Raw genomic sequence first — 144,179 nt, 5'->3', positions numbered from 1 at the left:
ATAGCATTACTTGGTCCACTGTATAGTTCAATCCAGCCTATTAAGAGGAATTAGTACTAACCCCTGCATAGAATTGAGAATGCGTGACGTATATTTAAGAAAATACGGTAATTATGATGCCAACAAGCTAGGTTAAGTAACCTTCTATTTTACGAAGGCTGGTAACTAGTACAATCCAGGATTTGAGACTAAACTTTGACAGCAGCAGCTTAGGGTGAAGGAGATTTAAGGAGGATTTACCTGTGACATGAAGCGAGTGACCAGCCTTTGCACGAACAAAGGGAGAAAGAACAGATAAAGCCAAGCCCTTCACACAAATGAACTCCAGGAGCGACAGACTGTACAGGGCTCTTGCTTTTGTGAGCCACAGAGGTGGATCTCATGAAGCCACTGTGGTCACATAGAATTGATAAAGTGTATCATTTGCACTTCTAAAGTGACTGATACTAACCAATTCTGGCATTCTGAGTTACCCTATCTAAAGTACAGTAAGATACTTGGCTCAGTGCCAGCAATCTCAGCTGAGTCAGGGGCTCAGGGATTCCTCATTCTTCAAGGATGTGACAGCTACCAACTGAGTGCAGCTTGAGCACAAAGCTCAGCTTACCAGCTCAGTGACAAAATGCCACTTTGTCAAAAGTACAATTTTTCAGATGAGTTCTTAATCTTTTGCCTCTCAGTTCCATCTGCGGCACAGTTCAAAGAAGGAAATGGATTTCTCTTGGAGTCACTCCAGCACTTTAAACCCTCAAACAACTTTATGAAAACTAATTAAGTAATTGTTTATCTCACCTTAGCTTGTGGAATCTTGTGAGAATTTGCTGTGATTTTGGATTTCTCACATTCCAGAAAATCTCTCACCGTCCAAAGGTGCAGAACCAGGAGACCATCAACATCAATTCTTTTTTGTCCTTTGACCTTCACCCCAGTACTCTCAAGACTCCACTGTCAATACCCACACACCACAATAATACTCCTGTGTATTATTACCTCTCTCTGCTGTCTTACTGTAAGGGCCAATATTGATATCAGTGAGCTTTGAGATTTTCAGGTCAGCATCTTTGCCACCAAATGAATAACTACAAACCCTGTTACCCCTTAGGGGCATTTATAAATGTCCATGAAACAAAATAGTTTCTTGGGTGTCACTCCATTGTCCTTCTTTTGCTACTCACCTGCTCCGATCAGTTGTCCCCTCCTTACAGTACAAGAGTTGTCCCCTCCTTACAAAGTTCTTATAGTGCAGAGAGTAGCATCATTGCCTCTGAGTCATGTTCTGGTTTGAGTCCCACACCATAAATTGATTGAGGGAGGTGCATTCATAGTGCAGCCACCTTATTCAGGAAATAGGTCCACTTAATATGTCAGTGAGGGATCTAACACTTGTTTGGGATCCCTTTAGGAAACCAGATACAAAGTCATGTGGCACTATCAGTAGCATCCCTACCTCACAATAAGAAACGGTAGTTTTCAATCCCACCCCAATGTTCATAGTGTGGCCAATCAGTTTGAGTTCAAACTTGTGCAAATCCTTCTAAAACACGCTGATGACAAATGCTCAGAGCAGGAGGGGTTCTACTGGTCAGCCAAGAGATGGACAGAGGTTTGAAGCCTCTACCATCACTGCTCATTGCTCTGGACCATAACCTGCATGTAAAAGTGGATGTTGCCCCAGCAACTCCAAATCCAAGTGACAGATCACCTCCAGGAAGCCAGAGATTGTTAAATGAAGCAAGGCCACATTGTTTTGCTTCAGATTCTTCAGTTTCTTTGTGTGACCTAAGCATCTCTGCAGCAGCCACCAAAACATAGCTATGTTGTCTAAAGCAAATGTTCCCGAAGAGTCAGGAAAGCAGGACTGCGCCTCAACTGCATAGTCTCCCATTCATCACTCCCACCACTGGCCACACCCCACTCACTCTATTGCTGTTCCAACCTCCTATCACTCACCAATATAAAATATATGATATTCATCGCTTTGTTTGTTCCCATCATTCATATTTAAAACAAGAATACAGTTTAATGTCACCTTTGCCAACATTGATACCCACTGGGTACAGCTACATGGGCACCATTAGCCACTCAGCTATGGGGTTCTTTTTCAGACTGGAAGACAGTGACACTCAGAGAGCGCCCATAGAACATTGTTTTCGAGAGTCTATTGCACACAGCACATCTCCCTGTCTTGGAGGCAATTCAACCAACTGTAGCACAAAATATCCTACTCCTGGTATCCACACTGGGCCATTCAACCCCGCAAGCCCATTCTATCATTCAGTTGGATCCTGGTTGATTTGATTCACAGTTTTAGATCAGTGAAAACTTCAAAGCGAATTGTGGTAACTTGGAAGAGCCAACTGCACTGGAATTGAGCTCAAGCTCCAGAAGTAAAAGTATAATGTATTTGCAATGCCTGGATAGATATTTTTGCTAATGGGGAAGGCAGTGTGTGAAATGGTAATGCCACTGGACTGGTTTCACATAGCCTTATTTTTTGGGGACATGGCAGATTTTGACATTTGAATTCAAGTTTAAAAATAACTAGAATAATAAGTAACTGCTGGTTTATTGTAGCCATGTTGCCCGTTGACAGCAGAAAAAAACATTGTGTTCACCAATGCCCTTTAGGGCAGTATATCTGCCATCTGTACCTGATCTGGCTACAGGTGACTCCAGGCCCACAGAAATGTGGTTGACTCTGAAATGGTCTGAAATGGTCTGGAAAGCAAATCAGTTCAAGGGCGACCTATGCACCATGTTAGTGATGCCACATAATCCCATGTAATAATAAGGAAAAACAGGATTGTGCTCTATTTGAATCATTATCGTTGGATGTACTGAGGAATCTCGATTATCCGAACGACACAGGCGGGGAGTATTTTATTCAGGTAATCAAATGCCAGACAACACAGTTTAGCCAAACATAGGGACCTTGCGATCTTGTTCAGATAATCCAAAATTCGGATAATTGAATGCCAGATAATCGAGGTTCCTCTGTGATTGCAAGAGAATCCATGTCAGTGCAGAGACTGAAGAAACAAATCAAGACTTGAATTCTGTGTTTAAAATATTATTATTTTATCATTCCAGAATTGAACGAGACAATGCATTCACACAGAAAAAAGCAGAAAGGGCAACAGTTCGATTGCATATGAGGGATAAGTATCGGCTACCACATGTAAGTGACAAGGAGATGAACCCAATCTCACAGGAAATGTACTAACTGTCATGAATACAGTACAGGAGGCGTGTAGACCGAGACAAGTATAGTGTAGAAAATGCATTAATAGTTACAAGTACAATACATGTATCAGCAGTCTCAGGTGGAGTACAGGAAATGTGTTGAGTGTCACATGTACAGAAATGTAATACAATGATGATGGAGCTCAACAAAATTTCAGACTCTCACAGGTATAGTACAGGAAGTATCCCAGCTAACAGGCATGGGACAGAAAACATACCAGTTGAAAAAGGAAAAGTACAGGCAAGTATCACCCGTGATAGGTGGGATACAGAAAAGAAGATACTGAGTGAAACAGGTACAGACTGTTGGCAAAATTGGAAATTGATGGAAAATTGTACTTCCTGATAGTTCAGTAGATAAGTGTAGCATTCAATGCAAACTGGGCCAGTATGTTCAAGCTCTGATATCTAAACTAATACAAGGCTGCATTAGTGATCCTTGGCTTGGATAAAATAAAATCCATCAGGATCACTGTCCTGTTAACCCTGCCGTGGATGCTTTTTATTATCAATTTACAAGTGTGAGCATTACTAACAAGGTCAAAATTGATTATTTCCCAGCTCTAAATGTCCTTGAAAAGGTGATGGGTGAACCACCTTCTTGAACTTTTGCAGTTGTGCAGTAATTATATACACAATGCTGTTGAGACAGAAGCTTGAGGATTTTGACAATGGAGGAACAGATAGAGGTACAAGTCAGGATGGTATGTGGGTTGGAGAGGCACTCACAGGTGATGGTGGGGTCAGGATAGGCTCAGTTCTCATGTCCTCCATGTTGATACACACTATTGAGATTAATGTAAAGCCTGAAACATACATTTTCAGGAGCAGGAGTAGGCCATTCGCCTCCCCCTCCCCACCCTCCCCAGGCCTGTCTCCCATTCAAAATGATCATGGCTGTTCATCCAACTCAGTATCCTGTTCTCACTTTCTCCCCATATCCTTTGCTCCCTTTATCTCTAAGAATATTATCTAACCTCTTCTGCAAATATTTAATATTTCAGCTTCAAGCACTTTCTGTGACAAAGAATTTCACAGGTTTACCACTCTCTAGGTAAAGAAATTTCTACTTACCTTAGTCCTAAATGGCCCACACCATACCCTTAGACTGTGAACGCTGGTCCTGGACTCCCCAGTCATCAGAACACTCTTTCAGCATTTACTCTGTCCAGTCCTGTTAGGATTTTAAAGGTTTCTGAGGATTCCCCTCTTTCTTCTGAACTCCAGTGAATACAATCCTAACTGATCAAGTCTCGCTTCGTACATCAGTCCTGCTATCCCAGGAATCAGTCTGGTAAATCTTCATTGCACTCCTTCCATCGCTAGAACATTCTTCCTCAGAAAGCAAACCAAAGCTCCACGCAGTACTCCAGGTGTGGTCTCACTAAGGCCCTGTACATTTGGAACAATGCATCCCTGCTCCTGTACGCAAATCCTCTTGCTATGAAGGCCAACATACCATTTGCCTTCTTGACAGCCGGCTGCATCTGCATGCTTACTTCCAGCAACTGGTGTACAAGGACAACCAGGCTTTGGTTCATCTTCCCCTTTCCCAATCTACCACCATTCAGAAAATACTCTGCCTTCCTGTTTTTACTACCATTGTAGATAACTTCACATTTATCCATATTATATTGCATCTGCCATGCATTTGCCCATTCATTCAATTTGTCTAAGTCACACTTGAAGCATCCTTCCTCCTAGCAGCTCACCCTCCCACCCAAGTTTGTGTTACCTGCAAATACGAAAATATTATGTTTAGTTTCCTTTTCTAATTCATTGACATATACGGTGACTAGCTGTAATCCAAGCACTGATCCCTGTGGGTCTACTAGTCACTGGCTACTACTCAGAAAGAGATTCTTTGTTTCCTGTTTTTTGGCCAGTCCTGGTAAAAGGTTCCAACCTGAAACATTGACTCCCCCTCTCCTCTGATGCTGCTTGACCTGCTATGCTTTTTTCCAGCTCCATCTTTATCCACTCCAGTTCTCTATCCATATCAGTGCACCCTTATCCCATAAGGTTTAATTTAAATCTAATGCTAATCTGTTATGTGGGATCTTATTGAAATTCCTAAAATGTGAACTTTTGGGTGAGGGAGTGAGAGTGTCCGGTTGCTCTGGAGAATGTGGTGGTCATGAAAAAACGGAATGAATGGAAACGTGTCACATCTTGTAACAGGAGCACTTCTCCCTCATGCTCCTGGCATAGATCCCACGACTCTCCCTCAATCCCTCCATGTCAGCAGTTTTTTTTATCAGGAATACAGGTTCACATTTTATTCACTGGTCCATAGTTTTCCATCCTACCTTCCAATCTTCAGTGTTTCAGGAAGAAATGCAATGCAGGAAGCGGTTTAATGAGTTAACAAGTCTCTTTTCTTCATGATTCAGAGTGACAAGGATGAAAGTCAAATACAGATGGCTGGGGGAGATGTGGAACTGCCTGAGGAACTGGCAAAGATGGTGCAAGAAGATGAGGATGAGGAAGAAGCTAATGATTCCTTTTTTGGGACCATTCAAAACATGGACTTTGACACCATCAAGACCAAGGCCCAAGAAACGTTCACCGAAATAAAGCAGACAGCTGAGGAAAAATGTTCAGTGATGTAACTCTCATTATATCGGTGACTTAGTGAGGCTCAGTCAGATGAGATTTCCCCATTACCATGATTGGTATCACCACACTCATCCTCATGATACTGGAAGCAATAGGGATACAGGTTAACCATGAATTAGAATAGGAGATGGTATAGTGCAGGAAATATGCCAACTAATACAGGCATGGGATTCTAATGTATCTAAACGGAAGAGGTACAGTACAGGCAAGCATCATCTGTGCCTGGTGATTTACAGGCATTTTATCAACTGTCACAGGCACAGAAAATACAGATATTGCACAGGGAAATATACTGACTGAAGAGGAGGTTGGGAATTTGTGAAAGATCTTGCTCTCCAACTGCTCACTGGGCAAATGTAGTGTCTGTTGTGGCAAAAACAGAATATATTTTCCATTTCCAGTTCCCTTTGAAACAGTGGGGCATTGACCATATTACCTCCTTTTGGTATCCCTAAGTATTGATTCACAGGTTTGTCTCATTGTCTTCTAATTCATTCCTTGCGAGGACCTCAGAACAATGGAACTGCTCATTCCTTTAGTTTTTCCTTAGTCCTCACTTCATCCTTTCCTTCCTTCACAGCTTTTTAAACCCTGGCTTGACTTCACTAAACCACAAATTTCGAATTTACTTCACATTCTCAACTGTGGCTGCAAACCTTTGCTCTTCACTGGGTTTCAAAGAATCCCTACAGTGTAGAAACAGGCCAGTCAGCCTATCAAGTACACAGCAACCCTGTGAAGAGCACCCCACCCAGACCAACACCCCCTTCCCTATAATCCTGCATTTCTCACGGCTAATTGATCCAGCTCACACATTTTGGACTGTGGGAGGAAACCAGAACATCCGAAAGAAACCCATGCAGACACGGGAGGAGAATGTACAAATTCCACACAGACTGTCACCCAAGGGTGGAATCAAACCCGGGTCCCTTGGTATAGCTACTATGCTGCCCTTTCTTATTAAAGCTCCCACTTGCCAGTGCTTTGGTTTCACTTTATTAATCTCACTAAAATAAAACACAAGAGAAGTCGACAATAAGAAGATATAACAATAAGATGGCGGTAGGATTGTTTTGGAAGTGGAACGTTATCTTCTGTTACTCATGTCTTTTTACGCATATCCAATTTACTGCTTTGTTAGCCACAAGTTAAATATTAAATCCACAGGGTAAAAACAATGACTGCAGATGCTGGAAACCAGATTCTGGATTAGTGGTGCTGGAAGAGCACAGCAGTTCAGGCAGCATCCGAGGAGCAGTAAAATCGACGTTTCGGGCAAAAGCCCTTCATCAGGAATTAAATCCTACAGAAGAACCATAGATATCTGCCTTTGCTCTGTAAGGAGACAATCTTTGCATGTCTCATGGATCGACCCACCAGTCTACCTCTGGGCCCTGAGTCCTGTTACAGCCGTATTCAGAGAGAGTCTCTGGCCTCTTTGGGTTCTACCTGAATTAGTTTGACCACCCTCAATCTGGAATAGAGCCAGAACACAAAACTGTGTTACTTAGTGGCCTCAGGACAGTGGGAGCAGGACAACAGGAAGAAAGGGGATTGATGTAATAGATTTGGAGCAGTGGAAGCAGGATCAGATAGCAAGGTCTGGGCAATGGGGCCACAGTAGTCGTCAGGTTTGTACACTCAACGTGGTGGGAGTGAGGAACTGGAGTTAAGGCAGGGTACAGAAAGCCCTCGATGGCCCTATACTGGCAAGCTCACTGTAAAAAAGCGTTGAATGTGAGAAACTCTCCAGTACCATCAACCCTTCTCTGAATTAATGCAAAAGACATAAAAAGGGGATAAAAAGTGAAGCTATTGGGTAAGCGTCTAACCATGTAATTACAACCAGAATCTTCATTGTTAAATCTCCCACTGAACTCAGATGATTCTGGAGAACAATTACATTGAAAGCCATTGTGCATCTATTGCTTTTGGTACAACAGACACAGTACCAGATTACTTTCATTCAGCAACATTGCACATTCAAATTTTGGTTTTGTTTTGATTTTTTTCTCTACTCACTATTGTGATACAGAATAAATAAATAATGTCTATTCAGCTTTGAATTGCTTTTTAGAAGTATTTTTGTTTCTATTCAATAACCTTATCCAGTCATTGTCACAAGCAAACAATATGAGTTAGATATGAAGTAAAGTTCCTCTCCACTAGCCCATGAAACATTCCCAGGTCAGGTATACCTTGGATTTGATGCATAGTAAAACTCACATGAAACAAGGGAAGGTATGGTACATTCAGCCTGTCAATTCTGCTTCACCATTCAATACAACTGTGACTGATCAGATCCTTCAATACCATCCCCTTCACCCTTTATGCCTTTGGTAATAAGAGATCTATCAATCTTTATTTTTAAAATAATCAAAGATTTCACTTTCAGCTCTCTGTGGTAGAGAATTCCAAAGATTCACAATGCTCCAAATAAAATGATTTATCTTCTTCACAATTCTAAGTGGCATTACTCCTTGTGTTTAAATCATGCCCATTTGTTCTAGACTATACAACCAGGGAAAACATCTTCCCTGCGTCTACTCTGCCTTTCCCTTTAAATAGGTTTCAATTAGGTTATCTTTCATTCTTCAAAACTCTAGAGAATGCAGGCTGAGTTTGCCAATCTCACTTCATGTGACAGTGCCACCATCCCAGAACTAGTCTGGTGAACCTTCATTACACTCTGTCTGAGGCAATCAAACCTTTCCTGAGAAAAGGAGATCAAAACTACAAATATTACACCAGGTGTGATCTAACTAAACTTCTGAACAACTTAAGCAAGACTTCACTACTTCTGTCCTCAAATCCTCTTGGAATAAGACCAATATGCTATTAACCTTGCTAATTGCTTGTTGCACCTGCATGTTAGCCTTCCATAAGACCATAAGACATAGGAGTGGAAGTAAGGCCATTCGGCCCATCGAGTCCACTCCGCCATTCAATCATGGCTGATGGGCATTTCAACTCCACTTACCCGCATTCTCCCCGTAGCCCTTAATTCCTTGTGACATCAAGAATTTATCAATCTCTGCCTTGAAGACATTTAGCATCCCGGCCTCCACTGCACTCTGCGGCAATGAATTCCACAGGCCCACCACTCTCTGGCTGAAGAAATGTCTCCGCATTTCTGTTCTGAATTTACCCCCTCTAATTCTAAGGCTGTGCCCACAGGTCCTAGTCTCCTCGCCTAACGGAAACAATTTCCTAGCGTCCACCATTTCCAAGCCATGTATTATCTTGTAAGTTTCTAATAGATCTCCCCTTAATCTTCTAAACTCCAATGAATACAATCCCAGGATCCTCAGCCGTTCCTCGTATGTTAGACCTACCATTCCAGGGATCATCCGTGTGAATCTCCGCTGGACACACTCCAGTGCCAGTATGTCCCTCCTGAGGTGTGGGGACCAAAACTGGACACAGTACTCCAAATGGGGCCTAACCAGAGCTTTATAAAGTCTCAGTAGCACAACGGTGCTTTTATATTCCAACCCTCTTGAGATAAATGACAACATTGCATTCGCTTTCTTAATCACGGACTCAACCTGCATGTTTACCTTGAGAGAATCCTTGACTAGCACTCCCAGATCCCTTTGTACTTTGGCTTTATAAATTTTCTCACCGTTTAGAAAGTAGTCCATGCTTGTATTCTTTTTTCCAAAGTGCAAGACCTCGCATTTGCTCACATCAAAATTACACATATTACACCAGGTGTGATCTAACTAAACTTCTGAACAACCTAAGCAAGACTTCACTACTTCTGTCCTCAAATCCTCTTGCAATAAGACCAATATGCGATTAACCTTGCTAATTGCTTGTTGCACCTGCATGTTAGCCTTCAATGACTTATTGACAAGAACACCAATGTCCCTTGGTGTACTTTTCAACCTCCTACCATTTAAAAAATACTCTACACACCTATTTTTCCAACCAAAGTTAGAGAACCTCACTTTTTTCCACATTATATTCCACCTGTTATGTTCCTGCCCAAACATTAAGCCTATCCAAATCCTCGAGAAGCTGCTTTACATCTTCCTCGGATTCCCCAGCTTTGTATCATCTGCAAACATGGAAATATAATATTTGGTCTCCTTGAAATCATTGACATATATTGTAAACAGCTGGCGTCTAAGTAGTGATCCTTATGGAACTCCACTAGTCATGATCTAGCAATGCGAAAGTGACCCATTTATTGCTACTCCTGCCTGCTGGCCAATTGTCAAGCTATACCAGTGCATTACCTCCTATCACAGTCATGATATGGAGGTGCTGGTGTTGGACTGGAGTGGACAAAGTCAGAGTGCTGCTCCTTCATCATGTCCTAATGAAGGAGCAGCGATCCAAAAGCTTGTGGTTTCAAATAAATCCATTGGACTATAACCTGATCCTGTCCCAGTGTTTTAATTTTGCTAACCAACCTTTGGAGAATTTTCATCAAAAGCCTCTGAAAATCCAAATTGGCTTCCTTTCATTAGTTTTGTTAGTAAAGTCATCAAAAACTCCAACATGTTCACCAAACATGATTTCCCATTCACAAATCCAAGCTATATCCAATCAGATCATTATTGTCCAAGTTTCCATTTATTTCATCCTTTAGATTGTCATATTTTCCCTGTAACTGGTGTAAAGGTCTATAGTGCCCTGTTTTCTCTCTTGCTCAAATACTTCTAGGATATGGTCGGATGTTACATATTTGCTGAGAAGTTCACTCATTATCATCACATCAACCCCTAATGACCCAAACTGCAGGTAGTTTCCCATCCTGTTACATTATCTTCCTATCAGAATGGCTGATTGCTTGTGAGGACATCAAACATTCATAACTAACCCCAGACATAAAATTTATCAACTCAAAGTGTCCCATGTTGATGATGATGTTTTCAATCCTTTACTCTCAATCTGTGACTGCCTACAGGACCTCCCTAGATATTATAGTCTAATCTTTATGCAAAGGCAAACAGGCCTGTCCACAGGGAGGTGAAGCTAAGGACGTTTACAGAGTTGTGGAAGCCTGTAGTGAAGTGAGAGTCCATTAAATGAAAGCTTTTACGGTACTTTGGTTAACCGAGCTGGGAATTTGTGTTGCAGATGTTTCGTCCCCTGTCTTGGTGACATCCTCAGTGCTTGGGAGCATCCCGTGAAGCGCTTCTGTGATGTTTCCTCTGGCATTTATAGTGGTTTGTCTCTGCCACTTCCGGTTGTCAGTTCCATCTGTCCGCTGCAGTGGCCGGTATATTGGGTCCAGGTCGATGTGCTTGTTGATAGAGTCTGTGGATGAGTGCCATGCTCTCTAGGAATTCCCTGGCTGTTCTCTGTTTGGCTTGTCCTATAATAGTAGTGTTGTCCCAGTCAAACTCATGTTGCTTGTCATCTGCATGTGTGGCTACTAAGGATAGCTGGTCGTGTCGTTTCGTGGCTAGTTGGTGACACCAACTAGCCACGAAACGACATGACCACACCAACTAGCCATGAAACAACATGACTAGCTATCCTTAGTAGCCACACACGCAGATGACAAGCAACATGAGTTTGACTGGGACAACACTACTATTATAGGACAAGCCAAACAGAGAACAGCCAGAGAATTCCTAGAGGCATGGCACTCATCCACAGATTTAATCAATAAGCACATCGGCCTGGACCCAATATACCGGCCACTGTAGCGGACAGCTGGAACTGACAACCAGAAGTGGCAGATACAAACCACTATAAATGCCGGAGGAAACATCACAGAAGCGCTTCACAGGAGGCTCCCAAGCACTGAGGATGTCACCTAGACAGGGGATGAAACATCTGCAACACAAGTTCCCAGCTCGGTGAACAGAAGAACCACAACAACGAGCACCCGAGCTACAAATCTTCTCACAAACTTTGAACTTTGGTTAACGTTACTTATTTGCAAAAAAAAAGTGATATTTATAAGTTTGGCAACATCATGTTCTGCATTCCTGATTTTTAGTTGCCTGCATTTCAAAAAATGAAAAGTCATTTCCATTTATCTAACCCTGTGGTGATGGTGTGGGATGAAGAGGAGTTGGTGGAGACTCGGGTTTAAATCCACAACTTGAGCAAATAACCTATTTCTGTGCTGCAAATTAGTGCACTTAGATTTCAAATATTTTGGAACAAGAAAAGCTAAAGATCTGTGAAGAAAATGTTAGAAAAAAGATTAAGTTAAACACGGAAGATGGAATAACAAGCATGACAGGATGGGGATAGCTACTTTGTTTGCACTTTAATTTTTATATCAAATTTTCAAAGATGGTGGCACTGGCAAAATATGCAAAACAGAGGTACCTGGGCTCATCCGCTCCAGACCAACTACTTCCTCCCTTCTTTCCTTTCCCTTTTTGTCTCTTTTCTTTTTCTTACCTTCTTCCTGTCAGCAGTGGCGGAGAAAGTGACAATGCGGAGCGAGGCAGCCAGAGCAGGACTCCTAACCTGGCAGCGGATCTTGGATAAGGTGGGCCTGGAGAGGGTACTCCAGGTGTTTTTGAGGTGGTGGTAACAGCAATGCTGGGGGCTTCTGGTTATGGTAGGCCCTGAGCTGGGGTCTCCTGATTATCAGTGCGGCAGTGGTGACAGCGTCTGGTTGTGGTAGGCCCGGAGCATGGACTCCTGGTTGTGAGCGAGGCGGTAGTGGAGCTGAGGGGTCCTGGCTGCGGGATGGGTGTTGGTTCAGCACAGGACCTGGCATTGGCACAGTGGGCCCAGTAATAAGAAGATGGCAGCTGAAGAGTGGCGACTCCGACATTGATGGCTCCAGAACAGTGGCGGAGGGGTGGTGGTGCTGATGTCTTTGGTCAGCCGGCTCAGGGCTCAGGAGTCATGGTGGAAGCAGCAGAACAAAGATGGTGTGTCTTTCACCTATATCTTTTTATTCTTTTTATGCTTAAACTATTGAAAATGGTGCTGGATTGTGGTGACCATTGGAGATTTTTACTGTACTTTACAATGTTGCTCATTGTATAGTGCAAGTGACGATAAATCATTTTTCCATCTGATTTATATTTATCAATAAAACATTGTTTATGGAAATTTGTTATTTTATTATTAAGTGCCCCAAATCATGATCTGAAATTCAGTGAGCTGGTCTCATCTATGGTCTAAATAATCTGGTTGCTCTATTGGAAATGCAATTATATTTACCAACTATTTTAACAAATAATAAATACTGAATTTTCTGTCACTTCGCAACAGAGGCTTTTAAAAATCAGCATTAGAAGCATTATAAAAATCCCTTGTAATCTGGTAACAAATTTTGGATCAAAAATATTCCTACACCTGCAGAGGCTGGTAAATCAAATAAAATATAACAAGATAACATGAAAATTATTAGGGATTTTGGATAGGATTACAGGGCTGAAATTTCATTTAGTCTGGGAGACTTGTAATGTCAAAAATAAACAAAGGTTTAAACCATGCATTTATAAATTTACATGCCACATGTTGATATCTGTATGCATGTCTGTGTGTGTGTGTGTTAGGTGTCTGTACCTTTACAAATGTGTCTGTGTTGTATGCAGCTATATGCATCTGTGCTTTATATAACTGTCTATATGTTTTTCACTGCCTGGATGTCACATACTAATCACTGCATTTATTTAAATATCAATTATAATTACAAAAAAAAGGGATCATTTCTCAAATTATTTTCTGATCTTAGGTTATGGTCAAAGACTTGGAAGAAAATGATAATGTATAGAAAAACATCCAACTTTCTTTCTGATTAATGCTTGAATGCAGAATCTCCTCAGGACTTATTTACAGCAATTAGACTGTGTTTTGAAAAGAAAATAGCTCCACCTTACCAGCAGAATAATATGTTGTGTAGTGGCTGGAGCATACGCTCATATTCGTCATTTATTGTGTCACCGTATGACTGTGAACACTGGTGCCATCTGAGAAAGTGCCTACATGACTGGTACACCATTCACCAAATTAAACGTTTGCTCCCTTCACTGACACACCACAGTCATAGGATGCACTGCAGCATCTTCTCAAGACACCTTTGAAATCAATGAGCTCCAGCAACTAGACGGACAGGGACATGCTAACACCCAAACCCTGTAAGTTCCTCTCCAAGCCACACACCATCCTAACATGGAACTATCGTTGTCACTGCATCCAAATCCTGGAAATCCCTTTCTAACAGCTATGTGGATAGACCCGATGGATTGCAATAATTCAAGAAGTCAGATTGCCATTACATTCTGCAGGGCAGTTAGAAATGGACAGCAAATACCAGCCTCGCTAGCGATGCCCACATCTTATTAAATAATTATAAAAGGTGGTATCTGTGTGACTTCAAAATTGCTGTTCTTTCATGACATTACCTGACAGGAATAAAAAATAGGTCATTATGTAACAGTTCATACCATCAGACTTTGGGCTGTGTGGTGTGAATCACAAATGTTTAGGTCATTTGAGGTTGCTTTCCTTTTCCTTTTCAGATGCTAGGAAGAGACTCCTCATTCAGATGTTGCCTTTCATGTGTGAGCATAAACCATGAGTTTCAATGTGATATTTAATTGGTGATAGCCCTGTATCCGGACCTATTCTAGCTGCACATTCGATGTCCATAAGTCCACTGCCAGGTTATGGTCATTAGACAGTGACTGAATAAAGTGAAGCTGAGTCTTAGCCTCCCCAAGCTATGGGCAACTCCAACTTCATAAGCACAGATAAACACTCACACCATCAGATTCACATGCACACACTTACAAGCTGTTCTGTCATGTACGTATATTTATATACATTGTTTGTCACTCATACTGATGCACATCCTCCTTCACACACACAAAAACATACACACTCACTCACATCAATTCACACAAATGTAACCTGGTACTCACACTAGTATGAGTTTTCTACCAGAAGAAGCTTAGGTTATCCTGTGCTATGTTAACAATGGATAGCTTACGTATTTTTCTCTGACCTTTATTCTTCTTTGTGCTTGGTTTCACAGCCTCAGTTAGGGATTAATGTTTCTCAAAAACAAAATTGGGTCTTTAGAGGGTTGAGCTTTCTCCCTATTGACATCTCGGCCGTGAGAGATCAGACTTTGAACCACAACCTCAGAACAAAGAATACTGTAACCTGAGTCAAGACTGACCCTACGTCGGTGCCAAATGTTTAATGACAGGAATATTTTTTATACTTCACGCTAGTCAGTCCTGCACTACAATTCCCTAACCAGCAGGAAGATTGTCCACCAGTCCCTGTGAACCAGCTTTAACTCTTGCCATCTCTATGTAAACTGTGGATTTAGGTAAATGGAATGGGTGGAATCTTATAGAATGTGAAAGGCAGGGGCTATGGCGGGAATGTGGCAGAAACACACCAGAAATCTAGTAACGTCTATTCAACATTGGGAATAACATCCTGGATCTTCTCAGTTTCAGGCAGTAGCAAGCTGCCTATGCAGTAGGATTTTTGCTTGATAAAAGCTCTATTATATGTGCATGTCTCTGAGTGTGCATGTTATGTAAGTTTGTATGTAAGAGGAAGTTTATTAAAGTATTAGAATTTTAATTAGAAGTGATACATACCAACAGTTTATAACTGTTTATTAGTGGCTAGAATCTAATTACTTGTAATCAATAGGAAATCTTGTTAAGTACAAAGACCTGGTTCATGCTTTATATCAACCGGGGTCTGATAGTATCCCATCACCAAGTCACTCTTTATTATACTTGAATACTCGTTGACTATAGTGTTGTCTCATATGAAGTCAGGCAACAGAGTGTCAGTATCTCAAAGAACAAAGAATGAAGAACAAGGTAAGTTACAGCACAGGAACAGGCCCCTTGGCCCTCCAAGCCTGCTCCAATCCAGATCCTCTATCTAAATCTGTCACCGATTTTCCAAGGATCTGTATCCCTCTGTACCCTGTCCATTCATGTATCTGTCTAGATACATCATAAATGACGCTATCATGCCCGCCTCTACCACCTCTGTTGGCAACGTGTTCCAGGCACCCACCAGCCTCTGCATAAAGAACTTTCCATGAACTTTCCCTTAAACTTTTCCCCTCTCACCTTGAACTCGTGTTCCCTAGTAACCGATTCCCCTATTCTGGAAAAAAGTTTCTTGCGATCTACCCTGTCTATACCTCTCATGATTTTGTCGACCTCAATCAGGTCCCCCCTCAACCTCCCTCTTTCTAATGAAAATAATCCTAATCTATTCAACCTCTCTTCATAGCTAGAGCCTTCATATCAGGCAACATCCTGGTGAACCTCCTCTACACCCTCTCCGAAGCATCCACATCCTTTTGGTAATGTGGCAATCAGAACTGCGCGTAGTATTCCAAATGTGGCCGAACCAAATTCCTATACAACTATAACATGACCTGCCAACTCTGTTTTCAATACTTCATCCAATGAAGGAAAGCATGCCGTATGCCTTCTTGACCACTCTATCGACCTGTGTTGCCACCTTCAAGGCACAACAGACCTGAAAACCTAGATCTCTCTATACATCAATTTTCCCCAGGGCTTTTCCATTTACCGATAGTTCACTCTTGAATTGGATCTACCAAAATGCATCACCTTGCATTAGCCCAGATTGAACTCCACCTGCTACTTCTCTGCCCATATCTCCAATCTGTCTATATTTTACTATATTCTCGAAAAGTCTCCATCACTATCTGCTACTCCACCAATCTTAGTGTCATCTGGAAACTTACTAATCAGACCACCTATACCTTCTTCCAGATCATTTATATATATATCACAAACTAAAGTGATCTCAACATGGATCCATGTGGAGCACCACTGGTCACAGTTCTCCATTTTGAGAAACTCCATTTCACTACTACTCTCTGTCTCCTGCTACTTAGCCAGTTCTCTATCCATCGAGCTAGTACACCCCAGACTGCATGCGACTTTCTCCATCAGCCTACAGTGGGGAACCTTATCAAACACCTTACTGAAGTCCATGATATCTACAGCCTTTACCTCATAAATCAACTTTGTCACTTCCTCAAAGAATTCTATTAAGTTGGTAAGACATGATCTTCCCTACACAGAACCATATTGCCTATCACTGATAAGTCCATTTTCTTGCAAATGTGTATAGATCCTATCCTTTGGTATCTTCTCCAGCAGCTTCCCTATCACTGACGTCAGGCTCAGTAATCTATAAATACTTGGATGATCCCTGCTACCCTTCTTAAATAAAGGGACAACATTAGCAATTATCCAGTACTCCGGGATCAGACACATGTTCAAGGATGTTGCAAAGGTATCTGTTAAGGACCCAGCTATTTCCTCTCTCGATTTCCTTTAACCTGGGATAGATCCCATCTGGACTTGGGGACTTGTCCACCTTAATACCATTTAGAACACACAACATTTCCTCCTTCCTTATACTGACTTGACCTAGAGTAATCAAGCATTCATCCCTAACCTCAACATCCATCATATTCCTCTCCTCTGAGACCCAACTTTGTTATATCAGCCAGGACTCCCTGATTGGACCAGATTAACAGGCCCAATCAGGGAACTCATATTCTATGAGGTCCAACTGGCTGACCTCGTTACAATCACAATACCCAGCAGCACCTCCGGGTCCCTGCCCTCAATGTGAGGTACCAGTTTCCTCTTCTTCGTCAGGTCCAGGGTTAAATGTCAGGGACTGTGCAGTGCTCACCTGCTGCACAAAGGACTTTTGAAGGTGATGCAGGTGCCAAGGATAGTGTCCAATTCCAGGATATCACGGCACTGGCGTATTGTTCCAATTATCACAAAAGAGGCTAGAATTGGGCAAGAAGGGTGCCATGGGGTGGGGTAGGAATTAAGAAGATGAATTTGATAAAATATGGTGAGAAATCTCACTGGGCTGTGTGGTGAAAACGCCTGCATGAAATCCACCAAAACTGAGAGCCAAAAAAATTGTAAGATTCAGTCTAATATGACCATACAGAAGGCAAAGGATGAAAATTGTACGTAACTGTGAATGAATGCAAAGGTTATATCTGTCTTTGTGTACAACTGCATATATGGGCTGGGACTCGTGTGGGAGTTCCTGGAGGCCTGGAGCTGGAGCTCCATTGGTGGACATGTCAGTTTGGGCCCCATTTGCCAGCTTCTCGGAGAAGGGAGCCAGGGGATTGGTGTTGCCCACCGCAGCAGACCAGGACAGATGGATGGTGGGTAGGACGTGGCACCGGCACTTCATCGGGGGCTCGCAGGTGGTATTGCCTGATGCGGTGGCGGGGCACCTGAGAGCAAATCTGCCAGCTCAGCGAGCAAAATTACAACCTGATCCACAACCCTGAGATACAAATCTTCTCCAAAATCGCAAACAAACACACTTTCTGATGAGATTGCTGAGGGTCAGAATATGGATGAGAAACAGGAATGGGCCAATGGGAAAGTTCTTTGGGGGATGCCAGAGGTAACAGTTGAGAGTGGGACAGGAATCATTATAAGTGATGCTTTGCTTGTGATTACATTGAATGGAACCAGTGCAGTCTAATGCAACTCGCTGAATAAGCTGGGGCTATTTTCCCTGGAGTGTCAGAGGCTGAGGGGTGACCTGATAGAGGTTTATAAAATCATGAGGGGCATGGAAAGGATAAATAGACAACGTGTTTTCCCTGGGGTGGGGGAGTCCAGAACTAGAGGACATAGGTTTAGGGTGAGACGGGAAAGATATAAAAGGGATCTAAGGGGCAACTTTTTCATGCAGAGGGTAGTACGTGTATAGAATGAGCTGCCAGAGGAAGTGATGGAGGCTGGTACAATTACAACATTTAAGAGGCATCTGGATGGGTATATGAATAGGAAGGGTTTAGACGGATATGGGCCAAGTGTTGGCAAATGGGACTAGATTAGGTTGGGATATCTGGTCGGCATGGACGAGTTGAATTGAAGGGTCTGTTTCTGTGCTGTACATCTCTATGACTTTATGTATCTTTATGTTTGTTTGCATATGTGTATTATGTCTGTGTGGGTACTTTAGAGAGTAGGGTGAGTACAAAACATGCAAATCTAGCAATGTGGTGTCCAATACCCAACCTGTGCAGACCCTTGTACCATTGCTGAATGAGCTGGAAATAGCTTGAAGGCACCTCAAACATGGTCATGACAATGTTGAATGTTAAAGGACACTCTCCTGAAATTGGGTTGTTTAGTCATCAGCTGATTTCACCCATGTTTTCTAGACTCAAATGAAGTTTAAACATTGTGCTTTGGAAAAAAAAACACTTGTGGAGCTGGAAGGAACAGAAGTTTTCCTCTGGTTCTACAGAACATCTAACAGCCAATGAGTATGTGATGGGCCCATCTACTTCCATCCTCCCCAACTCCCAGGGATTTACTGATGAGCCGCTGGCCGTATATCTAAACCTGCAGAAGAGCTGAGCTGAGTCCAGGACTCAGGTTCATACTGACCTACATTTCTCAGCTCTGGACTGCACAGAGGCCAGGCTAATTATATATCAGAATTTTACAGTAATCTGTCTCCGCAGTCCTTCAGGGCTCTGGTTTTCAGAAGATACATCAGCTAACAATCAATGAGCACTGTCTACTATTAAAATGATTCATATACAATGAATAAAATGTGCAAGAAAAATACCGAACAATCAGACCAAGACATTATTCCCTTTTTAAAATTATCTCTTGGCTTCTTTCATTCCTGATCCCTGTAATCCCCTTCCTGGGATTTCTTTCCTCATTCTATAATCCAGAAACAAGAAAAAATATAATCAGACTGCAAGTCGACAATTGTGCAGTTTGCTGACATGATGCATTGAATGGGAGGATTATTAGGGCATTGTTTGTAGCCTGAGATATTACAATTTGTGATAGTTAAGCAGTTTAAGGAAACCTGATCCACTTACAAAAAAAAGTTGATTGATTTTGTTTTTTGGGACTCAGTCCTTAGGGAAGAAGCCAAATGTCACATATTGGTGAGAAAAAGCTCTCTACAATATACGGGATATCAGTGATATTTCTGACTGACTCTCTGCAGAGTGTAAGGTATCAGTGACAAAAATGTTAAAGGGGGGAAGAAGTTAAAGGGGTGTAGGGAGAGAATTCCAGTGTGCCAATGACTGGTGGAGAGTAAGTGAGTGCGTGTAAGTTTTCATGTAAGTTTAAGCTTTGGAAGAAGGAGTGGGATGGTGCAGAACATTTGGAGGAACTTTCAGAGGTGGGTGTATGATGCCAGAAGTGAACTGTAACATAAGGGTTTGAATTTTATATTTGAATACTTGGGTGATTTGCGCGGGAGTCCTCCATTTCTGTTTTTCAGCAGCAGCAGTTCGAAGAACCAGGAGTTTGCCAGGAGCAGTGAGTCACTGAGTTGAGTCATTACATCTGACATCAGAGAGCAGAGGATTCTGGGAAAGGAGGGACGGTTTTATTTCTCTCCAGCTATATAAGTGAGGGTTTTCTAAGAGTGTTTACTTCAACGCCAGACATATCCAAAATAAGGTAGCTGAGCTTGCAGCATGGATAAGTACCTGGGACTTCGATATTGTGGCCATTTCAGAGACATGGATAGAGCAGGATCAGGAATGGATTATACAGGTTTCAGGCTTTAGATCTTTCATTACAAACAGGGAAGGCGGTAAAAGAGGGGGAGGTGTGGCCTTGTTAGTCACAGTGGCTGAAAGAACTTTTGATGAGGACCTGTCTACTGAGGTGGTATGGGCTGAGGTTAGAAACAGGAGAGGAAAGGTCACACTGCTGGGAGTTTTCTATAGGCCTCCGTAGAGTTCCTGGGATGTGGAGGAGAGGATTGGCAAATCAACTCTGGGCAGGAGTGAAAGGAACAGAGTGATCACTATGGGGGACTTTAACTTCCCCAACATTGACTGGAAATACTATAACTCTAGTACGTCAATGGATCAGTTTTTGTGCAATGTGTGCAGGTGGATTTCCTGACACAGTATGTCGAAGGGCCAACAAGAGGGGAGGCCACACTGGATCTGGTGCTTGGTAATGAACTAGACCAGATGTTTGATTTAGTAGTAGGTGAGCACTTTGGAGAAAGTTACCAGAATGCGGTTACATTTAGTTTAGCAATGGAAAGGAATAGGTACATGCCACAGGGCAAAGTTATCAATGGGGCAAGGGCAATTATAATGTGATTAAGCAAGGCTTAGGATGCACAGAATGGGGTAGCAAAATGCAAGGGATTGGAACAATTGAAATATGGAGCTGGTTTAAGGAACATATATTGCGGTCCTTGATAGATATGTCCCTGTGAGGCAGGGAGAAAGTGATATGGTAAGGGAACGGTGGTTTATGACAGAAATTGCATCTCTTGTTAAACGGAAGAAGGAGGTTAATGTGACGAGGAGATGAGATGGTTCAGATGAGGCGATGGAGAGTTACAGATTAGCTTGGAAGGATTTAAAGAGAGAGTTAAGAAGATCAAGGAGGGGACATGAGCAGTCTTTAGTGGGTAGAATAAAGGAGAACTCTAAAGCTTTCTATAGCTATGTGAGGAATAAAAGGATGATGAGGGTAGGAATAGGGCCAGACAACAACAGAAGTCGGAAGTTGAGTGTGAACCTTGTGGAGATCGGAGAAGTGCTAAACGAATATTTCTCATCGGTTTTCACTCAGGAAAAGGAGAATATTGTAGAGGAGAAGAATGAGATACGAGATATTAGACTAGAAAGGATCTAAGTTAGTAAGGAAGAGGTGTTATCAATTCTAGAATGAGCGAAAGTAGACAAGTTCCCTGGGCCAGATGGGATTTATCCGAGGATTCTCTGGGAAGCTAGGGAGGAGATAGCGGAGAGCCTTTGGCCTTGATCTTTGAGTCATCATTGTCTACAGGTTTAGTACCAGAGGGCTGGAGGATTGCAAATATTGTTCCCTTGTTAAAGAAGGGCAGTAGAGATGACCCAGATAATTATAGACCAGTGAGCCTTACATCTGTTGTAGGAAAAGTTTTGTAAAGGATTATAAGAGATAGGATTTATAATCATCTAGCAAACAATTGATTGCAGATAGTCAACATGGTTTCATCAAGGGCAGGTCATATCTCACAAACCTCATTGAGTTTTTGAGAAGGTGACCAACCATGTGGATGAGGGTAGGGCAGTTAACGTGGTGTACATAGACTTCAGTAAAGCCTTTGATAAGGTTCCACATGGTAGGCTATAGGAGAAAATGCAAAGGCATGGGATTGAGGGTGATTTAGCAGTTTGGATTAGAAATTGGCTTTCTGTAAGAAGGCAACGAGTGGTGGTTGATGGAAAATATTCAGCCTGGAGTCCAGTTACTAGTGGTGTGCCACAAGGATCTGTTTTGTGACCATTGCTTTTGTCATTTTACTAACCCATCCACCTATGACAGGCATAGGTGGATGGGTTAGTACGTTTGCAGTTAATACTAAAGTTGGTGGGGTAGTGGACAGTGTGGAAGAATAGAACATAAAACATAGAACAATACAGCGCAGAACAGGCCCTTCAGCCCTCGATGTTGCACCAACCTGTGAACTATTCTCAGCTTATCCCCCTACACTACCCCAAAATCATCCATGTGCTTATCTAAGGATTGTTTAAATCTCCCTAATGTGGCTGAGTGGACTACATTAGCGGGTAGGGCATTCCACGCCCTTACCACTCGCTGTGTAAAGAACCTGCCTCTGACATCTGTCTTAAATTTATCACCCCTCAATTTGTAGTTATGCCCCCTTGTACGAACTGACGTCATCATCCTAGGAAAAAGACTTTCACTGTCTACCCTATCTAATCCTCTGATCATCTTGTATGTCTCTATCAAATCCCCTCTTAGCTTTCTTCTTTCCAATGAGAACAGACCCAAGTCTCTCAGCCTTTCCTCATATGACCAGGTAACATCCTGGTAAATCTTCTCTGCACCTTTTCCAATGCTTCCACATCCTTCCCGAAATATGGGGACCAGAACTGCACACAATATTCCAAGTGTGGCCGCACTAGCATTTTGTATAGTTGCAGCATGATATTGCGGCTCCGGAACTCAATCCCTCTACGAATGAAACCTAACACACCATATGCCTTCTTAACAGCACTATCCACCTGGGTGGCAACTTTCAGGGATCGATGTACATGGACTCCAAGATCCCTCTGCACATGCACACCACCAAGAATCTTTCCATTGACCCGGTACTCTGCCTTCCTGTTATTCTTCCCAAAGTGCATCACCTGACATTTAGCTGCATTGAACTCTATTTGCCACCTCTCAGCCCAATTCTGCAGTTTATCCAAGTCCCCCTGCAATCTGTAACATTCTTCCAAACTGTCCACTACTCCACCGACTTTAGTGTCGTCTGCAAATTTACTAACCCACCACCTATGCCTCCATCTAAGTCATTTATAAAAATGACAAACAACAGTGGCCCCAAAACAGATCCTTGTGACACACCACTAGTAACTGGACTCTAGACTGAATATTTTCCATCAACCACAACTCATTGCCTTCTTTCAGAAAGCCAGTTTCTAATCCAAACTGCTAAATCACCCTCAATTCAAGCCTCTGCATCTTCTCCAATAGCCTACCATGTGGAACCTTATCAAAGGCTTTACTGAAGTCCATTTATACCATGTCAACTGCCCTACCCTCATCTACGTTCTTGGTCACCTTCTCAAAAACTCAAAGAGGCTTGTAAGACATGACCTGCCCTTGACGAAACCATGTTGACTATCTCAAATCAAATTGTTGCTTGCTAGGTGATTGTAAATCCTATCTCTTATAATCCTTTCAAAACCTTTCCTCCAACAGAAGTAAGGCTCGCTGGTCTATAATTACCTGGGTCATCTCTACTGCCCTTCTTGAACAAGGGGGCAACATTTCCAATCCTCCAGTCCTCTAGTACTAAACCTGTAGACAATGATGACTCAAAGGTCAAAGCCAAAGGCTCAGCTATCTCCTCCCTAGCTTCCCAGAGAATCCTTGGATAAATCCCATCTGGCCCAGGGGACCTGTCTACTTTCACTCTTTCTAGAATTGATAACACCTGTTCGTAAATAACCTCGATCCTTTCTAGTCTAATATCTTGTACCTCATTCTTCTCCTCGACAATATTCTCCTTTTCCTGAGTAAAAGCCAATGAGAAATGTTTGTTTAGCACCTCTCCGATCTCTACATGGTCCACACTCAACTTCCCACTTCTGTCTTTGACTGGCCCTATTCCTACCCTAATTATTCTTTTATTCCTCATATATCTATAGAAAGCTTTAGGGTTCTCCTTTATTCTATTTGCTAAAGACTGCTCATGTCCTCTCTTTGCTCTTTTAACTCTCTCCTTAAATCCTTCCTAGCTAATCTGTAACTCTCCATCGCCTCATCTGTACCAGCTTGCCACATCAACACATAAGCCTCCTTCTTCCGCTTAACAAGAAATGCAATTTCTGTCGTAAACCACGGTTCCCTTACCTTATCACTTCCTCCCTGCCTAACAGGGACAAACCTATCAAGGACACGTAATATCTGTTCCTTAAACCAGCTCCACACTTCCATTGTCTGCATCCCCTGCATTTTGCTACCCCTTTCTATGCATCCTAATTCTTGCCTATCGCATTATAATTGCCCTTGCCTCATCGATAACTCTTGACCTGTGGCAGGTACCTATCCCTTTCCATTCCTAAACTGAACATAACTGAATTATGGTTACTCTCTCCAAAGTGCTCACCTACAACTAAATCAAACACCTGGCCTGATTCATTACCAAGCACCAGATCCAGTGTGGTCTCCCCTCTTGTTGGCCCTTAGACATACTTTGTCAGGAAACCCTCCTGCACACATTGGACAAAAACTGATCCATCCGACGTTCCAGAGTTATAGCATTTCCAGTCAATGTTGGGGAAGTTAAAGTCCCCCATAATGATCATCCTGTTCTTTTCACTCCTACCCAGAATAATTTTGCTAATCCTCTCTTCCACCTCCCTGGAATTCTGTGAAGTCCTATAAAAAACTCCAAGCAGTGTGACCTCTCCTCTCCTGTTTCTAACCTCAGCCTATACTACCTCAGTAGATGAGTCCTCATCAAACATTCTCTCAGCCACCGTTATACTATCCTTGACTAACAAGGCCACGCCTCCCCCTCTTTTACTACCTTGCCTGTTAGTAATGAAAGATCTAAACCCTGGAACCTGCAACATCCATTCCTCACCCTCTCTATCCGTGTCTCCGAAATGGCCACACCATCGAAGTCCCAGGTACCTATCCATGCTGCAAGCTCACCTACCTTATTTCGGATACTTCTAGCGTTGAAGTAGACACACTTCAAACCAGTTTGCTATCTGTCAGCACATTTCTGTGACCCTGAAATCCTGTCCCTGTCCTTCCTGCTCTCATCCTCCTGTGCACTGCAACTATACCTCAGGTTCCCATCCCCCTGCTGATCTAGTTTAAACCCACCCGAATAGCACCATCAAATTTCCCACCCAGGATATTAGTATCCCTCTGGTTCAAGTGAAGACTATCCTGTTTGTACAAGTCCCACCTTCCCCAGAATCAACCCCAATTATCCAAAAATGTGAAACACTCCCTCCTGCGCCATCCTTGCAGCCACGTGTTCAGCTGATATCTCTCCCTATACCTTGCCTCGCTATCACGTGGCACGGGTAACAAACCAGAGATAACAACTCTGTTTGTTCTAGCTCTCAGCTTCCACCCTAGCTCCCTGAAATCCTGCCTTACATCCCTATCCATCTTTCTACCTATGTTGTTGGTACCTACATGGACAATGACTTGAGGCTGGTCACCCTCTCCCTTCAGAACCCCAAAGATACGATCCGAGACATCACGGACCCTGGCACCTGGGAGGCAACACACCAACCATGAGTCTCTTTCGCTCCCAACAAACCTATCTGAGCCTCTAACTATTGAGTCCCCAATGACAAACACTCTCCTCCTTTCCCTCCTTCCCTTCTGTGCAACCGGGACAGGTTGCAGGTTGCAGGGGAACTTGGATAAACTGCAGAATTGGGCTGAGAGGTGGCAAAGGCGTACAATGCACATAAATGTGAGGTGATTCACTTTGCAAAGAATAACAGGAAGGCAGAATACTGGGTCAATGGAAAGATTCTTAGCAGTGTGGATGTGCAGGGGGATCTTGGGGTCCATGTACGTAGATCCCTGAAAGTTGCCACCTCGGTTGATAGTGCTTTAAAGCAGACATACAGTGTGTTAGGTTTTATTGGTAGAGGGATTGAGTTCCTGAGACATAATACCATGCTGCAAATGTACAAAATGCTAGTGTGGCTCCACTTGAAATATTGTGTACAGTTCTGGTCTCCCCATTACAGGAAGGTTGTGGAAGTATTAGAAAAGGTACATCCTGGTACAGATTTACCAGGATGTTGCCTGGTCTGGAGGGAAGGCTGAGGGACCTGGGTCTGTTCTCATTGGAAAGAAGAAGGCTCAGAGGGGATTTGACAGAGACATACAAGATGATCAGAGGATTAGATAGGGTAGACAGTGAAAGTCTTTTTCCTAGGATGATGACGTCAGCTTGTACAAATGGGCATAGGTACAAATCGAGGGGTGATAGATTTAAGACAGATGTTAGAGGCAGGTTCTTTATTCAGAGAATGGTAAGGATGTGGAATGCCCTGCCTGCCAATGTAGTTAACTCAGCCACATTAGGGAGATTTAAACAATCCTTGGATAAGCACATGGATGATGATGGGATAGTGTAGGGGGGTGGACTTAGATTAGTTCACAGGTTGGTGCAACATTGAGGGCAGAAGAGCCTGTTCTGCGCTGTATAGTTCTATGTTCTATGTCCTATTAGGCTGTTGACCTAACATGGTCAGTGAGATGAAGGACCTTAGCATAGTTTTGAAAACAAACAGCAAAGGTGAAGAAAGCAGTGATTGAGAAGCCACGAGCATATTTAAAGAATGATGATTCAAAGTAACTCATAACAAATTAGAGCAAAAGAAAATACTGCTACTGCTGGAAGTCTGAAATAAAAGCAAAAAGGCAGAAAATGCCAAGCAGGTCAGGCAGAATGTGTGGAGAGAGAAACAAAACTAACTTCTCAGGTTGATGAATTTTCCTGAGTATTTCCAGTATTTGCTACTTTTTAAATTACGGTATAAAAGAATTTCTGTACATAATAGAGGTGCTGCGAGTCTGGTAAGATGATATTAGGATAACGTTCAGATTAGTTAAAGACTGGCTTCTGATGTCCCACACATTGCAGAGAGTCTCTTAGAAACATCACCAACATCCAACATTCTGAGGAGAGTTAGAAAGATCACTGATATCAGACATTCTGAGGAGAGTTAGTCAGAAACATCATTGATATCAGACACTCTGAGCAGAGTTAGAAAGATCACTGATATCAGACACTCTGAGGAGTGCTGGTCAGAAACATCACCGATGTCCGATATTCTGAGGAGAGTTAGTCAGAAAGATCACTGACATCTGACACTCTGAGGAGAGTCGATTAGAAACATCTAATATCCCAAACTCTAAGGAAAGTCAGAGAGTGGAGTCTGGATCAGAGAGAGGGGACAAGGTCAGGGGGAGAGAGAGAGAGAGAGACAAGGAGTTCAAGGAAAGGACAAATCATACAGGGAGTGTTTAAGAGAGAGGAAATGTGTTCAAAGACAGGGAGAATCTTCAAAAAGAAGGAACCATGAATTCCTTTATGAGATGTAGCTATGGCTGGTTGGGCTAGCATTTATTAGCTATCCCCAGTTGACTTGGAGATAGTGGTGATGAGCTACTTTCTTGAATACTGCAATCTGTATGCTGGAGGTAGACACACAATACTATACAGAGTTAAAAATCACACAACACCAGGTTATAGTCCAACAGGTTTAATTGGAAACACACTAGCTTTTGGAGCGACCCTCCTTCATCAGGTGATTGAAGGAGCAGCGCTCCAAAAGCTAATGTGCTTCCAATTAAACCTGTTGGACTATAACCTGGTGTTGTGTGATTTTTAACTTTGTACACCCCAGTCCAACACCGGCATCTCCAAATCATGAATACTATACAGGAGGGACTTCCAGGATTTTGACCAAGAGATGGTGAAGGAATGGTGATATCAGTCCAGCTCAGGATGGTATGTGAATGGAACCAATCTGAAAGTTGCAATATTGATGAGGGTTGTGGGTCTGATAACTGGAATTCTGGGCTAGGGGAGTGGACTAGTGTGCCATTCCCGTTTATGTTGGCAGATGTGTCCAGGCAGGTACACCGGAGATTGAAGAGGGGGAGAGGGGAGTTGAGGGATCTATTTAAGACTGCGAGGCCTCCCCCTGTCCAATAGCACATGAAGAATGGCCATTTGGGGAAGATAAGGAAAATTGCCAGCCTGGCGCAAGGTGACGCCCTCAGGAGAAGGGGCAGGAAACTGGGATCCAAGGAATTCCTTTCCTGCCTCCCTCACTCGGACTGCCAATGAACCAAAAACATTTCGTCCTGAGGGGATTCACGTGGCTCCGGCGCTGACGCAGCTCCTTGAAGTGTTAGCAGACTTTCCAGTTAATAGGATCACTGAAGCTTATATTGTCATCTGATAAAAGTAAGCGGATTGACATGTGCGTTGCTCCTTCTTAACCAATTTGCCTTCAATTAGCGTAATTAAGAAACTAACAAAGCGGTATTGCATTAATATAGTAAAGTGATGAAAGTATTAAATCCCCTCGACAGGGACAAATCAATTTACCATTCGCCCCACTGAAAACTAAAATACAATTATATTAATTTATTAAGTGGATGCTTGAGTTAAGGAGGTTAGCTATCATTCATGGGCAGCGCAGTGGCGTTCCACTTCTGCAGCGTTTTCAACTGACGCCACCTCGAATTTACTCGAGATTGATTAGCAGCATAAAGATAGTACCCTCGCTATACCCCATACTCAGGCGGAATGGCCACAACCTCCCTCCTCCTCCGTGCTGACACGCAGATCCGCTATTCAACAACAGGGAGCTTCACAGCTCTCGTCAATGGCCACAGACGCAGGATGGAAATAAAATACATTCACTTCAGCTCTCTACTAGGTGTTGTCGAACACTGAGAGAGAGTGGGAAAGTGTCCCAGTTCTCGATTAAACATCCGAGCAGAGAAATCGATGTGGGAGGTAGTTTTTTTCAAGTGCGATTAATCTAACGTCTTCCTTTTCAAACAAAGCTAAAAAATATGATGTCAACACGTCCCAGATTTCTACACCGAATCACTTCCAGGGCAATCTTCTGGCTGAATAGCTCAATATTAGAAAGAACAACAGAAATTGCTGGGGAAATTCGGCAGGTCTGGAAGCAACTGTGGAGAGAAAGCAAAGTTTACGTTTCGAGTTCAGTGATCCTTCCTCAGAACTGATGGCAGTAGGAAAAAATTGGTATAGAGAGAGGAGCAGAACTTCCTCTGATGAAGAGTCATCTAGACCCGAAAAGTTAGCTTGCTCTGTCCCCATGGGTGCTGCCTGACCCACTGTAATTTACAGCAGCTTTTGCTTTCAACGCTGGTTCCAGCATCTGCAGTAATTTGCTCCTTCTTTTAAGTGGACATGGATGTAGGTTTGCTCACTGAGCTGGAAGGTTCATTTTCAGATGTTTTGTCACCATATCAGGTAACATCTTCAGTGAGCCTCCAGACAAAAGGTTCGTCCGCGGCCTCACTGAAGATGTGACCTGGTATCTGAACATCTGAAAATGAACCGTCCAGCTCAGCGAGCAAACCTACATCCAGAACCTCAACCTGAGCTACAAATCATCTCAAAACCCACTGAAAATGGACATATATGGAAGAGATGTGGCAGTGAGTTAAACACCAAACAAAAACAAAGCCAAAGAATTATGAATGCTGGAAATGTTCCTTTTCCTAGCTGTTCTTCCTTTTGATTTTCTTAGCTACAATCACACACCTTAATTTACATCCTTTTTTACATGTTGTTTCTCCACTATTAACGAGCCTTTGACTTTTGCATTGGGCTTAATACCATCTGCTCCCCATCTCTATCAAAAGTATAAAAATGAACTTATTTTCCAACACTTTTCAGTTCTAAATAAATCATACCACACTTGAAACGCTAACTCAGATTTCTCTTCACAAATGCTGCCAGACCTGTGAGTTTCTCCAGCAATTTCTGTTTGTTTGAACACGTTATAACAGCCTGGTGAAAGGTCCCTTGTGTAAACCTGGCCCCTGGGGCCAAAGGCCAAAGCCAACTCAGAGGCCAAAGACAACAATGAGGCTCTACAACTTAAATGCACTAGCCCCCTCCCACCCCCCCCCCCCCCCCCCCCACCCCCCCCTACCCCCACAATGACAGCTTGATCTCCAGCCTGTCCAGAGTTAGTGCTCTGGTAGCGGAAAGAACTCAAAAATCCTGGGGTTAGGAATTGGGACAGCTCAGCCAGAATCTCTCAATGTGAACATAAGAACACTATGTTGCAGGGGGTTACCCGCATTGAGTAAGGGTGCAGTGACCATTTCGGGTGAAGGGTCAGAATGGGACTGACAGCCTAGCAGCAGCCGGAATTAAGAAAGAGCCAGGAAAGTGAAGCAAGATTCAGCAGATACTCAACAAACTTCCCTTCTCTGTCCCAGTTCTGAAGAAGGGGCTCTGGACTTGAAAGTTATCTCTGCTTTCTCTCCACTGATAGGACCAGGAGTAGAGCATTCAACCTCTCGAGACTGTTCCACCATTCAGTGAGATCATGGCTCATCAGTCATCTAACTTCAAATAACTGCCATAGAGATATACAGCACGGAAACAGACCTGTGGATTCAACTCATCCATGCCGATCAGATATCGTAGAATCATAGGATCACACAGCATAGAAACAGATCCTTTGGTCCAACTCGTCCATGCCGCCCAGATATCCAAAATTAATCTACCCATTTGCCAACATTTGGCCCATATCTCTCTAATTCCTTCCTATTCATGTACCCATCCAGGTGCCTTTTAAATGTTGTAATTGTACCAGCCTCCACCACTTTGGCAGCTCATTCCATACACGCATCACCCTTTGCATGAAAAAGCTTCCCCTGAGGTCCCTTTTAAATCTTTCTCCTTTCACCTTAAACCTATGCCTTTAGTTTTGGACTCCCCCCACCCTGGAAAAAAAACTTTGGTTATTCACTCTCTCAATGCCCCTCATGATTATAAACCTCTATGAGGTCACCCCTCAGCCTCCGACGCTCCAGGGAAAACAGCCCCCGCCTGTTCATCCTCTCCCTATAGCTCAAATCCTCCAACCCTGGCAACATCCTTGGAAATCTTTTCTGAACCCTTTCAAGTTTCACAATATCTTTCCTACAGCAGGGAGACCAGAACTGAATGCAATATTCCAAAAGGGTCCTCACCAAAGTCCTCTACATCCAGACAATGATATTTAACTGAACAAAACCTTTTCTATCTCTGATTTAAAATTAACAATTGATCGTGCATCTGCCGTTCAGATGCTACCAGACCTGCTGAGTTTCTTCAGCGATTTCAGTGTTTATGTGTTTGAGATCTCCAGCATCAGCAGTTTTTTGCTTTATTCCTTTCCTATCGGATGAATTTGTGAAATCTGCTTTGAATTTCTTTGTAGAACCATCATTTCAGAGCTGTGCTGTCTCAGTAAGCACAATCCTTTAAGCATTCCTGACATGTTGTTACATGTCATGTTTAAGATTTAGAAACTTGTTTGAGTTGAACGTCATTAAGAGAGTGTTGTCTGCTGGTTGAACGCTCTCACCTCTGACCTTGATCTCTGCCCCTGTCACAGTACTCCCAGGGTCAGTGTTCCTTACAACTTCCCTCCCTTATTGTGGCTAAGCTTCAAGAAAGTCTGCCCTTGTGCTCTCTTCCCCCTTGTCACACGTGTTGGAGTCAAGACTTCTCCCATCAAGATACAAATCACATAACACCAAGTTATAGTCCAACAGGTTTAATTGGAAGCACTAGCTTTCGGAGTGCAGCTCCTTCATTGGGTGGTTGTGGAGTCAAACCATTCAAACCAGGGTTAACCAAGCACCAAGTGGTTCAGTTTATCTTCCCGTTAAATTGCTCAACTGAGGTTACAATAGCAAAACACGTCACCCAGCTGCCCAAACCAGACTGAGCCTGTGTTTTCCAGCATCTAGAAAGTTCCTAGATAATCTACCTACTCCTGGGTATCTCTACCTCTAAGCAAAGAGGCTTGGGTTCAAGTCCCACCTGCTCCAGAGGTGTGTAATAACATTTCTGAACAGGTTGATTAGAAACTATCTGCAAAATTCCCCCACAGGGTTTCACCTGGGGAGATGCAGGAAGGGATGTACTCATAGGGGATTCCAGAATCAGGGACTGCAGTCTCAGAATAAAAGGTGAGTACATCTGAGACTGAGATGAGGAGAAATTTCTTCACACGGGAGAGTGGCAAATCTTTGAAATTGTCAACTCAGAGACCTGTGCATTATGTTCAAGACTTGGATGGATAAATTCTAGATATTAAATATTAAATATACCAAGTGATATAGGGATGATGCAGAAAAGCCATATGAAGGTAGAAGAACAGCCATGATCCAGTTGAGTGGTAGAGCAGGCTGGATGGGCTGAACAGCCGATTCCTGCTCCTAAATCCATCCTATACAATAGCACAAAGTCTTATCCTGGACTGCAGCTCATTCTTTTTTCCCTGGTCCCATGGGGCAGGCCAGTCCCTGAAACTGAAACTGCACTATTGCCCCTTCAGGGGACATCTGGGTTCAGCCAGGAGCCTGGAGCTCATTTACTCCATCCACTTATTACTTTTTTTTTCTTTCTCTGCTTTTTGTTAATGTTAGAGTCATAGAGTCATGGAGATGTACGGCATGGAAGCATACGCTTCCGTCCAACCCATCCATGCCGACCAGATATCCCAACCCAATCTAGTCCCACCTGCCAGCACCCGGCCCATATCCCTCCAAACCCTTCCTATTCATATACCCATCCAAATGCCTCTTAAATGTTGCAATTGTACCAGCCTCCACCGCATCCTCTGGCAGCTCATTCCATACATATACCACCCTCTGTGTGAAAAAGTTGCCCCTTAGGTCTTTTTTATATCTTTCCCCTCTCACCCTAAACCTATGCCCTCTAGTTCTGCACTCCCCGACCCCAGGGAAAATAATTTGTCTATTTATCCTATCCATGCCTCTCATGATTTTGTAAACCTCTATAAGGTCTCACCTCAGCCTCCGACGCTCCAGGGAAATCAGCCCCAGCCTATTCAACCTCTCCCTTTCGCTCAAATCCTCCAATCCTAACAACCTCCTTGTAAACCTTTTCTGAACCCTTTCAAGTTTCACATCTTTCTGATAGGAAGGGGAGCAGAATTGCATGCAATATTCCAACAATGGCCTAACCAATGTTCTGTATAGCCGCAACATGACCTCCCAACTCCTGTACTCAAAACTCTGACCACTAAAGGAAAGCATACCAAATGCCGTCTTCACTATCCTATCTACCTGTGACTCCACGTTCAAGGAGCTATGAACCTGCACTCCAAGGTCTCTTTGTTCAGCAACACTCCCTATGGCCTTACATTTAAGTGTATAAGTCCTGCTAAGATTTGCTTTCCCAAAATGCAGCACCTCGCATTTATCTGAATTAAACTCCATCTGCCACTTCTCAGCCCATTGGCCCATCTGGTCCAGATCCTGTTGTAATCTGAGGTAACCCTCTTCGTTGTCCACTACACCTCCAATTTTGGTGTCATCTGCAAACTTACTAACTGTACCTCTTATGCTCACATCCAAATCATTTATGTAAATGACAAAAAGTAGAGGGCCCAGCACCGATCCTTGTGACACTCCACTGGTCACAGGCCTCCAGTCTGAAAAACAACCCTCCACCACCACCCTCTGTCTTCTACCTTTGAGCCAGTTCTGTATCCAAACAACTAGATCTCCCTGTATTCCATGAGCTCTAACCTTGCTGATCAGTCTCCCATGGGGAACCTTGTTGAACACCTTACTGAAGTCCATATAGATCACATCTACTACTCTGCCCTCATCAATTTTCTTTGTTACTTCTTCAAAAACCTCAATCAAGTTTGTGAGACATGACTTCCCAAGCACAAAGCCATGTTGACTATCCCGAATCAGTCCTTGCCTTTCCAAATACATGTACATCCTGTCCCTCAGGATTATTTCCAACAACTTGCCCACCACCAAGGTCAGGCTCACCGGTCTATAGTTCCCTGGCTTGTCTTTACCACCTTTCTTAAACAGTGGCACCACATTTGCCAACCTCCAGTCTTCCGGCACCTCACCTGTGACTATCAATGACACAAATATCTCAGCAAGAGGCCCAACAATCATTTCTCTAGCTTCCCACAGAGTTCTTGGGTACACCTGATCAGGTCCTGGGGATTTATCCACCTTTAACCGTTTCAAGACATCCAGCACTGCCTCCTCTGTAATCTGGACATTTTGCAAGATGTCATCATCTATTTCCCTACAGTCTATATCTTCCATATCCTTTTCCACAGTAAATACTGATGCAAAATATTAATTTAGTATCTCTATACCTTTTACCATATCTTTTTTTTATTTTCTTGGGTAGAAAGCATCTTCTCCTGACCTGGACCCAGCAAAAAGGAAACTTCTAGCCTGGCATGATGGTCTTAGCCTGGTGGGGAGACCTTATCCTAGAGGGGGGTTTTCAGCTTGGAATGATGGTCTCTGCTTGGTGTCGTGGTCTTGGCTTGGCGTGGTGGTCTTAGCTTGGTGTGGTAATCTCCATATTCGGTGTGGTAGTCATGGCTTGGTGTAGTGGTCTCCCCATTTGGTGTGTGGTCTCCATGTTTGGTGTGTGGTCTCCACGTTTGGTGTGGTGGTCTCCACGTTTGGTGTGGTGGTCTCCACATTTGGTGTAGTGGTCTCCATGTTTGGTGTTGTAGTCATGGCTTGGTGTGAAGGTCTCTGTGTTTGGTGTAGTGGTCTCCACATTTGGTTTGGTGGTCTTGGCTTGATGTGGTGATCTTCAGGTTTGGTGTGGTGGTCTCGGCTTGGTATGGTGGTCTCCACATTTGGTGTGGTGGTCTTAGCTTGGTGTGGTAGTCTCCAGGTTTGGTCTTGGCTTGGCATGGTGGTCTCAAGTTTTGTCGGTCTTGTTCTGATGTGAGAGTGTTCAGCAGCACCGATTAGGCATTCCAGTGTTTATCATCTTAATCGACTTTCCCCGAACAGGAATTGATCTGAGATGAACTCTGACTTAATTTTTACTTTATGTCTTTCTTATCTAAGACTTCTATCATTAATGCAGCTGTCTTGGTATGGCAACTTTTAAAACATTTCACTTTTTTTGCTAAAATACACGGGACAGTAAATTGCTAATCTATTCTATCTCTGCATGATTCATCTTTCAGGTCAGTGTACAAACATTCCAGCGCTATTTTAAAGAAAGCAGGAGAGAGCTTTGGAGAGCTCTGGCCAGTATTTATCCCTAAACTAACATCACTACAATATTAACCAATCCGTTCCGTCATCGCTGATTGTGGGCGCTTTTTGTGCGCAAATTGGCTGCTCTTTTTTCGTCTTACAAGAGTTAGTGCAATACCAAAAATACTGAATTCGCTGCGCATGCTCCGAATTCCTGAACAGCGCTTTATAAATGCAGGTCTTCCTTTTGTCGTGAGGCTAATTTTACGCTTTCCGTCTTTTTTTTCCACGCTTTTCAGCCCCAGCTTGCAGACTATTTCTGACCCCCGCTCAGCTCATGGCATTTGAACAGTGGCGAGACAACGGATTCGTTTGTTTGCTAAATGCAGAGATCTGTTGAAATCTGGGCCAGGAGGAAGGCTGAGGTCAGAAAGATCTCCTTTGCTTTCTGTAGAGTATCTCTTGTGAGATTTCAGTGTCAAACTGGTCAATCGGCAAGAGCAGGCTGTGTGAACAGGGTCATCAGTTTCTCTCGGTTTCACAGCTGTCCTGCCAAAACAACTTAGGCGCAACATTGTTCTTAAAGGATCTGCCCGCAAATTCCCAACTGAGCCAAAAAGGCAACATTCAATTAAAATAATAAACACCACAAAATACAACTTGACACATCCTTATGTACTAAATCAGAGATTGCAAATGCATAACTAAAGTGCTGTTCTTGCTTTCCTTGTAAAAATAACTAACGGAAAAGAGTGCAATTTTTTAAATTGTCAAACAGGGGTGTACAGGGGCAAGACATTTACTAGATATGCGTTTTCTTTCAAGAGCGAATCGAATTCCTCAGAAGAAACACGGCCAGTTTCCCCCTCTACTTCACATTCAATAATCTAACGTAAGGTATTCAGATGCCATCATTTGTACCAATTTATACAAGCTGAAATTATTGTCATGTGAATTTGCAGAGCGAGAGAGATTGAAATTGGGCAACCTGTAGCTGGCTCTCAGAATAGAAAATAACGAGAGACAGATTCACAGCATGCCCGACCTTTATCCCTGCGCGGTAATGAGGGGGATTAGAACGAGACTGGATTTAGACTCCGGTAGCCCGCATTGTCTCGGGGACAATTGTTTTAAAGAGACCGCGTCCGTTCATCTGACCTGGTTTATATAAAAAGAGAAAACGCCAATGCGTACACACTGGGTTCATCATATTCCAATAATCTTCAAAAACATCACAATCACTTAACTTCCTTTACCCAACCCTTACTTTCCCACACATTACCAGCCCCGGAATCAGGGCCAATCACATCAGAAAGCGGCGTGCCGAACTGAAATACTGTATTATTCATTCCTGCTTCAAATTAATTGCAAGCGCGACTTTGTGCTCACAATAAAATCACTATGATTTCGGGAAGGCCCCTAACGACAGCAGCCTTACTTAATAACAGATAAGCATATTCATTCAGAGCCAGCAATTCAGGAACAGTGTGATCTATCATTTTTATTCTTAAATTTTAAAAATATTCCATATAAAAATATACCTCCAAAGGCCAGTTGGACTCATGCGGGCCAGGATAGGGAATTGTCCTACTTTGGGAAAGGTGAATTTATCAATCGAGATCAGAAGGGCACACGTGCATTTTTAAAGAAAGGACGTTTGTTGACTTTCCCTATTTAATTGTTTGTGGGGCCTGTGTGCCCTTCTCAGATTGTCCTGGAGGAGGCGATAGTGAGCCCAGTTGAACTGCTGCAGCCTGAAAGCTACAGGTACACATACACAGACACACAGTACTGTTCGAGAGGGAGTCACAGGGAGAGTGAAGGTAGGTTAGAATGGTCTGGGGTTCGGGCAGCAACTTGCAGGTAGCGATGTTACCCTTTTTACACACTAGACTTCCCCTGGCTGGGAGTAGAGGGGCTGGCGAATGAGGGGTGGCTCTGAAGGTGCTCGTTCAGAAACTAATTTCGAAAATATTTCCAAACGCCTTCCTACGTTTAAACTGTCAAGGCGGAGACTTGCCCGGTGTTCCGTTTAAACCTAAAGCCAGGTCGGACCGGGGGTGGACACCGTCATAAGGCTGTGCGCGGGGGGCATCGCGGAAGGATGGAATATTATCCGTTGATTTTAATCTTAACCGAATTTTCAACGGGAAAGCCTCTCCTGACTTAACCAGCGTTCAATCCGCAGGAAAAAGTTGGGGAACAAACTTTGTAAACTTAGGATAAAAACCACCCGTTTCAGACCGGGTCAAGTGAGAGGGGGCATTTTGCACTGTGTGTGGGTGTCTAAGGGGAGGGGGCATTTACCCGGTGTGTTGGGAATATCAAAGGGGAGGGGGTATTTACACTGTGTGTGGGGATTGTCTAAGGGGAGGGGGTATTTACCGGTGTGTCGGTGTCTGAGGGGCGGGGGTTATTTATCCGGTGTGTAGCTGTCTAAGGAGAGGGGGTATTTACACTATGTATGTGGGGATTGTTTAAGGGGAGGGGGTATTTACACTGTGTATGTGGGGATTGTTTAAGGGGAGGGGGTATTTACACTGTGTGTAAGGAGAGGGAGGTTTTTTTTTATGAAATCCGTTGATATATGCCCCAGACCCCTAAGGCGCTCGTTTGATTTTTTTCACTGTAAGAACTTTCGATTAACCCCATAATTAGTTCATCTGGTTTCTCTTGTTGAATTACATAGAAATAACGAAAAATAAAGCTTCATTGTTTTTATGATTGTCTGGAACGGAAAAGAATGAAGAAAAAGTGATTTCAATGGACATTTCTTGGGAGCTGAATCTTGGCCGTGTCTTGTTGCTAAAATAAAAACTGGAAGAACTGCAGATGCTGGAAATCTGAAACAACAGAAATTGCTGGAAAATCTCAGCAGGTCTGCCAACATCTTTGGAGAGAAATCATGAGTTAAAGTTTCGGGTCCAGCGACCCTTCTTCAGGGCAGTAGAGAAAGGCCAAAGATCTGCACTTGCTAAACTTAATATTTACTCAAGTAGTGAAAAAATGTGAAACCAAAAGGGATAGGACCCCTGTTGGTTTTGGAGTTGCTTTTGTACATTGTAAAAATATTTCAATGACACTCTCCTAGCCCTTGTAACTGTGGACTGTCAGAATTCAACAGAGAGAGAGAGAGCTGGAGAAACTCGACATCTGAGTAGGGAAGGTTTAACTGGTCTGGAAACGTTAACTGTCTCTTTTTCCACAGATGCTGTTAGACCTGCTGAGTTTCTCCGGCACTTTCTGTGTTTGTTTCAGGTCCCCAGCATCCTCAGTCTTTCTTTGAGATAAGCGTCAGAATTATTGGGGAAACACGATAGGCAGATCCCCGTTGTGTGAAACCAGTTTCAGGAGAATTTCTGAAAGTCGAAAGCAAGGGCTATGAAATCACCTTTCCTTTCTATTTTCGGACCACCACTTTCTGTTTCGATGTCAGATTGAAAGAGTCTTAGTTCTGGATTCCCCCTTTAGTGTTTTTTTGGATGGAAAATAAAAGCCTTTTCTACAAACACGAAATGTGCAGGTTAGGGTGGGTTGGCAATGCTAAATTGCCCATAATGTCCAGGGATGTGCAGGCTAAGTAGGTTAGCCGTGGGAAATACAGGGTTACAGGGTCGGAAGAGTGTGTGGGGGAGGGGGAGGGAAAGTGGGCGGTGGTGGATCTGAATGGGATGCTGCTCAGAGAGTCGGTGTGGGCCGAATGGCCTGCTTCCACATTGTAAGGATTCTATGAAGATGTAAATAAATTCAAGGAGGCGAAAGATTAGCAGGCCGTGCCGCTCTTTCCAATAGTAATTTGAAATATTTCTTCCAGCTGTTTCACAGTAATTTAGTGGGAGAGGGCTGACAGTGAGATGTTGCGGGGAGTCCCGCAAATCCGAACGAGAAAGTGCGAGCTGCTTGATTCACAGCCAAAGCACCAGTTTACAAAGTGAATCTTTCCTCCGGAGGTGACAGCTCACTGAGAGAACCACTTCTCTCTCTCTCTCGGAATTTACAGCAATTACTGCATTGGGGGGGGGGGGGGGGGGGGGAAATAAACCCCCTTTCGTTGTCAATCAGTGTCAAGAGGATGTCTCTGCTAATGATCAACTCCGCTAATCCTCGGCGATTTATTCCTTTCCCCCTCGACATCTGGGAAGCTTAAAAGATTGACGGGACGCTATGGGGAGTGGTCTGGGAGCCAGGGAGAGACTCAGATCAGGCGAGTCCCTCAGGGCGTTTTCTTGAGGTTCGGCAGAATTTTTAACAAAATATATTGAGCGTTCTTTTTAAAATGGACGATAACTATTTCCCAATTTTGAGAAGTTGGGCTTCTTTCCCAGTCTGTTAATATTATTTTTAAATCAAACAAGAATGCCAGGTACTTTGCAGGAAGCTTGAAATTCACAGTTTGTGCAGCTCATTCCTCCTTATTTCGTTGGTCATTTTTACAACAGGTTTAGATGTATATTTGATATCTAATTACAGCCATTGTTGCATTAATTGCTGCTTAACCAACGGTGTGTTTTTAAACTTTTCCAAGGTCGGAGGTCTGTACTCGCCATTGGAGTTTGTTTTAACAAAAAAAAATCGATTGGAATCGCCTTTGAAAGTTGTGAGCAGGGGAACTTGCCTTTGCAGAAGTTGCTTTGAGCTGCGAGTTGTTGTCCCGGAGCCCAATGTGTCGATCGAGGCTGAAATGAACGGCGTGGACGAAACCTGTTTGTCCCCCAGCAGCTTCCAGGAAATGGTTAAGAGCCCAGGCGCCTGTTCGCGAGTTCACAGCATCGACGTGATCCTGGGATTTGCGAAGGATCAATCCGTGCTCAGCCCCGCGGCCCTTCCTCCCAAATGCTCCCAGGAGCAGGGCCAGTGCCAACAGACATCCTGCTACAGTCACATGCCTGGCCTCGGGCTCACCGACTCGCCTCACACCTTTGACGGTAAGAGCCCTATCCCCAAAAGGTGCAACTTTCCAAACTTTAAACTCCGAGCTCGTTGGGATTTTACTTGAGTGTAAAACAAATCAGTTATCGCCGTTCAAATTGTTTGCAATCGTACAAATGCCCTTTGCAACTCTAGGGGGATGTACATTGGCAAAAAGGTTACAATTCGAGGGGCCGTCAGTGCAATAAACAGGCGGTACCAGCCCTCCTACACATTCTTTAAATAGACATCCCTTTCCAAAAAAAAGTGACTGGACTTGATCCGGTCATTATACGGTTCTCCTTCCTCTTTGTGTATGTTAAGATTCTAGATTAGAGTGGTGCTGGAAAAGCACTGCAGTTCAGGCAGCATCCGAGGAGCAGGAAAATTGACGTTTCGGGCAAAAGCCCTGTCATTTAGTTAAAAGTTCTCCCTATGGACTGCGAGACATTTCTCAATATGAGAAAAATAAGTACAGTAATATCAACTAATTATAGCATTGAGTAACCCATTAGATTCTTGACTTTAATGAAATAATAATTAATATTAATGCAATTATTTTAGGAATACATCGAAAATCTGACATTTTGTTGCAGAGGTTTGAATTATTTTGGGACAAGTGATCTTCAATTTACCTGAAATGAACGGGGTTAAAGATTCATTCGAGAGCGAGGGTGGAATTGTTGCTGGTTTTACAGATTAGCTGCCGAGTTTTGCCAGATTCCTGCCAATTGTCCTCAAGAGCAGCCGCAATATGGAGAAGGAATGATCTCCCGTATTAATCCACGGCGCCTCCCGTTAATTCCGATGGAATCAGAGTCATTAAAATCCCGCTCCCCCGGATTTGCAGGGACTGTCGTTTTCCCATGGGATGGGGGCCCCTCAGCATCGCTCCTGAGGAAATTCCACTTGGGAATGTGCAGACTTTGGATGGCTGTGTTCGTGTGTTCTCTCTGCCGTTAGTATCTCAATGGGGCATTATTCGTTCCAAGTCAAAGTGAAGCTCGAACTAACGCAGAGATTTGGATGCGGACTCGTTGCCCTTTTCTGTTTCCAAGTCCTGATGGTTCGTGAATTAAATGGTTTCTAATGTTTCCTGATCGAGCAAGGATCTTTCCTTTGGGGCTCAATTTCTTTTTAATTTTGCTGATTACATTTGCAGGGAGATATATTGTTTTTAAAAGATCTTAAACTGAACCAAGTTAAAAATCACACAACACCAGGTTGTAGTCCAACAGGTTTAATTGGAAGCACTAGCTTTCGGAGCGACGCTCCTTCGTCAGGTGGTAGTGGCTGAAGGAGCGTCGCTCCGAAAGCAAGTGCTTCAAATTAAACCTGTTGGACTACAACCTGGTGTTGTGTGATTTTTTAACTTTGTACACCCCAGTCCAACACCGGCATCTCCAAATGTTAAACTGAACCATCTACCCGGAGCCGGTGTGTTGTAAATCAATTCATGAAAAACAAAAAAACTGCGGATGCTGGAGAAACTCAGTAGGTCTGGCAGCATCTGTGGAGAGAGAAACAGTTAACATTTCGAGTCCTTAATCAGAACACAACTTTTTATGGAAGCCGCCAGACCTGCTGAATCGATTAATGCATTCTTATTCCTGATGAAGGGTCGATTCTCCTGCCCCTCGGATGCTGCCTGACCTGCTGTGCTTTTCCAGCACTATACTTTCAACTCTGATCTCCAGCATCTGCAGTCCTCAATGAATCCTTAACCCCCCCCATTAACAAATGTCTTTCCCAGCTCCAAGCTTATCTCTGAAACTTTGCTTCGGTTTTCGCTGTAAATAATTCCTCCGCTTCTTCTGTCCCGACACTTTGGAATATATTGTTCATTTCTTTCGTTTCGCTGTCTTTTCCCTGCTCGAATGTTTTTCCTTTGTTTCGTTGTATCAGCTTTGTTAGCATTTTGAGTCGATGGGAGCTTTGAAGGTACCGGCTGAGACCCCAGCTCGCCTCCGTGTACAGAACCAACTCACACACAACGAAGGCCAGGCTGAGAGCGGAGAACCGCCCCGGTCCTTGCTGAGGGAGGTTGGGCTGGTGGGAGGCGGGGGGGGGCGCTAGCAACAGGCCGCTGGACAGACGGAGATTCCGGGGAATAGCAGCGGCCCATCATTTCAATAAGGCTGTGGTTGCTCTGACTTTGGTGTCCAATTGACCCTTGACCCCCTCCTTAACCCAAAATCTGCCTCACTCAGCCCTGAGTGAGCAGGCTTCCACTCTTTTTTTTGTGCTATAGAATTCCTGATACTAATGCTCACCAACCCCTGATACAAACACGCCCCAGAGAACAGAATGGCCCTCTCAATTAGAGACTTTTTGAAATGTGTTCCTTAATTCAGATTCACCTGTAAAAGTATCCTCCTCGGGCTCGCTCAGAATCCTTTATGTATTGTAATAAAATCACCTTGCATTCTTCGAAACTCCAACGAATATTTCCTCAAAAGACATCTCTTTCACCCCAGGACTTAGCCCAATGGACTAACCCTATGCTTTCTGAAAGAGCCCAATACTGGTGTGCGGCAATCCAGGTGCAGTCTCACCATGGGCCAGTGCAGGAGAACTCAAGGCTTCATGGAGTTTCCTCTGCGTTTTTGTTTTACTCGAAACCAACTCCCTAAAACAAGTGCAGCTCAAGTCCTCCCCCCCCCCCCCCCAACCACTAAACATTCAAAACAAATCTCCTTTGATAGCGACCGTACATCCAGAGTGAAATTGATGCTTAAACAGTTCCAATCAGGCAGAGCAAGCCAGGATGCTGGATGGCAGCTGTACTCCAAGCGTAGTTTACGAAAGCAACGTATAGTGCGGAAATCTGAGTTATAACAGAAGGTGCTGGAGGAATTCGGCAGGTCTGGTAATATCTGTGCTGAGGGAAAGAAAACGAGCTCATATTTCGAGTCCAGAACGGCTGCTTCAGACAGACGGAATGAAACCATCACATCTCGTCAAGAAAATTCTCGTAGAGTTTAGTCAGGTCTCCTGCATATGATATAATTCTAATGACACATTGGATGTTTATGGAGTGGCGTGGTGTTAAAATATTAAAATATCTACTCTTTGTAACTTGGCAACAGAATTGGGAGAGAATTTGATGGCAGTTAGTGAAATCAGAACTTCTGGTAGGGAAAGGTTTTATCCCTTAACTTTGGGTGATAGTTTCTGTGTTCCGTTTCTGCTCCCTCAGATTCCGGGTTGTTCTTGAACAAGTGTGGGGAAGATCTCGGTGAACTGACGGACAGCGAGGAGAAAGCCGAGCAGAAAATGGACGAGGAGCCGCCTAAAAAGAAACACAGGCGGAACCGCACCACCTTCACTACATACCAGCTCCATGAACTGGAGAGAGCCTTCGAAAAATCCCACTATCCCGATGTGTACAGCAGAGAGGAGCTAGCCATGAAAGTCAACCTGCCAGAGGTCCGGGTGCAGGTCAGTGAGAGACACAGACACAAAGCATGCAGTTGAGAGACAAGGAGATAGGGTGGCGGGCGATGAAGGGTCAGATAGGTAGCTTCAGAAGATTAAGAGCTTGGATATGCCGGGAAAGGGAGAGAAAGGGGCAGAATAATCGGAGATTGGAAATATTAAAGAGAAGACACCGAAAGAAAAAGTATAAAGCTGTAACAATCCAGTGAGAAATGATGTGGAGGCCGACAAAATAGAGAAAGGAGGAAGCTAATTGAGAAAGATTATGGTGAAAGAGACAGAGATGACTGGGGATACAGAGGAAAATAAAAGAGTTGAGTGTAGATGCAGGGGAGAAAACTGAACTGTATGGGTGGAAAATAAACCGTGATAAAAAGAAACAGAGAGAACAAAACTAAGGGAAGGCAAGGGGAATACAAGATGAGAACAACAGAAAGCAGACAAATAAGAAGAAAGCTCAAGAGTATGAAAACTACCCTCACTGATAACAGAACCAGAAAAATAAAACAGAGGGCCTGAAATGGCAAATTCAGAGAAAACAAAACAAAAACAAGGAGAAAACGGGAAACAAAACGACTCCAGTGAGTGAAAATAGAGAGACACAGGGCGTGCAGGTGGTGAATGGACAGGCTATACATACCCAAATGATTTGTGCTGTTTGTGGGATCTTGCTGTGTGCACTTTGTGTTGTGTTCTTCTCCAGTATCACATCGACTAAACTCCAAGAATGCTTCATTGGTTTCGGGGAAGGGCCAAAATAATTGGAAATTTAATTTTCAACATTGGACACTTCTTGTAAAAAGCAGATCAGTGGATCCAACCAGTGGAAATTGGCGACTTTTATTTCAAGCTCTCAGCTTGTGTGCCCCTTTAAATGTCTTTTTTGCCTCAAATTCCAAATGTCGGCAGAAATTCTGGTTGGAGTCCACTATAGAGGGTTAAAAAACATGATGCCAATCTGCCTCAGGGACTGGGGCCAGTGATAAGCTATCTGGCCTGCTGGCCATACATTCACAATAGACTCATCGGTCCCAAAGGGAAAGTCAGTGTCACTCCTTAGGAGTTTGTATCAATTGGACTTGTGCTAATGGGGTTTGTGCTAATGGAGTTTGTGTTAATAGGGTTGTGTTAATGGGGTTGACAATCCTTTGTCAAAGATTAGAGTGGTACTGAAAAAGCACAGCAGGCCAGGCAGCATCCCAAGAGCAGGAAAATCCAGATGCTGGAGATCCTGTTCCTCCGATGCTGCCTGACCTGCTGTGCTTTCCAGCACCACTCTAATCTAGACTCTGACCTCCAGCAGGTGCAGTCCTCACTTATGCCTAACCCATTGTCAAAGGCCACCTTCTGGAGGGTGCACCCAAGCCATTGAAGAAGTGGGCCCCAGCAGATTTCCACACCTACAGGAGAAAGGGCGAAGGGGGTTAGTACCTGGGAGCAGTCAATTAATGATTATCGGAAGCATTCAGAAGCTTTCTTTGATTTGAACTTCGTTCTCACTCCTCCTGAATATTCTAGTTACACTTTAAAAATAATTTATTGTGTTTAACTTCAACGAATATACATTCTGATTTAAGATCTCTGAATACTTTGCCCCTGCTTTTTTTGTCCCTATATGAAGTCAAATCTAATTGCTTTCTCTCTCCTAATAATATTGACCAAAGCCAGGACTGAATGAAAGGATTTGATTTGATTTATTGTTCCCATACAGTGAAAAGTTTTGTTTTGCATGCAGTACAGGCAGATCATACTATACAAGAACAAACAGATCTTTGGGTGACTGGATAGAGCAAAGTGATATTCCATTATCTTTGGTAAGAACATAGAACATAGAACAGTACATCACTGTTAGTCCACAATGTTGTGACAAATATGATGCCAAATTAAACTAATCCCTTCTGCCTGCCCTTGGTCCATATCAGTCTATTCCTTGCATATTTGTGTGCTTATTTAAAAGTCCCTTAAATGCCTCTAACGTATCTGCCTCCACCACCACTCCTGATATCGTGCTCCACATTCTTACCACTCTGTGTAAAAAACATGCCCCTCACATCTCGTTTGAACTTTCCCCCTCTCACCTTAAGTGTATGCCCCCGAGTTTTAGAAATTTCAACTCTGAGAAAAAGATTCTGACCATCAAACCTATCTATGCATCTTGTAATTTTATAGACTTCTATCAAACCTTCCCTCAACCTCCACCGCTCCAGAGAAAACAACCCAAGTTTTTCTAGTCTGTCCTTACAGTTCATATCATTTTGATCATTTCAGTTCATCAGAGTTAGGGAGAACCAACCTTCCTGATTTAGATAGCTGTTGTCAATGTCAGGTGCCCAGACAGTGGTCCCAAAAATGTGCTGAGCCGCTGTTGCTCAATGCTTACCCCATTTTCAAATTGCACTGTAAATTTTCATTATACGATTTGAAATTGAAATCAAATCCATTAACACAAATCTGTGTTGTGTCACTGTGAGACTATCCTACATGAGACCATATGCTAGGCAGAGCTACAAGTATAAAATATTCACTCTATTGAAGTGCATGCTTTCAGTAATTTAGATCCAGATTGGACAGTTTGTTTTGCGCTATTGTCCTAATGTACTATTCCCCCATGGCACAGTGGGTGAGGCCACCTGTGGAATCCTGATCATTAAACTCAGCAGAGGCTGCCGGTTTTGGGCTCTGCCATGTTAATCACAGCTGGGATATTAGGTGAGAGCTAGAATTGGCTCGGTACTTCTGGGATCAGCATAAAACCATAGGTGTTTAAAACAATAGCAAAGATCATTCTATCTAATGAGTGTGATCTGATCTTTTGCTGTAGTGTCCAAAATGAATGTCACTGCCAAAATCCTCCACATTGACCATTTGATATGGGACCAAACTAGGCCATTCAGGCCATCCTATTGAGTGAGTTCCACCATTCAATGAGATCATGGCTGATATGATAATCCTCAACTTCACTTTCCTGCTTTTCCCCCATAACCCTTTATTCCCTTCTGGATTAAAAATCTGTCTATCTTAGCTTTGAATATATTTGATGCCACAGCCTGCTACTAAAGCGAATTACACAGATTCACAACTCTCACAGAGGTGAAATTCTTTCCCTCCCTTACATCGAGATTACACCCTAAAAAAAATCGTACCCTTTGCTTCTAGTTTCACATGAAGGGAAACAACCTCTCTATGTCTACCCTGTCAAGCTGTGTAAGAATCTTATATGTTTTGATCAGGTCTTATCTCATTGTCCTAAACTCCTATGAGTACAAGCCCAACCTATCAACCTCTCCTCATAATAAAATCTCTCCAGACCCAGGATTAACCTAGTGAACCTTCCCTGGACTGCCTGCAATGCTAGAATATCTTACCTTCAATAAGGGAACTAGAGCTGTCCACAGTATTGTAACTGTGGTATGACGAGTGCCTTGTATAACTTAAGCAAGGCCTCCCTATTTTTATACTCCAATCCTTTTGAAATAAAGGCCAATATTCCATTTACTTTCTCTATTACTAAACTTTGATGCTAGGTTTTTTTGTGATTCATACCCAAGGACCTTCAAATCCTTCTGTGCTATGGCTTTCTGCAATCTTTCTCCAGTTAAATAATATTCATCTCTTCTATTCTTCCTGCCAAAGTGCATAACTTCATAATTTCACACGTTATATTCCATCTGCCAAGTTTTGCTCATTCACTTAACCTGTCTGTATTCCTCTATATCATTCTTATTATTTGCCTTTCCACCAATTTTTATGTCATCCGCAAACTTGGTGATACTGCATTTGTTTCCATCATCCAAATCATTCCTGCACATTGTAAATAATTGTAGTTCCAGTACTGATTCCGTGGTATGCCATTAGTTACAGATCACCATCCATCTTTATTCCATCTCTGTCTTCTATTCATTAGCCAATCCATGCTAACATACTACCTCCAACAACACGGGCACTTATTGAGTAGCGTTAAGTACGGTATCTTATTTAATGCCTTTTTTGAAATCCCAATAATTTACATCAACAGGCTCCCCTTATCTACCCCACTTATTGCCTCCTTAAAAAAACTGTAAAATGTTTGTCAGGAGTAATTTCCCCTTCATGAAGCTATGCTAATTATGTTGACTAAATACATTACGGATTTCTAAAAGGTCTATTATTACCTCCTTTATAATAGACTCTAACATTTTCCCTGGAGTAGATTTTAAGCAAACTGGCCAAGGATTTCGGGAGGATTACTACCAGTGCATCTTATATCCTACTCTATTTTCCCAATATTCCTATTAAAGATCCAATGATTTCTGCCTCAAGCTTTTCCATAAGACCACAAGAAATAGGAGCAGCAGTATGCCATTCAGCCCCTCGTGCCTGCTCTACTATTCAATAAATCATAGCCAATCTGACATTCATCATGTCCACTTTTCTGTTCTTTCCTTGTATCTTTGATTCCCTGACTGATCAAGAATCTATCTCAGCTTTAACAATACACAAGGACTCTGCCCCCCACACCTCTCTGCGGCAATGAGTTCCAATGACTCTTGACCTTTTGAGACATTGCAAAGTATTTTATGTTCCAGCCCTTAACTTTATCTAAGAACATTCTTAATTTTCTGAGCAGCAATTTGAAATTGCTGACCTCTCGTTGCTAAGTTTCCAACAAGGTATATGAAAATTCTTCAAAGTATCGCAAGTCTCTTCTCAACACCCATGCCTGATATTATCCTGATGAATCTATGCTTCATGTTTTTAATGCTCTTTTTATAATGGGCCTCTGAAATCTACATATTATTCTTAATATGATCTAACTAGTATTATGTACAAATTCATCATTACTGCTTTACACTGGTACTGTGTGTCCCGATATAAAAAAACCTAAAATTCTGATGGCTTCCTTTGTGGTGTTGCTTAGCAGCACTTGCCTTTTCATTCAGTTGTGTATTTCAACCCCTTGACCTCTTTGTTCATGCGTGTACCTTAGTAGCTTTCCATTAATTGCATCCAGAAAACCAGTCTCTACCTTTAATAAATAACTCTCTGAAGGAAATGCATGCTGGACACTGAAGATAGCTGTTTTGATGCCATTATGTAAATTGGCTCTTGGTGCAGTCCTGTGAGGGCAGCTCGTGGCCATGTATCATGAATCAGAACAGTTAGGGGAGGAGTACCAAAAATTAATGGGGCTGTGGGAAACGTAATGCATGGAAGGGCATTTAAGTTGCATAAACGTGATATAGTCTGCACAAGCCATTTCTTCAAAATGTCTTTCTTTTAAAAATCACCAGGTATGGTTTCAAAATAGAAGAGCAAAGTGGAGGAGACAAGAGAAGATAGAGGCTAGCACAATGAAATTGCACGATTCTCCAATGTTATCCTTTAATAGGCCACCGATGCCGTCCACTGTTGGACCCTTGAGCAATTCCCTTCCACTGGATCCTTGGCTGACATCTCCCATTTCTAGTGCAACCTCCATCCACAGCATACCCAGCTTCATGGCGGCACCACAAGGCTTACAGACCAACTACTCGGGCCACTCATTCTTAAATTCTCCACCACCGATGGTCCCGACAATGCAGTCAATGGGATCTCCACCCTACCAATGCTCAACAACATTTGTGGACAAATATCCTTTGGAAGATGTAGACCAGAGAAGTTCCAGCATTGCCTCCTTAAGGATGAAAGCCAAGGAACACATCCAGTCCATTGACAAAAGCTGGCAAGCCATCTGACCAGCTTTATAGACAAACTGTTAACAAACAGTACGTTGGTTGAAGTGACAATGTGATGGCAGCCTCCAGCTCCAAAATAACTTCACCTATCATGAGTCAACAGTCATGATAAAAATGCCTGGATCTTAAAAGCTACCAATGTGACCTGGATATAAGGAAACTACAGATTGGGACTGGCCTTAGTTATAAGCCAAAGGATAAATTTTATCTTTTGACTTTTGAGGTGACACTCTAGTGTTATGGGGACAATATAAAGGCATCACTGCTTTCTATGCTTTTCCATTATCACTTCACTGTAGCAAAATGTTGTCTTCCATTACTGTCCCATTGTAGATCTATTGAATCTTGTAGGTAATGTGCAATTCTTTTATATATCATTGGGAAACCTAGATGAAGGGGCAAGGCCCACTGTGCAGGACACCACCAAGATTGTAAAGAGTAGAAGGAAAGAGAAGAAATAGTGGTTAGGTAATCCCAAGCTTGGGTTATTAAACTTTGTAGAATATATGGTGCAAGGAAAATGAGGATTTCCACAGTTTTCAGATCCTGGAAGAAAATAAATAGATGATGTGGTGAATCTGGTTTTCAACAGAGTGAGAATATAGACATGATCAATGTGGTCTTTCACTTCTTGTTGTTTTACAGATCATGTTTTTTAAAAGATAATGACATTGTTGTTAAATAGTTACTTGAAAATGTGCAGTGCTGTCTCATTTGGATCTATATTTAACTTGTGTGAATAAATTTTATTTGAATCTCTTGCAAAGATAATTCTAGAATATCGGTCAATGATATTACAGAAAATTACATAACAATACTGCCAAGTCACCAATCAGCCAGAGTCCAGTTTAATTGAACATTGCTGCATTAAGAATGTGTCAATTGAATTTGTTCCGTCTATTTCTGATATACTGCTAAAACTTTGTTTAAAAGTTTGAGTACTTGTCTTCAACAAAATGACTAGTGTTGGTTCTGGGAAATGGAAAACTTGCCCATGTGAGCATTCAGTGTCAGTGACAATCATTGCTAGCTCAGATAAAGCACAGTTATCTACAAGTATGTTCTTGCTGTCTTCTGGAATCAATCATTCGAGTTAGCCTAGATCCATTGAGTAAAGCACTGTCTTCATTAGGAATATAGATGCAGGAGTAAGTCATTCAATTTCTTACCACTGTGCCACCAATCAAATAATCATGTCTAATCTATGTGTTAACTCCATCATATTCTTTGATACATTCACTGAATGGAAGGTGCTCTGGAACATCCTGAACATGTGAAAGTATGCTATGAAAATATAAACTTTACATTTGCTCATCAGATGAACTTGTTGTAAGCTCTTCCTTGTGTTTTGGATGTTTTGTGTCAGTATCTGATGTAATACTCCTGCAAAAAAATCATTTTATTAAACACGATGTTTAGAATAAATTTTCCTAAAGTTCTTTATGGAATAAAGAGAAAAAGTATGTCCTGGGCCCAGAATATTCAGGTAATCGATGTTCAATCTATGTTTAAATGAAATGTGTCAGAAACATTCCCTGGAAAGTATGGATTGCTACAGGCAGGACCTGGGAAAGTGAGGAAGTATTTGGATGATCAGATTAAAGATACAAATCCTCCAGAATTAGCCTGGAGTCACAAGAAATAAATTTTAAAAAAATGATTGTGGTCTTTCCAAAAAATCTCAGGGTGAAAAAATTGCAGATTTTGAAATTTAAAAATGGCTTGTTGGAATGTCCCTTGACCACTTACCTTCATTAATCAAAACAATACTGGAGATGGGGAGAAAGTGAGTGGGACTAGCTGGCCAGGATATGTGATGAAACCTCCAGGAATGCATCCAACCAGAGTTGGCAACCCAAATTCAGGTCCTCTGTATCAGGAGTGTGCAAAGTATTATAAGGAATGGATATCCTCTCCTGATTCCCTAGTATAACAGACCCAACAGGCAAATGGGATTTCACTTTTACTGATTGTCATGACCATCAGTAGTTACCATTTGAACTGAAGGTATAAGATGGGAATACTTAGTTTGTATTTGTTGGATGTTAGGTATGTGACTTCCCACAGAAGTGTTGGCTGGTGATATCCACCAGGGACAGCTGAGTGCAGAGGTTAGGTCTTTGGTCTGACCCTCTAGGAATTCTTACATACAATCACAAGACAGAGAATCAGAAATTAGCTCTGTTACGTGATGAAAGAAAGTGATACTTATATTGATGTAGCATTTTTCATGACCAGCGTATGTCAAAGTGACTTAGAGTCAGTAAAGTACATTTGAAGGGTATTCACTGAAACAGGAAAGACTTCATAGCACACAAGCCAATAGGAGCATCAGGCAATGAGTCCTGTGATATCATAATCCTCATACCACACAACTGTCAGCATGACCATCTGAAATAAGAGAGGATGTCCCTTGACATTCAGTGGCATTTCCACCACTGAATCCCTCACTATCAACACCCTGGAGATTGCCATTGACCAGAGACTGAACTGGATTCACCATATAACTATTGTGGATACAAGAGCAGGTCAATGGCTTGGAGCCTTGCAGCGAGTAACTCACCATCTACCTTGCCAAAGTCTATGCACCATCTACAAGGCACAAATCCAGGAGTTTTAAAGAATACTACCCACTTTCCTGGATGAGTGCATCTTCAAACACATGCGAAAAGCTTGACACCATCCAGGACAAAGTTTGATTGGCACACCATGCACAAAAACTCACTCCATTCACTATTGATGCTCAGTAACAGCAGTGTTGACAGGACACACAGCAGACATTCATCAAAGTTCCTTAGACAGCATCTTTCAAACCCATAACCTTTACCATCTTTAAGGACAAGGATTGTAAATGCATAGGAATACCATCACTCCTTCCTAATGGCTTTATGGGTCTGTAGTGGTTCAAGAAGTCAGCTCACCTTTGTCAGGCAAAAACATTCTGGCCCAGTCAATGATGCCCATGCCCCATGAATTCACAAAAGAAAAAGTGCAAATAATAGCATTAGGCTTGCATCGTTCAGAAACACTTGCACTTCAGCAGTGGGGAGCGAATGTTTGTAGATGTGATGTAAATCAAGCGGGCTGCTTTGTCCTGGATGGTATCAACCTTCTTGAATGTTATTGAAGCTACACACATCCAGACAAGTGGGGAGTGTTTCATCACACTCCTGACTTGTGCCTTGTAGATGGTGGACAGACTTTAGGAAGTCAGGAGGTGAGTTATTTGCTGCAGGATTCCTAGTCCTTTATCCAGTCTTGTTGCCACAATACTTATATGGCTTATATCTCACCTCCTTCCCCTTCCTGGACCTCTCCATTTCCATCTCCAATGACCAACTAACCATGGACACCTACTATAAGCCCACCAACTCCCACAGCTACCAAGACTATACCTCCTCCCACCCTACCTCCTGTAAAAAGGCTATCCCTTATTTCCAATTCCTCTGCCTCCACCGCATCTGTTCCCAGGATGACTAATTTCACCTTAGAAAATCCCAGATGGCCTCCTTCTTCCAAGATTGCAATTTCCCTTCCTACATGGTTGACGATGCACTTCCTGCACCACTGCCCTTGAACCCCACCCCTCCCAACACAACAATAACAGAACCCCCCGGCCCTTCCCTTCCACCTCACTGACCGTATGCATTGCATCATCCTCCGCCACTTCCACCACCAACTTAGCACTGCTGCCTCACAGCGCCAGAGACCCGGGTTCAATTCCTGCCTCAGGCAACTGACTGTGTGGAGTTTGCACGTTCTCCCTGTGTCTGCGTGGGTTTCCTCCGGGTGCTCCGGTTTCCTCCCACAAGTCACAAAAAAGATGTGCAGGCCAGGTGAATTGGCCATGCTAAATTGCCCGAAGTATTATGTTAGGGGTATGGGTGGGTTGCGCTTCGGTGGGTCGGTATGGACTTGTTGGGCCAAAGGGCCTGTTTCCACACTGTAATGTAATGTAATCTAATCTAATCTAATCTAAAAAATCTAATCTAATCTAAAAACCTACAAACAGACCCCACCACCAAAGGTATTTTTCCCTCCCAACCCATATCAGCGCTCCGGAGAGACCATCCCCTGTGCGACTCCCTCGTCAGGCTCATGCCACCTCCAGCCCACACCCCACTCCCAACATCTTCCCCTGCGACTGTAGGAAGTGCAAAAGCTGCGCCCACACCTCCCCCCTCACCTCCGTCCAAGGCCCCAAAGGATCCTTCCACATCTGACAGAAATTTACCTGTACCTCCACCAATGTCATCTACTGTATCCGTTGCACCTGATGTGGTCTCCTCTACATCAGGGAGACAGGATGCCTCCTTGCGGATCATGTTAGAAAACATCTCTGGGCCACCCGCACCAACCAACCCCGCACCAACCAACCAACCCCAAGTGGCTGAACACTTCAATTCCCCCTCCCACTCCTCCAAGGACATGCAGGTCCTGGGCCTCTTCCATCGCCAAACCCTTACCACCCGACGCCTGGAGAAGGAACGCCTCATGTTCTGCCTTGGGACCCTTCAACTACACAGGATCAATGTGTACTTCAAACGTTTCCTCATTTCTCCTCCCCCACATTATCCCAGTCCCAAGCCTCTAACTCGGCTTCTGACCTTGCCCTTCTGACCTGTCCATCACTTTTCCCATCTATCCGCTCCACCCTCCTCTCCGACCTATCGCCCTCACCCCCACCTTCATCTACGTATTCTCAGCTATCTTCCCTCTAGCCCCACGCCCCTCCCATTTAGCTCTCAGCTCCCAACCCCTAAGCCTCATTCCTGATGAAGGGCTTATGCCCGAAATGTAGATTCTCCTGCTCCTCAGTTGCTGCCTGATCTGCTGTGCTTTTCCGGCATTACATTCTCGACTCTGATCTTCAGCATCTGCAGTCCTCTCTTTCTACTTTCAAGGCTTATATGTCCAGTTGTGTTTCTGGTAAATGGTAACCACCAGGATGTTAGCATTGACTTTATTGTGATAGGAAATTAAAGAAAACTTGAAGTCTCTTGAGAGTAACAATATTCTTTGGTTAAGTCAATCCACAGTCAACTCCCCAAAATCAGCTGGCACCTAACAGCAGAATTAGGGAAATCACAAATGAGGGAAAACCTGTGGGGTGTGAACGGGATGGTTGGGGGTGGGGAATGGTGATGGTGAGAGGTTCTGAACTGGAAAGGGGGGGATGGTTTCAGAATTGGAGTGGTGTTGGGGAAGCTGGGATGAAGAGGAAGCTGCCAATATTTGTGGGGAGGGACAGTGTTGTTTGAATTGGGGCTGTGGAGGAGGCACAGGAGAGGCGATGGCTATAAATCCAGGGAGCCTGCTGGTGTTCTGGGGATCTGAGTTTGAAACCCGTCATGGCAGATGGTGGAATTTGAATTCAATAAAAATCTGGAATCAAGTGTTTAATAATGACCATTAATCCATTGTCAATTGTTGGAAAATCCCATCTGGTTCAATAATGTCCTCGAGGGAAGGAAACTGCCTATTTTACGTGGTTTGGAGGCACATGACTCCAGATCTGAGCAATGTGGTTGACTTTTAACTGCCCTCTGGGCAATTAGGGATGGGCAATTAATGCTGACCTAGCCAGTGATGCCCTCATCCCATGAATGAATTTTAAAACATCATCCAAATTATAGGCCAACTACCTGACCCAGATAGAGAGTTATCAGAATTGAAAGGGGCACTGCAGACGGAGTAAGACACCTACACTGGTAAAGTTGGCAGCATTGTTTTTTCTGCCTCCCATCAGATTTAACTCAGAAACTTCTGTAAAAGTTGACTCCCAGCAGAATTAGTGTGAATTCTGGCAGATATTGCCCGTCTTGGAAACAGTGTGTTTGTGATAAACTCTTCTGCATTTATAGCTACTAAAAATGTAAGCATACACTTTCCCTGACATATACTCTTTAACAATGTATACCCTCAACTATGTAAGCACAGATATGTCTTCAAATGCACTTCTCCTTCATTATACCTCTGAATGCCACACACCTACTATTGTTCTTCAATACAAAATAGGTCAATGTTACTGGAATGGAAATTTGCCGATTTAATCTAAAGAGATGAGACTGGCAGTTACCACATGGAATTTGTTTACACTCAGGACTGCTTTAGTATCATTGTATTCCCCCCTCTTCTCAAATTTAAGTCTCTGCTATTTCCTGTTAAATTCACATTAAAATAGCAGGTTTGGGAATTCATTTTCTATTTCACGAATTAACAAAAGTGAACAGATAAAGGACAATAATAGTCTATTTCAGTAGGACATTCTTGTAAGACCATCTTGAACAACAACAATTGCAGTTCAGTGCAGAGATAGACCCACATAGTAATGGTGAATCAAACACTGAAAACTGAGATGACTGAAAGCCCAACCTAGGTAGAAACTGGAAAGCCGCTTGAGATGGGGAAGCAATGCAACTGCATTTAATAAAAAAAATCCACCTTTTTCTCTTTAAATCACTAAACTGCTCAATGTGCATTTCTGGTACTTTCTGTTGTTATCTTAGACTGCCACTGTTCTCATTCATTCATCCACTATTGCCAATAACATTAAGAAACACTAACTCCTATCTCCTCTGGAAACTGCTAGTCACTATGAGGCCTAGCTTGATATAATCATTGTATGCCCACTCCATTCCTGTAATTCCTTTTGCTTAAAGCGTTGGAATAACCGCATGTCATGTTGCACACAATGCTCTGTGTTTTGTTTCCTTTTAACATTGTCCCTTCGCCACAGGAGCAGAATCGAGTCGAATTGAAAACTTTTACACTGACAACATGGGTTTTCATGCAGCTGTCAGAAGCAGACAGACCCCAATTACTCAGCATGGCAGGGGTCTGGCAGTTCACTGGCCAGAGCTGCTTTAATTGTGGACAGGTTCCCAGCTTTGGCACATGTTAAACTGAAGAAATTAAATAGATTTATTAGCAACATTCTCAGGGTTTGACTGAACAGTTTGTGTGCATATTGGAATAGAGAGGTATATCTAAGGACCAGGAGTCAATGGCCTGTAGTTTTTATTTCATTTTCTTCTCTGTTCTTCTCTTCCACAGGCATTTAGTTTTAGCTGAGCCTCAGCACTCTGTTTAGTTAAACTTGCCTAATGGTAACATGGCACCAAACTTCATACTGAGAAAATGGACAGTGGCAGGTTACTCAGAATCTTATACTATGCCTTTCATGATCTCAGGGCAAGCCTAAAGAATTTACTATCCATGACATATGTTTTTAAATGTAGTCACTATAACAATGTAGGACATGAGGGAGTCCATTTGTTCATAGCAAGGTCCAAAGAACCATCAATGTTAAAGAGATCAGATGGTATGTTTTTACATATTGGTTGGGTAGTTAGCCAGTACACCAGAAAGAACACCTCAGGTCTTAATTAAAAAGTCTCCTTGGTGAAAAGTGAAAAGCTGTTATATCCACCTGAGATGGCAGACAGGACCTTATTTTATCATCTCTTCTGAATCCATGCATCTCAGAATGTGCAGCATTCCACTAGTCATGCACAATTGGAGTTTTCACCTTTATGCTGTTCTCAAGTTTTCAAACTGGGGTTTGAACTCACAAACTTTTCACCAAGAGGTGGGAGAGACACCACTGAACGACAGCCAAAAAATTCGACCAGAAGTTTTGAAGACAGTCCCAATCCTCCCATTAATATTTTCACAGCAGGAGTCACAATCGGAAATGAGGTCGTAACTGTGATCAAGAACCTTTGCTCCTCTCCCTAATGCTCTGATGCACTGAAGTTGACTGGTCTTTGATAATTCAAAACCTTCCAAGATGTCTATTTTTAAGCAGTGTGCTTAAAATTTCATAATTATCAATGTAAAAGAAAGAAAAATCGATGAGGTATATAAACCGACATTTTGATTTTTATTGAGCAGTATATTGGTCAGGGGCACATCCCAACTGTATTTTGGATTGCTGTCATAAGTCATTTCTATGCACCTGATTGAACTGACTTACTCATAGCTCATCTGTGAAACAGCACTCGAGGTCTCCCTAAGATTTTAGCTGAGATGACATGCCTAGGTTGTGGAATAGGGATTTTGATTCAGTGATAAGAACATGACCAATTGAGAAAAGCTGTTCACTCTCATTTGTCATTTATCTCCTCCTAGTCACTGAGTAGTCAAAATCCGTTGTGTGTTCTTTAGCTGTTGTCTTAGGCATCTCTTGGTTACATCAACTAGATGCTCACTTGCTTCCCAAAGCTGTTTGCAGAATACTATAAATGGCCATAGAATCGCAGAGTCATAGACATCGACAACAACAAAAAGAGCTCTTTGGCCCATTGCATCTGCAATAGTTAAAAATAACTACCTAATTATTCTAATCCCATACTCCAGCATTTGGCCTTTAGCCTTGTATGTTTTAGTATTGCAAATGCACATCTAAATGCCTCCTAAATGTTATGAGCATTTTTGCCTCTACTACCCTTATAGGAAGTTAGTTCCAGATTCCCACCACCCACTGGATGAAAAAGGTTTTCCTCACAGCCCTTCGAAACATCCTGCCCCTTACCTTAAATCCATACTCCTAGTCATTGATCCCTTCATCAAGGGGAAATGTCTCTTCCTGTCTACCCTATCTATTCTCCTTATAATTTTATATATCTCAATCCTGTTCTCTGTCAAGCTCTTCTGCTTTAAGGAAAACAACCCCAGTCTGTCCAATCTCTCTTTATAACTGAAATTCTCCAGCCTAGGCAACATCTTAGTAAATCTCCTCTGCACCCTCTCTGGTCCTATTACATTCCTATCATGATGTGTTTTCCAGAACTGCGCACAATACTCTAACAATGACCTAACCGATATTTGATATAGTTCCAGCATTACTTTCCTGCTCTTAAACTCTATGCTTCAACTAATAATGACATGTATACCATATTCCTTCTTAACCACTTTATCCACCTGTCCCACTGTCTGTTTGCTTGGACTTTGCTGTGAACAAATTGACTCCCTCATTTACCTGCTATTTAGCTTCTGGATAGGATAGAAGAAAGGAGATCGTTTCCTCTAGCAGGTGAAAAAAGGACTAGGGGCCATAGCCTCATAAGAGGAAGCAGATTTAGGATTGAGTTGAGAATGAATTTCTTTACCCAAAGAATCTATGGAATTCCCCGTCCAATGAAGCAGTTAAGGCTACCTCATTGAATGATTTTAAGGCAAAGATAGATTTTTGAACAGTAAATGAATTATGAGTTATGGTGAGTGGGCGTGTAAATGGAGCTGAGTCCGTGAAAAGATCAGCCATGATCTTATTGAATGACAGAGCAGGCTCGATGGGTCAAATAGCCTATTCCTCTTATATTCTTAATTTCTTATGTTGCACTAATGTGCACTTTCAGCATGTCTCACATTGAGCTGAGATGTTGAAAATCCCATTGACTCCTCAGCTCAATTGAAAGGGACAGTATTTAAATTTATAGAGATCAATAATGTTCTTACTTCAAGTTCTTGGTCATAAAGGTAACTGGAGCTCTATCATGTACATTGGGATTCTAAGCTGATTATAACTTTTTTGTATTTCTGTGTACTGTGAGTTGTAATTATTCTAATTTTTTTTACCTTTTTTTAAACTTATAACCTTAAGGGACCAGTGGGCATGCACATCAACATCTCTCTGATCCGCACTGCTTCCCAGGGTCCTACCGTTCATCACGCATTCCCTTGCCTTACTGTTCTGCCCATACGTATCACACTTAGCTGGATTGAATTCCATTTGCAACAGATCAGCCCACGTGACCAGCCTGACTATATCCTCTTGTAATCTAAGGCTATCCTCCTCACTATGTGGACATGTGCTAGATCTGAATCAGAATCAATGTCATACACTTGTCCCATTACCATTTGAGTCCTATCAGTCTATTTCACTGTACATTCAGTGACACAACAACAGAAAAAAGGTGAAGTGCAGCCAAATATACCAAGGTTGTGTTTGTATTTAACTGTATCAGTAGATGGCAGATGTGCTCCAATATAGATGCATGCAAAATAATTAGGAAGCAAAGTAAAAATACATGAGAAAGCGTGTATTAATAGGAAGATGGGCCCAGAAGTTTTATATAGTGTGTTAAAATTAATGATGTGATAATGGGATCGAGAGGAAGGCTTAAGAGATTTAATAGTTAGTGTCATTGAAGTACAAGCGCTGAGATTAGCAGTAATAAAAATAGAAACAGATTTACTGGGTTGTTTGTGTAAAGGAGAGCAAACAGCCAAAAAAGGGGCTGAATTGTTGAAATACATAAAGCTTTTTCCTTTTATGGGCTGTGGGCATTGCTGGCAACACTGGCATTTGTTATGCATCCTAACTGCCCTTGAACTGAGTGGCTGTCTCTCTGGAGGCATGTAAGATCAGACTAGGATATCAGCAAATGAGGTGCGCTTTCAGTCAATAGTAGTTTTGTGGTACCTTTGCTGAGACTAGTTTTGCATTCCAGATTTATTAGTTGAACTCAAGTTTCACTCAATGGGATTTTAACCAATGCTGCCAGAGCATTAGTCTGGGCCTCTGGATTATAGGGCGGGGTCTGAGCAGCGAGAGTTGTGGTGAGATTTATGGCAGAATTGGATGAGAAGTCCATCAAGGCTGATCTTGTCAGGAGTATCCCAATCCATCTTTCTTGCTGAGCTGGGTAAGTGCTTGTTAAATGCCTTGCTAACTGTCCAATTCACCTCATTATTATTCAGGTCCACTAGAATAAAGGTGCCAAGTCAGCTAGACTTTGAGTAAATTTGAGATGGAAATCAGAGCTGGCACCTGGCAAATTTGACTCATCACTTGCTCCAAAGGACTTCCATGTTGGACACCGGGCATCAACTTCTCAGGGCACCAGCCTCCACCGACATTGGCTTCCAATGTGTGCCAGCCTGTAGGAACCCTTCGATTCACTGTCAGAATGCCTCTGGCACTTCAGTGTTGCACCCCTAACTTTCACTGTAACACTGCAGCAAGGCACTGTGCACTCAGGGACACACACTTAGCTCCTGGACTGGAGGGGGCTATATCGCCACGCTGTTTTCTCACTAACTCAGTGCACTCTTACTTTGAGCCTACACAGGTCCTTACAACATCCCAGTCTTGCCTTTGCCTTCTTGTGCTTTACCCCCTTCACCCCTCAGCCAGAGATACCAGACTCATGTAACTTCTTGCCTTGCCATTTTGTGCAGAAACAAAGGAAAGAAGCTGGACCTAGTTGTCAGCAGGCCTTGGTCAAGTCAGGGGGATAGCTTTCAGTCAGGGGGACCCAGCACAGCCATAGAATAATTGAATCCCTACAGCATGGAAGTAGGCCATTTGGCCCATTAAGTCCATACCAATCCTCTGTAGAGCATCCCAACCAGACCCACGTCCCTACCCAATCCTTATAACCTCACATTTCCCATGGCTAACCTATCCAGCCTGTACATCTTTCACTGTGGGAGGAAACTGGTACAAACCCATGCAGACACAGGGCGAATGTGCAAACTCCACACAGCCAGTTTCTTGAGGATGGAATCAAACCCTGGTCCCTGGCTCTGTGAGGCAGCAGTGCTAACCGCTGAGCCACCATGCTGCTCCTACTCTCCTAGTCGATGTGTTGCTGGAAAAATTCATTGGTACACAAACAAGGAGGCCCACGTCTGGTCCCAAAATTGGGCCTTGGGCCTCATCTAAGAAATCTGGTTGAGCAGTAAGTATTATATCACAGGCTCTTCCGAAAACAGTTGTTAATATTTTCATTAAAGTCATGTGTTTTTGCATCATACAGAGAAAACATATTTTATTAATCCTGCAGCATTAGCAATTGTGGTAAAGACATTATGGGGCAAAAGGTGTAATTTTAAAGTAACACATTTTAACATCTTTCTTTACTTTTAAGGCTTACAATTATGTTTGGCTGTTTATAGACTCAGGATGATTGTATTGCTGTTAGTTAACTTGCATTGATATAGAATCTTTCACAACCTAGATATCACACAGCACTTTACAGTCAATAACACTTGTGAAACTGTGGTAATGAGGGAAACATAGCAGCCATCTCCCACAGACAGTAATGTGACAATGATCAAATAATCTGTTTCTGTGATGTTGGCTGGTAAGGGTTAATTATCTATTTTAGAGGAGAACAGAGCTCTGTCAAAACTCACCACGAAATATGTTCTCTGCTCTCTAAAGTGTTCACAAAGCATAGTGTCTTTAATTATCACTAGGGAGTCATCTGGATTATATAAGACCATAAGACCATAAGACATAGGAGTGGAAGTAAGGCCATTCGGGTAATATCAGGACAGTAGTTAGCAGTAAGAGCAATCTTGAAACAAACTCTCATCTCTGTTGCAACTTGTTATAATCTGTTGTACTGTCCCCCCTACAAATTCTTATTTCCCCTATATCTCTGTCAGTGAACACTCACTTCTTTGCTCAATTGCTTTTTCGCTTTTTATTTAGCTTTATAAAATAAAATCTCTGGTTATACTTTCTGTACTTATTATTTCAATGTGCCTTTTCTCTCAATTTCTACATCTTCATACATACATGTACTTAATGTAAAATTCATCATTTAAATTTAATCAATGGAATTATTCATCTTTGGACGCATCCTCTTTGCCACTCAGACATCTTTCAAAAGGTTTGTTTTAATCTGTCTTGATTCCCTTCCTAAATTTGTTGTATGGACAAAGCATATTCTGTTCTGAGCTCCTGAAAAGCTCAGACCCCTCTTTCTAATTAGAGAGAGTGCAAAGAGAAGTTGCTTTTTTTTCCGCTTGTTGCTCCCCTATAGGTGGTTCAGAACCTGCTGATTCATTAGGGACAATTAAGTCTCTAACTAGTAATTAATCGCATAATCGATTCCCTGAGTCTCGCTAATGGGAATGGCTTCAAATTAACTGCCCAATTCACAAGGAACTACATCTGAGCAAAGATAATAGAGCAACGAGCGGAATTAATTGAGATTGAGTTTGATTAAAATACACTTTGAATAGGCACTGAGTTTTCACATGACATGATTCCTATAGTGGAGCTTTTCTGGCACCAAGATTGCACAGGTTGCCATCTGAGTAGTTACATCAAGACCTAATCCCATTCAGAGAACAAAGAGATCTGTATGGGATGGAAAGAGGGCTAGTAAAAAAAAACTGCCTCTGTGTTCCAAACAAAAAGAAAATGTGAACACAACACACACAGCAGCCAGTTTCACTTAAGTGAATACCTCACATTCACTAAGACCTGCTTCTTAAATAAATCTTGGTGTCACGTAGAAGTGACAGAGGTGCTGCCCTTGTTTCTGTTCGGCTGATACTGAGGACACAATTTTGGTCTCAGTGTTGAGGGGAAGAAAGAGGGTTAACCAGCAACCTCTTGCCAGAAGTGTATGTGTGTGAACATAACCTGTGGATAGCATTAACTTTAATCTGTGAGGGCCGAATCCTCAAATAAAAGCAAACCACTGCAGATGTTGGAAATCTGAAGTAAAAACAGAAAATGATGCAGAAACTCAGAAGGACTGGCAGCATCTGTGGAGAGGGAAAGAGTCAACATTTCAAGTCTGCTATCACTCTTCAGAATGTAGCTGAATACTCTCCTGATACCTTAAGAATTCATTGCACACACTCGAGTATAAAGAATAAATTAATGAATTAATTCCATTGCTGGCATTTACTGAGTTTTCCTTTTTTTTTAATTACTTGAAAACAAACTGCAGTCGGTGTTCTTGGGAGAGGGAAGAATTAATATTTGCATTCATGGAAATTATTTGTTTGGTCACTTCCACCAAACCAGCAAGGCCAGGCGTGATGCATTGATAGCCCCTCATACACAAGTACAGCTTTACCTGACACTTTCGCACTTCTTGAAAGAAATCCAAAATGTGTTTTGCTGAAATGGAACTCAAAGCAAATGAAAAACTCCCTAATGTAAGCTACAACTGTCTAAATAAAGGGGAAAAATATTATTGATGGTGAAACAGCTAATGCTGATGAAATACTTCCTCTAAAAGACAAATTTTAAGTTGTCTATGGTGAATGTACATCCCTCTTGAAGAAAATAGCAATCATAAGTATTAAACTTGTGATCAGTCAAACTAGGTTTCACTCTGAGATCTGACTTGTCCAGTATTCCATCATCTGGAACCATAACAATGCAAGAAAGCATATCCCAAGATACTTGTTTTAAATACCCTTTAACTTTTTACACCTTTGTTTTTATACATGTAAATATAAAGCTGTGATATCTTTATCTTCATTGTCATTCTTTTAGAATAATCCCCTTTATGGTATGCTGTGGGAATACTTCAGATTGACATAGATAAAGGCCTTTGAATGTTATAATCCAGCCTGATTCCTGATGAAGGGCTTTTGCTGGAAACGTCAATTCTCCTGCTCCTCGGATGCTGCCTGACCTGCTGTGCTTTTCCAGCACCACTCTCTTGACTCTAATCTCCAGCATCTGCAGTCCTCACTTTCGCCTAATCCAGCCCTGGCCTAGGGAGCCATAGTGTCAGTTTCCCTGGAACTGTAACCCAGCAACAACCAGTGTGTCTTCAGAAGACGACGGAAGAAATTCAGCAAAGAAAAGCATTAAGAAGTGAAAAACATTTATTTTAGGCTGAAATAATTATTTAAAGTTGATTGAAATAACTCTGAGTTTGAATAAAACTCAACATCTGTAGAACAGAAGGGAACACCTTAATCTGAGTTTTATAATGATTTATGTGAATCCATGGTTCATTCTGCTCTCTGCCTCCTTCTGGAGAACTGCTGAAGAATAACTGGCAGCCTGCAAAAAATAACAGTGTTGTTTAGTGACCAGCCTCCACATTCTACCATATACATCTGCTTATAGAGATATTCATTGATGAGATTGCGCTTAGCTTTAATGGCAGATAAGAATCGTTAGAAGGCTGAGTGGGTGTTGGGCTAGACATTGGTCTTTGACCACTCAGTCAATTCCACCCAGACTGATGGGGTTAAAAAATGTACTTATGACCCAACCTTGACGTTACAGCAAATTTCAAGCAGACTGCAGGTACTGATTCAATTTTAGAAACATGTGGTTTCACACTTTTGTCTGCCATCTCAAGATGTTGTAGTGATGTCAAGGAATAAATCCTCCTGAATTTCTGCATGTGCTGTACAACTAATGGGATCATTATTCCACAACATATGCTGCATGTTGTGGTCATATATGGGTATTGGTGTATGTCCATAAGATGATCAGGTCCTTCAGGTGACTGGGGAGGTGGGAGGTGTTGGTGGGGACAGATGTGGAATGTGGGGGCACTTTGGGCGTACAACATAATAACATTTCCTGTACAGCTTTCACTCTTCTCTCTCTCTTGTCCGCCCTGAGCTAGCTGAAAGTTTACAGCACAAAGAGTGAAACACAGATTGTCCCTTGCTGGCCTTTATTGACCTCAATGCAGGCCCTTGTGGGCAGTTCAGGACCATTTAACGGGTTTCCCTTCTTGGTGTGTATTTTCAGACAGGCAGAAGTCCTCGAGCAAGGGTCTGCCTGGAAAGTTACCCTGTTCAAGACAAAATAAACTGCAAATGCTGGAATCCAAGGTGGACAGGCAGGAGACTGGAAGAACACAGCAAGCCAGGCAGTATCAGGAGTGGGAGAAATCAACGTTTCGGGTGTAACCCTTCTTCAGGACTCCTGCTCAGGCTTCTGGCAGGAAGTGGGATCACCTCCTTCAAATGTCTCCTTTCCATATGGTGCAGCCCTCCCCTCAGGTCCGTTCCCCCAGCAGTAACAACAGAGAGATAAAGGGATAACAATAATCAAGAGGCTTGGTATTGCATAACATGACAAGTTTAGTTAATAATCTCAGAGTGAAGGAACTCCAACATAGCAGCGGCACAATATGATTGAATTTTACATTCTGTTTGAAGGGGAGAAGACTGTGCTAATGACTAGTATTTGAAACACCAGTAAGAGTAACTATGTGGGTATGAAGATGGAGCTAATTGAAATTAACTGGCGTACTAGGCTAAGGAATAGATCACAGAGAGAGATCATAGAGGAAGGTCACATGACCAATAGGGGAGGTGGCTTGATGGTAATATTGTTGGACTGTAAATACAGAGATCAAGGAAATGTTCTGGGAACCTGGGTTTAAATCCCACCATGGCAGATGGTGCGATTTGAATTCAATAAAAATTTGGATTTAAGAATCTAATGATGACCACGAATCAGTTGTTGAATGCCAGAAAAAACCCACCTGGTTTACTAATGCCCTTTAGGAAAGAAAACAGCCATCTTTACCTGGAGGAGAAAGTGAGGTCTGCAGATGCTGGAGATCAGAGATGGAAATGTGTTGCTGGAAAAGCGCAGCAGGTCAGGCAGCATCTAGGGAACAGGAGAATCGACGTTTCGGGCATTAGCCTGAAGAAGGGCTAATGCCCGAAACGTCGATTCTCCTGTTCCCTAGATGCTGCCTGACCTGCTGCGCTTTTCCAGCAACACATTTCCATATCAGCCATCTTTACCTGGTCTGGCCTACATGTGACTCTGGATCCACAGCAAGGTGGTTGTCTGCCCTCTGAGCAATTAGGGATTGTCAATGAATGCTAGCCAGTACTGCCTATATCCCATGAATCAATAAAAAATAATACATCATAGTGACACAGTAGAGCCATACAGCATGGAAACAGACCCTTTGATCCAACTTGTCTGTGCTGACCAGATATCCCAATCTGACCTAGTTCCATTTGCCAATATTTGGACCATTTCTCTCTGAACCTTCCCTATTCATGTACCCATCCAGATGCCTTATAAATTTTGTATTATACCAGTCTTCACCAACTCTTCTAGCAGCTCATTCCATATGCGCACCACCCTCTGTGTGAAAAAGTTACCCCTTAGTTTTTTTTTAAATCTTTCCCCTCTCACCTTAAACTACGCCCTCTAGTTTTGGATTTCCCTAGCTAGGTAAAAAAGACCATGGCTATTTACCATATCCATGCCCCTCATGACTCTATAAACCTCTCTAAAATCACTCCATCTGCCATCCTTACCCTGTGTGGCCTACATGTCACTCCAGACCAACAGCAATGACAGATCAGCAATAAATACCGGTTTAGCAAGAGAGGGGATAGTTTAGAATGTTCAGACTAAGTGCATTCCTTCTATAAAGAATATTTCTACGGAGAGGACCAACCATCCATGGTTAACTAAATAAACCAAGGAAAACATCAAATTTAAAGAAAAAGCACAAAAAAGATTGACAGGTCTGGACTCACCCACATCCTTACTAGGTTGACCTTGCCAAGCCCACCCACAATCTCACACAAACAGGGAAAATAGCCCCAGCCTACTCAGCATCTCCCTATAGCTCTACCCTCCAACCCCGGCAACATCCTCGTAAATCATTTTGAAACCTTTTAAGTTTCACAACGTCTTTCCTATAGCAAGGAGGCCAGAACTGAATGCAATATTCCAAAAATATCCCAACAGATCTATCCAAGGTGGTGGATGGGAGAAAATCATGGCTGTGAGAAGTGCTCCATTTTTTGAGTTTTTTTTAGTGCTAGAGCTGATTTTCTCGATTTCTTAGAAGAGCAATTACAGTTTTATAAGCTCTTGCTACGTTTTGGAACTTTGAAATAAGAAGAATAGATGAGAATGTAGAATTTGGAACATAAACAGATTAGCCATTATCTTATTGAATTCAGAATAGACTAAGGGGACTACTCCTTACTTCTATTCCTTCATTTCCATGACTCTGTCCCACATTCACCTGGAACTGGATTCCAGTCCAGGCCACAGAGCTACTAGCTAGGACTACTGAGATGTTGGCTAATCAGATTGGCTGGTACTCTCTGGAGATGGGACTTCCTCCTCAGTGAGGGGGGGAGAAAACTATAAGACCATTAGACGGAGGAGCAGAAATAGACCATTTAGCCCATCACCAATGAGATCATGGCTAATCTGACAATCCTCAATTCCACTTTCCTGCCTTTGCTCCATAACCCTTGATTCCTTAATTGTTAAAAGTCTGCCTGTCTCATTAAAGCTCATGACCCAGCCTCATCTCTAGCCAGTTAACATTTGCTGAAGCAGTGTAAGGTAGATGGTATTGGCAAGTTGGCATTGCCTGCTGATTTTTCGAGTGGCAGGGCAAGAAACAATGTGAAACTGGGAAGTGGAAGTGCAGGTTTGATCACATGAGGAGACAGTCAGTATTTGAAACAGTCAATGAAAAATTCTGTTTCAAATACTGACTGTCTCCTCATATGATCAAACCTGCACTTCCACTTCCCAGTTTCACATTGTGATGACTGAGTGATGATCTCTTCCAGGCAGCAATGTTTTATTTCTGACACAACTACTGATAAAATTTGAAATTAAACAACTTCTTTATGGCTTTTGCTTTATCTTCCAAACCCATTGCCTCTACGAAGTGAAGGAACAAGGGCAGAAGACTCATGAGAACACTGTCACCCCTTAGTTTCCCTCCAACTCTCACACCATTCTGCCTGGGAAATATGTTGCTGCTTTTTGACTGCCACTGGGTCAACAACTAGCAACTCCCAATTCCGTGGGTTCTATGGGTATGCCAACATCACATGGATGGCAGCGGTTCAAGAAAGGAGCTCAAAATCGCCTTCTCAATGAGAACTAGGGATGGGCAATCAATATTGCTGTTATCAGTGATGTCTATGAATCCCATGAATCAATTTTTAATAAATATCTGGTATCCGATCCAGGCAGATCTGTACAGTTCCGTCACACCGTTGGTAAGTAGCCAACTAGATGGATTGTCAGTGAGGTTGCCATGTTTCCCATTTGGTTGCACTCAAGCTATAGGTAACCAATTGTCCCATTCCCTTGGAGAGAAATGCCTGTGGTCCTTTCTGGATTTTGACTCCTTATCGACTGTCATTGAAAATCCAATTACTCTAACAGACACAGACTGAATAGAAGTAGTCAGGCACCTGGAGACCCTCAGGAATCTCTGGAGGCACTTTGGTAAGGCAAACCAGGACAGGGCTTATACAATTAATGGTAGGGCCCTGGGGAGTGTCGCCAAACAAAGAGACCTAGGGGTGCAGATGCATCGTTCCTCGAAAGTGATTGCAGATAGGCAGGGTGGTGAAAAAGGCATTTGGCATGCTTGCCTCCATTGGTCAGAGCATCGAGTATAGGATTTTGAATGTCATATTGTGGCTATGAAAGACATTGGGTGAGGCCTCTTTTAGAATACTGTGTACAGCTCTGGTCACCCTTTTATTGGGAGGAGATTGTTAAACCTGAGAAGATGCAGAAAAGATTTACAAGGGTGTTAGCAGGACTGATGGGTTTGATGAAAGAGAGAGACTAAATAGGCTGGGGCCATTTTCCCTGGAACATCAGAGGCTGAGGGGTGACCTTATGGAGGTTTATAAAATCATGAGGGGCATGGATAGGGTGAACAGCCAAAGTCTTTTTCCTAGGGTGGGGAGACCAAAACTAGAGGGTGAGGTTTAGGGTGAGAGGAGAAAGATTTAAAAAGGATCTGAGGTGTAACTTTGTCACACAGAGGATGGTGCATGTATGGAACAAGCTGCCAGAGGATATGCTGGAGATGGGTACATTTATAACATTTAAAAGGCATCTGGATGGGTATATGGAGAAGAGTTTAGAGGGATATGGGCCAAATGCTGGCAAATGGGACTGGGTTAAATTGGGATGTGTGGTCAGTGCAGACAAGTTGGACCAAAGGGTCTGTTTCTGTGCTGTATAACTCTATGACTTGATTTTGGCTAATTCCTCAAAAGGTAATTAGCAGTAAATGTACCAATGCTGCAATGCTGGTAAACTGCTAATTGTAGCCATATAAAAGCCCAATAATTGTAGCCATATAAAAGCCCAATAATTGTAGCCATATAAAAGCCCAATAATGCCTCCTAAACACAGGGGCAGATCCTAAGATGGAATTGAGGCAGAATATCAGCCATGACCATATTGAATGACATCTAGACTAGGTTTGAATGGGCCATATCTCTACTCCTGTTCCTCTACCTTATCTTTGTGTACATTTAAGGGGCAACTTGGGCCAAATTAAACTCAAACTTTATGAGATTGCATTGAAAGAGCCCACTCAGTATGGGATAAACAGAAATACTACCATTTGTGGATTGTCTCTAGTTTTGGTTTCTTTAAAGTTGGGAATCTGTTCAGGGGAAGAATCAAAAATACAGCTGATTAATGTAAGAGCAGTCAGAATACCATAAACATTGGGTCCCGAACTATGTAACACATGATCTGTGGCTGTAGACTGAGTTACTGGCTGCACCATAACCTCTGGGTTTAATCATTAGATGAGACTAAGTAGGTTGCCTCTGGAAAGCAAGAAACCAATTCCTGAGGCAGGTTTAACTTTTCCTCATAAAGACCGAGGGAGGCATTTCAACACTGTGAAGGATCCGCTTCAGACAAATCATTCATTCCAGTGAAGGTTCAAATCCAGGGAGCACAATATAGAAAGGAGGAAGTCAGGAATAAGGGGAGAAAGGAGAAAAACGAAGAGCTCCTCCTTTATCTCCCAAAAGGCTAATAGAATGATTGGAAATGGATATTGAAGTAGCCACCATATATGTGGTCAAGAGACAAGGAGAACTGCTTCTAGAGGTGTACAATATTGAAGGACAAAGTGAAGAGCTGTACATTTCAGATTGAAGGTTCGGGCAAGAAGATGGGCTGAATGGCCTGCTTCTACACTGTAGGAAGATCAGTAGGTGGGAGCACAGATTAATCAAGGACAAATTTATGGACAAAACGGCTTATTCCTATTCTTGCACGTAATTTCATTTTAAGCTGTGGTTGCAGAATTGGCAGACATTATCAGAATCTCTTCGTCATGTTCCCGGCCTTTGACCTAACTTTCCAGCCTGATATAAAGGACACATGGCTCCTCTCAGCAACACCACATTAGATAAGATTTATGTCGAGCTATGTTAACCATGTTTCTGTACCTTATGCTATTTTTGCTGACTGTTGCTTGTTCTTTGTAATTGTTAGCTCTGTCCCAGGTCTCGTGCTTCACTAATGATGGGAGGTATCTGATGAGATCTTGGAGGAGTGCTCTGTTCTTTAGTCTTTGAATGTCCCTCGTGAGATCAGAGTCAAATTTATTGGCAACAAAGTCTGAATTTGGAAAGCCAGAGTAGTCTTTCTTGCCCATGAAATGGCCTGTAAAACAACATTAGAACAAAAATAGGGGTCAAAAGCTGAATGAGCTGATTGCATAATCGGAAGATTCCAAATTTGATTGCCAACTTTTGTTGAGTTAGCTTTGAGAACTATCAGGGCTCTCAGTACCTGTTGTCTGCAGAAGAGGCCATATGAATCAATTTGGTTGCTATGAGCTGACTCATAGAATCCTTACCATGTGGAAGCAGGCCATTCACCTACTTTCTGGAGACCATCCCATCTAGACCCACCCCCACCCCCCAACATTTATGACACTATGTGCAATTTAGCATGGCCAATCCACTTAACCTGTACATTTTAGGACTAGGAAGAAACCCGAGCACTCTGAGGAAACCCACGCAGACACAGGCAGAACATGTAAGCTTCACACACCGTTGCCCAAGGCTGGAATTAAACTCAAGCCTTTGGCACTGTAAGGCAGCAGTGCTAACCATTGAGCCACCCTGTTGGACAAGATACTAGCTCATCTGAATGTCTGGTGTGACTACATCAGGTTTAGTTGTGACTTGAATAAACTGTTTCCCAGTTCTGTTTGGGTGAGTTACTAGAAGCTGGCTGGTTTTTGTATTCTTTTGAGAGAATTTGACCTTATATGCAGAATATTTGCATAAATTAAAGATGCAACTTCCTGAAATGTGCTTGAGGGGAATTGAGTGTATTGAGAGACCAGTGACACCCACATTCCACAAATTAATAAAAACAATTAAGGAAGGAGGACCTTCCTTACGGACTGACTGTGCCTTTACTAGTCATAGCTCCACTGTTAATCACTATTGAGCCAGTGTAATGTTTCCAACTACTACCTGTACTCCTAGATCTCTTTGTTTCTTCACTCCATTAAATATTGGAACATTTACAGTGTATTTCTATCTTCTCAAAATATATACCCCTTTTACCTACCCTGAACTGGGCTTGTCACATGTCTGCCTATGTCCATAAGCTGTGGCCTCCAATGTTCACCCATACTACTCTTCTTTCCTTTAATGCAGAGTCATTGCAAATCTTTACGATTATTTCCCAAATATGTCTACGTCGCAGTTGGGTAGCTCGGCACATCCCAACACAGATCCATGATTGAAGTCACTGGTTACATTTTATCAATTTGAATATCATTCTCTATGACCTTCTCTTTTCTTTATAACCTTTAGCCTTTCCATCCCTCTTATGGGCAGTCCCTTGGGATTGATGATGACTTGTTTCCATTCCAATTCAATGGGTTTGGAGCTGACTGCTAAGTCCAATACATTATAGACAATAGACAATAGGTGCAGGAGTAGGCCATTCAGCCCTTCGAGTCTGCACCGCCATTCAATATGATCATGGCTGATCATTCCTAATCAGTATCCTCTTCCTGCCTTATCTCCATAACCCTTGATTCCACTATCTTTGAGAGCTCTATCCAACTTTTTCTTAAATGAATCCAGAGACTAGGCCTCCACTGCCCTCTGGGGCAGAGCATTCCACACAGCCACCACTCTCTGGGTGAAGATGTTTCTCCTCATCTCTGTCCTAAATGGTCTACCCCGTATTTTTAAGCTGTGTCCTCTGGTTCGGCACTCACCCATCAGCAGAAACATGTTTCCTGCTGCCAGAGTGTCCAATCCTTTCATAATCTTATATGTCTCAATCAGATCTCCTCTCAGTCTTCTAAAACTCAAGGGTATACAAGCCCAGTCGCTTCAGTCTTTCAGTGTAAGGTAATCCCGCCATCCCAGGAATTGACCACGTGAACCTACGCTGCACTCCCTCAATAGCCAGAATGTCTTTCCTCAAATTTGGAGACCAGAACTGCACACAGTACTCCAGGTGTGGTCTCACCAGGGCCCTGTACAGCTGCAGAAGCACCTCTTTGCTTCTATACTCAATTCCTCTTGTTATGAAGGCCAGCATGCTATTAGCCTTCTTCACTACCTGCTGTACCTGCATGCTTACCTTCATTGACTGGTGTACAAGAACACCCAGATCTCTCTGTACTGCCCCTTTACCTAAATTGATTCCATTGATGTAGTAATCTGCCTTCCTGTTCTTGCCACCAAAGTGGATAACCATACATTTATCCACATTAAACTGCATCTGCAATACATCTGCCCACTCACCTAACTTGTCCAGGTCACCCTGTAATCTCCTAACATCCTCATCACATTTCACCCTGCCACCCAGCTTTGTATCATCAGCAAATTTGCTAATGTTGTTGCTGATACCATCTTCTGTATCATTAACATATATTGTAAAAAGTTGCGGTCCCAGCACGGATCCCTGCGGTACCCCACTGGTCACTGCCTGCCATTCCGAAATTGAGCCGTTTATCACTACCCTTTGTTTCCTATCAGCCAACCAATTTTCAATCCAATCTAGTACTTTGCCCCCAATACCATGCGCCCTAAGTTTACTCACTAACCTCCTGTGTGGGACTTTATCAAAAGCTTTCTGAAAGTCCAGGTACACTACATCTACTGGATCTCCCTCGTCCATCTTCAGAGTTACATCCTCAAAAAATTCCAGAAGATTAGTCAACCATTATTTCCCCTTCATAAATCCATGCTGACTCTGTCCTATCCTGTTACTACTATCCAGATGTGCCGTAATTTCATTCTTTATCATAGACTCCAGCATCTTTCCCACCACTGAGGTCAGACTAACTGGTCTATAATTTCCTGCTTTCTCTCTCCCACCTTTCTTAAAAAGTGGTATAACATTAGCCACCCTCCAATCCTCAGGAACTGACCCCGAATCTATCGAACTCTGGAAAATAATCACCAACGCATCTACGATTTCCCGAGACACCTCCTTCAGTACCCTGGGATGTAGACCATCAGGCCCCGGAGACTTATCAACCTTCAGACCTAACAGTCTCTCCAACACCAAATCCTGGCAAATATAAATTCCCTTAAGTTCAGGTTCTTCAGCCACTGTTACCTCAGGGAGATTGCTTGTGGCTTCCCCAGTGAACACAGATCTGAAGTGCCCATTTAATTCTTCTGCCATTTCTTTGTTTCCCGTAATATATTCCCCTGTTTCTGTCTTCAAGGGCCAATTTTAGTCCTAACCATTTTTTTGCCTTGCACATACTTAAAAAAGCTTTTACTATCCTCCTTTACTATCCTGCAGATTCTGCTAACAACCTCTAGACAGGCCTGGAAAGATTAGATAAATGAGGCATTTGGAGGTTTGTGAACTCTTAGCAACACCTCAACTTAACTCCATTTGGTCAGAAAGTTTCCCAATTCATCTAATGCCTTCCTGACTAAACCATCTCTATTTTGGTCAGATGGGAGCCAGGAATTGAGTGGACAGGGACGATTGATCTCTTTAGGGAGATTCTGAGGACATTGCTGAAGCATTTGCACTGACCCCTGGGAATCTCCAGCTGTGACTGAACTCAAACAAAACTGGTGGACTGAGAGGAGCGTGGACATTGAAGCTGCTCCTGAGATTACAAGCTTACTTCTAGGTTTCTTATAGTTATTGCATTTAAAATATATTTGGATATGTACATGAATTAGAAATGTTTAGGGTGATATGGGCTAAGTGTAGGCAGGTGGGACCAATTTAGCATGGCTGGTAGTACTGAAGGCTCTGTTTCCATGCTGTATGACTCAATGACTTCAAGTAGAATAGCTGCTTTGGGAGTTGGTGTCCTGCCCAGTGGAGCTGGGTTTGAGAGACTAACAACTTGATGCTTTGCTCATTGACTGATAAGAGGCTGTTATTGTTTCTCTTCAATCAGCCTTATATCGGTAGGTCATTCAGTCCCCTCCTTCACACATCGAGATGCTTACCCTGCCCATTCTGGATGTGTTTGCAGCCATTTTCTCTCCCATTGTGCACTTCTGACTTGCAACAGGATGGAAGGTGACAGCATGCGCTCTTCTGCCAGTGGATCCCAGACTTCACCTCAATGAATCCCCAAGCATCCAGATCCCTTTTCGGGTAGCCCACTTCCTGTGCCCCTCTCCCAAGACTTGGCACCTCTCTAAGCTCTTACCAACCCATCCGCAAAAGCCTACAGCTGCCCACCTTTTGCTCCCCTGTTCCTACTGTATGTGGTGGGAATGCTAGGTTTTATCAAATACTGTTCCTCCCACCACTCCTTGAAAGCCAGGGAACGCCTGACTTTTGCTGAACATTCCTCCCACACAAGCCCTATCTCAACCATGCTTTACCATATTTCCTTCTGACAATTACTGTTGCCCCACCCTTTCCATAGCCTGTAGTCCCCAATTCCAAAGAATAGGTTCCCGAATCTCCATGATATGGGAATGACCCCCCACCTCTGATTCACCCCATCTCCGTTCCTCCTTGCGTTCTGGGGGGTGGACCCAACAGACTGACTGTGGCCTACTCCCTGAAGGACCTAACCAGTCAACCATGGAAGAGAAGTACCCAGGCATCCTGACTGATGCTTGATCACATTTGTCTCCAACAAAATCCCGCCCCCTTCCCTAATCCTTCCTGACCCTCCAGGCTACAGAGGCATGGGCACCCTGATTGAGAAAACTCCAACTGGAGACCTGATTGTAACCAATTCTCTGAATTGATATCGGAGGCTGCCCTTGACTTACTGCACTGAGACCCCCTGACTGACAGGTGCCCCCTTGAACTTTGGTGAGGACTCCTTCCTTCAGAATTTAAGACATAGCTGCCTGTTTGCTGCACATGCAGTATGTTTGCAGTAAGGGCTGCAGACACTGGGTGCTGATGTGAGATTGATGTAACACACTGCTGTACAGTAAGATGTATGTATGTCCCCCGCTGACAGAGGTCTGCTGAGTAGCAAGACATGTGACTGCATTGATGGACAAGGCAAGGCTGTCAGCAGGCAGGTAGATGTTAAGTGAGAGCAGGAGGGCAGCCCTGAGATGCAGCATGATCCACCGTATGAGCTGAGTCCCTGTCCCTATGTCTTAAATGTTCCTGCTGCAGCAGGAACATTTAATGTTAGTGAACTCAACAACATAGGTCTGTGCTTCCTAAGCATCCTGTAGGTGAATTGAAGAGGTGCAGTGTATGTCATGAGGATTTGACAAAAATGTCAGATGCTAATTTGGGAGATGGCTGTGCAGCTGGTGCATCCTGAAATTCTGAGCAACACAGAGGCACCTCACAACCAATGGCAAGTTGAAGCCATTGACCTGCCCTGACATGCATGTCACGATTGCTTAATGCTTAGTTTGTTCAATGTGTTCGGTGAGATTGCAGTATTAATAAGGTGAGTTGCAGTGTAAATAATATGCTAAGCAGGCAATAATCCCCCTTCATTGGCAACTTCTCATGAGAATCTTGCCTCATCACTCGATAAATATACAAAAAATGTTGATGGTGATATAGGCCTCATTAAGCTTTTCATCTGATCGTGCTGCTCAGACCACTATCAGATTCTGCCCTTCGAATACAATAGCATAGAAAGACCCCTTTTGTCTTACCAAGTCTTGGGCAGCTGTGTCAAAAAATGATCCAGTTAATGTCACTTAGAGTCAGAGAGTCATAGAGATGTACTGCACGGAAACAGACCCTTCGGTCTAACTCATCCATGCTGACCAGATATCCCAATCCAATCTAATCCCACCTGCCAGCACCCCACCAGTATCCCTCCAAACCCTTCCTATTCATATACCCATCCAGGTGCCTTTTAAATGTTGCAATTGTACCAGCCTCCACCACTTCCTCTGGCAGCTCATTCCATACCCTCTCTGTGAAAAAGTTGCCCCTTAGGTCCCTTTTATATCTTTCCCCTCTCAGTCTACATCTATGTCCTTGAGCTCTGGACTCCCCCACCTTTACGGAAAAGACCTTGTCTATTTACCCTATTCATGATTTTATAAATGTCAAAAGGTCACCCCTCAGCCTCCGACGCTCCAGGGAAAACAGCTCCAGTCTATTCAACCTTTCCCTATAGCTCAACTCCTCCAAGCCTGGCAACATCCTTGTAAATCTTTTCTGAACTCTCTCAAGTTTCACAACATCCTTCTGATATTCCAATATTCCAAAAGTGGCCCAACCAATGTCCTGTACAACCGCAACATGACCTCCCAACTCCTGTACTCAATACTCTGACCAATAAAGGAAAGCATACCAAATGTCTTCTTCATTATCTATCTGTGACTCTACTTTCAAGAAGCTATGAACCTGCACTCCAAAGTCTCTTTGTTCAGCAACATCCCTAGGACCTTACCATTAAGTATATAAGTCCTACTAAGATTTGTTTTCCCAAAATGCAGCACCTCGCATTTATCTGAATTAAACTCCATCAGTCACTCCTCAGCCCACTGGCCCACCTGATCAAGATCCTGTTGTAATCTGAGGTAACCTTCTTCGGAGTCCACTACACCTCCAATTTTGGTGTCATCTGCAAACTTACTAACTTTACCTCTCATGCTCACATCCAAATCATTTATATAAATGACAAAAAGCAGTATACCCAGCACCGTTCCTTGTAGCACTCCACTAGTCACAGGCCTCCAGTCTGAAAAACAACCCTCCACCACCACCCTCTGTCTTCTACCTTTGAGCCACTTCTGTATCCAAATGGCTCGTTCTCCCTGTATTCCATGAGATCTAACCTTGCTAACCTGTATCCCATGGAGAACCTTGTCAAATGACTTACTGAAGTCCAAATAGATCACATCTACTGCGCTGCCTCATCAATCCTCTGTTACTTCTTCAACATACTCAATTAAGTTTGTGAGACATGACTTCCCATGCACAAAGCCATGTTGACTATCCCTTATCAGTCTTTGTCTTTCCAAATACATGTATATCATGTCCGTGTCCTTCCAACAACTTGCCCAACACTGGTGTATAGTTCCCTGGCTTTTCCTGACCACCTTTCTTAAACAGTGGCACCACATTTGCCAACCTCCAATCTTCCGGCACCTCACCTGTGAGTACCGATGCTACAAATATCTCAGCAAGAGGCCCAGCAATCACTTCACTAGCTTCCCACAGAGCTCTAGTGTACACACCTGATCAAGTCCTGGGGATTTATCCACTTTTATGTGTTTCAAGGCATCCAGCACTTCCTCCTCTGTAATATGGACATTTTTCAAGATGTCACCATCTATTTTCCTACATTCTATATCTTCCATGTCCTTTTCCACAGTAAACATTGATACAAAATAGTTGTTTAATATCTTCCCCACTACTGCGTCCCTACACTAAAGCCGCCTTGCTGATCTTTGAGGGGTCCTATTTGCTCCCTAGTTACCCTTTTGTCTTTAATATATTTGTAAAAACTCTTTGGATTCTCCTTAACTCTATTTGCCATAGCAATCTCATGTCCCCTTTTTGCCTTCCTGATTTCCCTCTTAAGTGTATTCCTACTGCCTTTATACTCTTTTAAGGATTCACTCGATCTATCCTGTCTATACCTGACATATGCTTCCTTCTTTTTCTTAACCAAACCCTCAATTTATTTAGTCATCCATCATTCTCTATACCTAGCAGCCTTTCCTTTCACCCTCACAGGAATATCCTGTCTCTGGACTCTCGTTATCTCATCTTTGAAGGCTTCCCATTTTCCAGCCGTCCCTTTACCTGCGAATATTTGCCCCCAATCAGCTTTTGAAAGTTCTCGCCTAATACTGTCAAAATTAGCCTTTCTCCAATTTAGAACTTCAACTTCTGGATCCGGTCTATCCTTTTCCATCACTATTTTAAAATTAATAGAATTATGGTCACTGGTCCCAAAGTGCTCCCCCACTGACACCTCAGTCACCTGCCCTGCCTTATTTCTCAAGAGTAGGTCAAGTTTTGCACCTTCTCTAGTAGGTACATCCACATACTGAATCAGAAAATTTTCTTGTACACATTTAATAAATTCCTCTCCATCTAAACCCTTAACGCTATGGCAGTCCCAATCTATGTTTGGAAAGTTAAAATTCCCTACCATAACCACCCTATTATTCTTACAGATAATTGAGATCTCTTTACAAATTTGTTTCTCGATTTCCCGCTGACTATTAGGGGGTCTATAATACAATCCCAATAGGGTGAAGATCCTTTTCTTATTTCTCAGTTCCACCCAAATAACTTCCCTGGATGTATTTCTGGGAATATCCTCCCTCAGCACAGCTGTAATGCTATCCCTTATCAAAAACGCCACTCCCCCTTCGCTCTTGCCTCCCTTTCTATCCTTCCTGTAGCATTTGTATCCTGGAACATTAAGCTGCCAGTCCTGCCCATCCCTGAGCCATGTTTCTGTAATTGCCCTGAGTTCATCTGCCTTCCCTGTTAGGCCTCTTGCATTGAAATAAATGAAGTTTAATTTATCAGTCCTACCTTGTTCTCTGCTTTGTCCTTGCCTGCCTTGACTGTTTGACTCACTTCTTTTCTCAACTGGACCAGTCTCAGAATGATCTCTTTCCTCACTATCTCCCTGGGTGCCACCACCCAGCACCCCCCCAACTCCCATCTTACTAATTTAAATCCTCCCGAGCAGCTCTAGCAAATCTCCCTGCCAGTATATTAGTCCCCTTCCAATTTAGATGTAATTCATCCTTCTTATACATGTCACTTCTACCCCAGAAGTGATCATTCCAATGACCCAAAGAATGTGAATCCTTCTTCCACACACCAGCTCCTCAGCCATGCATTCATCTGCTCTATCCTCCTATTCTACCCTCACTAGCTCATAGCACTGGGAGTAATCCAGGTTTAACTACTCTCAAGGAGCTCCTTTGTGAATTTCTATCTAACTCTCTATATTCTCCCTTCAGAATATCACCCTCTTTCCTTCCTATGTCATTGGTTCCAATGTGTACAATGACCTCCTGCTGGGCCCTCTCCCCTTTGAGAACATTCTGCACCCTCTCTGAGACATCCTTGACCCTGGCACCAGGGAGGCAACACACCATTCTGCTTTTCACTGCTGGCCGCAGAAACGTCTGTCTGTGCCTCGGACTAGAGAGTTCCTGAACACTATCGATCTCTTGGATCCCGACGTACCCCTCATTAATTAGAGCCAGTCTCAATACCAGGAAGTTGGCTGCTCGTGCTACATTCCCCTGAGAATCCATCACACCTCCATTTTCCAAAACAGCATACTTGTTTGCAATGGGGATAGCCACAGAAGACTCCTGCACTACCTGCCTACCTCTCTTACCTTTCCTGGAGTTAACCCATCTATGTGACTGTATCTGTGACTTTTCTCCCTTCCTATAACGTCCATCCATCACACCCCCTTGCTCTTGTAAATTCCTCATTGCCTCTAACTGCCATTCCAATCGATCTATTTGATCTGATAGGATTCGCAACTAACAGCAGTTATTGCAGATATAATCCTCAGTAACACTTAAACTCTCCCTAAACTCCCACATTCAACAAGAAGAGCATATCACTCTACTAAAGGCCACTTTTGCTTCTTCCAATCTGCAGACCCAGAAAATAGCACCATCTTATTCCTCTACAAAATACTGCTCCAGATTACATTAATACTTACAGCTTATATTTTTAAGTTTAATCAAGAGACATATCTCAATAAAACATATAATCAAGAAAGAATCCTTGGTCTGCTCTTTTACCATTGCCCTGCAGTTTTATAAGCTTTGAGCATTCATCCAATTTTGTTTTGATGACGACTATTGAAGCTGTCTTTCAGGTAATGTATTCCCTAAACACTAAAAAGGTGTTCCTCACATTGCTTCTGTTTTATTTGCCAATTATCTTTTCACCGTCTGGTCATTGAAGAAGGTTTCTCCCTATTTCATAGTATCCCTACAGTGTGGAAGCAGGCCATTCGACCCATTGAGTCCAGACCAACCTTTTGAACAGCATCCACCCAGACCCAGACCCACACCCCCTACCCTAGTCCTGTAATCTTGTATTTCCCTTGGCTAACCCACCTAGCCTGCACATCCCTAGACACTATCAGAAATTTAGTATGGCCAATCCACCTAACCTATACATCTTTGGACTGTGGGAGGAAAGTGGAGCACCCTGTAGAAACCCACGAAGACACAGGGAGAATGTGCAAACTCCACACAAGAGGGTGGAATCGAACCTGGTCCCCTGGCGCCTTGAGGCAGTGGTGCTAACCGCTGTGCTATCCATTTTCAAAACGAGCTTTGATTTTATGCATCTCTATTAAATCATCTCCAAGCCTCCTTTCTCTGAGGAATACATGTCCAGTGTTTACAGTCTGTCCATATCAGTGTATTCCCTGGAACCATACCAGTCAAGCTCTTTTACACTTTGCAAAGCAGTCAAATGTTTCCTAAAATGTCATCCAGAGCTGGCCAAAATCCTGCAGCTGGAGCTGAACTTGTGACTGATGTAAGTTTAGCCAACCTCCCATCCTTTGTACTCCTTATGAGTTTAGTAATAAAGTACAGGCTCTCGGTGATGGTTTTCAGGATAAAATTGCCTTCTAATGAGACTCCCAGATGAGGAATAGCTGCCTGGGCCAGACTGGAGAGTCACTAATACCATCTCTTATGGATCCCATACCCCAACATGAGTTGGAACAGAAGGAAAGATGAAAGATTTGTTTAAACTGGTCTCACCTACAGTCCACTGGGAGCTCCACTTGACCCTCCTGCTGTTCCTTTCTCTTAAAAAAGTTGGCACCGGGACAGCACACAGACTCAAGCTGATGAGCACAGCACTCCAGAACCACAGGTTAAATTGTGGTGCCATTGCAGTCTGGAGCAGTTAGCAGCAGAGGAAACAGTAACAATTGCCTTTGTATTTCATTGAGAGCATCTCTTTTTATTGTAAGCATCATTTTCTCCTGCCCACCCTAGTCTGAAATCTAATTCAGAGCAGCTATCCAATGTCTCATACTAATAATAATGCTTAGAGCTGTAATTGATATTAAATCTGTAACCATTTATCTAAAGTAATGCATTAAAAACAACAGTATCCCTTTCACAAGTGCTGGTACAAATCGATATGGTGAGAATCCAACTGACAGTTCATTTGCTTGACAGCATAAAATCTTCACTTTCTTTCCTTCCTCCATATGTCCAACACTTTGAAACGTTACACGCTGTGCCCAAGTGCACAATTGATCTATCAACCTTCACCAGCACCACTCTGAATGCTAAGAACAACTTACATTTACATAGCACCTTGCTATGTCTCAGAAACATCCACACCACATGCAAAGACTTAGTTCATATACAATTAATTACTTTTGAAGTAAGGCACTGCTGCGTTGGAGGCTAATACAAGGTTAACTTATTTAATTGGTGATCTATGAGGGATTTTGGGCTTGTTCTCCTGGTATTCTTGTCACAGATGATCTAATTCTTACCACATGGTTATTGGTGGTGTCTTACTGCATGCAAATTGGCTGCTGTGTAGTCAAACATTACAATAGTGACTGCACATCTAAAAGTCCTCATTGGCTTTCAAGTACCTAGTGCTGAGATTGTGAAAGGCACAGCACAAATACCGATCTTTATGGTTTATCTTGGCTGTTGTAAAGGATATAACAGGATGGTTTGGCCAATTTGGATCAGTACCAGACTGGATATGTCATCGGGGAATGTTTTGTTTAGATTTGGATTGTCCAACCTTTTCACAAGGTGAGGCCACTTCTCAGTTTTTCTCTTCTCCAGGAAACAGTGAGCAAATTTCATAAACATAAGGTTTGACCCAATAGTAAACATGCATTCTGAAAAAAATGGGAAGTAATATGTCAATAATTTCAGTTAATGAGTAATTAACAAAAATGGCCACTAAAAAGGTGACAAGAAGCAGATCTATGTCATAAAATCTTTACTTTCCAAACTTGTTTAAAATCAAACAGAGCTAAAGAGAGACAGACTTGGTCCCAAGTTTTGATTCCCAGAGAAGGACTTGGGGACTGGCATAAAGCTAAGGAGTTGAATTTAACTAACACTGACCTTGAGTTCACCTCTGGTAGCATACGCTTTGAGCTGGTCATGGAAGAATGCATTTGATGATGGGAGATTTCCTCCTCTTCCAGCCTGCTTTTTGGATAGGTGTTTGGGCAGGAGAAGGGGAAGGTTTGTGTCTGGATCTCTCCTGCACATAAAATCACTCCCTCGCTGCCTCCTATGCACCCTAACTTTCATTCGATGCTCCTCACATTCTGTCCCTCTCTTCCATTATTTCTCTGAGATACACACACACTCTTTTTCTCTCTCTCTGCATTTCTCATTTTCACACACACTCACAAGCTTGGGAAGCCTGTTCCACTTTCTTGAATGTGGTTCCACAGGGATCTGCAACTATTTTAGAGGAGCTTCCGTGTCCCACAAATTGCCCCCAGCCTCAATCCAGACCACACTCACCACCTTGAGCTTGATCCTCTATCCTTTCCACTGTTTCCTATGCATCCAATCAGAGGGGCATCTCTCTTGCATTTACATTTAATGGACTGAAAAGTGAGAAGATCAGCGATAAGTGTGGAATAAAACAGGTTCTGATTGTCAGAGCAGTTCTACCACATTTTTTCAACAAGCAATGTAAATTTCTGTGTGACCATTTCTGTGACTTAGTTAAGGGTTCTTTCACAAGGCCATGTCAAAAATCTCAGCAAGCTGCCGGGTGGACATGCCTAATTTAAATCTTAGGTCAAATAATCTAAAATCACTTGGCTCAGTCAGTGGCACTCTCACTTCTGAAGATCAGGAGTTCAATGTGCACACCAGGTCTTCAGCTTTGTAATCAAAGTTATGCAATATTGAGGGAGGTCTGCATTGTTAATAATGATTTCTTGCAGATTTGACACCCTTTCTTAGATGGATGTAAAACCCACAATAATGTGAATCTTCCTGATATCTCAGCCAATAATCCTCTCTTAAACAAAACCAGAAACATGTTTCTTCCTAACTGCACAGTGTGTATACCTTCGCCATATGGACTGTAGTGGTTCAAGAATGTGACTCAGCATCACCTTCTAAAACGGGCAACAAATGCCAGCTGAGCCAGTGATGCCCACATTCTGTGAAAAATAAATAGGACATTGTTGCTTATTGATTCTTCACAAATTGGCTCTAATGCCTGCAAGACAAGTAACTACTTCAGAATAATTCTTTGCCTATGACGTGCTGCATAAGTGGAAGCATTTTAATGAAGTTTCTCTTCCTGACTGTAATAATTGCTGTTAGTCTATTCAAATAATTGAAGAAATACATAATCCTCTCAGTTCATATAATGATTAATTAATATCATTTCCTCCCTCCTGTCTCCAGGATATTTTACAGTTTTAGAGGCAATTAGATTTCAGTTTTATATTTAGTCCTATTTAAAAGCTAAACCATCCGGAAATTCTGCTCCATCTGTGCCTTTAATTATCTAGCAACCGTGTGGCTGATTTTATCTAGGAAATGGCTGACAATGCAACACTTTTCTCCATTAAGACCCCTTGGATACTGATGGGTCACATTCCTGGAATCCCTTCAAAATGTAGAATCATCATTCCAGACTGCCACCTTATAATTTGGTTGAGGTACTTGAATAAATGATCTCATCCAACGTGTCAATTAAGATTAAATAAGGTGAAACTCTCGAAATATGAGTGTTTGCACTGACTATACAAACAAGGAGGAGGCATAAGCACAATGGCCCCATTGTTTAATAAGATCATTCCTGACGTGACTGTAACCTCTTTTAGAGCCTGCCTATTCATAATAACTTTTCATATCCTGGCTTGCCAGGAATTTATTCATCTCTGCCTTAAAAATATTTTGACACAGGGGGAAAATGGCCTCATTTTATATTAAATGTGTGGATCCTTATTTTTAAACTGTGATTTCTAAATCTAAATTCTCTCATGACAGGAAATGTCCTCTCTACATCTAACCATGTTAAGACCGTATGTTTTCATCAAGTCACCTCTGGGTCTTCTAAACTCCAGCAGACACATGGCCACCATTTCCATGAAAGTTGACCTGTCTATTCCATGTATGAGTCTGATAAACCTTCTCTGATTGTTTCCAATGCATTTATACCCTTCCTTAAAATAAAGAGACTAATGATGTACACAGTATGGCACATACAGTACCCCGTGTAACTGAAACATAACCTCTTTATTTTTACATTCAATTATGATACCATGTTATTAGCTTTCCTAATTTCTTACTGTATTTGTGCACTAGCATGTTGTGATTCATGCACTAGGACACCCAGATCCCTCTGCATCTCAGAGCTCTTTAACCTCTCACCATTTAAGTAACATACTCCTTCCTGCCAAAATAGACTATTTCAAATTTTCCCTTGTTATTCTACATTTATCAGATCTTCGCTCACTCAATTTAACTCCTGTAAATATTTTTGTAAATTCCTTATGGCCTCTTCAAAATGTTCCTATCTGCGTGTGATCAGCAAATCTGGCAACTATTCCTTCATTCAGGCCATTTATGTAAACAGTTGTGCCCCCAGCACAGATCCTTTTCATGACATCTTGTCAACCTTGAGGTGACCTTTTTAGAACTACGTTGTTTCTTGTTAGCTAGCTAATCCAAGATAGCAGCGGTAGGGAGAGTAGCATTTGGCTCCTGAGTGCAGGTTTCTCAGGCTCATAACAGTGAGTCCAGCTGCAACCATGTGGCTTCAACAATGTCTTTCCGTCTCTTGGTTTCGGTTGCCCTGGAACCTCCTTCTGATGTTCCCTGGTGGGAGATTGGGGCCCCCTGTATCGCCATTCTCGCTTCATCTCAGAAGGCAAAGTTGAAAGATGAGCTAGCACCCTTCAGTTGACTCAGAGCCAGGGTCCATCCGTTGATGCTCAGCATTGGAGGAGAGGTGGGTCGCACGCAGTGTGACCGTCTCCAGCTCGGAGGCAGCAGATGCGGATGCGACGGTGCCAATGGTGGCAGAACAGGAGCACATTGCCCCCAGGGAAGATGTTGGACGGTGGTGACTGGAGGAGTAGAGAGGGTGAAGGCTATAGAGAGGGAAAGATGTACTTTTGAAGCTGTTTCAGTCTCAGTAATATCAATTCAATATTAATTTATTCAGGTTTTTATTGCAATTGATTTAGTAATTTATTCTGTAATCCAAGATGGCGGCAGAACATGGTGGCATTATATACATTTCACTGTACATAGGTACAAGTGACAATAAATCTAAATCTAATCTTCTATCAATATAGCAACCCTGTACACTATGAGGTTTTGTTTTTCACAATAATCTTCAATATAGTACTTTATTAAATGCCTACTGGAAATCAAAGTACAATACAGCAGGAAGAGGGTGTGGTTGTTTGAGGTAGTTGTCAGCCATTCCAAGGTTGTAAGGGGTCAAGGAAAGTGTAGTTGTGGGGGGTGATAAGTTAGGGAGTCAGCTTTATATTTACCCAGAGGTTAGACCAGGTTTTTTAGACATCTAATTTACTCTGTTTAACTATCACCTTAATAAAAGTTCAAAAATGTCAGAGGGTTCCATACTCAACAGAAATGCCTATCAGATTTCCTGGACACTGTCCCCTATCTGCTTTGTCTGGGATTCTAAACACACAATTCCAGTCTGAGGTACTCCATTGACAGTCAGGCTTTTGGAATATCTGAGTTGTGATTTTCACTTTCACATACTGACTCTGCCTCAACACCTTGAACGCATCTACATATCCTGGCATTACGTCTTTAATGATAACTTCAAAAGCTGTGCTTCTGGCAAATGTTAAGCTAACTGGTTTATAGTTTACTGTTTTCTATCTCCCTCCCTTTTTGAATAAGGGAGTTACATTCGATGACTTCCAATCTGACAGGCCCTTCCCCAAATCAAGGGAATTTTGGAAACCTTAAAATCATCAACATCTTTGGAGCACTTGTTTTAAGATTGTAGGATGACACCTATCAGGACCCAGGTTTTTGTCAGTTCTCAGCTTCGACAATTTATTCAGTATCACTTTTCTGCTGACTGTAATTTTCCTGAGTTCTTCACCATGGTTCACTTTCATTTCCTGATTTATATTCTCTACCTGAAAGACTGATGGAAAGTACTTGTTCCATTCATCTGCCTTCTCTTTATTTTCCATTATCAATTCACCAGATTTACTTTTTATAGGATCAATTGTCACTTTATTAACTTTGTTGACCACACTGACCTTGCATTACCTGCACTATGACGACACTGACCAGTAGTTAGCCATATAAAAACCAATGTAAACCAAGCACCAGATGAGCCAGAACTGAGCACTTGCTTCCTGTAAGTTTACAAAGCTACAGCAACACAGACAGACTCAAGCAAATGTGAGAACCATGTCAAAAATGTAACTATTGCCAGTAAACCTCAATGTCTCAACAACTTTTATCAGAACCTGGCCATGTGTAACTATTACACAAAGGCTCATTCCTCTACTGCTTTATATTCTTCACACCACGCTACTATAAAGTATTTGCATCATAAGTGAATAAATAAAAGCAATTACAATAAAAAGAATGGGTGGTTAGCACTGCTGCCCCACAGCACCAGGGTCCCAGGTTTGATTTCTGCCTCGGATGACTGTCTGTGTGGTTTTCCTCCCCCAATCCAAAGATGTGCAGGTTAGGTGAATTGGCCACACTAAATTGCCCATAGTGTTAGGTGCATTAGTCAGAGGGAAATGGGTCTGGATGGGTTACTCTTTGGAGGGTCAGTGTGGACTTGTTGGGCCGAAGGGCTTGTTTCCACACTGTAGGGGAATCTAATCTAATCTAAGAAATAAACACAGTTAATGCTGCAAATACTCAGCAGGTCAGGTAGCATCTGTTGAGAATGAGTTATCCTCACTTTAAAATATATTGTGACCAATTAATGAAAAGTTCTAAGCTTTATTTATTTTATTGAAAGCATACTCATACATTTCCCTTGGTAGGCCTGCATGGGTGGCTGTGGAGTGCACACCAAGCTAAATTCAGTATTGTTAACCCCTGAGTAAAAGAGAAGAGCATGATATTGGAAGTGTCAAGCAAGCCCAACCTCCAAAGTATTTAATGAAAGGATTCCCTGGGATAGTATGAGAAAGATTTGCATCCACATAAACGTCCGTTTCCATATGTGGACATTTTCCAGTCAGCATCATGGAAACAGACCCTTGGGTACAACTTGTCCATGCCGACTAAACTAGTCCCATTTGCCTCTGTTTGGTCCATATCCCTCTACAGCTTTCCTATCCATGAATATGTCCAAACATCTTTTAAATGTTGTGACCATCAGCATCCATCACTTCCTCTAGCTGCTTGTTCCATGTAAACATCATTCTTTGTGTGAAAGGTTGTCCCTTAGGTCCCTTTTAATTCTTTCCCCTCTCATTAAAACTATGCCCTCTAGTTTGCAACTGTCCCATCCTGGGAAAAAGACCTATTCACCTTATCTATGCCCCTCATGATTTTATAAACCTCTGTAAGGTCACCTCTCAATCTCCTATGCTCTCCCACTGTCACTATCCCCACCCCCCAGAACCCCGAGGGGAACACTACCCCTGCTCATGACTCCACCCCCATTCCCCCCACCATCACACCCACTCCAGTTACAGGTTCCACCCCCACTCCCAGCTCCACACCCACACCAGATCCCAGCTCCCAGCCCTGCCAAGTTATCACCATCCCTCCAGACCTCCCCCTCACTGAGGACGAACGATCAGTCCTCAGCAAAGGACTCACCTTCATCCCCCTCCGTCCACGCATCAATGAATTTAATACACGCCATGACGTCGAACACTTCTTCCGTCGCCTCTGCCTCCGAGCTTATTTTCACAATGAGGACTCCAGCCCACCTTCCGAGGACCCCTTCGCCCACCTCCAACACACTGCATCCACCTGGACACCCCGCGCTAGCATATTACCTGCCCTCGACCTCTTCATTTGCCGCCAGGACATTAACCGCCTCAACCTGTCTACACCCCTCCCCCACTCCAACCTCTCACCCTCACAACGCGCAATCCCTCTGCTCCAATCCCAACCTCACCATCAAGCCAGCGGATAAAGGGGGCACAGTGGTAGTCTGGCGCACTGACCTCTACACCGCACTGGCGCACTGACCTCTACACCGCTGAAGCCAAACGCCAACTCGAGGACACCTCTTCCTACTGCCCCCTCGACCATGACCCCACCCCCCATCACCAAACCATCATCTCCCAGACCATACAGAACCTCATCACCTCAGGAGATCTCCCACTCACAGCTTCCAATCTCATAGTCCGGGAACCCTGCACTGCCCGGTTCTACCTCCTTCTCAAGATCCACAAGCCTGACCACCCTGGCTGACCCATTGTCTCAGCATGCTCCTGCCCCACTGAACTCATCTCTACCTACCTCGACACTGTCCTATCCCCCCTAGTCCAGGAACTCCCCACATACGTTCGAGACACCACCCACGCCCTCCACCTCCTCCAAGACTTTGTTTCCCCGGCCCACAACGCCTCATCTTCACCATGGATATCCAATCCCTCTACACCTCCATCCGCCATGACCAGGGCCTCCAAGCCTTCCGTTTCTTCCTCTCCAGACATCCCCAACAGTACCCTTCCACCAACACTCTTATTCATTTGGCCGAACTGGTCCTCATCCTTAACGATTTCTTCTTTGAATCCTCCCACTTCCTCCAGACTAAAGGGGTAGCCATGGACCCCAGCTATGCCTGTCTCTTTGTTGGCTACATAGAACAGTTGATCTTCCGTAATTACACCGGCACCACTACCCACCTCTTCCTCCGCTACATTGATGACTGCATTGGCGCCACCTCGTGCTCCCGCGAAGAGGTTGAGCAATTCATCAACTTCACCAACACATTCCACCCTGACCTTAAATTTACCTGGACCATTTCTGACACCTCCCTCTCCTTCCTGGACCTCTCTATCTCCATTAATGACTACCGACTTGACACTGACATTTTTTACAAACCCACCGACTCCCACAGCTACCTGGATTACACCTCCTCCCACCCTACCTCCTGCAAAAATGCCATCCCGTATTCCCAATTCCTCCGCCTCCGCCGTATCTGCTCCCAGGAGGACCAGTTCCACCACAGAACACACCAGATGGCCTCCTTCTTTAGAGACCGCAATTTCCCTTCCCACGTGGATAAAGATGCCCTCCAGCACATCTCGTCCACATCCCGCACCTCCGCCCTCAGACCCCACCCCTCCAACCGTAACAAGGACAGAACGCCCCTGGTGCTCACCTTCCACCCTACCAACCTTCGCATAAACCAAATCATCCGCCGACATTTCCGCCACCTCCAAAAAGACCCCACCACCAGGGATATATTTCCCTCCCCACCCCTTTCCGCCTTCCGCAAAGACTGTTCCCTCCATGACTACCTGGTCAGGTCCACACCCCCCTACAACCCACCCTCCCATCCTGGCACCTTCCCCTGCCACTGCAAGAACTGTAAAACCTGTGCCCACACCTCCCCCCTCACCTCTATCCAAGACCCTAAAGGAGCCTTCCACATCCATCAAAGTTTTACCTGCACATCCACTAATATCATTTATTGTATCCGTTGCTCCCGATGCGGTCTCTTCTAGATTGGGGAGACCGGGCGCCTCCTAGCAGAGCGCTTTAGGGAACATCTCTGGGACACCCGCACCAATCAACCACACCGCCCTGTGGCCCAACATTTCAACTCCCCCTCCCACTCTGCCGAAGACATGGAGGTCCTGGGCCTCCTTCACCACTGCTCCCTCACCACCAGATGCCTGGAGGAAGGATGCCTCATCTTCTGCCTCGGAACACTTCAACCCCAGGGCATCAATGTGGACTTCAACAGTTTCCTCATTTCCCCTTCGCCCACTTCACCCTAGTTCCAAACTTCCAGCTCAGCACTGTCCCCATGACTTGTCCGGACTTGTCCTACCTGCCTATCTCCTTTTCCACCTATCCACTCCACCCTCTCCTCCCTGACCTATCGCCTTCATCCCTTCCCCCACTCACCCATTGTACTCTATGCTACTTTCTCCCCACCCCCACCCTCCCCTAGCTTATCTCTCCACGCTTCAGGCTCACTGCCTTTATTCCTGATGAAGGGCTTTTGCCCGAAACGTCGATTTTGCTGCTCCTTGGATACTGCCTGAACTGCTGTGCTCTTCCAGCACCACTAATCCAGAATCTGGTTTCCAGCATCTGCAGTAATTGTTTATACCTCTAGGAAAAGAAGTCCCAGCCTATCCTTATAACTCAAACCCTCCAGACTTGGTAACATTCTTGGAAACCTTTTCTGCATCCATCTCAGTTTAGTAACATCCTTCCTATGCCAGGTCTCAGGGTCGTAAGGGCTTGGAGACACAGGTGACCACAACCACACTCTGCACCAGAGTGCCACAATCGTACTAAACTAGTGCTGTCGCACTACAGGCAAGCGACATGCAGAGTGCACCATTTAGTATTGAACTAAAGATCACAACAGAAAATGGGCCAAATCCATCTTGGCAAATGGCACTCAACAGGAAGCAGAATGGAATATAGTGTGAAGAAGGCACAAGAGAGAAATCTGCTACTCTTCTTCAAATATCACCTTGGGATCTTTTATGTCCATTTGATTTGTCCTCTTGCCGAGTGACAACACCTCCAAAAGTGCAGCACTCCCTTAATACTGCACCACTGAAGAGTCAGTTTGAATTAGGTTTCACAAAGATCTGGAATGGGGCTTGAACCTTCAACTTTCTGATTTACAATGCTCCCAACTGAACTAACTCTATATCAATTAATTTTTCAGTGCTAGAATGCACCAGGTATAAAGTTCAAGAATCAGAGGCGATGCCTTTGGTTTATGAAGCTAATGATGGAATAATTTGTTACTACTTTGATAGCCCAGGACTTGAAAGTCAAACATTAGATACAGCTGTGAGTAAAGCCAGGAGAATAATTAGAGTGGTTCCATTATAATTCTGGGTTTCTTCATATTTTCTTTACTAACCTCTGGTTATTAATTATAAACATGCATTCCGATTGGCTGGGAAATGAGACAGTGTCACCAATCAGGTAACCAATTGTGGGTGAAGGAGTTTAGGATGTTTGGAGGCCATTGAATGACTGTCAGGAACAATGGCCAGCTTGAATTGCATTGCTTGCTGGGCTGTCCAAGGGTTTAGCAACAGCCAATCAGGGTGAGGAAGACGTACCAGTTGGACAAACATTGACTGTGCCTGGAGGACCATCAACTTTGTGAAAAATGCTCTTTGGTCGATCTGAAAAGAGCAAGGAGTTGATCTCGACTGATTTTCCTGCTCCTTGGATGCTGCCTGACCTGCTGTGCTTTTCCAGCACCACTCTAATCTCGACTGAGTGTTGCAGACTGGCACATTCCAAGCTCATGCTGACAGATGCACTAAAGTTTGGGGCAGCTGCCGTCAAGGTGCAGTGGGGAAAGACAACTGTCTGAGGTCTTTTTGCCAAAATTAAATGAGGGTTCATTCAGTTATCGGACCCTTCCGATGCTTCAGATACATGTAAATATAACCTTGCACATTGAGAAATGCCTTTGGTTTGTTTGTGGGATAGTCACATTCCAATATTTGTTTCTATATATGCTACAGAACTATTTTTATGAATGAAGTATATTTTTGAAAACAAAACTTATTCAGACAGCAAACCAGGTTTGGTTATTATCGCTTTGTTGTTTATGGGAATCTGCTGAGTGTAAATTGGCTGTTCGTTTCCAGTTTTACAGCAGTGACCTCAATTCAAAACTGTAAAGCCCTGTGGGACTCATTGAGTTTGGTATAAGGCAGGATGGTTTTATTTCCAGCAGCACCTGTGCTTTTGAACTGAGAGTGTTACATCTTCTCTGATCTTGATTCCTGTCTAGTTTTGCTTCCAGGATTGGTGATCAACAGTATCACTTGAACTGAGGGTGGGCTTGGTTCTGAAAACCAATCTCAGGTCATCCCATTGCACGATCCATGATAAATTCTTATTTGCAGATGGCGACAGGCTCTCCTGAGCTGTAAGCTCTGTCTTGGCTATTTGGTAACTTTTCTGGGCTTAACTCCATAAAAATAAGCTGACCCCGGTATTGAATCTAGCAGGGAGCACTGCACCTATCTATGCAAGCAGCTTATTGCTGTTGATCTCCTGTAAAACTCACACTGGCCAAACATCAATGTGTACAGGGCTGAAGGATTGTAGCCACGGTCTATAACAAATTCCATATTATCTACTGTGAGAAGAACAAATAAGTGGGGCTTCCTGTGACAATTCTCCTGATGGAAGTTGGGAGGAACCTCATTTCAAAAGAGAATAATCATATATGTCATTAATTGCCCAATTCTTGCTACTAGTATGAGACAACTCAGATCCAGCCTTAGCTCACCTATTACTAAAACCCACATCCCGCGTTTGCTTGTTCTACATTTGACAATTCCAGTGGCCTCCTATTTTGTATCAAACATAAACTTGCACTCAACAAACATTTTGCCCGAAACGTCAATTTTCCTGCTCCTTGGATGCTGCCTAAACTGCTGTGCTTTTCCAGCACCACTCTAATCCAGAATCTGGTTTCCAGCATCTGCAGTCATTGTTGTTACCTGCTTGGAACTTGATTCAATCCAAATTTCATTCATCCATCATCCCTTTTTTAGCTGACTTCATTGGCTCCAAGTCTAACAATGTCTCAATTGCAAAATCCTCATCCATGTTGAAAGTTCCCTACCTGGCATTGCCCTGTCCAATATGTGTGGCCTTCTCCAGCCTGAGAGATTCATTTCTGTACTCTTGCACATCCCTGACTTAAATCACCTCATATCAGTGGTTGTGTTTTCAGCTAACCTTGACCCTGAGCTTTGCAGTTCCCTCCCCAAACTCCTCCTCTCACCTTTAAATTTCCTCTTTACCAATTTTTTGACCAATCTTGGCTGTTTGTCCTGATTTCTTCTTTGGTAGCTTGGAATAAAAAAAGTCAAAAAATATTTGTTTTGCGATCACTCTTATTAAGCACACCCTAAAATGTTTCACTATGTTAATGGGCTATATCAATCTAACCTGTTGTTGGTATCAGTTAATATGACAACATACAGTCCGGGATGGGACCATTCGCCACAGCAGATTTGCCGCCGCTGATTAGCCACTGCCCTTTCACCGCCAAGGACGCTTAGCCACTGCCCATTGAAGACAATTCGCCACTGCAAGTATTTGTAACTCATTTTTATATATAAACCAATAAAATGATATTTATTTTACCTTTTTTTTAATCAATATGTAGTATGTAGTTGTATAAATAAAGGGGACTGAGAAGTATGAAAGAACAGGTGGGAGGGAAAACAATCAGTACATATATATATTTCCAGTGGCAAATAGTCTCCAGAGGTCAAACGACCCCAGTGGAGAAACGCTGGTGGCGAACCGGCAGTGGCTAATCATCGGCAGCGGATCTGCCGTGGCGAATCCTCACCAACCCCATACAGTCAGATTATTTCAGAAAATGTTACATTACAGAATTAGAATATCATGGAATTTGAGTGAAAAACACAAGTATTTTTAATTAATTCTATTTCAATTATTTGTTTTAGCAAATGGTCCTTACACACAATACAAAAACTCCACAATATCAGAATTGTTGCACATTCAGATCAAGACTATTTGAAAGTAAATGTTATACTCAGTAATCATCACAACCTGAGTCCAATGGTACACTGGGTTACAAGAGAATATTCTGTCCACTCTTCTGATCATAGAACACAGAACATTACAGTGCAGTACAGGCCCTTCGGCCCTTGATGTTTCATCAATCTGTGAAACTAATATAAAGCCCACCTAACCTACACAATTCTATTATCATCCATCTATTTATCCAATGACCATTTAAATGCCCTTAAAGTTGGTGAGTCCACTACTGTTGCAGGCAAGGCATTCCACACCCTTACCACTCTCTGAGTAAAGGACCTACCTCTGACATCTGTCCTATATCTATCACCCCTCAATTTAAAGCTATGTCCCCTCATGCTAGCCATTACCATCCAAGGAAAATGGCTCTCACTGTTCACCATATCTAATCCCCTGATCATCTTGTATATCTCTACTAAGTCACCTCTTAACCTTCTTCTCTCTAATGAAAAACAGCTTCAAATCCCTCAGCCTTTCCTCATTAGACCTTGCCTCCATACCATCTTGGTCCAACTATGCCCTTCCCTCTTGGTCTTGGAGTTCAGAGTCCCCAAGTACAGGTTCCACAGGCATAACCACCCAACCGCTTAAAATTATTATCCTCTGTGTGATAGCCCAGATAGAGAGTGCAGGAAGGTTATTGAATTGTATGCTGAATTATAATACACTCCAAACCTATACTCATTTACCGTCCACAGACATATCCTTTCGACCAAGATCTCTTGATTGATATTGATTGTGAGTAAGAACTCCAACTGATTTCAGTTTTTCCTAAATCAGGGCTCAAAGATCAACTGTGCTGCCCCAACACTGCACTGGCAGAGATCAGCTAAATCAGTGTGAGCTGCAGATTAAATCTATTAAATGTGACAGACTCAGTAGTATAGTAAATAGTCGGGGCAGCAAAAGCAGAACTTGTCCCTTAAAGTCAACACACTTTAGAATGAAATGAAGGAAACTATTAGACCTAAGAGATGAAAAGGACACATTTAAAATCCCTCAGAGGGTACAGACGTTGCAGATCAGTTTCTTTTTCATTGGCTGAGGTATTTGTCATGGTCTTGACTGACATTTGAATCTGTGAGTCATGTGCTGGATTCAAGCAGTGCTTGTTGGTGTTCTAGGAGAAAGTGAGGACTGTAGATGCTGGAGATCAGAGCTGAAAATGTGTTGCTGGAAAAGCGCAGCAGGTCAGGCAGCATCCAAGGAGCAGGAGAATCAGCGTTTCGGGCATAAGCCCTTCTTCAGGAATGAGGAAAGCAGGCTAAGATAAAAGGTAGGGAGGAGGGACTTGGGGGAGGGGCGTTGGAAATGCGATAGGTGAAAGGAGGTCAAGGTGAGGGTGATAGGCCGGAGTGGGGTGGGGGCGGAGAGGTCAGGAAGAAGATTGCAGGTTAGGAAGGCGGTGCTGAGTTCGAGGGATTTGACTGAGACAAGGTGGGGGGGGGGGAAATGAGGAAACTGGAGAAATCTGAGTTCATCCCTTGTGGTTGGAGGGTTCCTAGGTGGAAGATGAGGCGCTCTTCCTCCAACCGTCGTGTTGCTATAGTCTGGCGATGGAGGAGTCCAAGGACCTGCATGTCCTTGGTGGAGTGGGAGGGGGTGTTGAAGTGTTGAGCCACGGAGTGGTTGGGTTGGTTGGTCCGGGTGTCCCAGAGGTGTTCTCTGAAACGTTTTGCAAGTAGGCGGCCTGTCCCCCCAATATAGAGGAGGCCACATCGGGTGCAGCGGATGCAATAGATGATGTGTGTGGAGGTGCAGGTGAATTTGTGGCGGATATGGAAGTATCCCTTGGGGCCTTGGAGGGAAGTAAGGGGGGAGGTGTGGGCGCAAGTTTTGCATTTCTTGCGGTTGCAGGGGAAGGTGCCGGGAGTGAAGGTTGGGTTGGTGGGGGGTGTGGACCTGACGAGGGAGTCACGGAGGGAGTGGTCTTTTCGGAACGATGATAGGGGAGGGGAGGGAAATATATCCCTGGTGGTGAGGTCCGTTTGGAGGTGGCGGAAATGACAGCGGATGATACGCTGTACATAGAGGTTGGTGGGGTGGTAGGTGAGGACCAGTGGAGTTCTGTCCTGGTGGCGGTTGGAGGGGCGGGGCTCAAGGGCGGAGGAGCGGTAAGTGGAAGAGATGCGGTGGACGGCATTGTCGACCACATCCGGGGGGAAATTGCGGTCCTTGAAGAAGGAGGCCATCTGGGTTGTCCGGATTTGGAACTGGTCCTCCTGGGAGCAGATGCGGCGGAGACGAAGGAATTGGGAATATGGGATGGCATTTTTACAGTGGGGAGGGTGGGAGGAGGTGTAGTCTAGGTAGCTGTGGGAGTCGGTCGGTTTATAGTAAATGTGTTCCGTTAGGATTACTCAACAATGCCATTGACAGCAATAGGACTATCCTTCCCTTTATATCCGACAGGTATGAAGCATTGCTGTTCTGTCCTGAGGAAAGAAAATAACAGAACACCTACAGGTTCATTGTCAGAAAGACTGGTTAAAACTGGAAATGGCAAAATACTAAGTACATAGTATTTGTATTCATTGTCTTTGAGTTCTACAATCAGTCTCTTGCCCTCACTAATTAATGTGTTAAAGTCTTTCTTTAATAAACTGGTACAAAATTCTTCAATATTGTTCCTCTTGATGCCTGTGTGTCAACAAGATCAGTGCAAGGAATTCAGAGATTTAAACTGAGCAGTGATCTCCTCAATGGTCTCTTTGGTCATTAGCCCAGTAGCTTCCGCTGACAGTCGGCCCTGGTTCTGCTGCGCCCGGGTGGATTTCTTCCTGTAGCGATATAAACTACTGTAATCCTCAAGGTCATTTAAACTATTGCAGGAACGTAGAGAGGATGGTAACAGGGAGTGAGTGAGGTATGAGTCATGGATTAACAGCTGTGAAGGTTCACTTGCAGAGCTTTGCAATGATCCGTAAACTGAGATGTATTCATTCTGATGCTCTGATCCATGCAGGTTGAGTTTAGACACAAGAGGTTTTCCAATACTGACTACTTTCTTCTCCTCTATGGAATCCTCCATCTCTTTATACTGATATTGAAGACAGATGGAAAAGCTCAGCTCTTTCTAAACAATAGGGAAGTAAAATTCAGAAAGTTATTAATTGATATGAATTTGTCCCTAGTTTACTCTGACTTGCTTGCCCCTGTATCTTGTCAGGACTCAATCTCACCCTCAATATGTATTCAAGTTGCCATTAACACTGTGTACCTAGATGGTGAATGTCACTGGGCTAACCAGTCTGACAGGGTCATTGCCCACATACAGAGAAACAGGAGCAGGCTTTAAATCAGATTATGGCTGATCTGTGACTTAACGCCATTTTGCCCTATATCCATAGCAATTCATATTTTTGAATAAAAATCTATCAATCTCAAATTTAAAATTAGCATCATCTCCCAACTACAGAGAACTCCAACCTTTGCATGAATACTGGCTCCTGATTTCATTCCAGAAAGGTCCACTTCTGACTTTTAAGTTTCTGATCCATGACTCCCCAACTGAAGGAAATATTTTTTCTCTATCAACCCTATCAGTTCCCCAAAACATCTGAAAATACTGGGTGATCACTTTGCTGAGCACCTTCGATCTGTACGCAGTCAGGTCCTGGACCTTCCCGTGGCTTGCCACTTCAACACACAATCCTGCTCGCATGCCCACATGTCTGTCCTGGGCCTGCTGCAATGTTCCAGTGAAGCTCAACGCAAACTGGAGGGACAGCATCTCATCTTCCGACTAGGCCCGTTACAGCCGGCCGGTCTCAACATTGAATTCAACAACTTCAGATGATTATCCCATCTCGACCCCTCTGTTTTCATTCTGCTCTGTAATTTTATTTCATTTATTTTATTTATTTATCTTTTCAAAATTTTTTTTCACTGTTCTGTACCTCTTATTTCTTGATTGTCTCTCCTTCTCTCGCTCCCCACTCTCTCATCACCTTTTTCCTCTCCTCTTCCCCCATTGTTACCCTTCTACCTTGTTTTCCATTTTGCCTCTGCTTCACCTATCTCCCACCCCCCCCCCACCCCCCCCCCATCCCCCACATATTTTGTCACATAGCACTGGCTTCAACCTTGGTCACTCACAGCTCCTAATCTCCCTATAATCTCTCTATGCACTGTCATTATCACTACCTTTGCTTCTGGAGCCATGACTCACCTTCTCTCAGCCGCGGATAAATACCTCCCTATTTCTCCCTTTTTTTAGCTTTGACAAAGGGTCAGTTAGATTCGAAATGTCAGCTCTTTTCTCTCCTTACAGATGCTGTCAGACCTGCTGAGATTTTCCAGCATTTTTCTCTTTTGACATCTGAGAATACATACTACTAAGCCTTCAATGAATACAACCTTAGTTTTTGTAATCTCTCACCATAAATTAACCCTTGGCACCATTCTCGGAAATTTATACTGCAGTCCTGTCAAGATCAACATGTCCTTCCTAAATTGAGGTGACCAGATTTGAATATTACTTCAGGTGTGGTCTAGCCAGAGCTCTGCGCAGCTATGATTTCTAACCTCTTGTTTTCTAAGGACTCTAGATGTAAAGCCAGCACTTCCTCAGAATTTTTGATTCGTCTTTGTACCTGTCCAAACATTTTAATAACTTGAATGTATAGACCCTAAGTTTTTTGGAGCTTTCATTGCTTTCAGAATTTTCACCATTTAGAATGCATTCTGTTCTACTCTGTTTGAATCCAAAGAGGAGTCCTTCTATTCCATCCAGGCCCCTCATAATTTTAGACACCTCAATCAAATTAAATTAATCTCCTCAGCCTCCTCTCTCCAAAGAGAAAGCATGCCCAGCCTTTCTACTCTTCCTCATGGCTAAAGTTCTCCAGCTCTGATAATGTCCTCATATATCTCCTCCAGTACAAGCACATCCTTCTGTGATCCAAACAGTGAGCTGTACTTTAGCTGTGACCGAACAAGCACTTTAAACCTCGCAAGCATCCCTGTTCTTATGTTCTATGATTTGGCTAATAAGTTAAAGTACCTTGTATGCCTTCTTAACTATTTCTTTTAACCTGCCCTAATATCTTTATGAAGGGGAAATCATGCCACATAAATTTATTATTGACCTTTGAGAAGGTGACAAGCAGGATTGATAAGGGGGCATCAATAGATGCATTATATTTGGATTTCCAAAAGGCCTTCAATAAGATACTGCATATTAGGCTACTTAACAAGATAAGAGCCCATGGTGTTGGAGGTAGCATATTAGCATTGCTAGAGGATTGGTTAACTAAAAGGTGTTAGAGAGTTGGGATAAAGGAAGCAATTTCAGAATGACATCCTGTAACTGATGGAATGCCACAGAGGTTAGTTCCAGGGCCACAATTATTTACAAAATATATGAAGTATTTGGATGAGGGAAGTGAATGTACTATTGCCACATTTGTTGATGACACATAAATAGACATAAAGACAAGAGGTGAGGATGACGCAGACTCGACAGAAGGATCCAGACAAATTAAGTGATTGGACAAAAACTTGACAGGTAAATTATAATATGTGGAAATGTGAGGTTAAGTACTTTGGCAGGAAGAAAAGAAGAGTTGAATATTATTTAAATGTGTAAAGACAACAGACAGCAGCAGCACAGAGGAATTTGGGGTCCTAGTTCATGAATCACAAGAAGTTAGCATCCAAGTTCAGTGGATAATAGGGAAGATAAATATACTGTTGGCCCTTATTGCAAAGGGAGAAATATGAAAATAGGGAGGTCTTACTATACAGGGCACTAATCATACTACACGTGGGATACTATGAGCATTTTGGTTCCCTTATGTATGGAAAGATATACTAGCATTGGAGGCAGTGCTAAGGTTTACTGGGTTGATTTCAGTTTTGGTGGGATTTTCTTATGAGGAAAAGTTGAGTTTATTAGGCTTATACTCATTGGACTTTAGAAGAATGACCTTACTGAAATATACAAGATTCTTGGGTCAGAGTTGAGGCGGGGGGGGGGGGTGCAGCAGCGGTGAGTGTTTTGAAAGGTCTCCTCACTGATTTCAGACAGAGATGAGGATTTTTTTCTCTTAGAGGGTAATGAATCTGTGGAATTCTTCATCACTGAGGACTGTAGGGGCTGGGTCATTAAGTATTTTCAAGGCTGTTGTAGGCAGTATTTAATCAGTAAGGAAATTAAGCATTATGGGGATAAGGTAGGAAAGTAGAGTTGAGGATTATCAGATCAGCCACAATCTAACTGAGTGGTGGAGCAGACTTGATGGGCCAAAAGGCCTACTTCAGCTACTAGGCCTTACAGTCTCTTTTGATTGAGCTTTATTTACCACTTTGTCCAACGGACCAATCAATTTATGTTTTCCTGAGGCCTGCACCTTTCTTCTTCTCCTATCTAATGGACTGTGATGTTGAACTGGTAAATGTTCCTTTGTTTTTCTACCTTATAGTAAGAAGGATTGTAATGTTTAACTTTTTTAAAACTTTATTTTCCTTATTTTCATGCTTTGTATCTAAGATTCTGTACCTTTATATCTTTGTACATAAGATGGTGCCTTAAGTGGCGACTTGCAAACATTTCACTGTACTCATAAGTACATGTGACAATAAATCTAATTTAATTCAATTAATCACTTGACTAAACTGGGATTTTCTTCGTCCATACCGCACTGATGCATTTACTTATTGAGTCAATAGTGGGCAGTGGGCTGCAAAATTATTGGCTTTATGGTTAGCTAATGTATCAGCTTGGCTCCATTGATGGCAGTCTTGAGGCAGAAAGTCATGGGTTCACGACCCACTCAAGAATATAAAGTGCAGTCTAGCCTGGCATTACCGAAAGAGGGCTTAATTAAATATGTAAAGACAACAGACAGATGCAGCACAGAGGGATTTGGTGACCTGGTGTGTGAATCACAAAAAGTTAGCATCCAAGTTGCGTGGATAATGGGGAAGGCAAATAGACTGTTGGTTTTTATTTCAAAGGGAGAAGTATGAAAATGGGGAGGTCTTACTAAAACTATACAAGGCACTAGTCATTTGGATGAGATATTAAACTGATATTCTGTCAGCTGTTTCAAGGTACATTAAATATACCATAGGACACAGGAGTGTCCTGCAAAGCAATATTTCCATCCTCCTCCTGTACATTCCCCAAACCGAAACAACTTAGTAAGTCAGGCCTGTCATTCTTTCTTTCTATTGCGACTCCGTATCAATGCTGTTATGTTCATTGAGACAAGATAATGTGCAATACAATACAATGGGCCTTGCTGATGTTATATAAATGTACATTGGCTGTTTAGAAAGTGACAATGGAGTGATTGCTTACCCTTAGTTTCTGCAGGCCACTCAGCCTGGTGTACAGGCACTTATCTGGATAGTCAAAATTCTTGATGGTGAAGAGGATGCTGCCTGTTTCCTCAGGGCATTCTTTGTTTGTGTGTTTGAGATCTACGTCCAAGTCCTACAATTCAAATAGTTCAAAAGGAAAATCATTTAGAGCAACAGCACTTTGCCTTTAAATGGGATCATCCCATTAATGTAGCATCAAAACATAGAAATGGCAACATTTCAGATTTGCTATTTATTGCATTTTACTCCCATCATTCTTCTGACAGTGCTGACTCTCTTACTGAGGTGCAGTTAATCTGTAACTCTGTTACTTCATGGCTAATCCTCAGGACCTCAGGCACTATATTTTACTGTCAATTGGATCAATGGATAGCAAAGAGGGGCAGAAACTCAGTCTCATATTTTCTCTGTCTAATCCAAAAGCATTGAAGCCAACAATAATCTCAGTCTGCTCCAACAGAGCAGCTACCTCGGCATAGACTATGGATCAATCTTGAATGTGGTTATCAGTGCAGCCAGGAACTATGTACCTGTTAGGCTCCTGGGAGAATGAGGAAAGTACACGCTTCCTAAAAAAGACAGGGACTGAGGACAAATTTTCAGACTGGTAATTGTCTTTAGTCCCTCTGTACTCTGGTTCATCTCTCAGTAGCACCAAGGTAAAAAGAGGTAAAGGTCATCTCTAAATAATTATTATAGTAATTGTGCACACCTGAAAGTTGGATGCATAAGTTGTCACAAACTGTGAATACGACGTGATCATTCTTGGTATGGAAACCTACCTCCTCACCAATATTGGAGTAACGTCCATTCTCGAAATCACCCATAACCAACAACAAAATATTTGATTTGAGCTGCCTCTTAATTCCTTCCACAGAAGTGAAGCGGGCTGAGATAAAAGGTAGGGGGGAGGGAATTTGGGGGAGGGGCGCTGGGAATACGATAGGTGGAAGGAGGTGACGGTGAGGGTGATAGGCCGGAGAGGGGGTGGGGGCGGAGAGGTCGGGAAGAAGATTGCAGGTCAAGAGGGCGGTGCTGAATCCGGCGGTTGGGACTGAGAAAAGGTGGGGGGAGGGGAAATAAGGAAGCTGGAGAAATCTACATTCATCCCATGTGGTTGGAGGGTTCCTAGGTGGAAGAAGAGGCACTCTTCCTCCAGGCATCGTGTGGTCAGGGTCTGGCGATGGATGAGGCCAAGAACTTGCTTGTCTTTGGTGGAGTGGGAGGGGGAGTTAAAGTGTTCAGCCACGGGGCGGTTGGTTTGGTTGGTGCAGGTGTCCCTGAAATGTTCCGCAAGTAGGCGGCCTGTCTCCCCAATGTAGAGGAGGCCACATCGGGTGCAGCGGATACAGTAAATAATGTGTGTGGAGGTGAATTTGCGACGGATATGGAAGGATCCCTTGGGGCCTTGGAGGGAGGTGAGGGGGGAGGTGTGGACGCAAGTTTTGCATTTCTTGTGATTGCCGGGAGTGAAGGTTGGGTTGGTGGGGGGTGTGGACCTGACGAGGAAGTCATGGAGGGAGTGGTCTCTCCGGAATGCTGATAGGGGTGGGGAGGGAAATATATCCCTGGTGGTGGGGTCTGTTTGGAGGTGATGGAAATGATGGAGGATGATACGATGTATCCGGAGGTTGGTGGGGTGTAAGGTGAGGACCAGTGGGGTTCTGTCCTAGTGGCGATTGGAGGGGCGGGGCTCAAGGGCAGAGGTGAGGGAAGTGGAGGAGATGCGGTGGAGAGCATCGTCGACCATGTCGTAGGGGAAATTGCGGTCTTTGATTTTAGTTCTTCACCTTTCCCAAGTTCCCTCCCCACTACCTTTTATCTCAGCCCACTTGGCACACCAGCCTCATTCCTGAAGAAGGGATTATGCCCGAAACGTCGATTCTCCTGCTCCTCGGATGCTGCCTGGCCTGCTGTGTTTTTCCAGCAACACATTTTTCAACTCTGGTCTCCAGCATCTGCAGTCCTCACTTTCTCCTGGGCTTGAAAGGCTAAACTAACTGAAGAAAAATGGAACAAGACTCCCTTCTACTCGAGTCTGACTCTGCTTCATTCTAATACCAGGTCAGAACCTAATGGTAGATTCAGGTCACATTTACATTATTATTGACTCATCAGTAAGAAACAAAATCATTTCACACTAACAGAGTAGTTGCATTGTGAATAACCTCATAAAACAGTGCTGTGGAGTGTCCTGTAAAGTTCCTTACCTCTGAAAAATCAGCCAATCTAGCTTCACATTTAGTGATGTCCTTCTGAGTTTGCTCTATTCTGGTATAAATAATCATAATGTTTGAAAATTCAGCTGCAAATCCCAGACGAACTGTGACTCCACATTCAAAATGCACATACCTGCTCTCAGGAAGAGCTGGAAAGAGCAGAACGATAGCATAATGAACATTCTGATCTCATTTAGTTGACATTATTTCTCCTAAATCCTCAACCTCACCCCTTGATATCTCCCTTTGGCATTGAGACTTATTGTAATTACATCACATACGTCCAACTCTTCACCTTTCCCAAACTGAGCATCTGAGGACAGGATACTGGGGAATAAATGCTTCTTGATAGCACTGTCACCAACACCTTCCATTATTCTGAAGATTTTTAAGAGTAGGTTTGTGGGGCAGTAACTGGATTTGTCCGGCTGGGCAATGGACATACCTGAGCAATGTCCCACATTGTCAGGTCGATACTAGAGCTACAGTAGTGCTGGTACAGGATGGCTGGAGGTGCAGCATAATTTGGAGCATAGGTCGAGAGCAAAATAGCTGAAATGTTCTTAGTGCCAGTCATCTTGTTGTGGTTCTGTTTGCCGAGCTGGGAATTTGTGTTGCAGACGTTTCGTCCCCTGTCTAGATGATATCCTCAGTGCTTGGGAGCCTCCTGTGAAGCACTTCTGTGATGTTTCCTCCTTCACTATAAATGCCGGAGGAAACATCACAGAAGTGCTTCACAGGAGGCTCCCAAGCACTGAGGATGTCACCTAGACAGGGGATGAAACGTCTGCAACACAAATTCCCAGCTCAGCGAGCAGAACCACAATAATGAGCACCCGAGCTACAAATCTTCTCACAAACGTTGGCCAGTCATCTTACTGTAGCTGGTGTATACAGCTGCTGCCAACATTTAATTTCAAGTCAACTAGGTGTCTTAAGGGCTTTTTTGTGGAGCAGTGGTAGTGTCCCAACCCATGGACCGGGAAGTCCAGGTTCTAGTCCCACCTGCTCCAGAGGTGTGTAATAACCTCTCCCAAAAGGTTGATTAGAAAAATAGGTCAAATAGGTGTCTTTGTCGCTGGAGACATCTGGAGGGAGACTGGGATAGATCACCCACTCAGCACTACTGGCTGAAGATAGCTGTAAAATTCTCAGCCTTGCTGGATTAGACCACAAGTGGGGATAGGAATGTTCATGGAGCCTCCAATGCCTGTAATTAATTAACTGACTATGACCATTCTTGATTGGCAGGACATTGAGCTTTGATCTGACCCATTGATTGTGTAGTTTTTTACTCATCAATTGTATCCTGTGGACAGAAGCACATGCAACACAAAATGGAGCATTAACAGGAGTAAACACTCTTTCGTACCATGAGCTTTGGCCCACTGCAGGTTCCTCGCTGAATATGCGTCCTGATGTTTGGGTGGTTTAATAAGATCTCTCAATGACCGTCTCTCTGACAGACTGCTGCGGATCTCCAATGCTTGTCTCCCCTTTGTAAGTTCACACTTCCCCATATCTGAAATCACAGGAGAAAAAGCGATTAATTGGGAAGTAAAAAACTATGAGGTAAACAGATACAGTGAACAGGAAGTATTGTTTATTATTGCACATAGGTTTAAAGTAATTGATAGAAGGATTAGAGGGGATTTCAGAAGTTTTTTTACTCCATCAGGAAATGGGGTCAGGAATTCATTGCTTGTTAGGGAGGGTGAGGCCAAAACACTCATCACATTTAAAAAGTACTTAGGTATGCACTTGAAATGCTGTAACCTACAATGCTCTGCACAAGGTAGAAACTGGAATTAGCCGAATGGCTCTCTTTCAACTAGCATAAAATGATGGGCCGAATGGTCTCTTCCTATACTGTAAATTTTTTATGGTTTTCTAGATACATACACAAAAGTTCCAAAGCAGATAAAGGTCATTGATCTAATGGTACTGTGTTAGATTTTGCCCTTTCTGCGACCAGACAATTTGAATCAAATTTTCCACTCTGCTCTCAAGAGTTCATCATCCTCTTTATTGTCACCTAGCTACTATCTAACAGTACCTATCTAATCTCATCTTGAATACTGACATAATATGGTGGAGGGATACTAGAAGAGAGTAATGATGCCAAATGCTGCATATAGGTCAAGAAAAGAGAAATTTTGCTCTTGTCACAGTCAGTTAGGATGTCATTTGGGACTTACATAAGAACCTTCAGTAAATGCTAAACACAGTAATCTCTCATTCATACATAAGACCAGGTCTCTGTGACCATTAGCTTTAATCTGCCTACAAGTTTTCTCAGCTTTTGATGAAAGTTACCTGATCTATCCTCTCAAGTGAGTCATTTTGCACTGAGGGGCACTAAATTTCTGCATGTGTTCTGTTATATCACACCAAGAAAATCAGTTTCAAGACTAGGATGCAGAAGATAAAATCAATAAAAACAAAAGAAAAACCAAAATGAGGAAACATGTCTTGTTTAACATCGGGGAGAAAATTATCAATATTTGAGGGGAATGAATGTAAATTGAAGTTAAACTGAACAATTACCAGAGGAACAAAAACAAAAATTGCTGGAGAAACTCAGCAAGTCTGGAAGCATCAGTGAAGAGAAAGAAGATCACTCAATTTCCAAAGTTAACTCTTCTTTCTCTCCACAGATGTTACCAGATCTACAGAGCAATTTCTCCAGCAATTTCTGTTTTTCTTTCAGATCTTTAGTTCTTTGTTTTAAATTACCAGAGGAATACAAAATTATATGAAAATGAGCAGAATGGGAATTATTTCAAGTAGAAACTGATGGCAAGAGTAGATTAGATTTCCTACAGTGTGGAAACAGGCCCTTTGGCCCAACAAGTCCACACCGACCCTCCAAAGAGTAACCCACCAAGACCCATTCTCCTACTCTATATTTACCCCTGATTAATGCACCTAACACATGGGCAATTTAGCATGACCAATTCACGTGACCTGTACATCTTTGTGATTGTGGGAGGAAACCAGAAGAAACCCATACAGACACAGGGAGAATGTGCAAACTCCACACAGGTGGGAATCGAACCCAGGTCCCTGGCACTGTGAGGCAGCAGTGCTTACCACTGAGCTACAGTGTCACCCTAGAGAAAGAGCTTTCTCTTTGGATCATGAAGATATAGGCCTGAAGTCTAGGCTGGGGGGCACAAAAGAAGATAGTGCAGGATACTGCAAAACCTTCTCAGTGTCTCCAGCACTTTCTGTTCTAATTTCACACCTCCAGCATCTGCAGTAATGTGCTTTTATTTTACCCAAACCCTCATGCAGAGAGGTAGCAACTGACGTTACTTATAGAGACTCAAAACAGATGAGAAATTCAACCTTAAAGATATTGTAATGGGGAAAGAGGATGAGGTGGGCAGGTTAACCAGAGTAAGTGAAACAGTGAAGCTTCCCAAAAAAAGCAGCATTGCTGCAAAGACAGGGAAAAGGCATGTCGTGGGCACTTCCTACTAAAATGGGAAGAGTAGTATTTTGGAAGAAAAAATCATTTACTAGTTTAAAGATTCAAAACACAAAAGCTCTGCTGAATATTTAAATGGACCACACCTGCTGCTGAAGTATAAGCAGCAGGAAGCAAGCCCCAAGTGAAGAAGGATGAGAAGTGACTTGATAGAGGTTTACAAGATCATGAGAGGCATAGATACAGTGAATAGTCAGAAACTAGGGTAAAAATGGCTATCACAGGGGAGCATAATTTTAAGGTGATTGGAGGAAGGTTGAGGTGAGATGTCAGAGGTCGGTTCTTTATACAGAGTGTGGGTGCAAGGAATTCACTGCCAGCGGTGGTAGTAGAGTCAGAGACATTAGGGACATTTAAGCGACTCTTGGACAGGCACACGGATGATAGTACAATGTAGGGTATTTAGCTTAGTTTGATCTTAGAGTAGGATAAAAGGTCTGCACAAATCGGGGGCTGAAGGGCCTGTACTATGCTGTATTGTTCTATGTTCTATAAGTGTACTCCAAATTAATATCAATCATTTGAACAAGACACAGAACCTGTATGTGTAAAACTGTACCCGGGCACAGGAGGGCACCTGTGGAGGACAGCATGGATACCACAATTCTGGAAGAAACTGCTTCTCCTTCACTACATCAGTGTCCACAGGGACACTCCAGAATCACCTCGTGAATCCTCAAAAACCCTTTCCTTTTTGCGTGGATAGGTCAAATCTAATTCAAAATCCGATTGGAAAATAAGGTCAGTAATGTTTATTATTCCTTCCCAAACAAACACCAATAATGGGGCACATCATCCAGTATCAGAAAAATAGACAGGCAGATTGTCCGACCCAGGCCAACCGGGAGGTGAGATATAACAATCTGGATAAGTACAGCGTGATCATGAAGGACAATTAAACATAATAGTAACAGCATTACAGGAACTTTGGGAGTCTGCAGGGTGGTGAGGAGGGAGTGAAATGACAACCTATTTAAACATATCCTGCTCGGTGTGGCTCAGTATCTGGTTGAACTTTGTCCTAATTACTGGGTGATTTAAACTTTGTGTAAATACAGACTCACCTTCTGCAACTTTATCCAGCAGGACCGTGATTTTTTCATCCTCCAATAAACGCTTTTTCAGGAAGTTGATGAAAATCCCATTGGTGAGCTCACTTTGGCTGATTTCATATGCTTCTGCATCAGGACAACTGGAAAAGTTCATCAAGTACACGGCCACAGATCATCAACAATCTCAAATAATGAACAATTCCACAGCCTTCTCATACAGAATGAGAATCAGAAAATGTGCGGATTCGGGTCTGATTGATGCAAATCACAAGACTTCATCACTGTTGGTGCCCATTACTTGTCCTTGTGCCTGGAACAGAAACACCACCTGCCCTGGTGTCTGGAACAGAAACACCACCTGTCCGAGTGTCTGAGATAGAAACACCATCTGTCCTGGTGTCTGAGACAAAAACACCACCTATCCTGGTGTCTGAAATAAAAACACTATCTGTCCAGGCATCTGAGATAGAAACACCACCTGTCCTGGTGTTTGAGATAGAAACACCACCTGTCCTGGTGTTTGAGATAGAAACACCACCTGTCCTGAAGTCTGAGATAAAAACACCACCTGTCCTGGTGACTGAGACAGAAACACCACCTGCTGAAAATGTGTTGCTGGAAAAGCGCAGCAGGTCAGGCAGCATCCAAGGAACAGGAGAATCGACGTTTCGGGCATAAGCCCTTCTTCAGGGCAGGTGGTGTTCCTTGAAGAAACACCACCTGCCCTGATGTCTGAGATAGAAACACCACCTGTCCTGGTGTCTGAGAGAGAAACACCACCGGTCCTTGTGTCTGAGACAAAAACACCAGCTGTCCTGGTGTCTGAGATAAAAACACCACCTGTCCAGGCATCTGAGATAGAAACACCACTTGCCCTGGTGTCTGAGATAGAAACACCATCTGCACGGGTGTCTGAGACAGAAACACCACCTGTCCAGGTGTCTGAGATAAAAACACCAGCTGTCCTGTGTCTGAGACAGAAACACCACCTGTCCTGGTGTCTGAGACAGAAACACCACCTGTCCTGGTGTCTAAGATAGAAACACCACCTGTCCTGGTGTCTGAGACAGAAACACCACTTGCCCTGGTGTCTGAGATAGAAACACCACGTGCCCTGGTGTTTGTGACAGAAACACCACCTGCCCTATTGTCTGAGATAGAAACACCACTTGCCCTGGTGTCTCAGATAGCAACACCACCCGTCCTGGTGTCTGAGATAGAAACACAAAGTGCCCTGGTGTCTGAGATAGAAACACCAACTGCCCTGGTGTCTGAGACAGAAACACCACCTGTCCTGGTGTCTGAGACAGAAACACCAACTGCCCTGGTGTCTGAGACAGAAACACCACCTGTCCTGTTGTCTGAAATAGACACACCACTTGCCCTGGTGTCTGAGATAGAAACACCACCTGTCCTGGTGTCTGAGATAGAAACACCACCCGTCCTGGTGTTTGAGATAGAACCACCACTTGCCCTGGTGTCTGAGATAGAAATACCACCTGTCCCGGTGTCAGAGATAGAAACACCACATGTCCTGGTGTCTGAGACAGAAACAGCACCTGCCCAGGTGTCTGAGACAGAACCACCACTTGCCCTGGTGTCTGAGACAGAACCACCACTTGCCCTGGTGTCTGAGATAGAAATAACACCTGTCCTGGTGTCAGAGATAGAAACACCACATGTCCTGGTGTCTGAGACAGAAACAGCACCTGTCCTAGTGTCTGAGACAGAAACACCACTTGCCCTAGTGTCTGAGATAGAAACATCACTGTCCTGGTATCTTAAACAGAAACACCACCTGTCCTAGTGACTGAGACAGAAACACCACCTGTTCTGGTGTCTGAGATAGAAACACCACTTGCCCTGGTCTCTGAGATAGAAACCCCACGTGCCCTGATGTCTGAGATAAAAACACCACTTGCCCTGGTGTCTGAGACAGAAACACCACTTGTCCAGGTATCTGAGATAGAAACACTACTTGCATTGATGTCTGAGATAGAAACACCACCAGCCCTGGTGTCTGAGACAGAAACACCACCTGTCCAGGTATCTGAGATAGATAACCACTTGCACTGATGTCTGAGATAGAAACACAAACTGTCCTGGTGTCTGAGATATAAACACTACCTGCCCTGGTGTCTGAGACAGAAACACCACCTGTCCTAGTGTCTGAGATATAAACACTACCTGCCCTGGTGTCTGAGACAGAAACACCACCTGTCCTGGTGACTGAGACAGAAACAACACCTGCTCAGGTATCTGAGATCGAAACATCACCTGCCCTGATGTCTGAGATAGAAACAACTCCTGCCCTGCTGTCTGAGATAGAAACACCACCTGTCCTGGTGTCTGAGATAGAAACACCACCTGTCCAGGTGTCTGAGATAGAAACACCACCTGTTCTGGTGTCTGAGACAGAAACACCACCTGTCCTGGTGTCTGAGATAGAAACATCACTTGCCCAGGTGTCTGAGATAGAAACAACACATGCCCAGGCATCGGAGATAGAAACACCACCTGCCCTGGTGTCTGAGACAAAAACATCACCTATCCTAGTGTCTGAAATAAAAACACCACCTGTCCAGGCATCTGTGATAGAAACACCACCTGCCCTGCTGTCTGAGATAGAAACACCACCTGTCCTGGTGCCTGAGATAGAAACAACACATGCCCAGGTGTCTGAGGTAAAAACACCACCTGACCTGGTGTCTGAGATAGAAACACCACCTGTCCTGGTGTCCAAGATGGAAACACCACCCGTCCTGGTGTCTGAGATAGAAACACCACTTTCCCTGGTGTCTGAGATAGAAACACCACGTGTCCTGGTGTCTGATATAGAAATACTACTTGCCCTGGTGTCTGAATTAGAAACACCACCCGTTCTGGTGTTTGAGATAGAAACACCACTTGCCTAGTGTCTGAGATAGAAACATCACCTGTCCTGGTGTCAGAGATAGAAACACCACATATCCTGGTTTCTGAGACAGAAACACCACTTGCCCTGGCATCTGAGATAGAAACACCACTTGCCCTGGTGTCTGAGACAGAAACACAACCTGTCCAGGTGTAAGAGATAGAAACACAATCTGTCCAGGTGTTTGAGATAGAAACACCACCTGCCCAGGTGTCTGAGATAGAAACACCACCTGCCCAGGTGTCTGAGATAGAAACACCACCTGTCCAGGTGTCTGAGATAAAAACACCAGCTGTCCTGTTGTCAGAGATAGAAACACCACCTGCCCTGGTGTCTGATTTAGAAACAACACATGCCCAGGTGCCTGAGATAGAAACACCACCTGTCCTGGTGTCTGAGATAAAAACACCACCGGTCCAGGCATCTGAGATAGAAACACCACATGCCCTGGTGTCTGAGATAGAAACACCATCTGCATGGGTGTCTGAGACAGAAACACCACCTTCACTGGGTCTGAGATAGAAACACCACCTGTCCTGGCATCTGAGATAGAAACACCACCTGTCCTGGTGTCTGAGACGGAAACACCACTTGCCCTGGTGACTGTGACAGAAACACCAACTGCCCTATTGTCTGAGATAGAAACACCACCTGTCCTGGCATCAGAGATAGAAACCCCACGTGTCCTGATGTCTGAGATAAAAACACCAGCTGTCCTGGTGTCAGAGATAGAAACACCACCTGCCCAGGTGTCTGAGATAGAAACAACACATGCTCAGGTGTCTGTGACAGAAACACAAACTGCCCTATTGTCTGAGATAGAAACACCACCTGTCCTGGTGTCTGAGACAAAAACACCAGCTGTCCTGGTGTCTGAGATAAAAACACCACCTGTCCAGGCATCTGAGATAGAAACACCATCTGCACGGGTGTCTGAGATAGAAACACTACCTGTCCTGGCATCTGAGATAGAAACACCACCTGTCCTGGTGTTTGAGATAGAAACGCCACATGTCCTGGTGTCTGAGATAGAAACATCACCTGCCCTGGTGTCTGAGATAGAAACACCATCTGCACTGATGTCTGAGATAGAAACACCACCTGCCCTGGTGTCTGAGATAGAAACACCACTTGCCCTGGTGTCTGAGACAGAAACACCACCTGTCCTGGCATCTGAGATAGAAACACCACTGTCCTGGTGTCGGAGATAAAAACACCACCTGCCCTGGTGTCTGAGATAGAAACACCACCTGTCCTGGTGTCTGAGACAGAAACACCACTTGCCCTGGTGTCTGAGATAGAAACACCACTTGCCCAGGTGTCTGAGATAGAAACACCACCTGCCCTGGTCTCTGAGACAGAAACCCAACGTGCCCTGATGTCTGAGATAAAAACACCACGTGTTCTGGTGTCTGAGACAGAAACACCACCAGTCCTGGTGTCTGAGATAAAAACACCAGCTGTCCTGGCGTCTGAGGCAGAAACACCACCTGTTCTGGTGTCTGAGACAGAAACACCACCTGCCCAGGTGTCTGAGATAGAAACACCACCTGTCCAGGTGTCTGAGATAAAAACACCAGCTGTCCTGTTGTCAGAGATAGAAACACCACCTGCCCTGGTGTCTGATTTAGAAACAACACATGCTCAGGTGCCTGAGATAGAAACACCACCTGTCCTGGTGTCTGAGATAAAAACACCACATACCCTGGTCTCTGAGACAGAAACCCAACGTGCCCTGATGTCTGAGATAAAAACACCACGTGTTCTGGTGTCTGAGACAGAAACACCACCAGTCCTGGTGTCTGAGATAAAAACACCAGCTGTCCTGGCGTCTGAGGCAGAAACACCACCTGTTCTGGTCTCTGAGACAGAAACCCAACGTGCCCTGATGTCTGAGATAAAAACACCACGTGTTCTGGTGTCTGAGACAGAAACACCACCAGTCCTGGTGTCTGAGATAAAAACACCAGCTGTCCTGGCGTCTGAGGCAGAAACACCACCTGTTCTGGTGTCTGAGACAGAAACACCACCTGCCCAGGTGTCTGAGATAGAAACACCACCTGTCCAGGTGTCTGAGATAAAAACACCAGCTGTCCTGTTGTCAGAGATAGAAACACCACCTGCCCTGGTGTCTGATTTAGAAACAACACATGCCCAGGTGCCTGAGATAGAAACACCACCTGTCCTGGTGTCTGAGATAAAAACACCACATACCCTGGTGTCTGAGATAGAAACACCATCTGCACGGGTGTCTGAGACAGAAACACCACCTTCACTGGGTCTGAGATAGAAACACCACCTGTCCTGGCATCTGAGATAGAAACACCACCTGTCCTGGTGTCTGAGACGGAAACACCACTTGCCCTGGTGACTGTGACAGAAACACCAACTGCCCTATTGTCTGAGATAGAAACACCACCTGTCCTGGCATCAGAGATAGAAACCCCACGTGTCCTGATGTCTGAGATAAAAACACCAGCTGTCCTGGTGTCAGAGATAGAAACACCACCTGCCCTGGTGTCTGAGATAGAAACAACACATGCTCAGGTGTCTGTGACAGAAACACAAACTGCCCTATTGTCTGAGATAGAAACACCACCTGTCCTGGTGTCTGAGACAAAAACACCAGCTGTCCTGGTGTCTGAAATAAAAACACCACCTGTCCAGGCATCTGAGATAGAAACACCATCTGCACGGGTGTCTGAGATAGAAACACCACCTGTCCTGGCATCTGAGATAGAAACACCACCTGTCCTGGTGTTTGAGATAGAAACGCCACATGTCCTGGTGTCTGAGATAGAAACATCACCTGCCCTGGTGTCTGAGATAGAAACACCATCTGCACTGATGTCTGAGATAGAAACACCACCTGCCCTGGTGTCTGAGATAGAAACACCACTTGCCCTGGTGTCTGAGATAGAAACACCACCTGTCCTGGCATCTGAGATAGAAACACCACTGTCCTGGTGTCGGAGATAAAAACACCACCTGCCCTGGTGTCTGAGATATAAACACCACCTGTTCTGGTGTCTGAGATAGATGACCATATGCACGAGTGACTGAAACAGGACTACCAGCTTCCATGGCATCTGGGATAGGGCCACCATATGCACTGGTGTTGGTGATAGGACCACTTCATGCACACAAAATAGGACTACCACCTGATCTGGCGCCTGGGTTAGGGTTACCATCTGCACTGCTGTGCAAGATAGGACCACCACATATACTCATATAGGAGATAGGACCACCCACCTTCATTGGTGACTGGCTTAGACCTACCACCTTCACTGGTGACTGGTATACGGCCACCACCTTCACTGGTGCCTGTGCTAGGACCACTGGCAGTACTGGTACTTGGGTAGGACCACCAGCAGCACTGGTGCTGGAGATAGGATCACCAGCTGCATTGGTGCCTGAAATAAAGCTACAAACAGGACATCAGTCGAACAGATTATCGAAGTTTGAATCTTGCTAAGCACACGATCAGTAACCAGACTTCAAAAAGTATTACCCATAAAACAGTTAGGAATGTCTTGAGTTTGTGAAAGGCCCTTTGACAAGTAGAGCCTGATACTGCTATATGTCTAAGAAGCAAAACTGTACACAATTATAAAATTAGATTGGCTAAAATTAAAGAGGGCAAAGAATTACTGCTTACGTGGCATAACCATAGACAATATTTGCAGTGACTCTCAAGGCTTCCATTTGCGGAATGATTTCATCATGCATGTTCCTGAAAAGGAAAAGTTATAAAAAAAGTTCTTATTCACAGATCTCTATTATCAGCCCCAGTTTGTATTGCACCATCATCCGTTTTCTATTTTAATCATTCCTGTCTTCTGACCTCTCATGGTCATCTGTCTTTGTTCTTTTCAATCATTGCTGTCCTCCCTCTGTCTTCCTCATAGGCCATCATCCCAAACATCTTTCTCCTAACTCTATCTGATTAAAAGTCTGCTCATTTGTCACATCTTCCAGTTCCAATGAAAGGTCGTCAGCCTGAAACGTTAACTTGCTTTTGCTGAGGGTGTTGTCTTATTGGGCGAGTATTTCTAGTATTTTCTGATTTTATTTCCTGTAGCAGTATGCCTGAAGTTGGTTTATCTTTCTTTGAGGTTTATGTTGATCAAGGTGATATTTGTGATAGGGAAATAAAACGTCTTTGCACTTCAGGCATATTCCCCAGCCAATTCCTCATGGGCATCACAACAACTGTACCTGGGAGGCCACAGGATGAGCTGTAAGAGAACCGCAGGCTCCTGAAAATGATTGTGTTTTTAAGCTCTTTGAAGCCCAAATGTGGCTGTGAAAAAAGGCCTGTGAAATGGTGGGTGTTCAGGTTCCCCCTCCCCACCTTTCTCAAACCACCTGCTCAGGCATTCTCATAAAACCCCCCAAACATGTTCACTTCAGGGCCTCAGGAAGTCTGAGGCAATAACATGGTGATACACAGGGGAAAGGTTTGCGAAGCACTGATCAAATCTGTATCACATCTGCCCTGGAAGTGTTTCATGGGACATTGTCTACTCTGTCTATCCCAGCATGTATTTGCCCTGAGTAGCTGCACCATTCCCCAGTGCTGCTGAACATAGAGAAGTTTAGCAGAGGGATTCTAAGAAACAATTTCTTCTTTCCTGCACCTTTTGCGACACATGTCAAGGAGGAAGACGTTTAGCCCAGTTTGCTTCTCCTGCATCAGCTGTAGAATGTTCTGGACACACAAGCAGTGTTCGGATGTGAAGGAACCTGGAGCATCAATTGGAACCATGAAGCTGTTCCCATAGTTTTCGTATCCATGGCCAGCATAATAAAGCAAACCTGAGGAGAAAGCCACAAGGTCAGTTTCTCTCCATAAGAATAAACAGTCCCCTGGGTTCACAGCCAATTTCCCCACAACAAGGACACCTTTTATCACCCTCTAATGCCTCACCTTTCCCCAGCAACAGGGCATAATGTGTCACACCCAATTAATCCCCCATCAATCACACAACAGATCTCATGATCTTTTCAGATCTCAGAAATACTGAACTAAGCTCTCCAACAAAATAGACCTCTTCTGCCACACCCAAAACACCCCCAACAAAAGACTGCCTGAAACTCCTTAAATGATACATAACCTGTGTCCCACCCAACTGAATCCCTCATTGCACAGACCCATATGAAACACCAACTCCTCTCACACCACCCTCGAAGTCATACAAAGTCCCTCCATCACATTTCAAGAAAGAGTTGGATAGAGCTCTTAAGGATAGTGGAATCAAGGGTTATGGGGATAAGGCAGGAACAGGATACTGATTGAGGAGGATCAGCCATGATCATAATGAATGGCGGCGCTGTCTCGAAGGGCAGAATGACCTACTCCTGCACCTATTGTCTACTGTCTATCCTATTCCTTTGCCAATAGTACAGACTCAAAAAGTGTGGTGCTGGCAAAGCACAGTTGGTCAGGCAGAGCTTATGCTCGAAACGTCGACTCTCCTGCTCCTCGGATGTTGCCTGACCAGTTGTGCTTTTCCAGCACCACACTTTTTGACTCTGATCTGCAGTCCTTACTTTCTCCCAATAGCACAGACATCTTGTGTCACAGCCACCTTCACTATCCTGCACCAAGACAGACTCCCTGCTAGTGTGTCAGCACCGTTGTCTGAGGAAGAGAGTGTTTCTGACTAGGATCTCAAACCCAGCAGCAAGCTCATGGTCTACAAGGTAGCAGTGTTATCAGCCTTCCAGCTCGGGTTGAAAGTATACACCAAATACCGCAGTAATAGCACCAGCAACACCTCTGCATACTCAATGACAGGGATAAGCATATCAATATCAGGACAACATTCCCAGCATTAAGGTCCTGGTTACTGTCTATCAGCTGCATTGGATAGGCTGCACAGTCCGTATGCCTGACACAAAACTCCAAAAACAAGTTTTCTATTGCAAACTCTGTCACAGCAAGCAGTTACAAGGAGACCAAAGGAAAGATTTTCTCAAAGTCCCCCATTGAGACAAAGTAACCTCCCCACTGACCCATAGCAATCCCTCGCCCAAGGCCACCCAACATGTATAAGTATCAATAAAATGTTGCGTATTTGAATATTCCCAACAGGCCAGGTGAAAGGCTAGCATCAACAGCAGTGGGAGGGTTTCAAAACCCTGAGGTGACTAAACAGCCTTCCACCCCCACCCATGTCAGGGTGTCTGAATAAGACATTGGACTGTTTAGTCACCTCAGGACTCACAGCAACTAGAGAGAAAGAGGGTTTCAGGACCATAACACCAGGATCACCCTCAGACATAATGAACTTTTCCTTATAACGTGTTTTTATAAAGAGGATGTACAGGCAAAAATGGCTGAGAATATACATTCTGAGTAATGTCTGACAGATGTGAGGGAAGTTACAATGAGAAAGACTTCAAAGGGAGAAATGCCTTGCAAACTGAACTGAAATCTCCTGTGAGTTTTCTCAGATGGGAGAAAAGCTTACAGTCTAGGAATGAGGTATCTTTGTGTTCTCCCCTTTAAAGAATTCACAAAAACACACTTAAAAGCCAGTTTACATGTACGCATGTAGACTAAGGTGTGTACTGAGGATTGTAGCAGAGAAAGCTCCTTGTCGTCCCTGCGTTGTAGATAAAAATAAATAAAATCTCTCTTTGCTAGAAGCCAGGATGCAAATGAAACTGCAGTCTAAAGGAAATAGGGCAAAGCTATGCAGCTGACTTTCAAAGCCACAACACCCCATTGTCTAATCTACACAAACTCAAAGACTGATTTGCATCTTTTTAAAAGACTTTTATCTTTTTTGGACTCACCTCTCATTTTTAATCTATGTGTATTGCATTACTATTTCTTCTCCCATTCATTAACTAATATATTAACACAAGAAAGCCTGGTTAAACTGGCTCATTTTAAAACATAAATTAATTTGGGTCTGGGGGAGGGAGAAATCCACATCCCACTTTTAAATTAACTTCATTGAGACCAATGAGGGGATGGATGAATAAAGAAAGGGAGCCAGTTCATCCCTCCTCACCCCTGGAGCTTAATCATATGCCCTGGAAACGCAATAAATTGGGGAACTGAACCCAGGAGCTCTTATGACAAAAGTCACTACCAAATGACACAGCCTGTTTATCACAACTGGCTCTGAGAATTAAACTTCAGAATATTCAAAACAATATACAGTACTACAGCACTCAATTAAGAAGCATAGGATCACTATCCAACAATTCTTTTTAAAAAGTAAAGGTGTGAGCACAGGTTGAGAACAGGAATCAGTTTGCCTGCATGAAGAAGGGCTTATGCCCGAAATATCGATTCTCCTGTTCCCTGGATGCTGCCTGACCTGCTGCGCTTCTCCAGCAACACATTTTCAGCTCTGGTCTCCAGCATCTGCAGACCTCACTTTCTCCTGCATGATAAAATACTCGGGCAACACTCCAGGAATGAAGAGCTAGAATCATAGCATTCTCACAGGGTACACAGAGACCACTTGGCCTATCAAGTCTGCAACGTCCCTGTGTACAGCATCCCATCCAGATGCACCCCCTCACCTATCCCTGTAGCCCGCATTTACCAAGGTTAACCCACCTGGCCGACACAAACCTGGACACTATGGGGCAATTTAGTATGGCCTTTCCACCTACCTGCCCATCTTTCGACTGAGAGGAAACCCACACAGATACTGGGAGAATATGCAAACTCCATACAGACAGTTGCCCGAGGCTAGAATTTAACCTAGGCCTCTGGTGCTGTGAGGCAGCAGTGCTAACCATTGAGCCACCTTTTAACTAACTGGAATGCTCCAGGGTCCATGGAACTGTGTCTATCTTCAAGGGAAAGAATTTGCAGTTAAACTTTTGTGAAGAGGGAATTTAGTTGAATCGGATTTGGAAGCATTAATTTGTCGGTACCATAAACTCCCTTGTCAAGAAGTAACAAGAATTCATTGACAGCTCTGTGCATCTCGAGTCTGGTGAGGTCGAGGAGGGACACAACCTTGAAGTCGAGCTGACGAAGGAGGTTTGTAAGCTCATGCACATCCACCATTGGAGCCTTCAACTGCTTGTGATGTAAGTAATTCATGTTCCCCATCAGCAGAGCCACCTTGTCTGTTGCTGAAAGAAACAAGGAGTGAGTGACCATTTGTACTGTCTGTACTGTCTGTAATGAGGCTGATCAGAATCAGCAGTACAACACTTCAGGCTTTCAGTGTCAGCATTGAACATTTTCAGGTCAGGTACAGCATGGGTCAGGTTCGAGAATGAAGTTCACCCTGGAGTTCCAGCCAAAAACTGATATTATAATCAACATCACAAAAAATGATGTGATTTGGTTACTATCACACTGCTGGTTGTGGAATATTGCTGCTGGCCAATTGGCTGTCATGTCTCTAACAATACAACAATGATTAGATGTCAAAGAGAAATGCACCTCATTAACTATAAGTTGCTTCAAGCCCTTTTTTTAAAAATCAGTCCTTGTATTTATAGTGGGGGTTGGTTGACGATGTTAACCCTTTAGTGTTTTTCCTGTGGTGTCCCATTTCTTCATCCATCTAAGCCTGAGGCTGTGCCCAGTGTAGCCACTTCCAAAGAAATATTTAGGTGTGCACCTGTCAGTACTGGCCCATTGCCTACTTGTACACCAAGGTACAGTGGGCAATGGGCAAGGTGCTAGAAAATGGGACTGGAACAGGAAAGTGCATATTTTTGACTAGCATTGACTCTTTGGATCAAAGGACCTTTTCTGTGCTGCAGATCTCTATGACTTCCTATTGCAGCCACTCCTCAGGAACAGTCCTGGTGGTAAGACTCAAACAACTATCCAAGGGCCTACTGACCAGTAGCCATTTGTGTGACAGGATCAGGCTCAGTGTTGCCAAGGTCCAATATTCTGTTGAATCCCACCATCCAGGTTTACCCAATAATTAGTGAGCAATGAACTTTATGGCAATAAAATATGAATCTGATTTGAAAACTGTACAAGTTTACCATAGAACTCGACAGGCCAATGGAAAGCGTTCAGCTGTGTTCCTGGACTGGAACCTGTGAGGAAATTAACACAAAATAAACTAATCTTTTACTGAAAACAGTGCAAGAAAATGGGTCATCACTGACCAGGGATCAGACTGTCCGGATTCAGACGCTGACTGATGGTCAGACCCTTACTAACCGGAATCATTTTAAGACCATGCTTTGGTTTGGTGGAAGCTGTGCAGTAAATGTTAAGATTGGACCTAAATTCTGATCCTATGTTTCCCACTTTCATTGAGTAACTTTCATTATTGAGATTTTCAAACAGATTTCTTCTCAGTAAAACAAACTTCAAAACTTTAAAACAACCGCTTTTCCCACCTTATCTGATTCCCACCCTGTTCAATAATATGCTCCCTCCAACTTTCTGTTCCAGCCCCATCCCAACCTTATCTTTGACTTACTTCATTCCTGTCTAACCCAGGCCAACTCCAGTACCTACGTTATCTCAGTCTGTCCCATTCCATCTCCTCAATGCTCTGTTCCATCACGTTTCACTCCTGTGCTGCCCTACATGTTTTCACACAAAGATGTTATTTCAGTTATTCATGTGCTTAACAGTGTGAATGGCTGATTTACAATTCGCCTTATGTTAATTTTCGTTGAATCCCTACAAGATGTAAGCAGGCCATTTGGCCCATCGAGTCCACACTGACCCTCTGAAATGCATTCCACCTAAACCTACCCCCCTACCCTATCCTGGTAACCCTGCATTTCCCATGGCTAATCCACCTAGCCTGCACATACCTGGAAACAATGAGCAACTTAGCATGGTCAATCCAGCTAAACTGCACATCTTTAGACTGTGGGAGGAAACCAGCCAAACTGGAGGAAACCCACTGACATGGTGAGAATCCCGAGGGTGGAATCAAACCTGGGATCCTGGCAGTGTGAGGCAGCAGTGCTGACCACTGAGCCACTCTGCTGTCCTATTAGTTCCAGCAAAACTCCAACAGCAAAATGACACCAGTAAATACAAACCCAACATCAGTATTACTCAGAGGTATCACACAGAAAGCTATTCAGACAAAAACAAACCAAGGCAAGGAAAGATGTTAGGATTGGTGACTAAAGGTTTGGTCAAAATTCTCGTTTTCAAACAGAAAAGTGAGTTAAAAATTTGGGAAGCATTTCAGAGCTTGGAGATCTGAAGGCATTTCTGCCAATGGTTGGGCAAAAGAGTTTAGATGTACAAAATTAAATTAAGAATCACACAACACCAGGTTATAGTCCAACAGGTTTATTCAGAAGTACAAGCTTTCAGAGTGCTGCTCCTCCTGCCCCAGTAAGGTGCAGTGCTCCAAAATCTTGTACTTCTAAATAAACCTTTTGGACTATAACCTGGTGTTGTGTGAATTTTAACTTTGACCACTCCAGATGTTCTCAGCTGGTTAAGGGAAATAGTTACGTGGACAGATACAGGTTGATTAAAGTCAGTATCCATTTCTTAGGGGAAAATTAGGAGAAAACTAACTTGCTGGAATTTTTATGAAGAGGCAGCAGAGAGAGCTGATGAGGGCAATACTGTTGACATGGCGTTCACTGACATCTAAAGGTATTCAGTACACAACAGACCATGGAATACAGGTGACAGTAGCAGCAGGCTATAAATTAGCAGGAAACAGAATAACGTTAATGGATATCTTTCAGACTTGTAATAGAGTTCCCTAGGTTCAGTCTGGGGACCCTTGTTCTTCCTGTTTCATATTAATAATATTGACCTTTGTGTACAGAACACAATTTCAAAATTTGCAGATGGTGCTAAACTTGGAAGTTTTCCAATCTATGAGAAGCATAACATTGAATTTCAAAAGCACATTATGAAGTTGGTAGATTGGGTGAACAGGTAGCTGATGATGTTTAATACTGAGAAATGCAAAGTGACTCATTTTTGTAGAAAGAACATAGAGATAATTTCTGAAGCTTTATTCATAGGTACTTAAGAGTATAAGAGTAAAGAGGTTATGTTGATATTGTGTAAGACACTAATTAGATCTCAGCTGCTGTACAGTGCCCAGTTCTGATCTCCACACTCTAGGAAGGATGTGACTGCATTGGAGAAAGTGGAGAAGAAATTTACAAGAATGATTCCAGATATAAGGAACCATTCTTATGAGGATAGAATAGAGAAGTTAGTAATATTTTCCTTGAAGAAGAGAGGATTGACAGGAGATTTGTTACACTAATGGGGAGGAGGCAGGAGAATGGCACTACGTGAAGAGCTCATTTGGAGAGCTGGTGCAGACACAATGGGCCAAATGGCCTCCCTCTGCAATGAAATTACTTTGTAATTGTGGGACGTATGAGGCTATGAAGGAATTTACACACAAAAATAAAACGCTTAATTTGGAGACCCTGTGATTCTGGGAGATACTATCTGGTCAGTGAGCATGGCAGTTCCAGATGAGCAACATGTGATGAGAAACTGGCAACAAAATATTAGGTGAGTAAAGCCATTACCTTCATCAGTGCCCATGAAAAATGCCCCATTGAAGGATGTATTAGGTCCTTAAAGGATAAAGAAGAATTTGTGACATTGGTAAATGCAGACAACAATGAAGATTATGTTAAAATAAAACATTCTCAAATAAACACTGACATGATGGTGGTGAAAGTAAGTACAGTAACTACAAACAATCTCAACATGAAGATCACAAATTTCATTCAGGCGTTAAGCTGATAGTGAAAGAGATTTGATTTTTTCCAATCAACATTAAAATGTTATTATTTCCCCATTAAGTGCAGCATCAAATACTAAACTGTGCCACACAGAATCCAAAGACTCTGAGGTCAAATTTGATTTTAAGAAATGTTTTTCATAATATAATCAGTTCTCAGGATGTGACTAAAGGTAAAGTCGCCATTGTCTAAGGTCCCTCTCTCAGACAGATACAACTGGTGATGGTTCAACCAAAAGGTTCACCATGCCTCAGCCGAGGCCAAAGGCAAAAGGTGGCACCTTCATGGTGACCTCAGCCAGTTTGAGAATTGAACTTGTGCTGTTGTTGACACTCTGCATTGGATACCAGCCATCCAGCCCAATGGAGCTGAGCTGCCAATTGTCATTTCTCAGGGCAACCAGTGCAGTAAATGTGGCCTTGAAGGCATTAATCACATACCAAGTATGGAAGTGAACTGGCAGTGTGAGGCAGCAGTGCTGACCACTGAGCCACTCTGCTGTCCTATGAGTTCCAGCAAAACTCCAACACCAAAATGACACCAGTAAATACAAACCCAACATCAGTTTCATTCAGAGGTATCACACAGAAAGCTATTCAGACAAAAAACAAACCAAGGCAAGGAAAGATGTTAGGATTGGTGACTAAAGGCTTGGTCAAAATTCTCGTTTTCAAACAGTATGGTAATGAGTTGTCACCATTTTAGAATGTCAATAGTGTCCAACGCAAAGAGAGGGCATGTCTTAAATATCTATGTATCTTCACAATACAACGTCTATCACTGCTTGATCCCTGAGCCTAATTACATGTGAAAAATGCACTTGTGTGGATAAAAGACAGAGGACACCTACTAAAGTGAGTGTATATGTTGTGGCTGAAAAAGAGGATTGAATTATATTCTGAGTATAGGCAAAATATTATTTTTGAAGCTGAAAAATGGGGCCATCTTACACAACAGGTCAAATTATATGCCGTGATTTATTGTAATTGTGTTGAACATACCTATCTCCACAGTAACAATCTTGCTCCAGGCCTCGTGATAAAGATTGAACACATGACAGCAATATTCTCCACGGTCAGCAGTTGTAACTCCATTAATCTAGGTTTAAAGTTAATAAGAAGGAAGTAAGTACAGTACACATTTGCCTGTTTAATTATTGATGCCACCATTGGTCATGTTCTTTCAGGCAGTCAGTCCACTATAATGGCAGAGAACCAGTTCAGTTAATCAGAAGTTTACCCCAACTCCTTCCCATGGAAAGTGGCTATCCTATGACTATCCATTGAACTATAACATGGAGCTAGTCATACAAAGCAGCTTACAGTACTGAGGTCCAAGACATATAAGATCGCCAACAAAAAGTTACAACTTTCCCAGGAGCCTCAGGTTTTCAATCTTGCATTCAAGTTGGTCACTCTCATCGCAGTCTCTCTTCATGTCACTCACCATCCTGACCTGAAAATATATTGCCTTTCCCTTCAGTGTTGCTGGGCCAAACTCCTGGAACTCCCTCCCTAACACCATTGTGGATCTAACTATACCAAATGTAATGCTCTATTCTAGAAAAAAGGGAGGCAGAAAACAGGAAATTATAGACCAGTTAGGTTGACATTTGTCATGGGGAAGGTGTTAGAATTGATGGGCAATTGGGAAATCTCAAAATAATTGAGTACAGTCAACATGGTTTCAAAAAAGGGAAATCTTGCTTAACAAACTGAAATTCTTTAAAGGATTAACTTTGTGGTGTGGATAAAGGGGGTGTACTTTACTTGAATTTTCAGAAGGCATCTGACAGGGTAGCACATAGAAGGTTACTGTGTAATTCTATACGAACACATGGATCAAGTAGAGATAAGTTAGAGAGAGAGAGAGTTCAATGAATTTTTCACTCAAAAGTATCAGGCTGTGAAATACATTACTATGGAATATATTGATAACGATATAGATGGAGGGGTACGATATAATTTGATATATTTCTGAAAGAAGAGAAGAGAGAGATTGAGGAATCTGGTGAGAAGGTGGGTTGAAGGAACCTTGTATAAAGATGAGTAGTTGGGTGAAAGTGTACCTGGTGAGAAGATGGATTAAGGCAATTAGGTTTTTGGATCTAATGGATGCCTCTTGTTTTCCAATATGTCAGCATAATTAGTGCTGGCAACATATTGGTGCATGACTAGTCAATGATAAAACAGACTCTTTTGCCTTTGTGAACTACCATCCTATGTACAATCTCTTTCTGGTCAAAAGTTCTTAAACATGTTGTTACTTTCCAAATCTATTCCCATCTTACTGTGAACTCAATGTCTGATTCTTTCCTCTGAGGTTTCTGACCTTATTGATCTACCCTTATCAAAGTCACACATGACACTTTACATAGCTCTAACAATCGTATCCTTCCTCATTGTTTTGATATGGTTGACCATACTGTCCTCCTCTATCACCTTCACACTGTTGGCCATCTGGAGGGGACTGCATTCACCTGACAATCCATCAAAGCCAAAGAATCACCTGAAATGGCTTTGCTTTCCACTCCTGCATCATTATGTCTGATATCGCCTCAAAATTTATTCTTGGTCCTATCCTACTTCTCATTTACATGCTTCTACTTGTCAACGTCATCTGAAAACACAGCATCAGTGTTGTCCAGCGCTACCCAGCTCTATACCGTGGCTGCTGAAACACTTATTTCTCCTTTGTTTTCTCGGGATTTGACTATTCCAATATGTCAGCGTCCAATTATCTGCTCTTTGTAAATGTGAAGTCATCCAACTTTACTCTTGCTGAAGAGTCATGTTGGATTTGAAATGTTACCTGTTTCTTTCTCCACAAATATTGTCAAGACGTGCTGATTTTCTGTTTAGAATTCACACCATATCCTGTTCAGCCATCATCTTGCTCTCTCTGACCTGCTTTGGCTAAATAACCTTGATTTTAAAATCCTTTTTTAGGCTTGCTCCCTGGCCTTGCCCTCTATAACCATCTAAACCTGTCAATCCTTTGAGATATCCTCTATTTCTGGTCTCTGTGGTATCCCTGGTTTTAATCACTTTACCACTGGTGGCAGTGCCCTCAGCTCCCTAGGCTCTAAATTTTCCTTTTAAAGCTGGTCCACATTACCTTTCACCTTTAAGATGCTTCTTAAAACCTATTTATTTGTCCAAGTCTTGGTCTGACTGCCTTCACATCTCTATGTGTCTCACTGCTATATCTTATTTGACAACACTCCTGTGGAGTGCCTTGTGATCTTTTACTCCGCTAAAGGTTCAAATTAAATATAAGTTGCTGTTTCAACAATTAATGAATGAGTTGAATAATAGCTCAGTTCAGGCAATGCGGCAGCAGAGGAATTTATTGCTGTAATTCTTGAGAAAAGTCTCCCCTCTATCTGAGTCATACATTGACAACATAACCAGTCACCAGAAAATGATCACTAACCTTCAGATATGGTTCATTTGCCTCAGGCAGTATCCGGTTGTTCCGAAACCACTGGTACTTTGGTGGAGGTTCACCAATGGCGTAACATGGAAGAACCATGGTATCCCCTTCCTTCAGGGTCAGGGAGCTGGGCTGCACCATAATGTGCACCCTGCTCAAAGACAAGCAAACTCCACCTGCTGCAGGAAAAGCTAAAGAAAGATTCCATTGTGAAGGGAGATGACAGATTAACTGTGCTCAATCTCTCCTAAATCAGACATCAGACAATGTTGCTGAGCTAGCAGGGAGAAGCACCGCTCACTTTGTTACTCAGCCACACATGTCAGAAGGCTCTGGGCTGGATACCTCATCCGTTTTGTGTTGGTTGATTTTCCCATGTTTGTGAAAGGAGCAGGGGCTGCTACAACTGGTCTCAATGCGTGAAGTGAGGGTCACTCTGCCTGCTTCTGATCACAATTAGAACCCTGTGGTCACTGGCTGAGAACCCTGTCGTCACTGGCTGTACTGGTCAGCCAGTGTACTGGTCAGAACCCTGTGGTCACTGGCTGAGAAAGGTGTGAATGCTGACCAGACTGTTGGTTTCATGTGGGGTATGATCTCTCTTCCAAAACGCCCTAATCCCAAACATTTTATATGATTTAGCAGGATATCTAATCAAGTCCGATCCCAGTCTCACCCGAAGCTCATTAAAAGGATCCTTCCATTCACTAGTGATAATTCTCATTCACTTTGATGTCCTTAAGTCCAGGTACTGCACGCCAATGGTAGTATCTAACTCAGAGCAGTCTTGTTCTTGCTACCTACTGAGAAGAACAAAGGTGCCTTCTAGAACTGATGAACCATCGATTAAGGAGAAAGTGAGGTCTGCAGATGCTGGAGATCAGAGCTGGAAATGTGTTGCTGGAAAAGCGCAGCAGGTCAGGCAGCATCCAGGGAACAGGAGAATCGATGTTTCCTGAAGAAGGGCTTATGCCCGAAACGTCGATTCTCCTGTTCCCTGGATGCTGCCTGACCTGCTGCGCTTTTCCAGCAACACATTTCCAGAACCATTGATTAATACTGATCTAACACCTAATTTCATTTGGCTTGAACAGACATTTAGAAAGTGACAGCTGTGTACATACATAGGCATGGGAACAGGAAAACAGTAGCAGGCCATTCAGCCCTTTTCAGCCTGCTCTGTTATTTATGCAATCACAGCCAATCACCCACTTCAACGTCTTTTTGTTACACCATCTCCATATCCTTTTATGTCATTGATAATAAGATATCTATCAATCTCTACCTGAAACTTACTCTGTGACTGAGTTTCCACAGCCCTCTTTGATAAAGAATTCCAAAATTCACAATTTCTGAGTTAAAAAAAAGGTTGCATCTTGGTTTAAGTGGCTTCCCAATTATTTTGAAAATATTCTCTCGTCTACACTTTCCAACCAAGGTAAACATCTGATGTTTACCTGTCCTTTTAAGTATTTTTAGGTTTTGATGAGATCATGCCTCATTCTTCCAAAATCTAGAGAATGTAGGCCTGGTTTGCCTAATTTCACTTCATGGGACAGTCCTACCATCATGGGAAGAAATCTGGTGAAGCTTCCTTGTACTCCCTCAATGCCAATATTATCTTTTTCATGGCAAGGGGACCAAAATTGTATACAGTCCTTCAGGTACGGTCTAACCAAGGTTCTATGCAATTGAAGCAAGCCTTTGCTATTTTTGTACTCAAATCATACATGATAAGCGCTCTTATATATATATTGCTTGGGTCCCAAGGACTAATCTTTGTGGTCCTCTGGTAGTCACAGCCTGCCAATGTGAAAATGACCTGCTATTCCTGTTTTCTGTTTGTCAGCCAATCCTTAATTTATACCAGTACATTACTTCTTATCTCACGTATTTTAATTTTGCCAACTAACTTCCTGTGGGGGATTTTATCAAAAGCTTTTTGTAAAATCCAAGAATACAATGTTCACCAACTCCACTTTATCAATTCTATTAGTCACTTCCTGAAAAAAACCCCAACACATTTGTCAAATGTGATTCCCCATTCATAAATCCATATTGATTGTGACTAATATAATTATTATTATCCAAGTTTTCATTTATTACATTCTTTATAAAAGATCAACAAATTATCTACTACTGATGTAAGGTGAACAGGTCTGCAGTTCCTTGTTTTTCCTCTCCCTCCCTTCTTAAATAGTAAGTTGACATTTATCATATTCTAATCTGCAGGAAACCATTTGGTCACCAATGCAGCCATTATCACATTCGTTACCTCTTACAACATTCTGGGATGTAGAATACCATTTTGTGGGGAATATCAACCTTCAGTCTCACTAATATTTGCAATAATTTCTTGCTAACACTAATCTTTTTCAATTCCTCATTGTCCCGAGTAAGATGACTAATTCTGGGAGATTTCTTTTAACGTCCTCAGTGAAGCCAGACACAAAGTAACCATTTAACTCCTCTGCCATTTCCGTGTTCTACATTATGAATTCTCCTAAGTCTGTCTGTAATGGACACACATTTGTCTTAGCCATACATTTCTTTATTTTGTATCTACAGAAGGTACAGTCTATTTTTATGATTTTTGCTAATTTATATTCATATACTATTCTCTATTACTTTATCAGTTTCTTGATCCTCTTTGGCCATACTCTGGAATACTCCCTATCCTCAGGTTTACTACTATTTCTTGGAACTTTATAGGCCTTTCATTTTAAACTTATACAATCCTCAACCTTCTTTGTTAGCCACACTTATCTGGCTTTTTCGGATTTTGATGCCTTGAAGAAATATATAGTTACTATAAAATGTAATAATCTTTACAGAATACACATTGCCTATTGCATACCCTTTAATGTGTTTTTCCAAGTCACCTCAGCCAATTTGTTTTTATTACCTTCATCTTATGTTATGTTCAAAATCAGCACACTGGTTTCAGATTGATCTACCTCACTTTCAAACTTAAGTGTAAAATTCTATCAATTTTGGTAACTCATTCCAAAAGGCTGTTTTACAACAATATTATTACTTTACCCTTTTTTATTAAATAACACTAGATGTTTGGGAGTTTGGAGATTTGTAGCTCAGGTCATGGATCAGGCTGAGCTGGTGGGTTTGTTGTCAGAGGTTTCATCACCATGCTAAGTAACGTCATCAGTGAGCCGCCAGTGAAGTGTTAGGTATTCAGTCCCACTTGATATTTATCTGTCTCAGGTTGTTGTGGTGGGTGATATTATTTCCGGTTCTGTTTCTGAGAGGTTGGTAAATGGGGTCCAAATCAATATGTTTGTTAATGCAGTTCCAGTTTGAATGCCAGGCCTCTAGGAATTCCCGTGTATGTTTTTGTTTAGCCTGTCCCAGGATGGATGTATGTCCCAGTCAAACTGATGTCCCTCTTTGTCTGTGTGTATGGATACCAGTGATAGTTGGTCATGTCTTTTTGTGGCTAGTTGGTGCTCATGTATCCTGGTGACCAGCTTCCTGCCCATTTGCCCAATTTAATGTTTGTTGCAGTCATTGCAGGGTATTTTGAATATTTGTTCATTTTGCTCATTGTTGGTACGGGGTCCTTTAAATTCATCAGGTGCTGTTTCAGTGCGGTGGTAGGTTGTGGGCTACCATGATACCTAGGGGCTGGAGTAGTCTGGTCATCATCTCTGAGATATCTTTGATGTATGGGGGTGGCCCGAGTCTCTGGGCGCGTTGTGTCTTCCTGTTAGGTTTGTTGTGCAGGAATCAGTGGACTGCGCTTATTGGGTACTCGTTGTTCTTGAATACATTGTATAGATGGTTTTCTTCGGCTTCTCATAGTTCCTGGGTGCTGCAGTGTGTTGTGGCTCATTTAAATAATGTCCTGATGCAGCTCTGTTCATGGGAGTTGGGATGGATGCTCCTGTAGTTGAGTATCTGGTCAGTGTGTCTGGCTTTCCTGTAAACGCTGATGTGCAGCACTCCATTGGCTTTGTGCTCTACCATGATGTCTAGGAAGGGGAGTCTGATGTTGTTCTCTTCCACTTTGGTGAACTTTATACCGATAGGGATGTTGTTTATGTGTTTGTGGGTTTCTTCTAATTGCATTTTGTGATGACAAAGGTGTCATCCAAATTCCGGACCCAAAACTTGGGCTGGATCGTGGGAAGGGCTGTTCATTCTAACCTCTGCATAACTGCTTCTGCTAAAAGTCCTGGTATTGGTGATCCCATAGGAACCATTGATTTGTTTGTAGATCTTGTTGTTGGAGGTAAAGTGGGTTGTGAGGCACAGGTCTAAATAGTTTGAGGATGCTGTCCTTGCTGATGGAATTGGTGCTGTCAGGTTTGTGTCCTTGGTTCGTTTAGCAGTGAAGCCAGTCTTTCTTTGGCTCGGGTAATGTTTATTGATGTGAATAAGGCAGTCACATTGAAGAAAACCATGATCTCATCGTCCTCTACCTTGGTGTCTTTGATGATGTTCGGGAATTCCTGGGTCGAGTGGATGGAATGGATTGCGTCTTCTACTAGGTGTTTCAGTTTGTGTTGCAGTTCCTTTGCTAGTCTGTATGTTGGTGTGCCAGGAATTGAGACTATGGGTCTGAGGGGGGGGGGGCCTTGTTTACGTACCTTTGGTAATCTGTATAAATGGGGCATAAATCTGTATAAAAATTGGATACTTCAGGTTTCATTGTTTGGAGGTCTGTCTTGTTCATTTCACCAGCTTTGTGTAGTTTCCTCAGGGTTTGCTGCAATGCCGTTTTCTAGCTATGGAGTCAAGTCCATCGCCACCTGTTTTACTTTTTGTCTGTCTTTCCTAAACATTGAATTTTCCATTCCCAGTCTTGGTCAGCCTGCAACCATGTTTCCATAATGGCAACTGTACCTACTTGTTTACCACTGTTTGTGCCTTTAAATCCTCTATCTTGTTAGGAATGTTGCATGCAGCCAGAGTGCCCATAATTTTATCATTTTGACATTATTGCACATTCAAGCTTAATTGAATATTGCCTTCATTTTCCTGCTTTCTAATTGTATTTGCCACTTTTCTACTCTCTATTACCAGTTTTACTTCTATCTAATTTTAATGAGCCCTCGGGTTCCTATCCCCTGTCAAAGTACCTTAGAATCCCTTTGGAAACTCTTAGGAACAAACTTCAATGATAAGATATATCAAGCAACCATGTGTTGGAAAGAGTGGATTTCAAGTTTAAAGAAGCAGGTAGCAACTCTGATGGAAAATGACAGCATCTAGATACAGGATATGGAAAAGAGGAAGGAACCAGCAGAGCTAAGAATAGCAAGCAGCTATCACAGGTGGTGTAGTCACTTCACGGTTTCTTAAAGGGAGAACGATCTTTTACTCTTACTGAAATCAACTAAATCAGCAACAGGCAGGCACCAAAACTAGGAACCTCCATGCACCACATCAGGTACAACATTTACCCAATGAGAAAAACTTTCTCTCTGTTTGCACATCATTGTAGGGGGGAAATCACAATATTTTCACCGCGTTGTGCACAATTCCAGTTCAACTTGAAACGAATCTGACAATCAATGCGTAAATCCCGGGCATGATTTAATGCCTAAAACCAATCACACTTTTGCTTTCCACCATCTTTTACAGAGGTTCGATATTTAAATTTGATCAAAATAGGCCTTGTGCATAAAGTTGGCCATGGCTGGTCAACATTGTGAGATTGCAACAATTGTGCTAGTTTGGAAAGGCTCTTCAAATTGAGTTTGCTTACTTGAGAGACAGACATGGCAAGTACATTTGAAAGCGTTTTCTCATAGACGGCCCCTCATTAAGCTAAAGAAGCTACAGCTTCCACAGGCAAGGGGAGGATTGGACTTCCCAGATTTTAGGAAATATTAGTTAAGTTTCCTATTAGGTTACATAGCTGATTGGGTCTTGTCTGATCCGCAATCAATCTGGCTGGACATCGAGGCTTCTCAAGTAAAATGCCCACTTTTTAACCTTTTATTTTCAGACAAGAGGAAAATCATTACGGATCACTGTAAAAACCCTATAATACTAAACAAAATTAAAGCTTGGAATATAATGAGGCAAAATGAGGGCAACTCACATAAAACATCCCTCTATGCGCCGATAGTGGGAGCATGGGGATTCCAACCGGGGTTTACAGGTGCCACTTTTAAACTCCGGGGATCCAGGGGTATCTCATGTGTAGGGGACCTATTTAAAGATGGGGTCCTGATGTCTTTTGAACAGCTGCGTCAGAAATTCGGATTACCTAATGGAGACCTCTTTCGATAATTCAAAATTCGAGATTATATACAGAAGAAGACTACGTTATTAGATAGTCTTTATAAATCAGATAGAGAATGTAGAGTACTACGACCAATGGGGGTATCTTCCGTCAGTGCTATTTATCATTTACTACATGATGAAGTATCGGGAGATATGGACAATCTGCTTAAAACATGGGATCAGGATTTGGGACTAGAAATCTCTATAGAAACGTGGAATGACATTTGGGAAAATGCCAGAAGAATCACCATCTGTAACAGAACTTAGGCTATCCAGCTGAAGATACTTCATAGGGCCCATATAGCACCAGATCGATTGGCAAAATTTAAGGCAGGAGCATCTCAAATGTGTCCCAAATGTAAAATAGAGGTGGGCACTTTTATACATTGCCTATCGACCTGTCATAAGATTCGTAGATACTGGACTAAAGTACCCTGACAGAAATTTTAGGAGCGGAAATTAAAGTGGACCCTGTGTCTCTCCTTTTGGGCTTTTCGAACTTACCCTCCCTGGATATGCATGGGAAGAGATTATTTTCTATTCTCTCTTTCTGTGCAAGGAAAAATATTTTGGTAAACCAGGTGGCTGAGGGCCCCCCTGGACTTTCAAATTGGCACAGATTAATTATGGAATGTATTTCCCTTGACTTCCTTACAAATATGGTGCACCGAAAGACCGAATTATTTCATAAAATATGGCAGCCCTTCTTGAATTATATGAATACAGATATTCCGGCTATCCTAACAAGGGCTTTTATTTAATTGAGATTACGAATCCGGCTGGTCCGGGGCCCCTTGGGAGAGGAATCCCGCACGAATACAGGTTTTGTTACATTTGATGTTAACACATTCCGAGCATGTATCTGACTACCCAATTTCTGTGTTATCCATTGGGTTTTTTTTTCTTTCTCTTATTTGAATAATGTAAGAGACTTAATTATATACTCTGGTTAGTTGTAGGTTAGATTAGTAGTTAATTGAGTTCTATTTTTTTTCTTTCTCAGTATTTTTCTTTTGTTAAATTTTGGTTATTATTTATTTAAGATTTGATTGTATATCAATGTTTGTACTTGAGAGTTTTGTTTATTTTTGTAAACTTGTAAAAATGTTAAATTTCTAATAAAAATATCTATAAAAAAAGAAAGCGTTTTCTGTGAAATGATAATTAATGTACAACAAAACTTAATATATGTCAATGGAATTAATTAATAAATGTTTTAGTTTAGTTTTTATTTAATTTGCCTTTACATTAAATTGCTCACAGGTAAAGAATTGGGAACACTTATTAAAATGTTTATTTTTGGTGATAAACCAATTTTCAGTTGTCTAAATAAAATGGTCTCAAGTTTCAATAGATAAATGCATCAAGACCTTCTAAGTAATGGAAAAAAATTACCGTCTTTAATGCTGCCTGATGGAAGATTTAACTTTTGATTATGGAAAAGAATTTTAATGGAAATGAAAATGGAACCTAGCCAGAAAAATTTCAAGTATATTTTTGATACATTGGGTGGAATCTTTTGTTTTCATCAGGTGTCTTGTTTGCTTGCTCAAAAGGTAGTGAGACACCTGACCTGATTTTTCAGAGAAAGCCCCAATGTATCTTCCTCCAAATGGGCACTTTTGACGGCAGTTGTGGACCTCTCTCCAAAATCACATCCCCGGGGCAGGAAATCCTGCCAATGAGAGGCTGGTACCTCTTGTACTTGGCAGCACATTTGAGAAGGCCATGGCTGTTACGGGAGGTCAGCCAACATCATGAAGACCAAGAGGTCGGGCAAGTGTCTTTTTAGGAGGATTGTGTTTCAGGGATTGGGGATTGTGGAGAGAGGAGCAGAGAAGTTGGAAGCAAGGGAAAAGGTGGCTCACAGTGGCCACATAGTGATTTGTATCCACTCCCCTCAACTATGCACAAATTAGTGCAGACTGAAGGAAATGCCACTCCACCAATTAGCAGCCTGCCTGCACTGGTTTACCAGTCATGGGGGCCAACTCTTTATCGTCTCAACTGGAACTGGGGTAATTGAAACCCTCGAGGAGAAGGTGAGGGCTGCAGATGCTGGAGATCAGAGCTGAAAATGTGTTGCTTGAAAAGCGCAGCAGGTCAGGCAGCATCCAAGGAACAGGAGAATCGACGTTTCGGGCATAAGGACGTTTCCTGAAGAAGGGCTTATGCCCAAAACGTCGATTCTCCTGTTCCTTGGATGCTGCCTGACCTGCTGCGCTTTTCCAGCAACACATTTTCAGTAATTGAAACCCTGGCAGGATTAGGAACTTAACTAATCCTTAAGTGGTCATTATTAGATCACCCAAGGGCGTCAACTGGCGATGGGCAAGAAGGTTGACCTTGGGCTTTCCTAATCAGAACATGATTTGGGCAGAGGGATTCTGGGATGCTATCAGACTTGCTGCCTTTCGGACTGGAAGATTCCACACAATTTCCCCATTGTGGAAACTCTGCCCCCAGAAAATTTTGAACCTACCTGTTGTTGGACTGCTGGCAACTCGGATTTGGACCCATTTGGAATATGAATACTGGGTTCCACAGTGAACCCTACAGACATACCAGTCATTATCATCAAGGTCAACACAGTTAAAGAGAAGCTTTGAGGAGTTTCCACCCTTGACCTAGACAAAACAATTAAAATTTGGAATGATATTGAATTTTGTAACAATTAATATGACAGCTGAGTGCAAGAAGAGAAATATGAGAATAGTCATCTACTGATTGATCCTATTCCTCCCATAGCCTTGATGTAATCCACCACATCACAGATGCTATCCCCACCATTTAACGTCCTCACCATGCCCCATACTTGACTTGTGCATAATGTCTTTTATCTTATCCACTGCCCATATACAACAAAAGTTTGCATTTATTATCTCAAGTATAAAAAAAACCTAATGAACTGCACATCACAAAATAAAATATGGCACCAAACTACATGAGGAGATACAAGGGCAGAAGGCTAATTAATTAAACAGGTAACTTTTAAGGAGGGCTTTGAAGGATGAAAGTGAGATAGAGAGATGCAGAAATTGAAATGGGGGTTTTATAAATGATGCCAATCAATGCTCCTTCTGATTATTTTCCTGTGTGCTGACCTCTGAGATCAAAAAAGCCATTTCATCAGCATGCATGGGACATCCAAGTAACAGTGGTCGCACAGCTCAGAAGGATCACTGGTGCTGATGGAAGCTCATCTTGATATCAGATGTATCATACATGCAAACAGTCTGATTTAGTCTCAGACAGTCACCAGGATGAGAGGAGGAGTCATTGGCGAGCGAATTGGTGGCAGCAAGAACCAAAGAAATGCCTTCAGTCTTCACAATATTTAATCAGAGGAAATCCCTATTTATCCATCACAGATAAGCAATCTGACAATTTAGAGATAGTGGAGGTGGAGAGGTAGAATTGGATCTCATACATGTATATATGGAAATTAAGGCTGCGTCTTTGAACAATGTTGCTAGCAGCACGTAAATGAAAAATTGGACTGAGCCAAAGTTAGAGAGTGGGAACAGAAGTCAGTGCAGGTGATTTCCTGGATTCAATTCGATAAGAATGGAATTTAGTGAGTACATTCCCAGCTGGATGCCAGTAGAGAAGCATTGGAAATGATGGTGTGATCAGTTATGTTAAAGGCCGCACACATGTTAAGGAGAGGCTTGGGCTATTTGCCAGTCCCACTTTTGTGATCTTGTGATCTTCAATGATGTTGCAAGCCAGAAACCTGATGGAGGTACTGAAACATAAACCACATCACCATGGACTTTACCTCACCCATATCACATCGGACCAATCTCTTTTTATTGCTTGTAGAATAAAGGCCAATGTCTCATAATAATCTCAAAGTTAAAAATCACACCACACCAGGTTATAGTCCAACAAGTTTATTTGGAAGCATTAGCTTTCGGTGCACGGCTCCTTCATCAAGTAGTTGTGGAGCAGCATAAGACACAGAATTTATAGCAAAAAGTTACAGTGTCATGTGGCTGAAATGATATATTGAACAAACCATATATTGTTGTTAAGTCTTTCATCTTTTAGAATGGGTTGCAGGTTTCGGTTCATTAATATGTAAATCCAAGAACTTCATTTAAGTCACATTCTCAAAATAACTTAAGGTTTTATAAAAAAAGTGACATCTTAGCTCAGACAATGCATTAAAGGTGTGAGGTTAGAGTCTGTCTGTATCCCAAGCTTGCACACACACAAACACATACTCTCTCATGTACACTCACACTCACAGGCACACAGACTCTCTCTCTCTCTCTCTCTCTCTCATGTAAGCACACACACATATAAGTCTATGGGGTGAATTTGTACTTGCAGAATTATATTTGCAGATACATTCTATTTTGCTCAAACATTGCACAATCTGCAAGCAGTCAATACATATAATATTTTGTAAATTCCACTTTGGAAATAGAACCAGTCTGACTCAAGATTGGGATACAGACAGACTCTAACCTCACACCTTTAATGCACTATCTGAGCTAAGATGTCACTTTTCTTTTATAAAACCTTAGGTTATGGATGTAGGTTTGCTCACTGAGCTGGAAGGTTCATTTCTAGATGTTTCGCCACCCTACTAGGTAACATGTTCAGTGGGCCTCAGGACACCACTTTGACTGGGACAACACATCCATCCTAGGACAAGCCAAACAAAGACATGCACGAGAATTCCTAGAAGCATGGCATTCCAACCGGAACTCTGTCAACAAACACATTGAGTTAGACCTCATCTACCACCCCTGAGAAAAAGAACAGGAAGTGATTTCACCACAGGAAATGACATCACCACAGGAAATTACATCACCAACCCAAAGAAACACAAACATATAAATAGAACCTGGAATTATCAGCAGTGCTTCGTCTGAGGCCCACTGAAGATGTTACTTAGTAGGGTGTTGAAACGTCTGGAAATGAACCTTCCAGCTCAGCGAGCAAACCTATATCCAGAACCTCAACCTGAGCTACAAATCTTCTCAAAACTCGCTAAGACCTTAGGTTATCTTGAGAATGTTACTTAAAATAAATTCTGGGATTTACATATTAATGAATTGAAACCTGCAACCCATTCTAAAAGATGAAAGACCTAACAACAATCTGTGGTTTGTTCGATATATCATTTTAGTTGCATGACACCGTAATCTTTTACTACAAGTTCTGTGTCTTATGGTGCTGCTTCACAACCACCTGATGAAGGAGCAGCGCTCTGAAAGCTAGTGATTCCAAATAAACCTGTTGGACTGTAACATGGTGTTGTGTGATTTTTAACTTTGTCCACCCCAGTCCAACACCGGCACCTCCACATCATAATAATCACAAGTGATTATCTTCAGCTGAACCTTTACAAGTCTAGAATTTTTAAAAATAAGATATATCTCTGTCCCGTAGGTTATTAAAAGGATCTTGCATATTCCAAACAATATGAAAGACTTACTTTGGCAGAATGTCCTGTGAGTTTCTACATTGAATAAAAGATGGCTGAGATTATCACTCTTACCTCATGCTTTCCTCGAAACCATTGATAGCCAAGACCTGGAGGCCCGATAGCTTGGCAGCAGAGAGAGACCCTGTCTCCTACAATAGCACTTTGCTGTTTGGGCTGTACGATGATTTGAAGAGTGTCCGGGGTTGTGGTAAGGCCAGGCATCAGCAACCCTAAAAAAAAAAGAAGCAGTCCTTGCTTTCACCATATCTCACTTACTTCAATGAGCTCTGCTTAAAGCATTTCTTTAGTCAATTTAGCAGCAGCTAATTCAGTTTGGATTAATCCATAAATTCTGCCTCTGCTTTCCTGGCTGACAAATTATTCCAAATATTTCTCATTCTTTGGCTGGCAGATCTATACCAAAGTGTATATATTGTTGAGTTGTTGAGATTTCACCAGTGTCCTCATTTCCCCTTCCACCACGTCATCCCAGTCCTAAGCCTCCAACTCAGCACCGCCCTCTTTACCTGCCCATCTTCTTTCCAATCTATCTCCTCTACCCTCCTCTCCGACCTATCACCTTCTCCCCGACTTTCATCCACCAATTGCATTCTCAGCTACCTTTCCTCCAGCCACATCCCCCTTCCATTTATCTCTCAGCACCCTGGCCCTACAAGCCTCATACCTAATGAACAGCTTATGCCCAAAACGTCGATTCTCCTGCTCCTCGGGTGCTGCCTGACCTGCTATGCTTTTTCAGCACCACACTCTTGACCCATGACACGTTCATGGCAAGTTTTAATTTCTTCCCATCATGACTTGCAAAAGTTGAGGGGTGACCTTACAGAGGTTTATAAAATCTTGAGGGGTATAAATAAGGTGAATAACAGGTGTCTTGCAGGTGGTGGACTGCATTCTTAAACCAGTTTTGGTAAAACACAACGGCTTTCTTGACCAGTTCGTACATCCGTTAAGAGTTTGATGGAAGTCAGACTACAACTACACATAGTCTAGACTGATAGGTTTCCCTCCGCAATTAATGCAACAGTTTTGCAACAATTTCAAAGCCAGTCTTACCAACATTGAGCTTCTATTTCTAAACATTTAAAATTCTGATTCAAGTTCTCAAACTGTCACTGTGGGACATGAACTCTTTATTCTGGAGTATGAGTCCAATCTTCTATGTTAGGCCAGTAACATGACAACTACACACCTGTGACTATCTAGATGAAGGGCAAGGAGCAGACAGATGACCCAGGAGTACTCAGCAGCTAGAACATATCATCAGACAGGTTGCTGAGGCCGAAGTTCAAGCGATTTAAGAAATAGTTCTCTGTTGTACAGGGGTACTCTTGGAAGGATATGATAAAATGGGGTTAATGGCTTTCATCTGAACTGATCTCACATTGTCTTCTGGCTGTCGTGTCTTGATTCACTTTAACAATATCCCACATGGCGCAATGTATGCCCATGAAAAAAAGTTTCAATTCCTAGTTTCAAGGGAATAAGCTTGCAGAATATTTCTTGATGCTCTTTCAATTCCTCTATTTGTCTTTACTTTTCCACTTGTAATGCTCTGATTTTATCTATCATACGCCCGGCATGGGATGGGGCGCTGTTGTAGAACAGAGACACTTAGGGCCTCAGGTACATAATTCTTGAAGTTTGCATCATAAGTAGACAGGGTAGTTAAGAAGGCAATTAGCACGCTTGCCTTCATTGCTCAGATGTTTGATTATAGGAGTTGGGACATTGTGTTGAGCTTTACAGGACGTTAGTGAGACCTTTTCTAGAGTACTGATCGTCCTGTTATAGGAAAGATATTATTAAGCTGGAGAGGGTTCAGAAAAGATTTACCAGGATGGTATCAGGAATGGAGGGTTTGAATTATAAGGAATGGGTGGATAGACTGGGGCTTTTTTTTGGTTAGAGCATAGGAGGCCGAGGGGCGAACTTACAGAAGTTTATAAAATCGTGAGGGGTATAAATAAGATGAATAGCCGATGTCTTTTCACCAGGCTGTGGGATTTCAAGACTAGGGGGCATAACTTTAAGTTGAGAGGAGAAAAATTTTAAAGACATGTGCAGCAATTTTTTACACAGAGGGTGGTTCGTGTGTGGAATGAATTTTCAGAGGAATTGGTGGATGTGGGTACAGTTACAACTTTCAAAAGGCATTTAGATAAGTACATGAATAAGAAATGTTTGGAGGGATACGGGCCAAGCACAGGAGGGCGGGACTAGTTTAATTTGGGATTATGGTCAGCACGGACTGGTAGCACTGGAGGGTCTGTTTCCGTGCTATATGACTCTATAAAATCTATCTATCTATATATATTTTTGTATTTAGAGAGTGAAAGAGGGAGCTATGACTCAGCAACGAATTGCCTTCAGGCAGAGAACTCATGCTGTTGACGATATCTGGCACATAGAGCAACCTACGAGTGTTTAGATTAGACTCTAAGGAAACTTACTCAGCTAGAGATTATGACTTTCTGATGAACTAATCTTTCCACTTATCCCTATGAAGAAAAGCTTGGATTTACACACTGTTTATAGCCACAGGACATACCAAACAGCTTCACAGCCAATGAAGCATGTTTAAAAAAAATCTGTAGCCCCCACAACAAGAAGGGAATGCTACATTTGTTGCCACCTCAACTGTGGGTGACGAGGGTTTACAATTCAGCAATGACATCACTGCCACCAACTTCCTATTTGAGTGTGCTGGCAGGAAATAGTGGTGTGGGTAATGGACAAATCTGAGCACAAGTTCCCACAGAAAACAATGTCACAGTAACCAGATAATTGTAGATAGAATGGGTACAGGTTCACAAAATCAAGGCTTTGGGGTGCATTGTTGACTGGGGTTCAACTAGAAAAGATGATTTATTATTGTTGGGTTTCCTGTCGTTTCCCCTGCTTTACATATTAGAGCTTGAGCCAGTAGAGTTATCCGCAGCCACATGGGAAGCATTGCAGTCCTCAGTTCTACACTTGCTAACTGCTTACTAATCAGAAACCTTGGAGTACTAGGTGTCAATTAATAAGTGTGTTACAGATTTTTGGTTTGGTTCCAGGTGTTATCTTGGAGGTACTGAACCCAAAGAGAAGTTGTTTATCATGTTCATCTCTCGTAGAGACATTCACGCTCAGCATCAAGTAAGAGCAATATTGCATTTATCTGTTGATAAGGTGGAGATGAATCGATTTCAATCTAACAGACACAGGAGCAGGTCATCCATTGTCTTGAGTCACTTCCACCTTTCAATTAAATCTTGGCTGACCTACATCTTAATTCCAACTGCCTGTTTAGACTCCATAACCTTTCGTTGACTTAATCATGAAGTAAACAGAATTTACCGTTAGACAGAGTTTAACAGACATGAACATGTTCTTCAATTTAATTGTAGCAAAGAAAAGCACCCAATATTATGAGACTTTGTATCTGTAAAAACTGAGGTAATTTTACCCAAAAATTGCCCATAGTGTTAGGTGCATTAGTCAGAGGGAAATGGGTCTGGGTGGGTTACTCTTCGGAGGGTCGGTGTGGACTTGTTGGGCCGAAGGGCTTGTTTCGACACTGTAGGGAATCTAATCTAATCTGAAAAGATAGCATTAGTCTGCTAAGTATTGGTTTCCCTTTAAGGGTGTAAGGTGTCTTTCGACAAATAGTGGAGTAAGAATGAACTGCTGCATCTGATGACTGCTGCCTCCAAGTTCCCACACTCTGCTCCAAATGTTTCATTTTGTGTTATCTCCATTATCTGACTCACCCGTTGATATTATGCACTGTACTGCTTCTGTATGGTCCATCTTATGTAGACAACTGATTAGATGGCTCACTGAGCAGCCACGATCAGCCAGTAACTGGATAAAGTAGCGGCTTGGGCTTCCATCTGGCTCAAGAACCTTCAGTGAGCAGATCTCCAACTCCTTCTCACTGTTAATAGAGTTTCACACAAATCATCAGTCAAATAGTCTAATTCTATGCTGTAATATTCTATGATATAAATATAACTAGAAAACATTCAGGATAGGAAAAGCAAACCCTATCCCTTTTTTAAAAAGATTTGAATCCCATCAACCAATCACATCCTTTAATTCCATCTTTCTGCCATGTTCTTCAGCCCCATAGACTCAGCACAATTCATTAGTTTTAATTCAATTGCTATTTAAACTGTCCATTTCAAAGTCCTTCCTGATAAATTGCATTACGTTTTGTAAGAAGGAATTTCCCTTTCTTTTAGTATCACATTTGTATTCAGTGTCCTAATATTTTATCCTTTCAATACACTGATAAGTTAATTTGGAGGTGGAGGTGTGGTGGAGTGGTAATGTTGCTTGCTCTAGGCTCAAAGCTCTGGGTTTCAGCCCACACCACAGCTTGTCGGCCATGGAAGGTGAGCTTGTAATATGAGGAGAAAGTGAGGTCTGCAGATGTTGGAGATCAGAGATGGAAATGTGTTGCTGGAAAAGCGCAGCAGGTCAGGCAGCATCGAGGGAACAGGAGAATCGACGTTTCGGGCATTAGCCCTTTGTCGACCTGATGGCAGGCTCTGAGAGTGGGACAATATCCTTGTCAGCTATCCTGCAGTAGGTGATGACAAACCTTTGCAGCACTTTGCCCATAAGAATAGTCCAATCTGACGGAAGTCCATAGCCCAAACCTCGGAAATGAGGATAGGAAAAACACAGAGAAGGCGGAACCTACATTGATAACCAGAAAAAGTGAGCAATATGGGTAGATCATTCAGCTGCATCAGCCCAGGCTCCAACCTTTGCTCGAAACCCTCAACTTGATAACCCTCCTTACTCCTTTATAATCCTCAGAAACTACCTCTTTGGTCATACTTTCAGTCAGTACACATCACCCAATGTGGGCTTACCTGCACTTAAACCGTCTGTCTGTGCCAATAACTTCAGCCAGTTTCCTCCATCCCTTCTTGGTGCAGTTGTCCAGAAATATGCTGAGCCTCCTCAGTGTCTGTTCTCCAAGACCACTTAATAGTAAACTCTGGTGGTCCATGGTTTCACCTTCAATTTTTCAACAGAATGGCAAGGATTGTTGGAAACGCATTGAAGAGGCAATCATGATAACTATGTCACTGTCCAAACAAGTACAAGTAAGGGATAAAGAAAGAAACTTGAAGCACATACTGAGCAGGACTATTCTGTCCTATTAGTGTCATCAAATCTAAGCTATGAAAGAGTGGACAGGGAAACATTATTTTCCTTGGTGCATTACTCAGGATTTTTAGAAATAAGGAGTGAGGTTAGAAGTATCATTTCTCAAGATAGAGTGTGCTTGTTCACAATAGGATATTCATGCAGAGTTATCTAAAAGATAATGTAATTTGGATCACACAGGAATAATATAGAAGAATATGGGGCAAAGGGGAGACAAATGTGTATTACTTGAAGGATCAGCGTAAGCAGCTTCCTAATTTACTAATTTGATGGGTCTATCATTCTTGAGGTAATAACTTATAGACATTTGTACAACACAAGTTCAAAAGATACAAATGGATCGTTGGAAATAAAGGACATGTCACCTATAAACAATGAGAATTGCATGCTCAATATTAAACAGGACGGCATTTTGAATTTAGAAATCTAAAAATAACAACCAGAAATATTTTAAACAACAACTGGCTTCAACTTGCAAAATGCAAATATAAAATACATCAATTACACATCCAAACCTTTCAGACTGACACCAAAAACCAGGGAGCTGTTCTTCTTTAACTGAGTATTTCTAGCAATTACAAACTACAAAAAAAGATTTTAAAACGTGTACCTAGTTAACTGGTCTGAAAGCTGTCAAGATCCTGGTACAGAGGGTCCCCATGAAGGCCTATGGCTGGTTCAGCTCCACATCAGTTATAAATTATTCACAGGATCACAACTTGTCGCTGTATTGAAAAAGAGCTGCTCGCTACACAAAAAGGAGAAGTGTATACAGGCATACAAACATGCAGGCATCTGCGGATGTGAAACTCAGTTACAGATATAAAAACACTCACTTCTGCATTTCCATTTAAATGTTCCCCAAATTCACATGCTGCGCAGCAATCTGCTTCCCATAAAGCAGGTACTGTACTAAGGTAACAGAATCAAATCTTCCATGATGCTTTTACACGCTTTGTCTTTATTCTTTCATGGGGTGTGGCCAACATCCCTAATTGACCTTGAACTAAACTGAGTCAACCATATTTCGGAGGATCTGGTGTCATACGTAGGCCAGACCAGATCAGGATGGCAGATTTCCTTCCCTAAAGGACATTAATGAATCAGATGATTAGTGAACGGACACAATTATTTAGACTACTTTTGATTTAGACTTTGTTCATTGACTTTCATTTGTGGTGTGATTTGAATCCATGTCCCCTCACATTAGCCTGAACTATTGGATCACTAGTC

At 42.9% G+C, this 144,179-nt stretch overlaps 3 protein-coding genes across 13 annotated transcripts in view; 2 read left to right on the top strand and 1 right to left on the bottom strand.

Annotated features, from left to right (window-relative positions):
• The window catches only part of cplx4c (complexin 4c), a 12,406-nt gene extending 4,478 nt beyond the window's left edge, over window positions 1-7,928 (top strand). The window contains exons 2-3 of the mRNA XM_043720999.2: window positions 3,091-3,178; window positions 5,637-7,928. Coding sequence (XP_043576934.2) covers window positions 3,091-3,178; window positions 5,637-5,855 — 307 coding nt within the window. The 3' untranslated portion in view covers window positions 5,856-7,928. The remainder of the gene's footprint in view (window positions 1-3,090; window positions 3,179-5,636) is intronic.
• Window positions 7,929-37,270: 29,342 nt separating this feature from the next.
• On the top strand, window positions 37,271-50,647 carry rx1 (retinal homeobox gene 1). 4 transcript variants are annotated; one of them, XM_087976108.1, is made up of 4 exons: window positions 37,271-37,362; window positions 39,694-40,093; window positions 43,276-43,517; window positions 48,785-50,647. In XM_087976108.1, the coding sequence occupies exons 2-4, from the start codon at window positions 39,850-39,852 to the stop codon at window positions 49,226-49,228; spliced, it is 930 nt and encodes a 309-aa protein (XP_087832234.1). In that variant the 5' UTR covers window positions 37,271-37,362; window positions 39,694-39,849; the 3' UTR covers window positions 49,229-50,647. The 4 variants fall into 4 exon arrangements, with proteins under 4 accessions (XP_087832234.1, XP_043576935.1, XP_043576937.1 ...); XM_043721000.2 differs by lacking the exon at window positions 37,271-37,362 and adding an exon at window positions 39,266-39,399; XM_043721002.2 differs by lacking the exon at window positions 37,271-37,362 and adding an exon at window positions 39,389-39,531.
• A 12,777-nt stretch (window positions 50,648-63,424) lies between these two features.
• On the bottom strand, window positions 63,425-143,737 carry malt2 (MALT paracaspase 2). 8 transcript variants are annotated; one of them, XR_015751855.1, is made up of 18 exons: window positions 143,557-143,711; window positions 142,646-142,793; window positions 141,533-141,699; window positions 137,829-137,986; window positions 134,796-134,940; window positions 126,062-126,252; window positions 123,628-123,724; window positions 122,408-122,455; window positions 119,906-119,959; window positions 118,826-119,029; window positions 115,561-115,738; window positions 114,579-114,653; window positions 108,019-108,146; window positions 104,834-104,983; window positions 103,453-103,610; window positions 101,220-101,354; window positions 70,187-70,403; window positions 63,714-64,004 (listed from the first exon to the last, which is right to left on the bottom strand). XR_015751855.1 is itself a non-coding variant. In XM_087976106.1 (18 exons), exons 2-18 carry the CDS (start codon window positions 142,783-142,785, stop codon window positions 70,343-70,345), a joined length of 2,175 nt encoding a protein of 724 aa, XP_087832232.1. In that variant the 5' UTR covers window positions 142,786-142,793; window positions 143,557-143,711; the 3' UTR covers window positions 70,192-70,342. The 8 variants fall into 8 exon arrangements, 3 of the variants coding, with proteins under 3 accessions (XP_087832233.1, XP_087832232.1, XP_087832231.1); XM_087976106.1 differs by lacking the exon at window positions 63,714-64,004 and adding an exon at window positions 82,682-82,767 and having other exon boundaries at window positions 70,192-70,403; XM_087976107.1 differs by lacking the exon at window positions 70,187-70,403 and having other exon boundaries at window positions 63,698-64,004.
• Between the last annotated feature and the right edge of the window lie 442 nt (window positions 143,738-144,179).

This window comes from Chiloscyllium plagiosum, unplaced genomic scaffold (genome assembly GCF_037043375.1).
Source record: "Chiloscyllium plagiosum isolate Xiang-an unplaced genomic scaffold, Cpla_swu_hap1 HiC_scaffold_28, whole genome shotgun sequence".
Classification (NCBI taxonomy): Eukaryota; Metazoa; Chordata; class Chondrichthyes; order Orectolobiformes; family Hemiscylliidae; genus Chiloscyllium; species Chiloscyllium plagiosum.
Note: the sequence above shows the minus strand (reverse complement) of the source record. Positions and strands in the feature narration are given on the sequence as shown.

Coding starts and splice junctions, on each gene's coding strand:
- malt2 (XM_087976105.1), bottom strand. CDS start 142,785: ATGGACCACCAGAGTTTACTATTAAGTGGTCTTGGAGAACAGACACTG. Junction 122,456..123,627: donor GATTGTTACTGTGGAGATAG/GTATGTTCAACA, acceptor TTATCCTTTAAG/GACCTAATACATCCTTCAAT. Junction 119,960..122,407: donor TTTCATGGGCACTGATGAAG/GTAATGGCTTTA, acceptor ATTTCCTCACAG/GTTCCAGTCCAGGAACACAG.
- rx1 (XM_087976108.1), top strand. CDS start 39,850: ATGAACGGCGTGGACGAAACCTGTTTGTCCCCCAGCAGCTTCCAGGAA. Junction 40,094..43,275: donor CTCGCCTCACACCTTTGACG/GTAAGAGCCCTA, acceptor CTGCTCCCTCAG/ATTCCGGGTTGTTCTTGAAC. Junction 43,518..48,784: donor TGCCAGAGGTCCGGGTGCAG/GTCAGTGAGAGA, acceptor AAAAATCACCAG/GTATGGTTTCAAAATAGAAG.